Below are 112,251 nucleotides of genomic sequence, written 5' to 3' on the forward strand. Positions count from 1 at the left end.
AAATTTCCATAAACAGATTGCTAGAGAGAAGGGCAATGATGTGGCCTATGATCTGAAACAATGGTTCTCAGACTGGGAGGGGCTACTGGTGGGCTTGCAGCTTGACTATTCTGACACCTTTTTTTCTAGAAAAAAAATATGCTTGTGGGCAGGATTTTAGTCAGTGACTGTAATTATAAAGATGATCAAGAAACTACAGGTAGACAACACAGAGAACTCAACAGGAACAGGAGCACTTAATATCTGTTGTGTTTTTAATGCAATTTGTTCTTCTGAGGTCAGCACTGGGCATTACATTGTTATAAATATTTATACACATTTCCCCCATTTATATCTGTTTTACACTTTAGACTTGACTCACTATTACTCTTAACTTCTCAAAACTATCATACCATTACATATACAGTAAGCAGAGAACCAATACAAAGAATTCCCAACAAAAAGTCCAGGTTCACATGGGTGAATCCTAGTTTTAATGGGAACACTCTCTCTATTAAACAGCTGCATAACTGACACAGACAATCTGCTAGACTGAAAATGGTATTTGAAAATGTTTTCAACTTTTTTCAGTCTGAAAAAAGAAGAAATAAATGATGGTTTTGTTCTCTTTTACTACTTTTCACCCAGATCTATGCATTCAGGCATATTGAAGATATCCACATCTGATATAGCCACCCTGTTGTGCAATTGCTTAAACAGTTTGATAAATTCAGCATGTTCAATAACAGTATTTAGCATATAAAAACCAAGATCTGGAAATCTTTGAAAGTGTTTCAAGTCAGTTCAAATAAATAAGCTGTTTAATTGTCCATGTCTCACTAAGCATTTATCTTCCTATCTTTTGTACCTGGTTTTCTTTCATCTCCTTTTGCAGTTCAATCCCCTATATTGCCAAGCAGAGGACCAAATCTTGACCATTTTAGCTCAAGGCAAGGCGAACTGGATTTTCCAAATTGCTTTTAAGTCTCTCCAGAAATTGTGAAGCTAGTTCATCGTCTACTACTCGGCCATCACTTGATAGCGTTACTGTCATCAACTGATGCTGCTGAAGCTTCTCATTCCCTTCGTCATCCACCGCAACTGCGAGTTCTGTCCGAGTTCGTCCCACAGCTAAGATACAGGCTTGTGGAGGGTTTATGACAGCAATGAAGCTACTGATGCCAAACATGCCTAGATTTGAAATGCTATTGGTGGAAGGGAAAAAGAAGACAGACAGACAAATATTGGGGGGAAGGATAAGTATGAAGAAGGCACTTTGAAAACATATTTAGGAAATTACTAAGGATTCATTTAGACACAGAAGAAAGTATATGTATCTCCATAAACATATGGAGTTAGAAATTTAACTTAATGAATTAAAACCAAAGGTTTAGAATAAAGAATAAGGATGAATAAAAACCACACACAAAGAAATACACCATTTCCCTATATTAATATAACTTTAGTATTAGTATCAGTTTGATTTTGTTAGTATGTGATGAACTAAAAGGAGACTAGTTGGGGTTGTTTTTGTCAGTCTGCATTTCTTAGTGCGGAAAGTATTGATCTGAAGTGTAGAGATCTTTCCTATTCTACTTAATTCAAGAGGGTTCTGGAAGCTTCTCTGTGTGAAAGAAGGTTCATGATGTTTGGGTTATACCTTCAGAGAAGCTGAGTAGAGATGGCTTAAACTGGTTGTCTTATCTCTTCAATCAAGGTCATGCTGACTATAAAAGTAAGGCCAGAAGGAGCCTGAGTTTCACTTTCTCTTTCTATCTCTTTTCCTTCTGGTGTAGTGTTCTGTACATAGTATGCTTAGTGTTAAACTTTTAGACTAATTATAAGTTATTGTAAGTTTAAATCTGCTGCAACTGGGTTTCTTATGGACATTACCAATCCTGAATGTATTGGATTTGTGACCATTCTGCTTATTAGCCTTTAGTAGCAGCAAAGCTCTGCTGGATGAAATACAATTGCCTTTGGTCTATTTTTTAGGAATCCTGCAACATGTGGATCAACACTGAGTTGAATTTAAATGACAGTTTTTCGTGTTTTTTGTTGTTAACTTCAGTCTGAAAACTATATACAGAGAGTCATACCCCCTCAAGTTTTTCCCCATCTCATCATTTGCCACCAGGCACCTTTCTCTCTCTCGCTCTCATTTGTCATCACTGGCTGAGACAGTAGCAGTGTGCTGGGGCTGGTTTAAATTCAGCTAACTCAGTGGGGCGTACTTTGGAGCAGAAATGTGTAGGGTTGCACTGTTAGCTGAAAATAGGCCATGGAGTCGTGATAGTGGACTTTTGGAGGAAAGCTTTGTCCTACGGCATGGAGTCTCTTAAATAGATTCTGTAATAGGCATGGATGCAGAAATACAACCAACCAATTTCCAAACAAACTTTGAACCCGTTCATCACTATTAACTACTGCAAATTCATAATATTTAAGACTCTAGGATGTAACTACCTTCTTTGGCTTACTAGCATTATGAGAAACATAGCAATAGATTCTTAAAAACACATTGGCTACAGTGTGATTTATCCTGTCTCTTCAGCTGAAGGTAATGTCAGAATGAATCCAAGAGTAGAGAAAGCAACCTTGGCTGCTACACAGCAGTGGAAGTAATGCTGGGAACATCTGGTAAAGTGAGAAAAAGGTTTCCTGGCTGCCTATGCAGGTATTCAGTAACTTTGATTTAACAACAACTTCTCCCTGCTAAATAAGAAGACTCTTCCCTGCCATAAATTGAACATGACAATTCTAGTGGGGGGCAGGGGTGGGAAACACTGTCACTGCCATTTCCTTTCACAATTTTGTAGAACATGGGATGGTCCTGGAAATTATAATAAAGTGTATCCTTTGTACCAAGCAGCTGTAATGGGGTTTCCATGCACCCAATATTCCTACCGTCTAGGATGTCTCACAAAGATCTTCAGAACAGAAAACAAGAAAGGGGAATGGAAGCCAACAGGAAATCAGCATTTACCCCTGAAGGCCCATCTAAACAGAAGGCTCTTTTTTGGTTATCATCTTTGCTCAGCATCATATACACAACTTCATTCTGGCCAATCTTAGCCTCTGGAAGTACAGAAGTCTGCTGTTGCTAGGCAAGAATGTTACAGAATAGGTCTCAGCCTTGCAGAATTCAAAGTGCAGATGGGCCAAGAGATTGGAAGCTGGGGTAACGTCAAGCATCCAAGGTGAAATTAATCAAAGCATAGGATACCATGGCATATTAATATTGCCTCAATAATGCATCAGTTAAGGCTGTGGCCTCAACAGCTGTAATTTCCTGGCGTTCTGAAACCCTTTACGCAGCATGCTACACCAACCCCCACCCCACAGTTTTTTTAAAATTAAATATTAAACTCACTCTATTGCACTATTCAACATGGGAATAAGCTAACAATGGACATTCCTCCTGGCCAACTCTAGGACACTCATTTAGATATGATGAAATTCTTAAATTTATGTGAAACATCTCTCAACATTGAAGCTTTTCCTGCTAACTAGGGTCTATATTCTTGCTCTGCTATGTCCCCATTAGCCTTTAAACAGTTTTAATGAAATACCTGTTTATGTTCAAGGAGTAATTTTCTAATCTGAAAACCCCTCATAAGAAAGGAAAAGGCGCTGTGTTTTACAGAACCATATCCCAATTAAACAAGGTATATTAGGGACGCGGGTGGCGCTGTGGGTAAAACCTCAGTGCCTAAGACTTGCCGATCGCATGGTCGGCGGCTCGAATCCCCGCGGCGGGGTGAGCTCCTGTCGTTCAGTCCCAGCTCCTGCCCACCTAGCAGTTCGAAAGCACTCTTAAGTGCAAGTAGATAAACAGGTACCGCTTTATAGCGGGAAGGTAAACGGCGTTTCCGTGTGCTGCGCTGGTGCTGGCTCGCCAGAGCAGCTTCGTCACGCTGGCCACGTGACCCGGAAGTGTCTTCGGACGGTGCCAGCTCATGGCCTCTAGAGCGAGATGAGCACGCAACCCTAGAGTCGGACACGACTGGCCCGTACGGGCAGGGGTACCTTTACCTATTAGCTGGTACCTTCATTACTAGTGCATCCTAAACATTATTGGGAGTCACCAGTTGTTCATAATAAAGCTAGAGGTTTGCATTCAAGAAACAATTCTATAGAGATTACTCCTCTGATATGTTATGTATGAATTTTGAAGACATCGATGGGAACCATTATCCAGAGTCTAGGAAAAACAACAGATTTGTAGTGCAATATTGTCCATGACCAGCCACATGACCAGAGAGTGGATTGTACTTAATATTTTTGAGTCAGTGGAATTGCACTGCTCTCTCTGTATACTCTATGCTGCTAAGGGGAAGGGATGCAGCTCAGTGGCAGAATATCTGCTTTGAATTCAGGAAATCCCAGTTTCAAATCTCAGCATCTCCGGGTAGGCCTGGGAGTGTCCCCCGTGTGAAACTTGGAAGAGCTGCTGACAGTCATGCTTCCCGCAGCATGGAGTGAGGGTGAAATGAAAATCAGCAATGCATTCTGAACAAATATGAATGTTATGAGAGGAGTTAAGCTAAGCTCATGCAGTACGCCAGATGTGCTATTTGTAGGTACATCTGAACACAGTCTAAGATTACAAAAAGCTAGATAAACCAAGTTTAGTGCTTCACTTACAGACTAACAATATTCTGGAGCACAAGTATTCAAGAGTACAACTTCATTCCACGCTACTAAAGTTTTAGCAATTAAAATACATTTGAAATACCTAAAAGATCCTCCTTGGTATTCTTCTGGTAGCAATTTTCCATCTCTTGCTTTCTTTGCTAGAGCCTATGGAAATCAAATCCAAACATATGTTAGTAATTTAAGAATATCTTTTAGCAAAGTTAATTGCATTTGTGAAATAAATATGCTCTTAAACGTATTTTGCTTGTATAAATAGTTCAGTTTAATTAATATCAATAAATTCAAGCAGATGCTGTAATTTGTGTTAGCAAAACTCTTAAATTTGTATCTTCTGGGAATAGGCCTCCAAAGTAGGAATATACATTTGGAGGTAGCAGAGAAATTTCTGTGGTGATCCCTCAATTAGCTTTAGAATAGTCTCAGACAACATTTTCTGTTATGTGTAGCTTGTGTTAGTTATTCAACTGTCAGCACTGCCTTGCCTACAACCTATAGATGAAATAGTCTGATCTCATTGTAAGTAGCCATTAATTCTAACGCTGACAGGAAATTTCACCCAACTATTTTCCAACCAAAAATGAGAGGAAAATGTATATGATTCACAGCTGATGGGTGGAGCTAACAAAGTGTCAAATCATTCCTTCTAGGAGGCAACAAAACTCATGAAATATTACCATTTCCTATGATTTCATATGGCATATTTGGATGCATGAGATATCTACACATGACATCAGTGTCTGAAAGTGCATTTTTCAGAAACAAGATACGGACAATATACAATTGGAAGAGGAATTTCAATTTTTCAGATTTATAGCAGTTAAAAAGTAATGGTGCAACAAATGCATTTGAGAGACATGTGTCACTGGAAATTTCCCACAATTATGGGAAATATTTGTTTTTACTGTCTTGCCACCATGGCCATGGCAATTTCAATATAAAACATCAATGAATGCAGAGATTCAAAGATCACTTAGACCACTTACATAATCTATCTCGGTTTACTAAAGCAGAATGAAATAAAAGGTATCCAAGAGGTTGCCAGAGAGACAGGAAGAAATTATAGAAAATTAAAATTGAAGAATATTCAGCTCAGCTGTGATAAAGATAACACTGTAAAGTCAATTCACAGTGATATATGTAAGTCCTTACAGACCAATACTGTGCTCAGCTATGCCAAAGCAATGTTACATCTGTTATAAGAATCCCAGTGCATTAGGGGACAGTTCTATTGACCAGACCTAGCCCTTCAATATATTCAGGTCATGACAATACTGAGAGGGATAATACATGCTTATGTTCAAAGCAAAAATATTAATCTTGACAAGCGTTTATAACTACAGTGCTGGTAATGCACCTTTTATTTGAAAATATCTGGCAGTAAAGAATGCCCCAGTAGTCTTAAGATGGGATTGGAATTCTGCTAAAGATATTAATAGCAAAGCTTATTGTTATAGATGGAAGTCTCAGATTTCTGAAATCCATCCATTATCTTTATGGAAATATATTGGCCTAGAAGATACTTGTAGATTAATACCTCTTACTATGGATGCCTACTTCCTGCTGCACATTAGAGTTGTGAGAGACAAGTTGTTAGGTTTTACATAAACACAGGAGAAGAAATCTGCAATAGTTTCATTTAAGATTATGCTCCAGTGGCTCTTTGTAGAACTAGAATATTCTTTGTGAATTAAGATGACATGCATAAAGTTTTACAGATGAGTACAACACTATCAAACATTTATCAAAGAAATAACAAAGTAAAATCGCACAATCCTGTGGCAGGAAGCTAAGGAGTAAAGTTCAACAAAATGAAATGGTCTACATTCCTTTCAGCAAAAACACAAAAACAAAAGGAACACTACAGATATGCATAGGTTTCTCTGAGTCTGTTCTTCCACTTCTTAAATTGTATTGGACTTCCAGATAAGTAGGGTTAGGGTTGCAGTATTGGTTACTGAACTGAGATATGGATGACTATACTTGGCCTATATTGCATTGCCTAGTTGCTTATTGCTGGAGATAAAATATATATGTTTCCATTGAAATTTAAATGCATTTCTGATGAAATTGCCTTCATTGATCATCCCTTCAGAATTACTGTAACAGTTACTACAACTGGCAAGCAGGAAGATAAAGAAAAGCACACTCTTCTTTCTAATTGATTTTTGAATTATTACTTACAACCCATTGTGATTACTGGCAAAATAAAATCTTCCAAATCATTTCATTGTTGTGGTTTATAATACTTCAATAAGCAAAGAGTTGAGGACAGGCCTAAATGTGGGCAAGGAACAAGGGTATTTTGCCTATTGGTTTTTTTTCTAAAATACACAAACATCTAAACCTCTCTCTCAAAGGGTAATGAAAACTTATTTGCGGAATGGTGTTGGAGGAGCCCAGAACAATAGTTCTGGGTGATTTCAACATCCATACTGAGGTGAACTCTAGTGCACTAGCTAGGGTTTTAATGGCCTCCATGGCAATTCTAACTAATCTTAAGAAATCCTCCATTTTCCATACTGCCAGCTTTTGTGAAGCTGGTGCAGCACAGTGGCTAAAAGACTGAAAGGCAAATCATAAAGAGTCCGATACAAATTTCACTATTCTGATGAACTCACTAGGATGGCCTAGGCGAGACTAGATCTCAGAGCATCAGGCTCCTGTATGCAGAATGGGATTAATAATGATGACCTACCGCAAGAAGAAAGGAACAGCATGTGCAGTCCCCAATTTCCACAAAAGAACTCAAAATTAGCCTCCCTCTGGGGAACTTTAAATAAATGTAGGCCAGAAACAAAATGTATTTGTTGATTTTAATTTCACTTAAAATCCCTGAATGCCTGCCAAAAGCAAAACACAGTAATTCCTGTGGAATGGGACATCATCACAGATGTCTCATATCCAACAGAGAAGCGGCTTTAAAGCAGTGTGTTTTTTCCGATGGTTGCACATCTAAATGCCATTATGCTCCGAAAGATTACCACCATGTATGTGGAATACCTACCTTGGCAGAAGCTGCAATTTCCTGAACTCCCTTGGCTGCAGCATCTTTTATGATTGGTGTAATGAGACCTCGGTCTGTTGCCACAGCGATAGAGATGTCTATAGATTGCTGCTGCCGGGGGCCCTCTCCATCCCAGGTCACATTCACATCTGGCATTTGCTGGAAGAAGGAAACAGAGGGAGGCGCAGCTGTTAAAAGAATAATAGCATAACCAATTACCAAGGAAAAGGAAAATCCTTTAGAATGTGTGGTGATGGAGGAATTCACATATGTGGAAAGGTTTGCCTTAAGCAAGACAAGGTTAATAATAACAAAAGATCTGCCACGTGAGTCTAAAAATAGACCTATCTTATTAGCTAGCATCCATGTATACCTACTTTGTCACAAGGCATGAATGTACAGTATACTGGAAATTGCACAGCTGCAGGCAGCCAAGAAATACATGGTTTCTGAACTGCTAGTGAATTATTAACAGACTCCAATCCCATCGGATATCAACCCTCAACTCGCAGATGCCCTGGAAACAAGAATTGTGACTGCTGCCCCAATCATAAGGAAGTACATAGGGATTTTCTGTTGCCACTTGATTCATAGGAGAAAATACAAGTTCAATGTTAAAAAAAAGAAAAACTGACATCAACATATCCTTGTTAGCAGTATCTGCTCTAAATGTAAAACAAAATTTGCCTAATTTGAAACTTGTTAATGTCAGAATTAAATTTCACATTTTAAAATTAGATTGGGGTTGTTGTTTTTTGCTTTGCATACAAATGGATATTTTGTATGAGAATGTTCTCATTTTTTCCCCACTCATGTTCCCATATTCATGGCTTCCATCAAGCTAATGTAACTAATTTATTTAAAACCTGTACAAGACGAATTCTACTTGTAAAATTTTCCCAATGCTGATCACACAAATGGACTGAGCAAGACATATGTGTGCCTAAAGCAGTAGATTGGAAAGGATTTCTACTTCCTAATTGTTTAACAATAGCAAATCAAAAATATTTTTCCCACCAGCAGTGGATTTTATGTATGTGGAAGGACTATGAGCTCCGTTCAATTCTGATATTCAAATGCCTGTACTCAGAATACTTCAATTCTAGACTCTGGTTGAAGGATCTGGGGCTTCTAGTAAAACACAAGGTAGATTCCCCAAGCCTAAAGCCTGTTCATTCCTGGCTCACGTATTGTTTTTATGTATCCCCAGTAGCTGCCATTTGCAAGTTTCCCTTTTCAGACACAAGTCACCACACATATAGAAACTCGCTTGAAAGAAGTGGAACACGACCCTTTGAAAAGTCTTCTAGGATTGAAGTTGGAACATTAATAATAATAATAATAATAATAATAATAATAATAATAATAATAATATATTATTATTATTTCTACCCCGCCATCTGGCTGGGTTTCCCTAGCCACTCTGGGCGGCTTCCAACTGAAGGTTAAAAAAACATTAAAACATCGGTCATTAAAAACTTCCCTGAACAGGGCTGCCTACAGAAGTCTTCTAAATGTCATATAGTTGTTTATTTCCTTGACATCTGATGGCAGGGCGTTCCACAGGGCGGGCGCCACTACTGAGAAGGCCCTCTGCCTGGTTCCCTGTAACCTCACTTCTTGCAGGGAGGGAACTGCCAGAAGGCCCTTGGTGCTGGAACTCAGTGTCTGAGCTGAATGATGGGAGTGGAGGCGCTCCTTCAGGTATACAGGACCGAGGCCGTTTAGGGTTTTAAAGGTCAGCCCCATCATCAACACCAATTAGCTTATTTTCTACTTCCATGGATGAAAGGAAGACTCAGTTAATGACAAAAAGATCTCTCAATGTCATGGGCTAAGAAACTGAAACTAAATTTGGATAAAAGCAGGCTATTGGTAGATGTCTTGCCTGGCGCCAAGTCTGAGGGGGATCCAGGCAAGGATGCTGATAATTGGTTCAACTGGAAGACAAGTGTTTGGCTGTTCTAGACAGCGCCGACAGATAAAGTTTCCAGTTGAGGAATATTTTGAGCTAGTTTAGCACCTGGATAAAAAAGGAAGCCAGTAATGCTTTCTACCATGAGCTGCTCTGTCTCAGAGGATCTGGACTTGGCTAGCACACGACAGCCCTCAGCAAAGTCTCATTTGGATTACTGCAGGGCATCCTCTGTAGGGCTGCTGTTGGAGATTTTAAAAGGCTGCAACTAGTACAGCATGGGAGACCTGCTTTTTGACAGATGCTAATTGGTCCTAGCTAATACCTATGTGATCTTTTAAGAATAGAAAAGTTTAGTGAAGTATAAAATACCATAAGCCTGCATATTAACCTCTTTACCTATGCAGTACTCAAGCTAGAAAAAAATAATACCAAATAAACAAACCAACAAGCTGGTATTAGTGCTGGGCCAAAAAGGAGTATCAGGCAAGGGTTTATTTTCAGTTAAAAGACAAAAAAGTAAAAGAAGATCAAGCTCAATGTTCAGTTTTCTTTCCATATTAAACCTAGGAAGAAAGTGTTGGCATATGTGAAACTGAAACTAGTAGTCATTCCTTATCTGCACAGTGTAATGTAAACAATCTAGAAGAAGGTGGCTTCAAGGTCAGAAGCATGAGCAATGTGCCTTTGGGCCTAGATAAGAGACAGGGAGAAAGAGCTCTGTTCTTCTACCTGCAGGGAGGGAGAAAACCATCTCCAGTTGCGAACCGTACTAGCATCATGCTAGTGACTGATTTATGGGCTAATGATGTAAAAAAGGTAAAAGACTTTTGGACGGTTAAGTCCAGTCAAAGGCGACTATGGGGTTGTGGTGCTCATCTCGCTTCAGGCCGAGGGAGCTGGCGTTTGTCCACAGACAGCTTTCCGGGTCATGTGACCAGCATGACTAAACCGCTTCTGGCGCAATGGAACACTGTGACGGAAGCCAGAGAACACGGAAACATTGTTTACCTTCCTGCCACAGCGGTACCTATTTATCTACTTGCACTGGTGTGCTTTCGAACTGCTAGGTTGGCAGAAGCTGAGACAGAGCAATGGGAGCTCACCCCGTCATGGGGATTCGAACCGCCAATCTTCCAATCAGCAAGCCCAAGAGGCTCAGTGGTTTAGACCACAGCACCACCTGCTCCCCTACTGATGTACTGAACCATTAAGCTGTAAACCAGCACTAAAACTTACTGCCTGAATCGTGGGTGTGAAGTGAGTTTATTGCATCAGTGATTGTCTCCTCAAAAGGCTTAACAATGCTGCGCAGAGTGGAGCACGCAGAGGAGTGTGCTGGACAGCTTGTGAGTTGGAAAAGATACTCACAAATATTCAACAGAAAGGGGCCTTCACTGATAATGCTTTCTGCATGAAGGCCAAATAAAACTAACACATCTTTCTTAGTAATTCAGTGAGCGGATACAGATCAAGTGAACTGGAAATCCCAGAATAATGGGGAAATATTTTAGCTTCCTCTTAAGGAAGAAGATGCCCACATATGAGGAACATAATTTTAATTGAAGATGACACTCTCAAATCCTATCCAAGATAGCAGTCCACACAGGCTTTGCTTTGCATTGTGCTAGAACTGGAAAACAGGGCAGTCAGAAAATTTTGCATTTTATGCTACGTAAACATAAACCCATGTTCAAACATATGGTACTTTTTTTGGCAGCTGCAGGTGGTGGGGGTGCATTTATTCATTCACAATGAATAAATACAATGATGAATTGGACGTGGGCTAAAATAATGAGGGTTAATCCAGATCAGACAGAGGTGCTGTTGGTCTGAATGGGGAGTGGGAATCTGTCCCATTTTGTTATTAATGGTAGTGCAGGCACCTGTACTAGTTGGCATACCAAACCATATTCAAGGCAAGATGTGCTTAAATTCCACCAGTTTGCTCCCAGTAGTGCTGTCTAATTGGTAACAAAGGCTTAAAGATGATTTTAATCCGAAGACTAGATAATCTTGAAACAACAGTAGTCCATGTGTGTAGAAGAATTTAGATCAGCCTTCCCCCATCTGGAAGCAAGGCCGCTAGCCAAATTGGCTGGGAGGGATAGGAGCTGTAGTCTAAAACATATGAAAGGTACCAGTTTGAGGGATGCTCTAGATGGTCTCTGGTATGGCAACAACACAGAAGCTGTAATCTCACCATTAAGAGAATGTCTATCTGAATGGTGACTAAGAAACTACTTCTGAGGCTAGCAGATATTCCAGAAGAACAGAGAAAGGGGGAACTGATTTTGAGCTGACTTCCAAGGCACCAAACCTTCAGTTAAGCCTAACTCAACACAGCACTTACCATTATTGAACACAGAAAATCTACAAGTATCACTAAAGAATGGTTACTTACTTTCAGGGTAACTGCTGTTGCTTTGATAATAAAGTCATTCACTGACACTTTAATATCATCTGTATAAAAGAGAGCAAGAAATTAAGATACGTAGTGTCAAGATAAACAGTCCACCTGCCCCAATTTGTACAATTAATATACTAGTCATTAGCAGAAGAACAGAATGACCTCTTAGAAAATCGTGTAGTCAAAAACAGTTCTAATTACTTATCTTCATAGTAGGGGTGTTTTTATAGTACCATAAACTCAAAATATATTTCTGCTGTTGCTATAGGAAAACAGCGATTTAGAAATGATATGCTATTAAATGAGAGCATATAAAGCAGAATACTTGCATCCTCTAGAGTCTACCAGAATGGAAAGTCTTTTTTTTTTAATGCATTCCATAATAATAATGTTTTATTTTCCCCAATTCTTTTGCAGATAACAGCAAAGAACAAACAAGACCAACCCATAAACCTGGATGCCTTTTTAAAAGCAGATGTAAATACAAGGGGGAAATGGAGAACAAGACAGGAAATGGAAAACCACTAGTCACCAAAACACCTCTACTCTGGTCCAGCTATGAAGGAGAAAGGGGGGAAGGCTTATTCAAGACAAAATATGTAGAGATTTGCAATGATGGCCAAGATGCCTTTGCAGAAGTACAGCTGGAACTTCCTCATCTCCGCTCTACTATCATCTCTTCATCCTCAACCCTGTGCTATGCAGCATCTTTACTTGGGAGCATATCTATTCAGAGTATTAGCATTTAAATCTCAAACTGCTCACAATGCCAAAGTCGGTGTTGAGATAGGTGATGTTATTATCTTTTCACACAAGAAGTACAGCTCTTCTTTTCACACAGGGAAGCTTGCAAGAATACTGCAGCCACATAAGTTGGGTCAATTGAAGGAGCATTTTGCACTCAATCAGTATTATGCCGGGGCAGCATTAGGTGCAAAAGACCCAGAGGTTCGGTCCTGCCCATGTTGTTTTGGTATTCACATAGTGAATTCACACAGTCTCCAGTGGCAGCAAGCAATATCATGGGAAAAGGTGTTTCCATGTAGCTGGGTATATGTGAAGGAACCCTTATTCAGTGCACTGGGTTATACAATCAAAAAGATGGTAACTAGAGCTGTACATCCAAGTCGAGCAGGCAAGGTTTCCAACTGACTCATTGAAATGAAATGTTCATTGACCATGTAACTTGGTAGTGCTGAACTCGAAAATGGGGGAAAGATGCCAGTCATTCAGAATAAATACTGCTGTATCAAGCTTTCAGGATCATTTACTGTAATCAAGTTAAAAATAAACATGATATTAAACCAGTATGCTCAAGGCTTAAAGGTTACTTCATCAATGCAGGTAGTTTTGGAAAGCATTTTTAAATATTAAGGGTTGTACCCAACACTGTGAATGTGGAGCTCTACTTACACGATGGGACTACCCTTCATTTCCTCATGTGCCCCCCAAATATGTCTCTAGAGCAGATGTTGAGGGAGGGTGAAGGGCTACAAGGGAGAAGAAAGGAGTAGGAGGAAGTTCAGTTGCCCAAGGGGAAGTCTGTTGTGCAAATCAGATGGCACAGCATTGGACAGAACCCAAATATTCATTATATGTTTTAGTCAAAAAATATAGCTCTTAATGTATAACAACATTCTGGATGAAAGTGGTAAGGGTTCTATACAACATAGAGGGTTGTATATGATGTAGAGCTAAGGCTAAGGTTCCATTAAGGGCAAGGATTTTTCTTGTGTGATGGAACCTTCTCCTGCTCTCTCTCCCCCCACCCACCATGCGTCCCTTAAATCTGTTCTGGGGTTTGAGCATGGAGAAGATTTGAGCATGGTGTAGAATGCATATGGGGTGAGGAGACTGAGGCAAGTCCTGTTGTACTAGCAGGAATCCTTTTGCTGGCATTTGCTAGTGCAACAATTTAGCTGAATACAGCTCATAGCACATAAATGATTTCATATACCTACCTACCAACCAAAACACAGTTGACGCGCAACTATTTTTTGGAAAGGCATAAAAGAACGAAACAGGTTAATAATTATATTTAATTGAAGGAATAATGTCATGCAGAGGAATAATGTCATGCGCAGATTTGCTAACCTGAAGTCAAACATTTGTGGTAACAATACCAGCACAAAGTATTATCCATAATTTTATCACACATACACACAGACCAGTGAATGACAGCAATGTGTAAGTACAGTGGTACCTCGGGTTAAGTACTTAATTCGTTCCGGAGGTCCGTTCTTAACCTGAAGCTGTTCTTAACCTGAAGCACCACTTTAGCTAATGGGGCCTCCTGCTGCTGCCGCACCACTGGAACATGATTTCTGTTCTCATCCTGAAGCAAAGTTCTTAACCAGAGGTAATATTTCTGGGTTAGCGGAGTCTGTAACCTGAAGCATATGTAACTCGATGTACCACTGTATTACACACTGGTTTACTGTGATGCAAAGTTCTACTGTATGTCTAAAAATACAACCAAATGAGAAAAACACAGAAAATAGAAATCTCATTGTTCAGTCTGATATTCTATGATGCATGAAATGGAATAATCAAAAGAATTATCTTGCATATCTGTTCAACTGGAAAAGCAAAACATGTCATTGTGTGATGTCCCTTGGGGACTTGTCCTGTTCAGATTACTGAGATGAAGGCACTGGCAAATCATGAAATTGCTTTAACAATAGAAGTAAATTTGGAGGCCAATGGCGTCCGGGGGGTCCGGCACACTTCCTGCTCGGCTCTGGTCTTCCCCCCTGGGACCTTTGACTCAGCAGAGCGTAAACACAGCGGAAGCAGAAGCAGGAACGTTCTGTCGTGTGGTAATAACTCAGGCTGAAACGCAGCAGTCTCCTTATCTTTAAGTTTTTATTCCTTAGCAAAACACAACAGCAATAAATCTCCTGCCTGGCGACAGAGCGCACATCTTGCTTGCTCTCTTCTCGGAGCAAAACACGCACACACTGAGAGAACACAGTAAAACCCTCCCTTCAGTGTTCTAAACCCGCCCTCAGAATGTGAGGCGTCATCACTCAGAACTCTTAACCCTGTAAGTTCTGAGCCTCTCCTAACAGTAAAACAGGTAGGAACTCTGTTGCATAGCTGAAAATTCTAACGTATTTGATAAAGGTAAAAACAAACAAATCGTCCCCGATAACCTGCCCTTGTCCTTTCTGGTTTGGATACCACAGGGCAGTTCCTTCATTGGTTCAGGTTCTATTTAGGTCTGCTTAGAAAGTTTAATAAAAATGGGTATCTGAATTCTATTAGATCTGCACAAACTCAGGATTAATATTCAAAATTCCAAAGATATATACATATATATAAAAGAACGCAGACTGCAGTTAGCACCACAACACTGTTATATCAGCAGCCAACTGAACTGTGGTAGAAAATCCTTCATTAGGTTACTGTGAACTTTATTATGTCTTAGGTTGCAATCCTATATACACACTAACCTTGCTTGGAGTTAAGTCCTACTGAACTCAAAACAAGCTGACATGCACAGGGTTAGATTGTTAAAACATGTTTCAAAATGTATCTGGCCTTCTTTGTTTTGAGAGGAGCAGTTTGTTTAAATCAATAATGTGGAGCAAAAAATATATTTTTCTGAGAGCAGTGTAGAAAATAAATAGGAAGATAGCCTTTAAACAAACAAAAGAAAAGGGACACACAGTTGTTCTACAAAAATATAGCTGAGGAAGGTTCAAACCAGACAAAATTACTATGAACTTAACCCCCCATATATTTGGGGATGGGAGGAGAGAATTTGCAGAACCATAGAAGAATGTTACCACCAATTCATATTGACCTTATTTTTCCACTGACCCCATGCCTGTCTCAAGCTGCATAATCATTTTCCTATTTGTCCTAACAAAGTACCCTAGCAGTAAGAAAAAAATAATATAAATACCATGCAATGTTCTTATTTAAGCCACAGAAATCTCTTGCTAGAGACCTGAAAGCTGGAAATCTCTTTTTCCCTTCCCCCAATTGTAATGCTGTCAAGCGCCTAATTATGGGAGCTCAAAAACAAAACACAAACTTCAATAGAGTTAGTTTTATATTGGAAAACCAGAATCACCATATGAATAAACCGTACCTGTTTAGAATTCTAATGGAAGACTTTTGGCCTTCACATCGTCCAAGGCTGCTAATTAAAAAGGTAACCTTGAAATGCTTCAGCCAAAAGGCAAAGCCATTCATGTGAGGAAGCTTACAGTGGAACTTGTGGATTCTTGTTGCAGTTGGGAATATGGCTGTATCAAAGCAGTTTAACTCTTTGCAGAAGCAAAGCTTCCATTAAATCATGCCTGTGGCATGACATCCAGGTGATCCTGTTGGTCATCAAAACCAATTTACAAATGATCAGTGCTAAATGCTAGATTGCAACACACACACACACACACACACACACACACACACACATGAAAGAGAAGCAGATTACCAAACTACAGCTAAGGTTCAGAAGACTCTAAAGTGGTACAAATACAAATTTTGTTCCATTAAAATGCACCAGGTTTTGGAGCACAAATGAACCGTCATCAGAGGGACTGCATATCTTGAACACGTAATTTTGAATTAGGAGAGTCAAGGAATCCCGCCCCCCCCCCCAAGTATAGTCACTGCTGAAGAGACATTCATTATATGAAAGACATCAGACTGCTTCTGAATACCTTTTATCTCCTTTATGCTAGGCTCACTTTGGAAGTTTCCTTTTGCTACAACTTTCTACTAGGCTGTCTTCTCTCCCACCACCCAAGCTGTCTACATTTATGAAACTGAGCTAATTATTAGACACAAATATAGCCTTTGCTATCATGTGCTATCATGTGTACTATTTAGCATTTCTGGTTTAAAGTCTTTTGTACAATAGTGTCAGCAGCGCTGATCTAAATTATCTGTTTCCTTTTTTAAGGGAGACGGAATGCCTAGCAAAAATCCGCTGCCTTTCTGCAGCCTAATGCAATATCTGTAGACTCTGGAGAATAAAATCTTTTTTGGATTTTCCTCGTCTCAACCCTCCTCCTCAGCCACCAGGGTTCCTCTTGTCTGCTTTCCCTCCCCAACTAATCTGTTCCCTGCCTGAAGGGGGCATGTCCCCCCAGGGAAGGACCAACAGAGGGCAGTTGCCTCTCTCTCCACCTACACAAAATTCATTGTTTCTGTGCTAGACATCTCCTTGGAGATGGCAGGCAGAGAAACTCACTTTTTAGGATGTTCCCCCTCCCAGGCTCAGAGGTTCTTGCTGGGTCTCTGAGCACAACCAGTTGAGCCTGGGGAGATCTAAGAGAAGCTTTAAGGAAGTCATCAGTCAATCCCAAGAGTCAGTTCAATGAAAACCATCCACAGAGGGACTCTGCTGGCAGAGGGATGAAGGAATAGGGGAGAGCCTCTTTCCTCTCAAGTTTCATGCTAGGTCAAGGGAAAATGTCTTGCTGTGTTATTTACATCAATATCATCATTTAATATATTAATCACTGAACATGTAAAATAGGATTAAAAATATGCAAAATTGTTAAAAAGAACGCCCCCGCCAAAAAAAATCACTCTAATTTTTGCAGCTGGGAAGGAGTGGGAGGAGCAACAAACCGCAACTCACAACTATTCAGCTGAAGGGACAGGAAGAGGCTGGCTCTGTTTCTAAACCTGCCAGCTGCTCCAAGCTGAGGGAACCCCCATGTCTTGCCTTCTGTTCTGAACTGAGAGGCAGAACCTTGCTATGCTTGTGCAGGCTCCTGCCAAGCTTTGTGTATGGAGCAAGAGTGGGTTTCTCCAGGGCTTTTTCCCCCAGCTGGAACTCAATTCTTGCACCTCTCAGGTGGGCGCCATTGCCATTATGAAAGAACAACGGAGGTGTTCATGGTGAGTTCCAGCTCCTCTTTTTCTAGAAAAATAGCACCATCTGCACTGTAGCTCCAGATCTGGAGGAAATCTCAGGTGCATCTCACTCACCAGAGCCTGGCTCCTCCACTTGATAAGGAGGACTGGTGAAATTGATCAAGCCATGCCCTTAAGACACAGCATCTTCATGGGAACTAACCTTGTGAAAGATTCGCAGATCTTCCTCAAGAAACTAATCCTTTATCTCCCTCAGATTTTACCTATTTTACATATTCTTCCCAATCTGGACTCCTATTAAGTGGGCACAAAGATTGCTTAGTTCAACGATATTTTTCTGTCTTGACTTCTCTCTCTCTTTCTCTCTCTCTCTCTCTCTCTCTCTCACACACACACACACACTCCATCTTCAGCAGTTGTACTCATCGTCTGTTACACTTTATCGAATGAGACCAATTCAGCTTCAGACAGTTGTTCACGTGCGCATATTTGTCTAACAAAAGGTGTTTTAGTCTATCTGAATCCTTAGAGAAAAATTTAAAATACACCCCCCCCAAAAAAAAACCCTACTGCTGTCGCCCAGATAATTCTGGCTTTTCACCTTTTATAAGAAACACATTCTCTCATGGCCAGTGGTGGGCAGGGCAAAATCAAAAGTAGGCCTGGTCAAAGTGGGCATGGCTAGAGCTGAGAGTGGATGGGCTGCTCCAAACACTGACAGCTCATGCTCTCAGTCTCTCATTCTAGTCTCTCCCCTCCAGCACAGCAATTAGGCTTCAAAAAAGCCTTGCATTGGAGAGGTGCATGGGTTTATGGGTGAGCGAGCCTGTGGGCCAGAGCACTGTGAACCCCATCCAGTCCACAGAGCAGCAATTTCCCCATCCCTGTTTCACAGCATGTACTCATTTTGTAAATGTTTTAATTTATGTATAAAAAGTGAACCAGCAATTTTGAAGCGCCAATACCTTTTTAAACAGGGCATTTTTAATTATACCCCCAATCAGGGAAGCAATTTCATTCTCTGTGTTTAAAGCATTAAGTAATAGAGAGGTAGCACTCTCAATTTCAACAGAAAATCGTTACAGCCGAAACAGAATTAAGAAATCAAGGCAGCTTAAATGGAAATATGGGGAAAGCAAAATTGCTTAAATCAATTTGGTGATTTGCAGTGTGATGGCACGGGCTAAAGCCTGGACTGTGAGAAGAAGGGGAAGCAAGCAAACCTGCCAAGCGAACCATTCTTTTTTGTTAGCTTCATCACTGCCCCCAAGTGGATATATCTTTTTTCTTCTGGCTGCCTCCACTCAACAGCCCTTTAATCTCTTGGACTTTTAACCCGCCCAACCTACTCCCTGGACTGAGGAGAATGGTGTGGCATTTAGGTGTGGGGTGAATAAACAAGGCCTCAGAACATTTCTTCCCCAAAACATGTCATGCTTTTACTTAAGGTTTTAGTGAGACAACAAGTTAACAGTTTTTATTTTAGGGGGGGAACCCTAGGTTTACAGTGTGAGTAATTACTCATAAGAGCAAATCAATAGAGAAATATGTACCTAGTTAGACCATTTCCCGAACCAAGTCAATAAGTCAACATTTCCACCTCTCAGTTCAGCTTCTAGGTCCCTTTCTGGCCTCTCTGATGCCCAACTGTGCTTTTTCCACAGCCCTTTCTTCTCCCTCTCTTCAATTGTCATGGCTCTGACGCAACAAGTCAACTACCTTATTTTCTCGCTTGACTCCAAAGCTAATTAGAAAGAGTGTGTTTCCCCTTCATTGCTAGGCTTGTTTGTTAACTTAAAACACTTCTTACCCACTTTTAATTACTGTATAATCCCAAAGAATGGTAAAATGGAAAGCAACAACACATGACACATCACAGTAACAACCCTAATTAAATTTCCTGTGCAGGAGAACCTCAGCAAAAAGTAACAATTTTATAAGAGGCAAACAAAACACGAAGGAGTGAACAGTTTCATTCCTTCACGTGCAGGATAGTTTAATTTATTACCAGCAATGCTTAGCTGGATTGCTGAATATATAAATACTAACCATCCATGACAAAGTATGCAGAATTGCTGACCAAATAGTAGATCAGGATAGATCAGCAAACGGAGCATATTATATGAAACAAAAATTTATAAATAGTAATAGTTCACCTTTTGCCAGCTCTTGCCTTAGTTTCATAACAGCACCAAGGTCACAATCAGCAGTTGCATATGCATGAGGTATGGTGGTTTTAGATTCTGTTAGCCTCTGAGCAATAACTCTTCTAATATTGCTAGCAGGGACTTCAGTGAATGTGCCCTGTAATAAAAAAACACACATTGCACATACTACATTAAAGGAAGACAAGTTCAATGAAATATGCTAATAGCAATAAATAACAAAGTTTGAATTTCAAAACAATATTGAAAGCTGGAATGATGCGATCCACCCAGAACCATCTCTGCCATAAGGAAACTTTTCAAATGACCTCTCATCTTTTTGAATTCATTACACACTTTTTTATTTTTATACTGTTGACACAAGTGATAGATGCATTTTACTTGAAGTGTGCTCCTGGCCAGTTCATTTGTCCCCTACAAAAATGAGGAAAAAGCCTCAACAAGTTTGTATATCTCCCACAAGTCTTTTTTTTTGTGTGCAATTAAAAAAGAGCACCTGTGTCTTCTTCGATAGCCCTGTATATTTTCTGGAGTTTCCATGATAGGGAAGCGATAGAGAGCCAGGGATGCCTTTTTTAACTGCAGAAAAAGAAAAGGACTAGGTGCGGCTGAGGGCCGTGAGGCTCTTTTTAAATTCCCACCAACCCAAGAAAAGGAGGGGAAGGAAGGAGAAAAATGCAGCAGGACCACAGAATTGTAGAGTTGGAAGGGACCCCGAGGGTCACCTAGTCCAACCCAACGCAATGCAGAAAACCCAATCTAAGTAGATCCTAAGAAATGCAACTCTTTTTAAAATGGAGGTGGGGTGGGGTGGGGTGGACCCTGCCCACCTTATAAGCTTAACTAATATAATTTCAACAGTGCTATGTGACCCCTGTTCACCTGGGGACACTTGTGCATGCTTATCCATGTCCCTGTGGTGGACATATGCAATATGTTCTGTCTTCTTTCAACTGGGATGTGACAGATTCTAGAATTCGCTCCCTTCTTCTTCCTTGGCATCTCTCAAGTCCAATCTGCATGCGACTATGACAGAGATAGCCCTGTATCTATCTATTCCCCTGACCAGCTATTTGAACGAGATACTGTGATCTGAATATGAAGATCCCTCTTTGTTACTACAAAGCTTCCTCTTATTTTAACCCACATTACCGTGTTTTGTTTTGACCTGTCTGAAAATTCATGGGGGAAAGGCAATTCTGCCATAGTTATTACCACGGAAGCAGGTCGACCTGGCACAGAAACAGGTGGAGCCAGAGGACGAGAAGGAGGAAGAGGTGCTGTTGCTGAAGGCACTCCAGGTTGTTGTGCAGGGAGTGAAGAAACCACTGGCTTTGCTGCTACAGGTTTCCCTTTCTGCTTCTGCTCTAAAAGCTTGAGGGCATCCCTGTTGTTTAAACGACAAATGCAAACACACTTTAGAATACCGTAAAAGCAGAAACGCAAAACAACCCACACCCCCAAATTAAAAACTAAATCTCTAATGCTAATGAGGATTGCTGTGAACCCCAACAACTGTTTGAAATATATGTAAAATTCTTTTCGTCTTCTTCTTCTTACCAGAGCCACTTCCTGCTCCAAGTAATCCTCAACAATTATGGGAACAGTGGTTCACTAATATGCCAAGTTGTGGTATGGGGAGTGGGGGGAAAGAGCTTTTATCATCTTTCTTCCACTAAGGCTACCTTTCAATTTTCTTTTTGCCCTCGAGATATATATTTCGGACAAACCACATCCCATAGTGGAATGGGAATTTAATCCATGACAATTTCATCACCTTTGAAATCAAATGTGTAACTTGGGTTGGGAGTGAGGGGTTGGCAACACAAAAGCTAAAAACGTGACAAGGCTGTGAGTTAGTACTGCAACAACACCTTAAAAATGTAGCTGGCAGCTGACCTGCTTTTTATATCACAAGACTAAAACTAAAATTAAAAACCCTGGGTGAGAAGACTGTGTGGAAAGTGCTTAATCCAAGATTAGAATTTATGAAATAGAAAACGAACACATTTTTCATTTTGATTTCCTGTGCACGCAAAGTCTCCCTGCCCTGCCAACACCTTTTCTAGACACTGCTATTATTCTGTCCAGGGATTATGATGCAATATATACAGAACGTAATCTTCCCACAAGTTTGGTACATGAAATGCTCAGTACAAGGTACAGGTGAAGTTCCATCAGCAAATAACAACTTCTCCAGGGATGTGTATGCTGCCAGCCAATGTACTAATGTCAATTTCATGGTTAGAGAAGCAGAATCACTTTTTGATTTTTAAAAATCTTACTCCAGTAATTTAAAAAGTCTTCAGATATGAAGAATTTAAACAAGTATCCCAAGAAGTTAAAATATTCAAATATGAGTAATTTGATTTATAACAGATTTTATTAATCCAGTGTACCAAACAGATCTTTCTAAAAATATGGATTGGATCCAGAATAAGTTGAACGTTGGTCTGCTTCTGGACGAGTCATGTGACCCATGCTGCACTCTCAACGTGGAAGAAGCATTTTTTCTGGGGCGAGAGCATGGAGCAAGAGCGCAGCATTCAAAATGGCCACCACGATCTCACCCGAAGAAACAGGATGCCCCATTTTTTTCCAGGGCACTTGGGCGGTATGTGCTGGTTTCCTCACCAAAAAAATAGGGAGCCATCTTGAGGGATATGCAGTCCCTTTCCCCACATCCTTAGAGTGAATTCTCACTTATAGCTAAGGAAATATCTACATTAATGGTGGCTGACAAAGCTTCCCATTTAAATCGAGTCCAAGACCATGTTATATGTTGACATTTCCTTTAAATGTGGTTACAGCAGAAGGAAAAGAACTTGCTTCAGAGAGAGGGAGAGTGAACTCACATTCCCAAGGCTGGTTCCTGAATTCTTAACCATGATTTAGAACAGGCACCGCCAAATTCGGCCCTCCAGATGTTTTGGCACTACAACTCCCACCATCCCTAGCTAACAGGACCAGTGGTCAGGGATGATGGGAATTGTAGTCCCAAAACATTTGGAGGGCTGAGTTTGGGGATGCCTGATTTAGAGGAAGTTAACTTTACATCCATACTGGCAAGATTATAACAAAAGTATCATTATTTACCTTTTTGTTTTATTCTCCTTTTTCCTTTAATTGGTGATTTAAAAAGAATACCTAGAGAGAATTCACTGCCTCAGGCTGTGATGATGACTACTAGCTTAGATGACTCTTAAAGATCGGGTTTTTTGCAGGTCACAGTAAACCACCATAAATTGTTTGCCATGATTGCAACTGCTGTGCTAGCATATGGAAGAACAAACCATGATTCCAGGCTTAGTATTACCGTATTATATACAGGCACCAAATGGTTACATGCAGTAAGCCTAAAATAAGTCTAGGCTACATATCATGGTTTGTTGGGAGTAAAACAAAAGCCATGATCCCTGGTTAACATTAAAGCTAGAATTGAAGTTTGTTTCCTCCACACACCAGCCCCCAAAGGCACATTCATGGCAAACTATTAACTATGGTTTCCTGTGACATGTGAAGTGGGTCAATGTATCTAACAGATGCTATCAGCAACGGGATTAAATGGAACCTCAATGTTCAGAGGTAATATCAGATACCAGAAGCAAACAACAGAATTGAGGTGCTACTGACTGCAAATAGTAATAGTCTAGTTAGGATTTTCGGTCATTCATTCTTGTTCTTAAGGCAACTGTACTATTTTCTTATTTTGCACTACAAGACATCATTGGAAATCAAAGCCAGCATACAACTGGATGTGTGAAACCTGTCAGTGGAAAAAAAATAACCTTGTTCCAAGTTACATAGATGCATTTTGGTAGGTAAAGAACAAAAAGAAGCCTGGGGAATTATATTACAGTGTTCATATAATGGAACATTGACTATTTTTAAAGACTGATATAATAAAGCCATAAAATTTTACAGTCTTCAATTTCTTAATTCAAAAAGCCATAACTAGCTTGTGCAGAAAGAGTGGACAGCTTAAAATAGCTATTAGGAAATTTATACTGCTAGCTGCATTATTAATAGATTTTTCCTAATTCACAGAGATTTGAAAGTTGTGGTTGAAAGAAGTTTTCACCCTCATTCTCATACGATAAAATACCATTACCAACTCTTTCATACCATTACCAGCTTCAGTGACTTTGGAATAATTAACATATTCAAAGCACTATAGAAAATCTTAGTAACAGTAATAAATAATTACAGGGTTCAACAGGACAGGCCATTTGTCAGCCAGAAAGATGCTTAAATGTACTGAAAATTACATATATATCATACATATATCTTCTTTTAGATGCCACAGTACCCCCATAAAATTTAATTGCTTCCCCTGCGACTTGCATAGATAATATATTGCTGCTAGTTATGAATTAATTTATTTGTGACATACAGTGCTTTAGTTAATAATTATGGGAGCCAATCTGGCTCATTAAAATCAATAGGGGTTTTGCCACTGATTTCTTTTTATTTTATTTTATTTCAATGACGTATGAACTTCAGCCATAAACATCTGATCTGGTGTGTGAGCTTCCTTTTCACTATTGTTTAATTTACACAAACAAGTGTCACTTTGCCTTTTATTAGATGTTCTCAAAGTATGCTGTATATAGTTATTTGATCTTTTTAAAAAATATATATATGCTATAATAGGTTGTGGATAGATCGTTATCACTGGAGGAAAAGTGGTTATAGCCCAACACTTGGGGTATAAAAAAATACAATTCATATTCCAATTTTGCATCTAAACTGGTTTCCAGGATTTCTTGGTTTGTGATACAAAAAGAGCAAAGGTATGTTTTAACAGGACAGAAACTGCTTCCGCTAAACTGTATAGACGTTGGAACAAACAGACAATGTATATATTTCCAAATAAAGGTAAAAGCCAGTATTAAAACCAAATACAGGTTCATGCTAGTAAAGATTTTGTGGTAATTGACCAATGAATCCTTTATATGGAATCCAGATCCATTTCCACAATTAATTTGCAAGATAGAATGCAAGGGATTTAGCTACTTTAACTGGTTAAGATGTCACGGCCTATAAAAATTGTGTCTTACTGCCACCTGCAGTTCTGAAAAGAACCAGACTGGGAATTATCGAGCCAAATACTGTCAGTAAGATTAGCAGAATAGTGTGAACAGAACAACTAAGAGGGTTCTTTGTAGCTAGTGCTTTTTTCTAGGGGTACTCAAGGAGCAAGCAGTTCTGGCACTTTATTTTCTAGAAGAAAAGCACTGTTTGTAGGCCCACGGCTTCAACTGGACTCTGAATTTCTTCTCAAAGCTACATAAGCAGGTTTCAGTTTGGATGCCAGGCTAGCACTGGTCCTGAAATTTCTGCACTGGTTGCCAGTGAACCACCGAGACCAATTCAAAATGTTAGCTAGTGTACCAAGTGTTAACGGTTTGGGGACTCAAGCACCTAAGAAAGCATCTCCCCCATGTCAACCATCTTGGGCCCCACATTCGGTAGGGGACACCCTATTGGTGGTGCTCTAGCAGTTGGCAATGACCTACAGCAGTGCCTTCTTGGTGGTAGTTCCCCGTTCGTGGAGTGCCCTGCCTGGTGAGGTGTGTCTCTCTCCCTCATTATTGACTTTCAGGAGAAAATTTAAAGATATCTGTTTACCCAGGTATTTGATGGCTGATAAGATACTGGCCACGGCAATTCTGAAATTAGTAACTGTGAGGGGATGTGATGGCTTTGAAATATTCTAAATTGTTTTAAAATATGTTTTTTTAAAATAAAATTTATTTAACATTGTATTTTTTTAATGTTTTGATGTCTGCCGCCTTTGGGAGGAAGGACATTATACAAATTCAATAATAAATAAAAGATAGATTTCCCAAGCCGTAGTTAAGTCACCTTCAAGACAGAAAACTGCTGAGGTGATATCTCCCACATGGCAGGTCCATCTTTACACAATTCACTAGTTTCCCCTCTGGCTTCCACACAAGTAGTCATTTTACTAACTACAGCTGCCATGGAACATTCAGTCTCCTTGGCAGCTACGCCAATAACATTCAGCAATCCAACTACCGGCATAAAGACCATGAACTGCAATCTGTAAATAACATCCAGGCAGCAGGCAGTTGTCATGTGCACAATGAATGTTACTTCTATGCACAGAACTGCTGATTCATGCATGTTTAGGGACTCACTTCCAAGTAGGCAACTTTGCCCATAGTCCACTTGTTTTAGGATTTATTTATTTTTCCTACTGAAAAGGGTTTACCGAAAGCAAAAGGGTTGCCTAACCCATCCAAGTAAGTTTTTTTTTATCGCTCTCTCCCATACAAGAGATCCATGTTTACCTGTTCCTTGCAATACAACTCAAAGCAGATGTGAGAGCAAAGTTGGAAGAATGAACAGCCCTTCTGAATTTGGCAGGTTTCCAAACAGCATGGTACATACATATTATGTAGAAACACACCCGCCCCTATTTTTAATATTCAAATATCCACAAATATCACCTGCATTCATATTAAGACTATGGCCAGACTCCAAAGAACTGTGCAACTAATTCCACACACACAAGGGTCTTTTGGCTTGTGTCTTTCAAGCCACAGATCCCTTTGCCATAACTCCAAACCTAGGAAACTTTGAATTTGTGATACAAATGGCAGGGAGAGGCTATTAAAAGTGTAAAAATCAAACTAACTAGCCAAGCTCAAAACCTTGGCTACACCTATAGTAGCTTTCTAAGATCCTAGTGCACATTTTTTCCTTTAAAATAGGAATTGGGTTTTTAAAAATTATGTAAACACTGGATAGCTAATCAAATAGAATGAAAAGTGCCAAAATTACTAAATAAAGTAATGCTGCCTAATCAAACAGAGGAAACTATTGACATACCGTATTTTTCCATCTCCAATTTAAGAAAATGGGGAGGAGATGGCCCCCGTGTATAGGACGCCCCCAAATTTTGGACATTTATTTTTTAGGGGGGAAACCACTACTCTTTACACAGAAAAATACAGTAATAATCCACCAAAAACACTTCAAGGTATTCCAAGTCACAAATGAATGCATATATGGGAAAAGTTCAAGTCTTTGATTGCTCAGGGATTTTGAACAGGGTATCAATAGAAGAATTGTATGCTTAATTCCCACACACTCCCAAGGAAATGGCTCAAATACACAGGATATATGTACTGCCATTCCTTTGAGTTTTGAAAAGAGCAGCCAAGGTAAAAAATAATTGCTGAACGTATCATCTACAGAATTTGAGTCTTTTGCTTGTCAGTAATGCCCACATGCTATACTGATAGTAGCCACCATTATGAAAATAATTGCAGACAGCTTATGCAATTACACAGCTTTGTATACTACATAAAACACTTGACTGTCCAGTAAACATAAAAGTTAATTGGGTAACAACATGCTAATAGGGAAACCTGAAAGAGGAGCAAGAACAAGATTTGATGGCAGCAATGATTAATCAAGGTTTATGGTAAGTGCCAATGTGAATATATATTTGTAAGCATTGCAGTACTTTCCAGGACATTGATACAACCCACCACATTATGTGTGATGAATTGCACTTAATACTGAAACTGGATGGCACTGGATATATATTTCAATCTTTTAAATTTATTGCCTTCAAGAGATCAACAGAATAATAAACAAGTTATACTGCAAACAGACAATTGCCTTGCTGCCTTCAACTAGTAAGCCTGACCAGCCAGACAAAGCAGTAATAATTTCATTCAAAAAATGTCTGAGAACCCCTGTTCTGTGATAGTTTCACAACAGAAGTATCAGGGCTGGCCCAATACATTTTGTAGCCTGAGGTGAAGTAGCCAATGACATTTCCCACCTGTCTGCAAGTCAAGAACCGAGGGTCAGCCAGGTTATTTTGGCATCTGAGCTAGCAAACGTCATGAACACCTTTTCTCCCATCCTGGCATTAAAAATACAATAATAAAAAAATTAATAACTTGTTGCCCTTTCATGACACCTGAAATGTGTTGCCCGAGATAGCTGCCTCACTATACCTATTAGTAGCGCCAGCCTTGAGAAACATCTACTCTGAATCAGCAAAGAACCATGTATTTAGATACTGTACAGAAATAGCACCAGTTGCATTTCACTGTACAGTAGCTCCTTGGGTAACGTAAAGTTCAGGTTGCAAAAGCAGCAACCCTGGAAGTGTTTCGGTAATTCAGTTCTAAGGGCAATATCCAATGCCCTTGTTCCATTAGCATAGGCATAGGCAAACTCGGCCCTCCAGATGTTTTGGGACTACAACTCCCATCATCCCTAGCTAACAGGACCAGTGGTCAGAGATGATGGGAGTTGTAGTCCCAAAACATCTGGAGGGCTGAGTTTGCCTATGCCTGGATTAGCACAACGATTGATGCTTGCACAATATAACATTCCCCTCTCCCCTCCCTTCATGTGCTCCCTACATCTGCTGGGATTTGGGAAAAGTGCAGGGCACATGCCCAGCGAAGTTTCGTTGCCCAAGCATATATCCTGGAACTTATGGGACATAAGACTTTGCAATAGTTTAATGCAAGCCTTAGCTGCACGGCATATATTTTCCCAACCAACATTCATTCAAATCTGTTTATCCACACATTAAAAAAAAATCCATACACGGTTCGTTTTTTTTAAAAAAAACAATAACTATGAGTGAATGTGTCCCTCTTTTTTACCACAATTTAGTAATTTTACAGTGATGATTTAAGCAGCAAACTCCTCTTTTAAATGGGCTATTCCAAGACAATTTATTCTGTTAAAATAAATAATAAAGGTAGGTGTTGGCATGTGTGTGTTTTAAAGGCATTTCTCTAGCTGCAAACATTCCCTCTACTCCTCTAGCAAAATCTGTGGTACATCTCCATGGCTACCAGGAAAAGTTAATTAGATATCTTTGTGACCTAGAGGGTTCCCACCTGCCACGAACTACTTACATACCATAATTTACAGTTACACTTACATAATGACTAAGCTTCCTGATAATGAGCTGCTATTACAAGTGATATAACATCCACACAGCTCACTGTTCTGTCTAAATCAGGTCACAATGTGAACGAAGCACAAGCTGTGCTGCTTCTCATTGTTGTTTGTTTTAATATATAATTTCCTAAACCATTTAAATCTAGGTCTTGACTTGGTATAGGTCTATAACAGTATAGGCAGACAATTTTTTCTAAGGAAGTGGGAAAGCAGCCTTCAAAGCAGAGGTTGGATGGCTGCCCATCAGGGATTCTATAGCAAAAGATATCTCCAGTGGTACCTCTGGTTACAAACTTAATTTGTTCGGGAGGTCCATTCTTGACCTGAAACCGTTCTTAACCTGAGGTACCACTTTAGCTAATGGGGCCTCCTGCTGCTGCCGCGCCACACGATTTCTGTTCTCATCCTGAGGTAAAGTTCTGAACCCGAGGTACTACTTCCGGGTTAGCGGAGTCTGTAACCTGAAGTGTTTGTAACCCGAGGTACCACTGTATATCAGCAGTGGGTTGGACAAGAAGGCCTTCAAGAAACTGTTCCAACGCCATGGTTCAACCAAGTTATGTAATTGCTGTCTACTTGAAAAATCTCAATAAATTCAAAACCAAAACCAAAGCCCTATACAGTGGTACCTTGGGTTACAGATGCTTCAGGTTACAGACGCTTCAGGTTACAGACTCCACTAACCCAGAAATAGTAGCTCGGGTTAAGAACTTTGCTTCAGGATGAGAACAGAAATCGCGTGGCGGCAGCAGGAGGCCCCATTAGTTAAAGTGGTACCTGAGGTTAAGAGCAGTTTCAGGTTAAGAAAGGACCTCCGGAACGAATTAAGTTCTTAACCTGACGTACCACTGTAATTCATCTGCTACTAATCTATTGATCACACAGGTTTCACTATCAGAAACAGCTTAATCGGGACATCAGAATCTTTTGTGGCTGTGGAATGTGTGATGCATAAACTAGTGGCCAAAATTGTGTGAAACCTTTTGGGAAAAGTGTATTACAGAGGTTTGATGGCTCATAACACCACTATTTTTTTTTAGTAATGTCATAAATTATATATCAATGGGAAGATAATTTAATGAAGAATGTAATGCAATAAAGTTTGTTCAATTATCTGTATTCTATCAAAAGTTATAGCCAAATAACCAGAAAAAGGAAGCACAACTTGCTTAGGTTGATATGCAGTAGCTTTCCTTCACTTGAATGTAGCCAATGTGCACGAGTGTTTAGAGAGCCAATCTGGTGTTAAAAAGGTAAAGGGACCACTGACCATTAAGTCCAGTCGTGGACGACTCTGGGGTTGCGGCGCTCATCTTGCTTTACTGGCCAAGGGAGCCGGCATTTGTCCGCAGACAGTTTTTCCAGGTCATGTGGCCAGCATGACTAAGCCGCTTCTGGCGCAACCGAAAACCAAAACCAAAGCAGCACATGGAAACGTTTATCTACTTGCACTTTGACATGCTTTCAAACTGTTAGGTTGGCAGGAGCAGGGACCGAACAACGGGAGCTCACCCCGTCATGGGGATTCAAACAGCTGACCTTCTGATCAGCAAGCCCTAGGCTCTGTAGTTTAGACCACAAATCTCAGATATACACTTTCCCCAAAAGGTTTCCACAATTTTGGCCAGTAGTGTAGATTGAGCTCTACTACCCACTAGCCTTTCCCATTCATGCCAGCTGAGTTAGATGTTAGTCTTTTCCTGTCAAGACTCTAGACCTAGCAACTTCAGCCCTTGCCTGCTCGCTTCCTCCTATATGAGGTTTTGCTGCAGTCTTGCTTTTCTCTTTCACCCTTCCTTTCTTCTACTACACATACATACCAATATATTTCAGAGTTCAAATATGCCACAATCTAATAACAATTAGAAAATCTTCCTAAGATAGCTTCCAATACCTGTTTCACTGGACATCAAATCAGTCTCAACATCTACCTAGCATTGATCCTTCTTACAAAAAAAAAAAAAAAATTGAGGAAGAAATATAGAAATAAAGGAAGAAAGGGGTGAACAGATGCCGTACTCTTTAGTGAAGATGCTTCGAGGACCTGAAGGTGTGCAACCGCTTGCATCAAGTCCATGTGTCTCCAGAATGTTGCGAGCAGCAGGACTTAACCGAAACCTACAGACAAAGCAAAAACTGCATTAAAAAGGCACATATTTAAAAACCTGTCAATTTTGGTAAAGGAGTTTATACACCATCATCCTATATTTTAATTCTGAACCAAGCCTTTGTATGCTCTCACTTTTGTAGTCAAAATGACAACAGGCAACACACAGTATCAGCAGACTTGTGGTAACCCTGAAGTTAGTAGAAGTAAAAAAAAAAAAAATACAGGACAGCCAGAATATTAAACAACATATTTAAGAACGTAGCATCTAAAAAGAAGCACATTTGATCATCCTGTTGCATACATATAAATGAACTTTAGAAATCCACCAATACCTGGATGAGCTATGTATCTGTGGACCCTATTTCCAGACTAATGGCTCTTTCTCTTATTGCCAGGAAACTATCAAGTTGTACAGCTCTAGCTATGCATAATTTTGAATGCTTAGAAGTTGATTGTTTTCACATACACAATTGAAGATTATACCAACAAAAAAAATTGACCAAAACACTCTACACATTAAAAATAAGTTGGTAGGTATATCTCCCATCACAACCATATAACTGAGATTCTGAAATGTGTTTAATGGAAGAAAAAATAATCACGGGGAACACTCTTTCCTAGAGCGTCACTGACAATCAGACCAGACAATACTTGGCTAAATGGACCAACTGTCTGACTCAATATACAGCCCTAGAAAAAAGTTAAATCCTTTCATCTCCAAGCAAATCCAAAAAGACATGGGGCATTTACCTCAAGGACCTCCTTGACATTAAAGGGTTCCCCATCATGCAGAACGTCACAAGCTCAACCACAGTATAATTGGTCACTTATTTCAATGCTTTATTTCAGCATTGCTCATTACATTCTGAAGTGAAGGATGTCTGTTAAGTCTTCCAATGTTATGACACAAGTATTGGAAGGTCTACAACCACAGCACAGTTTTCCTCATTTCTTCTGCTTTGTGTAATATCTTGCCTGATGAAGAGTTCTGAAAGCATGTCACTATTTTGTGACATTTTGTTTGGTCCTAATAAAGATATTACCTAACTCTGGCTTTCGGAGAGTTTTTTTTATTCTTATGGACCGACATGGTTACCCTTGCTTTTTATATTACTTTACTACAGCCAGTACTGCTAATACCACTGCTATCACTGAAAGTTCACAGGGGTATTAAAACTGGTCTCTTACCTCCATGCTTTAACCAAGGTTTGTTGGTTAAAGATTCCTGCATCTTCATCCAAAAGCACTACAGTAGTACCTCCGGTTACGTAACCCTCCGGTTACGTAAACTTCGGGATGCAAAAGCGGCAAACCCAGAAGTATTTTACCGGATCCCGTCCACAACCAGAGGTACCACTGTACAATTTTTCTCTTTTGTATAGCATGCAAATCTACAGGCGTAATCACTGTTTTTGCCATAGCTTTGCAGCAGTATTATGGGCACTGAATTTGGTTATCAAACACTAACTTTCTGTGGGGCATGATCAAAAAGTGCAAGCCTTGGCTCAAAAAGTGTGCAGAAACTCACTGTAGCTTTCCAGGATGGTGTTCCACTTTATGGGCCAACGTTACTGAAGGTGTGGGAGGTGGGGCTGCTGCTGCTGCTGGCGCAGCAATGCTCGTTTCAGCTGGTATTTCAACTTGCTTCCAGTCTTGTCCTTCGTCCACTAGCAAGGCGATTAGTTGACCCAAACGCACATTTCTGCTTCCTTCTTCCTTCTGAAAATGGATGGGGGTGGTGGCAGAGAAATCAGGTTGATGTCTACATACACACACCTGTACCTAATGCAAATGTTTTATAGTTGGGAAAGAGAAATATGCTCGCCTGCACCCACTCAGCAGCTTCACCAGCCCTACCACTTCTTCTAAGGGGCTAGGACTGCCTGGTCCTGCAGGATATATAGCAGAAGGTTTAAGGCTAAAAGTTAAATACAAGCCCATGAAAGAACCAGAGTATTTTTTAGCAGCCAACCCGGACCCTGCAACAGAGTCTCATATTGTAGTTAGTATAACTATGCCATGCTCCTGAAGTTAGTTGCAGAAGCTGTAGCATAGACACAAAGCAAACTATTTCACACTGCAATTCTAAGCATATGTATCCAATCAAACTTATCTCAAGTCTCCTACTGATTACAGTGAGACTTGTTCCCAATAGGATTGCATGGTCAGAAACATGCTGTACTGAGGTAAATATGCTAAGTAAATAGTAAATATGCTTACTGACATGGTCCCCAGAAACAGATAAGGTGACAAACCTGTGTCTGGGCTATACCATTTCAAAATGATGATGGAGATTCACATGAGTGAATGCTCAGAATTCTTAGTGTTCAGAATGACTGTAATTATAAGCTGTATTAAGTAAACCACAAAAAGAAGAGGAGGAAATGGAAAAGGGGAGGGAACAGATGCCAGGATGTGCCATACTTTCCCATTTAATAGGATTTGTTTTCTAACCAGGTGATAGGGGGTGCGCAGGGGATATTTTCGTGAACAGAATTCCACATATTTGGTTATCACAAACAAACACTGTACTGTTTGCATAAGAAGCAACTAAAAAGAGCACATCTTACGTCATGCTTCAAGGAGGCATTTTGTTGCTTGGTTTCTTCCTTAACTAGCCTGGCTGCTATTTCATATCCTTTTCACACATTGGGCTATCTTTGAAACTCATTTGCAAAACACGCTTAAGCAAACTATTTCAGCTCACTACAAGTTCAGTATCAGGACCAGTGATGTGATATGAATTTACACAAGGGACTGCACATCATAACACTGCCTTAATGGGATTTTAATGTGCAACATTAGTAGACTTTATAATAGTGTTTTAAATGCAGCCTCAGTGTAAGATATGCTGACAGAAGGGCTTCTGCATATGACTTTGCTTGGTTAAGACGGTTCTCCACTCTGCTACACCCCTTTTTCTCCCCCAATGTATTTACCAATAGTGGGAAAGAAGAATGGAAAAACAAGAAATACCCTTCATTTCAATGAACACATTTCTCAACTTGTTCAATCTGTACCGTATTATAACAACCCATCATACTGGCAATACAAAAGGTCTCCTCCTCATTACCAGCTGCAATGATGTGGTGTGAAAAAAGTATTACTACCAGACACAGAGCAGCTTCTGTTAAAATAAAATTCTTCTGTCAAAAAGCATTACAAAAGCATTTAAAAAACAGGTGCTTGGTGGACTAGCAAATCAATCACATTCTGATGCCAACAGGCCTAACAAGCACATTTGGATACAAATAGGTTATCCTCATAAGCGTATTTCATGTACATGCCTATGAGTACAGTGGTACCTCGGGTTACAAACGCTTTGGGTTATAAACCCTTCAGGTTACAAACTCTGCTAACCCGGAAGTAGGTGCTCCGGGTTGTGAACTTTGCCCCAGGATGAGAACAGAAATCACGTGCCAGTGGCACGGTGGCAGAGGGAGGCCCCATTAGCGAAAGTGCGCTTCAGGCTAAGAAAATTTTTGGGTTAAAAACGGACCCCCGGAACAAATTAAGTTTGTAACCCAAGATACCACTGTACACATATTGTGGGCTCAATTGATTTGTAAACCCATTTCAACAATAAGAGCATAAAAAGAGCCTCATGGATCAGGCAAACAGCCCATTAACTCAGCATACTGTTCTTGCAATGGTCACACAGATGCTTTGGGGAAACCAATAAGTAGGATCAAAGCACAAGAGCACTCTTCCCCTCCTGTGGTTCCCAGCAGCTGGTATTCAGAAGCATACTGCCTCCAACAGTGGAGGCAGACAACAGCCATTATGGCTAGAAGTCCCTGATAGCCTTATCCCCCATTAATTTGTCTAATCCTTTCCAAGATGGTGGCCACCAATGCCACCTGTGGAAGTGAGTTCCACAGTTCAACTATGAGCTGCATAAAAGTGTACGGCTAAAACTTTTCACCATAGAGGAGTCCCCTTAATCATTTCAGTGACCCTTTTCTGAAGCTTTTCCAATATCCTTTTAGAGGGAAAGCGAACAGAATTGTGCGCAATATTCCAAATGCAGTTGCACCACAGATTTGTATAATGGCATTGCGATATTGACAGTTTTATTTTCAATTCCTTTCCTAATGATCGCTAGTGTGGAAATCATCAATTTCCCAGCTGCTGCACTCTGGGTCAACATATTCATTAAGCTATCCACTGCAATCCAAGGTATTGTTTCCGGTTAATCACTGCCAGTTTCGACCCCATAAAGGTATATGTGAATTTGAGATTTTTCAGTGCCAACATGCATCATTTGATGCTTGCTTACACTGATGTCTCTCAGAGCCAATCAGCTGATGGACCCTAAGAAACATTGCCTTTACAAACCACTTGCAAATGAACTAAACCTCCTGCAAACAGACTTAAAGGTGAGCCCCTTTCACGTTGTTGCTTGACAATGTAACAATATCAAGTGATTGACAAGTGAGTGGCTCCACCCATGTATCAAAGTTGGCCTGTGGAGTGGTGGGGAGAAGGGAGGATCTTGTCTGCCAGTAAGATCCAATTCCACATCCCTGAAATAAAGGAAAGTCTGAGCAAAGAGTCTACTGACTGCTGAGCTCATATACCAAACACCGTAATATAGGATAAAAAAGTTCTCCCTACCATTATTTTAGCCAATATGCCATCATCACTTGACTCCATGGTAACCACTGCTTTATCTGTTTCAATTTCACATAACGCATCTCCAACAGTCACTGCTTCTCCTGTAAAAATCAAAAGATAATTCAACATTTTAAATCAATTCATTTCAGAGCACTGAGAAAAAACAGTATTTTAAAACCATATAGTGTAACATGTTTAGAAACAAAGTCAAGACACAATAGTGATAACTGATAGTGGAAAAGAGAGGGACTACACTTAGCGACTTACAATAGCATTACGAAATGATTCTATAGTTCAAGGAATCTCAGTAATATAAAGTGAGGAATAAAGGCATTTGCAGAACCTTATTACCACTTTTTAATCAAAACCACCCTAAATCCCATCATCATATAATTTGGCATATTGGGATGGGGTGGAGGTTATAGCCTGTCATGTAGGTGCACTAAATATCAAGAAGCCAAGTACAGTCATACCTTGGTTCTTGAATGCCTTGGTACTCATACATTTTTGCTCCCAAACACCGAAAACCTGGAAGTAAGTGTTCCGGGTTTCGAACATTTTTCAGAAGCCGAATGTCCGACACAGCTTCCGCTTGAGTGCAGAAAGCTCCTACAGCCAATCGGAAGCCACGCCTTGGTTTTTGAATGTTTCAGAAGTCGAACGGACTTGAGAATCAAGGTGCAACTGTACTCTCTTTGCCACTGCTAACTGCAGCTTTAGTCTTTACCAGCTCTATCATTTTGCTACCTCCAAGGGAAAAGGGTGTCAAGCTGGGGGGAAGCAAACCTATAAGGGAAATGGATGGCAGCAAGCTGGACAGTAACAACTGTTAGAGCAAGAACAGTGTGAACTGGGGCAACTGGGGGAGAGATTAGGGTGGCAATGAGGGAAAGGAAGCACTGGAAAATCTAAATAAAAACATTAAAAAGCTGTAAGGGATATGAACCAATGGCTGATTCAGAATCAGTCACAAGGGTTGCTCCCAAGCTAGGACAATCCAGAGAGGGGGTTTTTTATTTTAAAAAAAAATCAGTGGCACCATCTGAATCAGCAACAAAAATTGTAGATAAAGAAGAATCTAGTCAAGTCTTGATAAGCAATATATTCTTTAAATAACAAATTGTTTTGAGCTTCTAAGCAGAGATTTCAAACAAATGATATTTTAATTCATACTATCATTTGCAGATAAGCAATGCTCCTCTGCCTTCTCCACCCTACCAAAAAGAAAAGAAAATTGGGAAGCAACTCTGCAAACTCAGTTTCTTTCAACATGAAACAATCCTTTTAGAAATGCATTTTCATTTTTAAAATGAAATGGAATCGTTTCAAGCCAATATTTTCTTCTCAATTCAAGAAGATCGCCATCTGCTGCCTTGTGATAGCAGACCTGTGAACTCAGACGCCTTTGTCTACTGAAAGACCTGCTGGATGGCTGCCATTAAAGCTGGATTACAGTGGGAAGCGGGAGAGGCTTCTGAATGGTTCTGGGGTCAAAGCCATCCAACACACACCTTTTCTTTAGAGCACTGAAGTAACAAAGGCTTGCTTATGTACCAACTTTGCATGCAGTACAGTTTTCATCAAAATATGAAAAAAAAAGGCTTTTAACTGTCTCGCCTAAAGGAAATGGAGTGACTTGCCTAAGCCCTAAATTGGATTTGTCTTTGCTTTCTTTATGAAACACTTAAAACATTGAGCAATTACGGTGGCAATGTGTAATAGCTGTGTCAATGAAATGACACACACGTCTTTGTCTTTTCCTTCCTCCATTACTACATTCATGGAAAACAAAAGAGAGAATATTGAAAGTGTGTGATGTTTATAACTCAGGTGCCTTTGGTAACAGTAAGCAGCTGCCAAATGCAAACTTCTTTCAAAACTGTATTTGGTCTCTTCAAACATTTCACTTCAAGAAAAGGAATAATGGTCTAATTATCTGTTCAATAAAACACCTGTAAAGAAATTATTGGATCTTTCCTCCCATTATTTGCTTTCCATGGGTTTACCTGTTAAATCCTGAAGAATTAGTAAGAATTCTCAAGATACCTCATGTCAGAGATTTTGCCAGTATTTTAATACATTAGCCTCGTGAATGAACATTATTGATTTGGAATGTCCTTTTGACATATGGAATAGTTGTGGAACTATTTAGATGGATAGCAAGCATCTGCATGAGAGAGTGCTTAATTTTATAGAGAAGAATAAGAAAATCCCATGTCCAGAACAGAAACTGGGGCCAAAAATGAGTCATTTTTAATGCTATGGGAGATTCAAACTCCTGTGCTGCTTTATTTAAGATAGCAACAAAGGTAGCTAGCTACCTTTATTTTTAAACAAACATACAGTGGTATCTCGGGTTAAGTACTTAATTCGTTCCGGAGGTCCGTACTTAGGCTGCTTTATTAATAGCACATGCCTGAAATATTTTATAGACTAGTAGGAGTCCAAATAATTCATGCTACAGAACTCTCAAAAGCCAAGTCAGATTTTATTGTTTCCTTCATTTAAGAGGTGCCTCTTCCTACCAACGGAGACCTGATCTACATATGGAGCACACCATGAAGAACTAAAGTTGTAAAGTCCTGGAGTGGAATGGACTAAACCAACTCAGAATACACTTGGGGGGGGGGGAGACACATTTTTAAATGATTCTCTATCTAGAAAATGCCCTGCATGTTTTTTTTTTAAAAAACCAACCTAGCAAAGCTGGCTGGACTACAACCTCTCCCCCTATTGTGTTAAGTGTTCGATTTGCAGGGAGGATGGTCTCTCAAGCTTCTGTCATCTGCCCTGCATGTGGGCTGGAGACCAAGGTTCAGTCAGTCCACCTTCCAAATTGCAAATACCTTTGAACAAGTGAAACAAATACGCACTGCCTTTGGCCAGAAAATGCCCGAAGGGAAAGAAGTGCAAAATGTGCAGCAAATTTGGTGGCTTCCGGCTTTCTGCGGCTTATGGCTTGAAGGCGAAATAAGCTCTGTTTAGCTACAAATCAACATGTTTTAAAGTTATATCAACCAAGTTATATCAACCAATGTATACATTTTTGCCTTAGTAAACATCAGAAGCCCAAAACTGAATTAAATCAGTCTCTCTTTGGCACAATTTTTATCATCTTAATTTGTATCGCAACTGCAGCAGTCACTGGAAACATTCCAGAGAGTTGATAAATCTTGCAATTTTTTATTAAAAAATTGTATTTTTATGTAGTGAACTGCCCTGAGATCTATCGATGAAAGGCAGTACACAAATTAAATAAATAATACAAACTACTCTGATCTTTTGTGATTCAGCGGTATACAAATGCAAACGGTTTAGAAGTAGTGCAGAGTCACTGTAGTGTAGTGGTTAGTGTGAACTAGGACTGAGAAGACTTAGGCTCAAATCTCCACTTGGCCATGAAGCTCACACCAGGATACAGTTGTGGGGCAGATGGAGGAGATAACCACATATGCCACCATAAGCTTCTGAGAGGAGATGCAGGATATCAATGTGTAAATATAATGTACTGCAGTGATTACACTGTGGTAATTCTTTTTGATGAAATTAAGATGTGGCAAGTGACTAGGCTGAAGTGGAAAAAAGACACAGTTCTCAGTGCTCCAAAACGGCATCTCACTCAAATTCACCTTCCTTTTTCAGCCATTTCACTATGTTTCCTTCTTCCATTGTAGGTGACAGCGCAGGCATGAGGATTTTAACTGCAGGGGTACCTTGGAAAGAAAGAAAAAAAGGAATATCAAGTCTCTTGATAAGGATATGGTTTCATTTTGTCAGCGTAAGAGGTGTAATAAATCCTATGTAACCCTATGCACACTTACTCCTTTGTAAATCCCACTGAACTCCATCAGAATTGCTACAAAGCAGCCATACAGGAGGGGTCTGGCAGCTGCACCGTAATTTGTGTAGCCAGAATGTGAGCTGAATTATGCCCATGGTGAAGTCGTTGCGTAAAGAGTTTGCCATAAGCACAACTTGTAATTTGTACTACAACACTGCCACAGAGAGCTGAGTAGTGGCAATTTAAGTAAAAGTGGATCAAGGTGGAAGATGTCCTCATGGTTGTGTCATAAGCTCAGCTCAGTCTACATACAAATTTACCCACACCAGTTTTAGTCTAAATAATTGGATCTCAGTATATCCTTAACTTAACAACTCCTACAGGGGCAACCAAAGAGATAAACTTGATGCAGTGTAAAAAATACATGCCTAAGCATTGTATTTTTTAAATAAATATGTTTTATTAAGTTTTACAAATAAAATTTCCATCAAAACACATGATTCACCATTGCACATCGGATGCCCAAGCATAGTATTAAATTATGCTTGCTTGCACAGTATCAACTTTCCCAAGCTTCTCTACTGCAGATCTGTCATGGGAATGAAAGGCATATACAGTGGTACCTCGAGTTAAATACTTAATTCATTCCGGAGGTCCGTTCTTAACCTGAAACTGTTCTTAACCTGAAGCACCACTTTAGCTAATGAGGCCTCCTGCTGCCGCTGGAGCACAATTTCTGTTCTCATCCTGAAGCAAAGTTCTTAACCCAAGGTACTATTTCTGGGTTAGCGGAGTCTGTAACCTGAAGCGTATGTAACCTGAAGCGTATGTAACCCGAGGTACCACTGTATACAAAGCATAATGCCAACCAATATTACCAAGAAACTGAATTTTATAATTACATATTTTTTTGGATTATTATAAGAACTATTTCATGTATTGCTCAAATCCTGACTAGAAGCAACCTTAACTTCATTTCAACAGGTTTTAGATATGACTTTCTCATTTAACCTAGCCTGTCAAAGTCATCAGTATGTAATCACAAAGAACTATGCATTCCATAAGGTGTTTTGAGGCACTGGTATAATATTGGGTAAGGTTCATATTGATCTCAGACTGGACTTGAGCAATGCGTGGAAAAACTCAAATTATACCCATTTGTGAAAGGAAAGAAACCACAATGACCTGCCTTTGAGTAATTTGTCAGAGTTACAACATCATTATTGGAGAAATTCTAAAACTGGATCATTATTCATTAAGCAAGAAAGGTGACTAAATAAGCTGTTGCAAAATCAGACTACAGTGTGAAATGTGGTCTCATTTTTTAATAATAATAATAATAATAATAATAATAATAATAATAATAAAGACATCAGGTTTCAAATGTGTGATCACAAACTTCCATTATCAAGACAGCTGCTGACAGTTTTACCTACCAGATAAAGTACATATTTTCCCATTATTGTAACAGATAGGATTTTGTACATGCATGCTATTGAATTTCCTGATAACACCAAAGAATTCCACAAATATGATAATATTGTGAATGCTCACTTTTTTATTTCTGTTAGGCATTGTTCTCGCTCTTTAGTTTTAAACTGTTAAATTAGGTTTGGTTATGTGTATTGTTTTCTACATTGTTGCATGGATTGTTTTGCATTTATTTATTGATATTATGATTATTTCTAACTATCCCCCTATGCATTTTGAAACTGTTAATACTTATTGCTCTGTTGATATGATATGAGCCACTTTAGACTCAATTTTGTGGAAAAGTGGTACACAAATAAAAAAAAATACATGAGCCATGAAACACAACAGTTTAGCGATCAGCTATAATATTGAAGCAAAATGCATACAACTGAAAAGAATTTGAATATGGCTAACCAAGCAACTCATCAAATCTCTCCTTCTTTGTTGTTAACATTACTATTTATTTATTTATTTATTTATTTATTCATTCATTCATTCATTCATTCATTCAGGGCAAGCCCTACCATGGGATGGTAAAGCAGCTGGAGAAGAGGACAGAGAGTGGAGAAAGAGCTGTGAGTGACAGTGGGCTCTTCCCAACTAGTGGGCTGTACTATGTCTGTGGGCTGGAGGTTCCTACTCCTGTGGTAAAGCTAAGTTTAACGACTTAGCTAGAACCCAGGATATAGTGCTCCAGTATCTCTGAACATGTTAATACTGTACAGTTCATGAATGCAAACTAAAAGTAATGTACAACATACAATATGTTTATTAATCATATTTCTATGGTCCTCATTTCTCTAGAGAGCTCAGGAACATGCATTATCTCACTTTATCTATTTCTACAATATTCATCAGCATATCAATGGCAGGACAAGATGTCAAATCAATTTTCATTGTAGGGATCCATCCCTTATCCTTCTTCCTGCTTCAGTTATGCATCTATCAGCTAGAAAGCAGCCTTTCTATGCAAATATTCATCTAAGATAACTGTACGGTTATGCTCCAGAATATGTACTTCTGCCACCTGCAGGTTAAAATTATTGTGGCTGGTGAGAAATATTTCACAGGCAACAATACAGAAAGTTTAGAGGCAAGATGAGTTAATATTAACGTTTAGATTATCACTTGTGGAGTGGTGTGCTTTGCTCCCAAATTGTAAAAGTGACTGCCTTTTTGAAGGAGTGTAGCAATTTGGCTAACAGTGGATTTCAAAGAGTCTTCCAACTCAACTATGTGGCTTCTTGCACCATCAAAGCAATATTCAGAACAGGAAGCAATAACTACTACTCCGACTAGTGATGCACATGTCCTACTCTTCTTCCAAGAAACTCCACAACAACATACATATGGCTCTCCAACCTAGGCACAGCTCAAGGGCAGACTCCATTACCATCACCACCACCGTGCCTTCAGACATTCTCTGGGCCAGTGTCATAAGAGAGTATTGACACTGCAAGCCCACCTATAAGGGCAGACTGGGTCAATGCTACTAAGCTGCAAATATTCCCCATCAGTAGATAAGGCAGAGCTTTTAGGCAGTGCAGAAAAGTCAGAGAAGTAATGTAGGGTCAGGTATGATGCTGCCTAACAACCTCCTCCAGCTTCAGAGCTTGTGTGACATATTGGCTTAAAGTGTAAAGCCCTCAGTTCAGTTTTTACATAAGCTGTGAGTTCTTTAAAGCCCTCTTTAAGCATTACTTGCACAAAGGGATAGCACACATCAAAGGCACTGCAGCGTTACACACTTAGCCCTGGCCCGATGGTGGTGTTACTTCTTCTATTACTGTAGGTTTCCCCTGTGATTGAGAATCCTGACCTTCCAGTACTCTAAATTGTGCAGGGAGTCTACAAAGATATTTATTTTGTAATTTGAGGTGTTGTGTTTTAAAATTGCTATGTATCTCGTTCTGGAATTGTTTGTAACTATGAAGGACTGGTAACAAATAGTTAGATAAACAAAAAGAAAGAAACTCACTGCTTTAGAAGTAATCCCATAATGCACAAGCTTTAGGCGGGGCTAAAATGTGTGGTCACATGACGAGGGCTGAAGACTATAGTCCTATGCAGACCTACCTGGGAGTAAGCACCAGCTACCATAGTTGGACTTACTTCTAAGAAACCATCTACCCCTTGTCTTCTGTCTAAGGGAGTCCTTCTGAAACGAAGAACAGGAATATCCTAGATAATAATCTACAATACAGGGATTTTAAGGGTCCTCTTTGACAGAAGTTTATTCAGACAGAGTTCATGAATGCTGCCTTATTTATAATCAGAACCAATATCTGAACCTTTTTTGTTTTCAACATATTGCGTGGAATTGACAGACTTTTCTAAGATTCTGTAACTGTTCATTTCAGTGTGTTAAAAGTTGCCATTTTTTCTGTCTTTAAAAAAATAATTCATGAACATTTCATTTTACAAGAACACCCGAGTGAATGCCAAGTAAGAGCAGCCCAACAGTGGAACGGATGCCCTTGGGAGATTGTGGAGGTTTTAAAGCAGTTGTTGGATGGCCATCTGCCATGGATGCTTTAGTTGAGATTCCTGCATTGCAAGGGGTTAGACTAGATGACCGTCAGCATCCCTTCTAATTACTGCTGATTTTTATCACTAAAAGCTAAGGTACTAAGAGGAACAGCTTCAGAGACATTGCTGAAGAGACTGTTACACATTCTTCTCCAAAACCTAACCCTTTAAAGTATTTTAGACTACAAATCCCATCATCTCTGGCTACAGACCATGCTGATTAGGACTGGTGGGTAGTTTATAGTGAACAATATATTGGCTACATGCACCGTATTGGAGTTACTCCTACCCCCTTTTCACATTTTTGGAGGGCAGGGTATTTTTGCTTTTAGGCACAAAAAAAGATGTCTGTTTGGGTTTTTGGTTTTTTACTTTTAAATCTCTTTTTAAGCGAGTGTCACTCAATCATACCGTTTGAATTTAGGATTTGAAAACCGTATCGGGGACCCTTTTCGGCCCAAAGGCAGCATAGAAACGAACTGTGACATAACAGAAGCAGCTGCAGGTACATCGAAAAGACAGACCTACGTGAAAGGCCGCTAGGCATGCCGGGGATGCATCCTAAACTCCATCCCAGAGCAAGGGCACCTGCGACCCTCCGACCACCCAAACAAGCAAGCCTCTTTCTCCCACCAGCGCCCCCAAAATCAATGTCCCTGATCCCACAGGCAGCCAAATAACCCCGACCCTTTAGAGGCAGGTGACCAATGCGGGGCTTCTGTGTGTAATTAAACCCAACACTCACCCAGCCGCTCCCGGGTGAGGTGCAGGAACCTCCAGGCAGCCGCGGGAGGCCGGGAAGCGGGAGCCCCCAGCGCGACATTCCTGCCGAGCAGCAGCTTCGCGGCTCCCCGGCCGCTGCAGCTCAGCCGCAAGGAGGCGGCCATCTTGCCCTCTTCTCACCACCCCCTCCCTTCGCCCACCGGGCTGTCCTCGCCGCTGCCTGAAAAGAAATACTCCCACGACGGCGCGGTGCCCTTTAAGCGCCTGAACAAAAATGCGCGCTAGAGGAATTCCTCCTCCTCCTCCGGAGTCGAGGCTCCCCGGGCAGCGCAAGCGAGTGGATGCACCAGGTTTCTCTCTCTCTCTCTGAAGAAAGTTTACCGCCCCTTAGGAGAGGTTCCCATTTAGCAGCCGGAAAGCAGGCGGGCGAATAAAAAAGCGACGCTTTCTGTTGATCGCGTTTCTGCGCTGGGTCGATTTTTCTTTTCATTCTTCCAGGCATTGAAATAAATGTGGCAATCAGTCGTAGTCTAAATGCAAAAGCACTTTTCGAAGTCGGCTGATTGGAAATAAGCAAATGGTCTCTCTGGTTCACCCCCATCTGACACCCGGGGCTGTGCCCATCAGATATTTATTACTTATATAGTGCCATCTTACAAAGAACAGGTGACTTAATCAGTCCCTATGCCCAGGCAATAAAATAGACCCGGGGAGACAAAGGAAACGGAGACACGAGTTGTCCGTTCAGTCACTCTGACCCAACAATCTTAACATATATTAGAGATGGGAACTAAGGCAGGAGAAAGGATGCAGCAAACGCATAGGAGATGGTGGGCGCCGTACAGCATTGTGCATCTTGTTTAAATAAATAAATTGAACCCAAAGCAGATTCAGAATTATTTCTTATCCGGACGGGTGGCTATTAGAGGGTAGTGATGGATTGGTACTTGTGCCTGCAAAAGGAGGGATAGCCAAAGCGGGAGCCTTCGGGCGCTGATGGACTCCCATCGTGCAAGACCATTGGCAGCGCTGGCTGGGGATGCTGGGAGTTGGAGTCTAACAACTCCTGCTCCCCGGTTCCCCGTCCCTTCTGTGGACTTAAAAGATTCACCAGCTGCTCCCCAGTCATATCTAGCCTCGTGGGCGAATTCATAACAAAAAAAAAAAAAGGCATTATCACTCCCTACTAAGCGGAAAATTAGGCGCATCCCCGCCTGCTAAATAGCCACATTTGGAGCCTAATGGCTGCGACCCTTTTCTTGGGAGTAAGCTCCGTTGAACTTGGTCGGTTTCACGTTTGAGTAAATGCACGCATTCCACTGAATGCATCGCGTTTTTGTCGTGGATCGTGGGGGTTGAGGTGATAGGGTTGCAGGACATAACGACTCACTGCCGCCGGTCTGGAGGGCAGCCGCCCCCTTTTGCCGGCGGCTCAGCCAAGCTCCTCCCTGCGCGGGGCCTTTTCTCTTCCTCGCGTGCAGCGAGATGGCTGAAAAGCAGCTGCAGCGAGGCGACTGTGGCTGTCCTTGCAGGAAGGGCCTGGAGAAAGCCGAGGTAAAGAGCAGAGCCGAGCAGCTCCAGCCTCTCTCTCTTTCCCTCTCCCCTCACGCAGAAGAGAGGAGGCTCGTGGTGGGAGGGGAGGGACCAGGTTCAGTCGCCGAGGGTCCCAGGTGGAGCAGGGAAGATCGCCCGCCGGAGCAAGACTAAGCTGCCACGGTCTCCACGCTCACTTACCTAGGGGAACTTCTGTTTGTAAAACGAGAGGACACTGTTTTGGGGAAAACCTAAAATTCAGCAGATGAAAAGTTGCATGATGCAACGATTGCTGTTATTATTAATAATACTGTGCATAGTCCCAAAACATCTGGAGGGTCAAGTTTGCCTATGCCTGACCCAGAGGAATAGAGCATGAAAACGAGAATTCCCTAGTTCTGCATCCTGGATTCTGTGCAAAATGAGAATGCTGGCACAGTCTTGAGTCCCTATGGGGTAAATAAAAGCGACTTTGTCACCTTCTGGAGTCAACTCTTATCCAGGATCTAATTTCTTCTTGGCTATGAAGCTTACTATGTTGCCTGTAGCAAGTCACTAATCTTGCTCTGTTGGGGAGTACTTCTTAAAACACTGCTTAATTACTGAAGTTATTTTAAGATCTTGTTTTCCATATGCGCCTGTATAACGCATTTTAAAATTGGGTGGAGTTTACTTGGCAAATGTGCCCACATCAAAGATTAACACAATACCTATGTTAATATCTATTTTTGAAGTGCCTACTAATCAGCATACAGTTGCTGTTTACATTGCTTCTTATTCTGGGGCGGAGTGGCTTTTGGATTACAACATTTGGGTAGCCACTGGAAACTAGGCTTAAATTCAGTTAACTTAATAAGTATATTTACACACACATATCTAGCTGTATTACAAATTGTAAGTGTACAGCTTTATGAGCTTTAATGCTTTTATTTGTCAATACTTACTAATTTTCTTGTTCATTTTTAATTTGAATAGCGTTCTGAGTACTATTTGAGAGAGTTGAGCTGAGAGTTGAGACCCTACCTGCCCGCAGACTGTCTCGCCAGAGTGCTGCATGCTCTAGTTATCTCTCGCTTGGATTACTGCAATGCGCTCTATGTGGGGCTACCTTTGAAGGTGACCCGGAAACTACAACTAATCCAGAATGCGGCAGCTAGACTGGTGACTGGGAGTGGCCGCTGAGACCACACCGGTCTTGAAAGACCTACACTGGCTCCCAGTACGTTTCCGAGCACAATTCAAAGTGTTGGTGCTGACCTTTAAAGCCCTAAATGGCCTCGGTCCAGTATACCTGAAGGGGCGTCTCCACCTCCATCGTTCTGCCCGGACACTGAGGTCCAGCGCCGAGGGCCTTCTGGCGGTTCCCTCGCTACGAGAAGCCAAGTTACAGGGAGCCAGGCAGAGGGTCTTCTCAGTAGTGGCACCCACCCTGTGGAACGCCCTCCCATCAGATGTCAAATAGAAAAATAACTACCAAACTTTTAGAAGACATCTGAAGGCAGCCCTGTTTAGGGAAGCTTTTAATGTTTAATAGGTTATTGTAGTGTTTTGCTGGAAGCCGCCCAGAGTGGCTGGGGAAACCCAGCCAGATGGGCGGGGTATAAATAATAAATTATTATTATTATTATTATTATTATTATTATTATTATAAGGCAGCATAGAACTGAGCTGCAGTAATCTTCTAGCTTTATATTTAAGATCCAAGGTGGTCAGAACTTTGACAGAATGAGTAATTTCAATGTGTAAAGAAATAAAAGTTGTACCACTTTCATAATCAGTGAAAGGACCCATTGGTTTGGTGAAATCAACAAGAGAGAGTGTGAGATCTGTCATTTCAGTTCAGTTCTGCCTGGGAGCCCAACCACCAAAGAACTCCCCAATGTACCCACCCAAATGGCTGCAGATGGAGCTTTTCGAGCTCTTCACAATCTCTTTTAATGGTCCTGAACAGTTTAGTCTCATCAGCAAACCTGGCAATCTCACTGCTCACTCCTAATTCTAAAATGTTTATGAACAAGTTAAGAAGCACAGGTCCCAATATCAATCCTTGGGAGACTCCACTATATCTCAACATTTATTCCTATTCTCTGATTCCTGCTACCTTATGGGTAGCCCCCAAGCTGATAGCATTAGTGCCCACCCCAACTTTTATACTTAGACCTCAAAGGCCAGAAAGTCTCATTCGTTCTTCTTCTGCCTGCTGCCCATTTTGCAAATATTGACAGGAAGTGGGAAGCCTACTTACTGCTCCACTTCCTTTGGTCTCCAGTTCCAAATCAGCAGTGGGCTATCCAGGCTGTTACTGTCTATATCCTATCTTAAGAAGAGACTAGATGGCTAAAGAGGAAGCCAGCGAGTATCCAGGCAAGCAGGGGAGCAGTGGCAGTGGGGGGACACTGGTTTCAGCAGAGGGGAAGCATAACTGCAGGGTGCCAGGAATCACCAGGGCCCTTCAAACATGATAATGCCACTGTCAATTCCCCTGGAAAACTAGCTGTTTAATTAATCTAGTTTTAAAGGATTATTGCAAATCATGTTGTGGGGGAGAGTTGTCTGACACTACTTCTTACATATGTATCATTTTGTGCACTTAAATTACTAAGGTTATCAGCACAGCTGCCTCATCTATTGTTGCTTCCTCAGTTTATTAATGCTTCTAATTCTTGTAATAAAGGAACTGAAATGAGAAGAGCTCAAATTCTATTTTGGAATTTTGAAAATTGCAGAAGCTCTGACTATATTAGTTTAGTTCTTCTCTATAATTAAGATGCAATTCATCTCCTTCCAAAAATAAAACAACAAAATTATATATCATGTGAATTATTTTGATACATTTTGTACAAAACTGACTAATTAAAGGTTTTATGGTTGCTGTTTTTAGAAAAGGAATATGACCGTTCTTCACACCATTTTATTAAATGGAAATTTGCTCGTTTGGGAATCATGGTAGAATTGAAATGGGGTGGGTGTCTGATGGACAAAGAAAATTACTTGCCAACTTTTAAGCTAACACATTCCATAATATTTGTTGGTTCAAGGACTGCTTCAGATCATGCAGTGTTCACTTCCATAGGTGATGTTTCTCATGTATAAAGCACTAAGCTACACTCCTTCCATATAAGAGCATATTTTCAGAAACATGGCATTCAGCTGGTTTATGCCAGTCAGTATTGAACTCACTTCTCTATTATTAAGTTGGAAATCAAAGACCCATTCTAGTCCAGCATCCTGTTCTTGCAGTGGCCAAATACCTATGGAAAGTCTGTAAACAGAACCTAAGTGCAATAGGGCTCTTTCCAATGGTTTTCCCCAGCAACTGGTATGCAGAGGCATACTGCCTCCAAGTTAAGACAGAAGATTGCCATCATTGCTAGTAGCCTTTAATAGCCATACAGTGGTACCTCGGGTTACAGACGCTTCAGGTTACGTGATTTCGGGTTGTGCACTGTGCCGAACCCAGAAGTACCGGAACGGGTTACTTCTGGGTTTCGACGCATGCGCAGAAGCACTAAGTTGGGCTTTGCGCAGAAGCGCCGAATCGTGACCCGCACATGCGCAGACACGATGCTGTGGGTTGCAAACGTGCCTCCTGCACGGATCACATTCGCAACCCGAGGTTCCATTGTACTGTTGATGTTATTCTTTTTTTAAAACCACCCAAGTTAGTAGCCATCAATACCTCTTGTAGTAGCAAATGTGTAATAAGGAATTCCTTTTGTCTGTCCTGAATCTTCCACCATTCAACTTAACTGGATGGCTCTGGGTTCTAGTGTTATGAGAAATGGAGGATTTCCAGGGGATGAACATGGCAGACTGTCTTCTGTTGGCAAGTTGCCAGCCGAGATAATTACATGGTGACTGATGATAGGCAAGACATAAATCTTGGCTATCAAAATTCACTCTGGGGATAAGAGTGAAATGGTTAATAACTTCTGATGCTCTGAAAAAGCCTTTTTCTACACCAGGAGACCAAGAAGCTGTCAGTACCTGGGCATCTGGGTGGGGGTGAGCAACTTAGAATGGAGGAATCAACATGTTGCCCAAAAGCCACTCAAGAGCCCTGAAGGCCATAGGGGCTGCAAGTCTGCCTTTTTTCTAAATATCTCTGAGACTGTTAAAATTTACAATTGAGAAAGATGTTTCTGTCTGCTGGTTGAAATTTACATTTGGTGTTTGAGCTACTTTATGGCTTTAAGAAGACTTGGTCATTAAAGGGCTGAAAGCAAGCGGGGGGGGGGGGGATGTTCTAACTGTTTGAACCCAGAAAGTTTTATGATAAAGTGAGTTCTGAGTGCTAAGAATTTTTAATTCTCCATTTTCCCCGTGAAAGTGTTGCTTTGAAATCAAAAGTAATTTTGTTACTTCATATTTGCTTTGTGGGAAAGGAATGTGTTCTGATAAGAGATAACACTGTGAAGATCTTAAAGTGGAGACGGGAGATTGAAGATCTTAAGATGGAGACTGAATTGTTAACAGGAACATTCAGTATGGAAAATACTCTGTTGGACATTCTATTGACTGTTGGCATCCTTTAGCAATTGTTTGATGAGCAGTTAAAAAGAGATCAGAGCTAGGATTGATGAAAGTGGACCAGAGAAGGATGAAATGGGAAGTGGAATTAAAGCGGACACAGAGATTTTGGAGAACAATATGAATATAGGATTGCCAGAACAGGAGGCTGAAATGGTTGAGTTGGAGGCAACAGATGTTGAAATGGAGAATACCTTCACACAGGTGTGTGAATGAAGGCAGTTGTGGGTGCACAGTGGGGAGGGGGCCTAAAACTGCTATTCACACAGTCAGCCTGGCTCATGATAAACATGACTGCGTGGACCTGCCTTCACTAACAACCTAGTGCATATTTTGGAATACAGTCATACCTCAGGTTAAATACGCTTCAGGCTGAGCGTTTTCAGGTTGCATTCCGCGGCAACCCGGAAGTAATGGAATGGGTTACTTCCGTGTTTCGCCGCATGCGCAGATGCTCAAAGCGATGTCATGCGCAGAAGTGGCGAGACACACAGACGCGGGTTGCATTCTGCTCAGGATGCAAACGGGGCTCTGGAGCGGATCCCGTTCGCATCCAGAGGTACCACTGTACATACCAGATTTATCTGTATTTTAAAAACAACAATTTCAAGTTCATGTCGGATAAATGATTCACTTCATTTGAAATGTTAGAGAAAAGTGGCAATCTCCCCCACCCTGCCATCAATATATTTCAGTCATGTTGCCTTAACAGTAATTCTGTAAATCCTTGGTGAATCCTTTTGCAAATGTTTGTCATTACGCTGATACATACCATAAGTTGAAGCTCATACTAGAAGGTGTTCGACTGAGATGAAGCTTACACCCAGCTTATGCAAATGTATATCATTTTTCTTTGCAGCAAATAGTGTGCATAATAGTTAGACTAACATATAATAATAATATGAAAGGTTTCAAAGGACTTTGATTTCATAGCAGATTTGGGATTAGTAATGATTTGCAGCATTAACTGGTGTAAACCTGCATGGCTGCATTGCATTCAGGAGAGATACTCCGGTTTACATCAACTGTGAAGGTGCCCTGGAGTGTTTGCTTGGCATCTGCTAAAATGTGGTAAATGAAGAATGACAAATTGCAGTTGTTAATAGTAATTTCATGAAACTCCATTTGAAAGTTATCTTTCAGTGTCTGTTACTGATGACCGTTTATCAAGCTGAACGAGTTGCAGAAATCTAATTTATTTTCCCCTTCAATTTAAATGTAAATATTTTGGGAATCTTGTAGTTGCTCATCCTTTAAGAAAATATATAGTGTCTCAGTTTGAGTGAAATATTAAAAAAAGAAGCACAGTCGACTGTGCAACTTCAGAAACTATATTAGAAGCAGATGTTTTAAAGCTGTACATAAAAGTCAATGGATAGCTACTGTGATAGCCTTGTGCACAATATCTCACAGGTACAGGAAACCTTCATGTTTTTACTTGAAACCACTGCAGAGATGGGTATTGAACCCACGGGTACCCATAATATCTAAAGGTGTCAAGCAATGCTGTGCAAGGGCACCAGAAGGAACACTGTTCTTCACCATATGCACAAGAGCAAATGCTTTTTGTGCAGCCCTTTCCACTGCGGGGCAGATTCTGCATTGGACTGGACCTGAAAAGTCTGTTGGTCAACCATAGCCAAGTGTCTAAAAGCATGTACCCCACCCTCCATAGCTGCAAACGGTGAAAATTGTGCTATTTAGAAAAAGCAACTGGGGTCAGGTCCCTCCTAGAATCATGGGACAGGACTCTCCCAGGTGAAACAGGTCCTCATTCTGCACAGAAATCACAATGGACTCCTGGATGCTTGTGCCACAATGCTTATGGCTTATGTGTGGCCTGATTCATTCATAGTCCTAGTGCACAGTTTATATGGATAGTATGGAAGGGTAGGTGATGCTTCTGCAGAAAGTAAAATGATATACAGTAAGCCAGTAACCTATGTGCACGGCAGTTAAACAAAATGGAAAGGGGGCAAAGTTCTGGAAAAAATGACTTTGGCATTCTCACCACCATTGAACCCAGTATGTTATGACTATACACAATTTTGGCTTTAGGCATGATCCCCCACGTACGTTGCAGGCTTACTTGGTTGCAGAGATGGCTCATCTGTGGTCCTCCAGAAATTGCTAAACTCCCAAGTGCTATCTTCCTTGACTATTGACCATGCTGCCTCGGGCTGATGGGAATTGTAGTTCAACATCTGGAGGTCGCCATGTTGTCTACCACTGACCAAAAGGATAGAACCCATGTGTGGGAACCTTTATCCTCTTGATGCTGCTGAACTACAACTCCCATCATCCGTGGGATGCTCGCTGGAGCTGATGGGAGTTCTAGCTTAGCAAAATCTTAAATGTGAGATAGATAATTTAGTCACCCATGCTATATGGACTTTATATAGCAGCTGCCACCCACTTAAACAAATCTCAGTGAATTTATTGTGCGTGTTTTGATTCATCAAATTTGCATATACACAAACCATAATGCTGAAGAAAAAGCATGCTCTTTGTTTTTAGAGATTCGTGTGTTACAGCAGGAAGAAGCAATCCCCCTTGACAGAGAGAAGAGCAGAAATCTGTTCGAAATAGCAATATTTCTAAGTATTTCTATTTAAAACAACTTCAAAGGGGGCGGTTGCTGATCAGATGGAATCACATTTTAATCAAGGAATCAGATAAATATTGCAGCTTTCATTTAAAAAGCAAATAAACCATTTTAAAATGTGCCTTTTCTTTTTGTTTCCTCTGTAGGAGAATGTGCATCCAAGGAATTTGATCCCAGAGCTTTGCCGCCAGTTTTATCACTTAGGATGGGTTACAGGGACTGGTGGTGGAATCAGCATGAAGCACGGGTGAGTGTTTAGTGGTTGTTGTTTTAAACTAATACCCACTTAGGCACAGATAAGTGGAGTGAAAGTGAAAGATAAAACGTGATAGATGTTGAAAAGAAGTAGCCAATTGGAACTTCATTAGAGTGGCCTTATACCATTGTCAAAGAAGGCTACTTACGTGCAATACAGCAGCTTAAGAATTTTATGGGCCCCGGATAAGAAAGCTGTCATTCTTGTATATCTTAAGCAAGTAAGTCCTCAGACTCTCTGATCAGAATATAAATAATTTCCTCCAGCTGACAGCAGAACATAAAGTGAATGATTTCGTCCAGGTGCAGTACTCTAAATAGATTTTCTAAAGAAACTTGTACATGAAATGTTTGGCTTATTTCCGAGTTGCTCTGGATATTTGCATTTGTGGATACTTAGCTCCGCTTAGTGGTGGGAAAAGGAAAAACTTGCAATCTGTTGGCATAAAGATATACAGTATGTGTGTCTGGATAAAGACATATTAGTTACACTGTGAAGGGTTTTGCCACATGGGCTGCCAATTTCTAGCCTTGGGGTCACATGTGGATTCAAGCAGGTGGATCTTGAGCTGTTCCAAAAAAGCGTTTTCCAATGATAATTGCCATTTCCCTCTTCCTGTATAGCCAGTATTGGACAAGCAGTGCATGCTTGGAGAAGAAGGTGAATCTAGATGATAAACAAAAGTGGAAGTAGCAATGGCAACAGAAGTGGGACTCCACTACACCCAAAGAGCAAGAGAGGTTTTAGAAAACAGGCTAGAATTGGACGGCAGGATGACTGAAGTCAGTGGCTTGGGTTATAGAAAGAATTTTGGAGGAATAAATGGGAGAGCACCACTTGTATTCATCTCGGGGCTGGAGACACAGGAAGCAGAAGGCCTGTTGTAGTGAAAACCATAAAGTAGCAGCTCTCAAAACAAAAACACATGACGCAGAAATAAATCCCATTGATGTTTTTTTTTAACATAATAATAACTTCACCACTTAATAAAGGCTAAATTATTCCTAAGGCCAGGATAGCATTCCCATAAACACAGTGCAATGTCAGTTTCAAATGCTGACATTTTAAAATTATCCTTGCTTAATTTTATTACAAATGTGTAAAAGCCTTGGGGAAGAGGTTGGCATGCAGGGCAATCCTAAGAGGGTCCAGGGAGGTGCAGAGTGGCATATCCTTTGCCTCACCTGAAACCCTGCTGGTTCCTGTCCACCATGGCAAAAGGTAGAGGAAGTGCTGTTTGTGTATATGTGTTTGGGGTTTTTTTTTTTGCTTGCCATATGCACAGCTCTCCTGCTCAACTCCACACCCCATTTTGGAGCCATACTGTGGCCACAACGAAATTCCCCACGTAGAGCCCGGCCGAGGGACACTGCCACCTAATCCTAACTCCCACCAGCACTTCTGATCAGAGGGTAACAATTGCAGCCTTAATCTTTCATCTAAACTGAAAATGGCTCCTGTGTCACAAAAGTTAGTCCGTGACTTGAGGCTGCTGCCTTATATACTCACTGTATATATTTCAAAAAGCACTGTGCTTTCATTGCTGACAATTCTATGCAAGATACCATGTTGATTCTTAGTACAGTGGTACCTCGGGTTACAGACGCTTCAGGTTACAGACTTCACTAACCCAGAAATAGTACCTCGGGTTGAGAACTTTGCTTCGGGGTGAGAAATCGCACAGTGGCGGCGCAGCGGCAGCAGGAGGCCCCACTAGCTATAATAGTACCTCAGGTTAAGAACAGTTTCAGGACCTCCAGAACGAATTAAGTTCTTAACCCGAGGTACCAGTGTACAGTAGCACCCCGAGTTACGTTACCCTTGGAAAATGTAAACTTCAGGTTGCGAAAGAGGCAAACCTGGGAGTGTTTCGCCATGTGCGCATGCACAGAAGTGGTTTACCGCTGTGCGCATGCGTATAACAGTGATCCTCAGGTTGCGAAAACCTCGGGATCTGGCCGGACCTCCGGAACGGATCCCATTTGCAACCGGAGGTACCACTGTATTCCCCACAGATATATATTGTGCTTTTTAGTTTGACTGCAAATCCTTGCTAGTTGAGTGACCAAATGGAATCTTCTTCATAAATGTGCACCCACCCACCTCCCTTTAACATCCAATGAATGTACCTATGTCTTCAAATATCAGCTGTGCATAACCTGACCAATTAACCACTAGGTGTCTCTGTTCTGCAAAATTCCAAGTAAGAGCTCCAGAGCTCTGTGTTACTCCAATATTATTAAAAGCAACGGTTCTTCGTGCAGACGTTGCCTCACTTTCTCTTTTGCCCACAAACAGATTTGTGCAATAGTTTTTAAAAACATATATATTTATCTTAAATCTTTTACATTCCCACTCCTCCTCCCTAAATAGTGGCGTACGCTAAACACAGTAAAATATGAACAACTAGTAAGAAAGAACAAAGCATGCAGCTTATGTTTCACCCTTTAGTCCTAAACCCCTTTATTTGTGTATCAAGTCCCCTTGGCTTCAGAAGGATTTTCTTCGGCTTCCTTAGAATTGCAGCCTCGGTTAACCTACAGCAGTATAGATGTTTATTCCCCTGCAAATCAAAAGGGATTTCTTTGTCTCATAACGTGCACTGCATAATCACAGCTATGAAGAGCTTTAAGGGCAACGGCAAGCAATAACACCTCTAAGCTATAATAAGGTCGGGTGTTTTAGGGCTAGCTAAGCCTGTGGCAGTAGCTTAAGCACTGATGTCAGATGCAGATCATGTTGTGATGGGAGGAATTGCTGTATGTTCTCTTGTTGATAAATGAAGCCATATGCTTCATGCTACTTTGTGCCTACAGCTAAACGTCTCTTGATTTCCCCCTCTAGCAATGAGATATATATTGCTCCCTCTGGTGTCCAAAAAGAAAGAATTCAGGTAGGTACTGCTAGCATTTCTACCTCTGATAATCTTCCTTGAAAACTAATCTGAAGATTTATCCCGTCCATGCTTACTCAGAAGGAAGTCTGGCTGGGTTACACCCTAGTAAATATGTATAGGATTGCAGCCACAGACATATTTAAACGCACACAGGAAGAAAACTCAAAAGCTTCATTTTCTAATTAGCTCTGGCCTAAACAGGCTAATTTTGGAACAACCTTGAATGGTGGCATTAAGTTATCCTTGGCTAAAGAAAAAACTAAAGAGGCAGCCTGGATGAATGGGCCAGATAGATTGCAGTGTTCCTTGTCTGCAGGATAGAGGCGATACTTTGCTTAGATCTTCTCACTCTGGGAAGCCCTTCTGCCTGTATGGAAGGGTTGCAATTCCTATTGGACAGCCAAAATGAGTTTCTCTGTATTGGAGAGAAACTTATTGAAGCCACATAACTAAGACATGCATGCAGGGTGGATAAAAAGCAATGATTTTAAAATAATAATTAAAAAAATCGGGGTTTTTAAAATTTAAATCAGTGTGGGGTTTTTTATTTAAATCGGGGGTTTTTTAATTTAAATTGGATTTTTAAAATAAAATGCTTTTGGAGGAAAAATCTTTCTAGAAACAGTTTTCTATTTAAGTTACATTATGGTCCAAAGGCTATTCATCAACAAATAAGGATTTGTTTTGAGTTTTTCATTTGTGCTAAAACTCAGTCTAAGTTTTTTTTTATTTAAAAAATTGTTTAATCACATCAGTTAGCAAACATGGATACATATGCTATAACGTTATTGTTTTAGTTAAATATATTTTTTAAATTGTTATTAAGGAAATGAATATTTTTCTCCTTCTAATAAAATACAGCAGAAAAGTTGTCCAAATATAAACAGTTAATTTATTAAACCTCACAATAATTTCATAATTATCTGTTTATGTATTTCTACTAGTATAACCAAATCAGTAATTTTTGATATAACTGTAAAAAGTACTCTGAAAATTTACTATTCCAAATATGAAACCTTTCTCTAGATGTAAATATTAAGATTATACAGTGAGAATGAGCCTTTCTGTAAAAAAAGAAGATTTAAATCAAGTCTTACTGACTAGTGATTTAAATTGTGATCCACCCTACATGCATGTATGTCCATTTATTTATCATCTTTTCCTTTCCATTTATTGGTCCTTTGTTCCTGCCACCTCACCCCTCAGACACTCGGGAGTGGTAAAGGGAGATGGTTTATTTTCTTTTGTGCAGCCAAGTTTATTTCACAAATGGCATTGGAGGGTTCTACTTGCCATTAATGCCATTGCTGCTGTGAGCTACTGTTAGGAACAAGAGTGGGCTGCCTGCCTTACCCTTTGGCTTCATATTGGGTTAGAAGAGCCTAACAATAGCAGGACTGATTAGGAGCATTGCTTTTGTCCAGTGGCCAAGCAGGAATAGCCACTAAGAATAAATCAAGAAATTGGCTCTGTACAGCACTGTTTCTCTTGACCTTAGAGGCTGGTTGAAGGGGCTTCTTCCACCACCCCGGAATGCTGGAGCAGTCTGCAAAGCTGGGAAGAAACAGTGCTTAATATGATGAAAATAGGTTTGTGCAATTGGGCCTGTATGTTGTATCGCGATTGACTCAGGGACCACGCAAGGATTTTGGTTGATCGCGGCCACCTCAAGCACCCTGCTGGGCCGCCGTCTTTGCCTGATGCCCAGTCAGCTGGCCGGCCCGGAAAGGCACGGGACACCTGCCTCCACCCTCAACAAGCCTCCGCCCCGGGGAGGGAGGCAAAAATGGGTCACACGGGGCTCTGCACGGGCTGCAGCTGTGGAGGCACCCAGTCAGCTGGCTAGTCAGAAAAGGGAGCCGAGGGAAGGGCAGCGTGCGAGAGAGAGACCATGACATTTCTCCTCCCTTTCCCCCCCTCCCACCGGTTCCCATAGAAAGAAAACCCTCTCCTAGTTCTGCATGGATGTGGAACTTTCCAGCTCCAGTCTAGCTGCGTTTACTCAAAAGTAAGCTGCTCTCCCTCCTAGTTCTGCATGGATGCTGAATTTTCCCTGCCTTTCCAGCTCCAGCCTACATGCATTTATTTGAAAGTAAGCCACTGCCCCCTTCCCTACAGAGCTCTTCCATCCGGTAAAGGGGGAATTGGACATTTCAGGGCGTGTTGGCTTCCCATGCGCACCAATGGCCTTGGGAGGGGGCTAGCATGGGGTAATAATTTGTTATTATTTTTATCATTATCATAATTTATTATTTATACCCCGCCTGTCTGGCTGGGTTTCCCCAGCTAAATATAATATGTTTAAGTTGAAGAATGACAATGGGAGAGTGTGGTAGCTCACTGCCAGTTTTTGATATTGGATGATGGATCACAACCTGTTGGATGTTGGACGTGCCTGTTGTATACCATAATGAAAATTTGGATTATTATTTTTTAAATAATCTTTATTAATTTAAATTACACACATATACAAAGAATTTGCAAAGAATTTACAATCTCATACTACAAAAAGAAAATTAAAGAAAAAACAATTAAGAAAAAAGAAAAGAAGAAAATCCAGAAAATACAGAAAAAAGAAAGAAGAAAAAGCAGCATAAAAAACTTAATCTTCCTAATTAAAACTTAAATAAACACTTAAATAAAAAAGACTTCTGACAAAACGAGTCAGATGTCTGAACTCGAAAATTTTGATTTTAAAGGAAATCTTTGTGTCCTATTGGCACAGAAACTCAATCTGTGAATATTGTGTTGTGATTAACAGAAAGCATGACCAATACAGTTTTGTTTTTTTTAAAGTTACTAGATTGAATTCTCATAGGTGCCCCAAGAATGTATCGGTAAAATAAAACTTAAGTGCAATTCTATACTTATTGACTCAAAGGTTGGCCCCAGTGAGTTCAGGGGAGCTCCCTCCCAGGTAAATGGATGTAGGAGTGCAGATTAAATCATAGGCTGTTTCTGCTGCAACATTAGTGAAATAAATATTAAGGTATACTTTCAAATGAAGGCTGTAATCCTATACTCACCTGGGTGCAAGCCCATTGAATGCAATGGAATTCACTTCTGAACAAATGTGCATATAGGGTTGCTCTGCAAATATTTGACCAGGGCTCTGTGTCTTTTCTGCGATTGTTTGTACATGTGCCAGAATCAAAAGATGGATTCCAGAGGTTCTCGGTCTCAGCTTTCATTTGTTTGTCTCTAATCCTTTGAAAGAGAGAGTTTCGAAAACCAACGAGCATGCTAAGTGGTAATTACTAACAAAGTGCATTTCCTAGGGGAGTTTACTTCTTAAAGTCGAGCAACACAAAATGTTAAAAATAAAATAGAATCAGTGATATATAAGGGTGTGCATTTCTATAGATCTATATAGTACTGGTCATACAGTTTTCTTAATGTTATCGTAAATTAGTTCACCAGAAAGGGATCAAGTAAAAAATGATGTTCTCAGGAAAGGCAGCATCATACGCCTGACGTGGCACCAGCACCACTGCAGTTTGCTAAGAAGGGGAGAGGTGATGTGGCAGAGACAGAGAGGTGCTGTGCGGACACTCTGGTGGAAATGGTGCCTTGGTTCTGCTCATTCAGCTTCACAGAAGCATCTTCTCCACTGCCTGACCCCGCTGCCCCCTAGTAGACGGCAGTGGCACTGGTCAGGCCAGGAGGACAGGTATGTGCTGCCATTCCTGCCCTACTGCCATTCTGTGTATGCACAGATATAACTTCCTTCTGTGGAGCAAAACTGGCTTCACAATGCATTCAAAGAATATACCGTATTGGCCTGAATATAAGCCACACCCGGAAATAAGCTGCACCTTTAAAATTTGGAAGGGGGGGAGAAGAAAAAAAGACAATACCAGAATATAAGCCGCTCCTTAAAATTCTGCAGGTGTTCACACCCGTAAATGGCATATGTAGAAGAAAATCCGAAAGGTACCAGAGAGGACCCGCAAGTGGGTTAAACACCTGTTCGTAGCACCGTAAATGCAAATAAAAAATCAATACTGTCCTGTAAAATATGGGGGAAGCCATGAATGGCACTAGAATTAATTGCACAAGAGTCTCGCTTTTTTTTTTTTTTTGGTTCTGTTTTACCGTATGTCTGTTTCAGCAGCAATATCCTAAAAAGCATTTTTTGTAAGGTCATGAATTTAAGTCGCACTTTGACTTTTCACGGTCGGAATTTGGAAAATAGTGTGGCATATTCAGGGCAATATGGTATTTATCAGCTAGTCAAATGCTGATCTCAGTCATCGGCCTTACCCCCCCAAGTTTGATCCTGGACAGGGAACTGGTCACTTTCACCATGCCTTAACAACTCACTGCACATTCACATTTCTGCACCCTCTCAGAATCTAATTATATTGAATGTATTTTATCAAGAACTAGTTTCTCCAGTGGGTTTTTCCTTTCTTGTTTTATTAAAATGCAAAACCAAGCATCAAACAAAATCATAACAGAAAGCAGTTATTAAATTCCGAAGCAGAGCCAAAAAAAAGTTGCAGTGGTTTTTCAGCTCACAATGCAGATCTTTCTCTGATCTTTGAACCCTTTATAATTTAGTTCGTTGAAATGTAGGTATGCATAAATACTCAAACACTGTGTCTCCAAATGCTTTCATTATAGCCTGAAGATATGTTTGTGTGTGACATTGAAGAACGGGACATCAGTGGTCCCCCACCACACAAGAAGCTAAAGAAGAGTCAATGCACACCTCTCTTCATGAATGCTTACACCATGAGAGGTAGGCAGCAAGCAGCGTTATTGAAAAGTTAGCACTTCATAAACACGAGTGTATTCTGCTTATAAAATGGAGATTTCTTAATTGAAACTGCAGCAGAATTGGAACATGCTTTTATAACAGTACAATGCAATTCTTGCAGTAATTGCTATAACAGCTAAAGCATCTTTCTGTTACCGATTGGTTGATTTCATTTACAGTATATATATGCCTCCTTATAACAAAAAGCTCTCTTGATGGCTTTTTGAAAAGGAATGATTCACAGAAGCTTCATTTGGCAAATACAAATATGTACCCCAATCGAGTCTCTCTTTTTGGGTAACAATTACTACATTTTTAATATGGGCCTTCTGGCGGTTCCCTCCCTGCAAGAAGTGAGGTTACAGGGAACCAGGCAGAGGGCCTTCTCAGTAATGGCGCCCGCCCTGTGGAACACCATCGCATCAGATGTCAAGGAAATAAACAACTATCTGACTTTTAGAAGACATCTGAAGGCAGCCCTGTTTAGGGAAGTTTTTAATGTCTGATGTTTTATTGTGCTTTTAATTCTGTTGGGAGCCACCCAGAGTGGCTGGGGAAGCCCAGCCAGATGGGTGGGGTATAAATTATTAATTATTATTATTATATGATAATAATAATTCAGCCTCTTTGTATGTGCACAGAATATGGCTGACTTACTAGTCTTCTGAGGGGGAAATCATAAGTGGCAGAATCAGAGGTGCCCAGTTGCCTAAGCTAGCAGTGGGACAATGAATGAGTACCTCCTCGCCATTCCCCTTACTTTCAGTGTTTGGCTGCTGCTCATGTGCTGGCAGCTTATCCTCCCCTCCTCTCTGACTCATTCTGAGGAAGATGGAGAGGCATCCTGGGAGAGGTGGCTACAGAGAATGCTTTTCCAGTGTTTTTTGGGGGGGTTAGTAGACATCCTCTCTTAAATAATTCCCAGCCACCCCAGAATTGTGGCAGCTCGGGCATTCTCCCAGGCCACCTGTCCCGCAGTGCCTTGAGAAAATACCCCTTCTCTTCTTCAGAAGGAGGCGTGTTGCTGCCATATTAGCAGTAAGGTAAAGGTACCCCTGCCCGTACGGGCCAGTCGTGTCCAACTCTAGGGTTGTGCGCCCATCTCACTTAAGAGGCCGGGGGCCAGCGCTGTCCGGGGACACTTCCGGGTCACATGGCCAGCGTGACGAAGCTGCTCTGGCGAGCCAGCACCAGCACAGCACACGGAAACGCCGTTTACCTTCCCGCTATAACGCGGTTCCTATTTATCTACTTGCACTTAGGAGTGCTTTCGAACTGCTAGGTGGGCAGGAGCTGGGACCGAAAGACGGGAGCTCACCCCGCTGCGGGGATTCGAACCACCGACCATGCGATCAGCAAGTCCTAGGCACTGAGGTTTTACCCACAGCGCCACCCGCATCCCATATTAGCAGTGGCAAGACAATAAAAGCGATGAGGAGGAGGAGGAGGAGCACTTGGAAAGGAGTAGGAGAATGTTCAAAATCAGTGAACCTGTCTACCACTTAGGCTGGGGAAGAAGGAGACAAGGAAGCAGGCAGGTTTTGGAGAAAAGTTTTATACTGTGTCTGTGGACAGGGGTCTGGGTGCTCTTGGTAGAAATGAATGCAGGGAGATGAAGGCTGAATTTTGTAGCTCAGTTCAAAATAAGACAAATGTTTGACTGTGGAACTACAGTCATACCTTGGAAGTCAAACGGAATCTGTTCCAAAAGTCCGTTCGACTCCCAAAACGTTCAAAAACTAAATCACGGCTTCTGATTGGCTGCAGGAAGCTCCTGCAGCCAATCAGAAGCCGCGGAACACCCGTCAGATGTTCGGCTTCCAAAAATAGTTCGCAAGCTGGAACAGTCACTTCCAGGTTTGCGACTTTCAGGAGCCAAAACATTGGGGATCTAAGCTGTTCGAAAACCAAGGTACGACTGTATAATCCTGAAAATATGTCTAGCATGATTAACAAGAGATCCAGTAAATCAGAATCTGTTCAAATTGTTGCTTGGCATCTTTGGAATGGGTGGAGGACCAGTTCAAAGGTTAAACTCAAAGGACTGGTTCTTTATTAAATCAAATCAAATCTTAGAGAGAGAGAAAAGAAGCAGTTTGGGGTATTTCAGTCTTGACAGGGCATTTGAATTTTCATTCTGAGAATGTATGCCTTCAGGGGATGTGTGTGTTGAATGTAATTAATATACCCTCAGGTGGAGAGTGTGGCTGAAGTCCAAGTAGAGAGAGATAATTTTCTAGATTGTTATTTGCTTCCTTTTAAGTTTGTTCCCCAAGGAATACAAATTACTAGAAATTGTGAATATTGCCTCTGTTTCCCACCTGTGCTACTTAGCTGGTAGCTGCATGCTAGTATTAGTGGAACCAGTGGAAACTGGTTTTTGTCCCTGGAGTGCTGGAGGAGACTCTTGAGAGTCCCATGGACTGCAAGAAGATCAAACCTATCCATTCTTAAGGAAATCAGCCCTGAGTGCTCACTGGAAAGGCAGATCCTGAAGCTGAGGCTCCAATACTTTGGCCACCTCATGAGAAGAGAAGACTCCCTGGAAAAGACCCTGATGTTGGGAAAGATGGAGGGCACAAGGAGAAGGGGGCGACAGAGGACGAGATGGTTGGACAGTGTTCTCGAAGCTACTAACATTTGACCAAACTGTGGGAGGCAGTGGAAGACAGGAGTGCTTGTTGTGCTTTGGACCATGGGAGTCGGACACGACTAAACAACAACAATTGGAAATTGGTATAGATGTAGACACAATTTTATTAAGAAAGGTTGTGGTGGGGTTAACCCACCCTTCCAGCATCACTGCAACTTACCTGGAGGGACAGGGGCAGAACTGGATGATGACAAGCTTGGAGCAGTGTGGTCACATTGGCAGGAGCACCACACTGACTCTGCTGGTGTGGATCCTGTTGAATATTTGCCACTACTCTCATTTTGACACACACTCTTCTGTTTTCTTAATATTCAATGCCAATGTTGGGATATATGGAACATTCTCTTGTGCTCTTGGCTACAAATGGGGGTTAAAATAATAAAAACAAGTTTGGCTGATCTCTGATAAAAAGCTTATAGGAAAATGTACAGATGCCTCCTTCATTGTTTTGTGGTGCGTAAGAAGCTGGCTTCACTGAGCTAGTGAAACTGAAGCAACCCATACATTTTCTCGGAGGATTACTGAGTGCAGTCTGCCATGCTTTCCGTTGATTTAAAGAAGTGAGTTGTTTTGTCTTTTAATTTACCTTGTCCGTGTTAGCAAAAATATTTAGCCTAGGTCGTAAGTTTATATACCAGGAACATATCAAGAAAAAAAGGAGCTGCGATTGAAGAGTGATGTATGAGTCATATTTTTCATTAAGTTTTCGCTTTCGTAGGAGCTGGAGCTGTAATCCATACGCACTCCAAAGCTGCTGTAATGGCCACACTTCTCTATCCTGGAAGAGAGTTTAAAATTACTCATCAGGAGATGATAAAAGGGATCAAGAAATGCACAGCAGGAGGCTATTTCAGGTAATTTCCCCTTGATAAGTTTTCAGGCTCGTGTCATAGTTTACCCTGATTTCAGAACAATCTCTCTTCTTCATATTTCAGATAATCTGTTTTTATGTGCAATGTGCAAATACTTCACTTTAAAAAAAAGAACTTCTGCTGGTAATTTCTCAGAAAATATGTCTGCAGTCCAATAGATGGTTATGCTGGGCACAAATTCTGTTGAACTCAGTGGGACATATGAGCTGAACTGGCATAAATTGGCTTTTGTTGTACAAGACGCACTACCTCTCCTGCCTTTACAAACCTACGTTAGTAGATGTAGATCTGGGGTCGGCAACCTAAGGCCCATGGGCCACAAGCGGCCCATGGGGGTCGTTTAACCAGCCCATGGGCTCCCGCCACCTGCTCTGTCAGCTCCTGTGCGCCGCGCTAAACTGGTGCGGAGCAGAGCGGGGACTGCCTTCCGTGACGCTGGCCAGCTTCCCATTGGCTGCAGGAAGCTCCTGCACACGCCTCCTCCGCGCTGGAAGGAGCCGGAAATAGCACTTGCGCATGTGTGCGCGCACTCCGGCCCACCATGGTGTCTGCGGGACCGTGAACTGGCCCAAGCCACAAAAACTTCGCTGACCCCTGATGTAGAGCTATCTAAAAATTCCACAGAATCTCTGAAATCCCAGGTTACTGTTACAGATATCCTTGGAAGAATTGGGTAAAGTGGGGTGGTAGATATTATTGTTTCAAATCCAAATTCCTATAGTTGTTGCATTTTCAACTACTTAGCACATTTCTTGCACATTAGTGTAAAATTATCTCCTATGTTTTCCTAGTAACTAGGGTTTCTTATGTCACTTTGTGTACCAGATTCTAGCTTTGTAGGTAGTTTATGAAATATCTGAGTTCAGTAGCTTGATCGTTTTGACACTGTAACTATAATTATTTAGTTGTGCCCATTACAACAACATTGTAAGGGAAGTCAGCATTATTACTCCCATATTGCAGATGGGGGGGGGGAGTAGCATGAGAGTGGCTTGCTTTAAGGCCATCTAGCGCATACATGGTAGAGTCAAGTTTCAAACTGGGACTTTCTGATTAATAAGTACGCCTGCAGTCTAATCGTACTTACCTGGGACTAAGCCCCATTGAATTCAATAGGAATTACTACTGAGAGGACGTGGTTACGGTTGAACTGTAAAGCCCCATCGGCACTATACATTTAAAGCAGTCATGGCTTCACCCAAGTGAATTTGGGAACTGCAGTTCCCCTGAAAGTGATACAATTCCCAGAGTTCCCTGGGAAAAAAGGGATTGATTGTTAAACTGCTCTGGAAATTGGAGCTCTGTGAGGGGAATAGAGGCCTCCTAACAAGTCTGAGACCATAACCCCCATATTTCAGACTACAGTTCCCAAGATTCTTTGGGGGGAAGCCCAAACAGTTTAAAGTAGTTTGATACTGCTTTAAATGTATAGTGCAGAGGGGCCTACTATGCTGCTCTGGTTTTCACTTCTAATGCCTCCCCCCCCCCCTTCTATGGAGGACACATACAAATACTCCCTTTGCAGAGGTTTTTTTTATGGTAATCAAGACGGATTGAACTTACATGTACTGTATTTAACCTTTCTAGATCACGTGAAAGTATCCTAAGAATCACGATACTTCTGTGAGTGAGAGGTGCCCAATCATTTTTACATATAAGAGCGAGATATGCTTAGAGTCATATCTTATTTTAGAACAACAAAGTTCAAGCATATAAATTGTGGCATGTTTAATTTATTATTTCTGTCATGGTTCCAACAGTGTATAGCTAGTGCCCTGCCAGTTTTAATTAACTTGGTTTAAACAATGCCAGGTTATCTTAATCCCACTTTAGTATTCATAGAGCAAATTCCAGGGCGGGACAGGCTCCATCTTGCTCACAGTTGAGATTCTCAGAATATGATAGAACAATACAAATGATCTGCTAAGACTTCTAAGCAAACAATTACGCTAGGGAACAAAACATCAATTCTTGGAATTCACGTGATATTTTTCTCTCCTCACTCCCTTCAAAATGAAAGAACTCAGGACCCAACGAAACTGATAAGTGGTCTGATCTTTGACAATTAAATTCTGGAATTGACTTCTCTTGTGTTTTAGGATGACCAGTGGCATAAGCAGACTTTTTTTTACAATTCATGGATATTATGTCCGTTGCAGTAATAACCCGTTCCAACAGTGTAGCATCACCTACCATATGCTGGTGATTAATAACAAGAGATTAATATTGTGCTGTTTGTCACAGCGGAGTGACGTTCCGTTGTTGCTGGTAAATGCTTAAGACAAATAAATGCAAAATACAGAACAATTGATAGAGTCTAGCCAAAGTTAAGAAGAGTTTCAACTTCTTTGAAATTGTTGACACTTGCAATGCAATCCTATGCATTTCTCCTCAGAAATAAGTGTCAGTGGGACTTGTTCCCAGGTAGGCGTGTGGTGCACGGTTGCTGCCTTAAGTCACCTGGTTGGTCGTGCCCATTGATGCTGTGCAGCCAAATGCTACCATTCCTGAGTGCCAATGCCATGATGAACCAATGGAAACATAGATAGGGAGATGTTTTCAAATAAATGTTTGTTTCAAAAGTCCTTAGTACAAACAAGCTGTGATGTTCACTGTCTCTTTGATGATTTAGTTCCTCTTTAATTCACTTCTATGCTTTAGATCAAACTCTTCCTAATACCATGGTAACATGGTGCTGGTGTCGTCATTGTGTTACGTGATTTAGGCTGCAATCCAGCACACACACACACACACACACACACACACACACACACACACACACTGGGGAGTCTTTACAGAGTGACAGGGCCACCAAGCACCCAGAGCTCTGCTGCACACAGCTGGTGGAGCAGAAGGTGGGGGAATCGTAATATGACCCAGCTCAGGCTTAATGCTGTTGCATGACAACAGTGACACTGGCTTGGGATCCAGCAGACCTGGGACCAACTCAGTCAATCCCCATCTCCAAAACATCCTGCATTGGGGCTTTCCACTGGCGAATGCTTCTGCTAGGCATCCCTGCAGTGGTCCTCCTGTCTTCCTGCACCTTGAACTGATGGAAGGGGTAATGTACCACTGATGGCCAGCAGGAGACCAGCTTAACCAGGAGAGCCAGGTAGAAAGGATTGCTCTTCCCTGGGTATACGGGATGCCATTGCTGATTTTAATTCATTAATAATCACCTGGGTGGCTTTGTGGCAGAAAAGGGGGACATACTCTTCTATTGTCTCCTGAGGCAGACGGATGCCAACCAGATTGCTTTGGACCAGCCTTTCCAGGTAGCAGAAGCACAATGCTAACCTGAAAAGGAACATGTGTCCCAATTCCATCATCTTTTCAGGTATGATGATACCTTAGTGGTTCCTATTGTCGAGAACACACCTGAAGAGAAGGACCTGAAGGAAAGAATGGCTCAGGCAATGGATGACTACCCAGACTCCTGTGCTGTGCTGGTCAGACGCCATGGAGTCTATGTTTGGGGAGAAACTTGGGAAAAAGCCAAGACAATGTGAGTTCTTCTTCTTCTTTGGAAATCACTCATAGCCCAGTACAACTATGTGAGTACAACTATGAAGAAGCACAATGGTAGCCCTCTGCTGTTGCAAGCAAATACCCCTGGATTTTACATTCCCGAGTGTACTAGAGAATGCATGTTGCTTTCAGGTGAAGCTATCGCCACTTCTGCTTCACCTGTGTCTTTCCTTTAATATATGTAGATACTGAGAACAGCCCTCAAACACTCAGATTCCCAAAAGTGAAGATCTCTGGGAGTACAATTCCCTTTTGCAAATATTTTCAAAAGCCTTCGCATGTTTTGTAGATCATAGCACAGACTTGAGAGCTAAGCATAATTAAAAAAAACTAATTTGGGTCTTGTTGCTATTTATGATTGCATTTCTAATGTGAGGAAAGACATTACCAAGATAATGTTGTATAAGAAAAAACACAAAATTCATATTGCTACAATTGGTGCTAAATCACATAGCAAGATGCCAACTTCTTTCATTTTGTCTTTTAGGTGTGAATGTTATGACTACCTTTTTGATATTGCGGTACAAATGAAGCAACATGGACTTGATCCTACTGCAGTTCCAAAGGAAGAAAATGGGATCGTTTAATACCTCAACATCTCTCACCAAAATGACACTGATATTTCAGTGAAATATCAATAGGTTTTAGGGTTCACACCCAAGCAACTTTTAACATTTTGCACAATATGTGCTTATTGGTTTTAGGAAATATTGTTTCTAAATACAGAGCATTTTATGCTGTTTGTTAAAATCCTGAAGGATTCCCAAGGCAGTCTGGATTCCCAGTTGTGCATATTAAAGGATCTGGGATTTCCCTTTCCCTTTACTTTCACAGTACAACTGGCATGTTTCTTTAGGATTTTCCTTGTGGCTCATATTCTATAATATAGCATGATCAAAATGCAAAGGTCTTACAACTTTTCAAATTATTGTAAGGTTTTCATAAATAAAAGACATGTTGCATTTTGAAAGCCTAGCATGGCACCAAATGGAAAAGTTCTTTAAAACAGCTTTAAACGAAATCAACAAAGAGTCTATCTCTGGAAAAGCTACATAGTGTTGAAAGAGTGCCACATATAAAAGTACGCCAAAATGAGACATTAGCCTTTTCTCTTTGAAAAGTGCAGTAGTAATTATATTTTAAACTATCCTCTTTCCTCAGTAGCCCCTAGGTTACAATAGATTTTCTCTTGGTTAATTTTAATGGATGCCTTCTTTGTAAGTTAAGCAGAGGAGAAAATGTATACATTAAAAATGATAATATTTGAAGTAGAAATGAGAATCAGATATGTGAAAGTACATGGTGACTTTCTTTTTTATATAATTAAATTTATAATTTCCGTTTATGTACAAATGTACAATTATTCAACAATCGTTCTAACATTTCAAACTTTGACTCTTCTTCCCCCTCCTTCTGCGGTTCTTTGCATTTATTTTCATCATTTCCTGCATACTCCAAATTAACATTATTTTATTCATCTATTCTCATATCTATCTCATAAACATTTTTGAAGCCGCAGGTTCTTACAATAATCCTACCAATGCCTTGATTTGTTTACAATTTGTTTGTAAATACTCTATAAAACATTTCCATTCCTTTCTAAAAAGTTTATTGTCTTTATTTCTTTTTCTTCCAGTAAGGATATTGTTGTGTATAAAACAGTACTTATCATTTCTTCACCATTTCAGTTACATAACTATGTTGGATAATATTGCCAAATGATTTAATCCTCTTTAGAAACAACTCTGTTTTCAAGGAAAATTAAATTCTGTAATATTCGTAAGGTAGATTTTGTGCCAAGTTTCTTTCAGTATGGCTTACACCATGTGTAATTTTACTAAAGAGACTTGATTACAAAAGCTTTGAATTCTACAAGTGGGTGGTTTATACGAGCAGTTTCTTTGTGACTAGAATCTATGCTGCTCCTGTATGATTTCTTAAAAAGGCCAGGGGGTTCCTCGTCTCTACAGAGCTGCCCTTAAATCTGAATCAAACACTGGGTTTGAGGTGGTAAATAAGGCACTACACCAGGCATAGGCAAACTCGGCCTTCCAGATGTTTTGGGAGTACAACTCCCATCATCCCTAGCTAACAGGACCAGTGGTCAGGGATGATGGGAGTTGTAGTCCCAAAACATCTGGAGGGCCGAGTTTGCCTATGTCTGCACTATACCCTTTTTAATTAGGCACATATTGTTATCAAATAGCTTCCATGAAACCGGTAACATCTAAAGATTTCATGCAGGATGGGGATACAAGGAAGAGAATATTTCCACACTCCCATCAGCTAAAGGTCTACCTGTGTCAGGATTCGGGGAATCAGCTTCCTCCCCTGTGGCAGTAAAGAAGATCAAACAAAAGGAACGTCTTACCAGTTAGATTCTTTAGTAATCACAGTGAGAGACAAAAGAAAATGTCTCTCTAAAAATTGCGGTGCTCCCAATTAAGGCTCACACCCCATCCATCCCTATTAATCTACGTCACTCCTACATCTTGAAATCTGAACTTATACCCTCTGCGCTTTCTGTTCTGAGACTTTCTGAGCTCCTCTCGACCTTGGGAAGGGCAGTGGAGGAATGATTTTCAAAGACTGTTCCCCATCCAGTATTTCCCAGTTTCTGCCTTCTGAACTATGCCTCTCTGCAAACCACTGTTCCAAATCTACACTGTCCTCCTTTTCCTGGGAAGATTAAGGATCAGAGGGAGGGGGGTGGTTCCCACCATTCCTCCTCAGCACAGTCCCAGACAACCAGTCAGTAAGATCTTGAAGCGCTTCTAGAAAATTTTCTAGATTTGGTGAAACATCAAGGGAGCAGAAGTTTCACATTATACTTTGGTATCATTGCCTCTTCCGGCTCAGTACTGTCTACAATGACTGGCAGCAGGTTTCTAGGACTTTGTTTCTCCCAGTCCTACATGGAAATGCCTAGGATTGAGCCTAGCCTTTCCCCCAGAGGATGGTTTTGTATGTGGATGATACACTCAAGACATTGTCTTTGCCTGTCGGATATTGCAAGAAGGTTGTCTTAGCTGCGCCCTGTTTGGACAACTGTTTCAACGTCAGTGTTGCTAAACTATTAGGCTAGTTGTTGGCTCTCTGCCTATCAAGGTTTTAGGTGTCACAAAAGGCTCATAGAGACACTTCAGACCTATCCTGTGCACTCCTGTAGCAAAGCACCCAGAATTTAGTAGCAGGTCATCAGTAAGTAATTGGCAAGTTTGCCTACTATTTGATCAGATCCATTCAACACTATAGGCACAAATATATGATGAACCAGACATACCACAGGCCTTATTACTCCTAATAAACAGTGTTCCAAGTTTTGTTTCAGGGTGCTAGATAAGTGAAAGTTATAATCAGCTTACGTTTTCATTCTTGCTTCACTTATGTATTTATGAGTAGATTCACTTTTGAGTTCTCAGAGTATACTTAAAAAGCAATTTTGGACACCACCTTACTGAAGGCCTCAAAATTTATGTGCCTTTCCTGTCTAGTATGATTTGAAAGTGTGTCAGGTTGAAGGTAACTGAAGTTAGCATTAATGACTAGTGCAAAGTCAATGCAAAAGCATCAGTATTTATTGGTTGCTCATATAATTCCAAGTACCTGCTTTCACTCATCTTCTCAAGGATTGCACGTCAATCATAGGCAACTATGTGATCAATTTAATGCAGCTGTAAAGACTATAATAATAATTTATTAATTATACCCTCTCTATCTGGCTGGGTTTCCCAAGCCACTAGGCAGCTCCCAACAGAACACAATAACAATAATAAAAAACCAACAACATCAAACATTAAAAAAAACTTCCCTAAACAGGGCTCCCTTCAGATGTCTTCTAAAAGTCAGTTGTTTATTTCCTTCACATCTGAAGAAAGGGAGTTCCACAGGGCAGGTGCCACTGAGAAGGCCCTCTGCCTGGTTCCCTGTATCTTCACTTCTCTCAGTGAGGGAACTGCCAGAAGGCCCTTGGAGATGGACTGTTCTTAAACTGAGGTACCACTGACAAGAAAAGGGGCAACAGGTAGTAATTTTATTGCCGAGGTAAGGAACCAGTGACCCTCCAGCTCTTGCTGGACTATAACTCCCCTCATTCCTGATAATTGGGCATTCCTGATTGGCCTGAGGCCAATGGGAGTTTGAATCCTATGCAGCTCCACCCCGTTCAACTGTTAAATTTAACTTGTGAAGCGTAGTAAGGGGTGTGTGTATGTGTGAATGCTGATAAAATTCTTAATCTTCAATCCTATATATTGTGTAACCTTTTCCCCCCCCTGTTTGGGGTTTCTTCAAATCAAAACCAAGAAACTGGATAAATGGGGTATTGGAATTTGATGTAAAACAGAAGATGATTTTAAAATATTTTTTAAAAAAGAAACTGGATGAAATCTTTCATGTGCTCTTGTCTCAAATCTTCTGCAGAAAGACTATAATGAGAAAGGACTCCCCCCCCCCACCCTGATTGCCTGTCTGTCATTCACCATCACTTTTTAATGAACAATCTTCAAAAACGGAGAGACTTTGCCAACCACAATTGGATTGTTGTTCTGCAGCTCGGATGCTTCCTTAGAAGCAGATGTCTCGGGCATTAGAGCAACACAATGGTAAAGCTTATAATCTTCAGAAACCTGCTCAACAAGAACGGTAACCGCAAAGGGTAGTGTAACTCTTGAATTAGTGGCCTTTTAAAAATTCAGGGTGATACATTGTTAATTATAAATCTACCATATTCTTTATAAAGTGAAGAGGCAGGCTTATTATTAAAGTAAACATAACTCAAGGATCTTATTCCCAGCTACCCACATTGATTTAGGATGTCGGTCTAAGAGTGCCCTCGAAAACGTATCATCTGAACTGCTGAAAGGTGCTGAGCTAGCGCATTGGAATGCCAGCATATTCTGCCAAAATAAGCACTCCAGGCGTGGCTAATGCCCAATTCATACATTATCACTGTGGCCTGGCTCCCCGTGAGAAACTACTTCCATATGATTGGATCTCCATCTCACAGCAGCAGTTACGCCTTATGTAAATATGCAGAAATTACCATTATTAATTACTAAGCACCTAATTTTCCCCCCCTAAGCCCTGTACAGAAATTTAGAAGAATTTCTAAATTCTAAAATGCTGGAAGACTCAGTCTAATAAACATATAATAAAAGGAAAAAGGAATGGGGAGAGGAAAGGAAAGGAATCAAAGACAGATACGAATTCTTGAAGTGACATAATCTCAATGCCATCATCTGATCTGGACAGATGGAACTAACTGCCTTCAAGTACACATACGCAGTCTTGCCCTCTGGCCAGAAGCAGAAGCCAGAGAGTGCTTCTCTTCAGCTTTGTGGAGTTTTAGACAAGGGGACAACTGTAGCTCAGTGAGAGAACATCTGCTTTGCATGCAGAAGGTCGCTAAATTCAAAACCCAGCATCTCCAGGTAAGAATGGGAATGTCCCCTTGTCTAAAACTCTGGAGATATATCCAATACTCAGCTAGACTGATCAATGGCCTGGCTCACTTGAAAGCAGATTCTTACAATCCCAAGATTCCTGCAGCTATTCCTTTTCTGATAGGGCCATGCTGTTTTTCTTCTAGCTGTGGTTTCCTTCCTGGGAGGTAGGGAGTGTAATCTCTTAGTAGTGCGTGGTCCTTCAGCTGGTAGCAGAAGCATCTGAGTGCGTTTCCCTTTGGCTGAGAACTGCCAGAGCATCACCAAAAGGAGCCTCCCAGCTAGGGATGGGTGAATCTTTTAACTTCAGTTCCTCTTTTTCCCAATCCTAAATTCAGTTTTCACATCAGTTTGCATTTTTTTTTTAAAAAAAGCATCTCATGAAAATCCAGCATATGAGTGCAAATTTCTTCTAACATCCTGTTTGTTTTCAATCGTGACTCATATGCACATTTTTTTGCAAAGCATTTCCTCCTCATATAATGTTATTTTCACAAGATGCAAGACTAATATAATTTCGGTGTAATTGTGAAATCAACAATTCAGTTTGGGAACAATGATTTTTAGAAAAATAAAATTTGACACATTCAAATTACATGAATACGCCCTAAATGGGCTACAATTCATTTTCAAGATTTAATATGATTTTAATTTGATGCTTTTATATAGTGTTAATTTTGCTACATAATTTTGTATGCTGCCTTCTGAGGGCAGTGTGACCTGAAAGGCAGTTAATTTGTCTTTAAACAAACAAATAAAACCTGCATCTTCAGACAGGCCTCCAATAATAGCTTACGAGCTGTCTCAGGTTAACATCCAATTTGAAGAGGAATGTCTGCATAAAGGCCTTAGTTATGCAACCCTTACTTTGAAGAAGAAAAAGTGTAGGAGGTCACATAGAAGAAATAAGATGCTACTCTTTTGCCCAAAGATGCAGTCCTCACTAGCTCACTGTCTCAAGTTGTTATCACAAACCAGCACAAAGATATCATTGATCCGCACTCTCCAAACTATAGTCAAGATTCTGGGCAAATATCCCCACCCCTCAATGTTCATGGGAAATACATGATGTGAATACACAAGTTCCGCCAGTTTTAGAGTTAATTCCCCATGCGCCCAGTGGTATTGGGGGAAGCATCCCCACACAGTCTCAAGTATTTGAAGAACAGCAGAATTAAATTGCAATCCTGTACATCGGGATTGGCAAACCTTTTTGGGGCATTGATCCATGCTCAAGACTCCCTGAGCTGTATGTCAAAGTGGGACTGGCCAAAGTGTAAAAGCAGGTATGGTGTCAAGGGCAATTCTCAAGATCACTTTCCAAAAGGCCTTCTCATCAGCTTTATGTATTTCATATATTTTAAATCATTTTAATATTTTAAATCATTTTTAGCATTCATTATCCATTCTTAAACTCAGGTAGAATCTTTTTCTTTTTTAAAAAATAGCCATTTGACACTTTTGGGGGAGACACAAATATCATTTGGCATCATGTGATCACAGTGACTAATTTAAAATGCTGCACATACTTTGGGGTGATCTACGGAAGAGCTCCTATAAACCTTAGGAGGATGAAGATATGGCCCATAGGTCACACGTTAGTCGCCCTTCTATACACATCTGGGAGTAAATCTCATTGTGCTTAAAGAGACTTAACCTCTGAGCACACTTACACAGAAGTGCACTGTTAGTGTCTTATACAAGTTCTTATGTAACAAACTCTTCCTTTCCTATCTGCTTCAGAATGACACCTTTCAAATTAATGAATTCTCTCTCTCTCTCTCTCTCTAGGAGCCAGCGTGGTGTAGTGGTTAAGAGCGGTGGGCTGGTAATCTGGTGAACTGGGTTCGCATCCCCGCTCCTCCACATGCAGCTGCTGGGTGACCTTGGGCCAGTCACACTTTTCTGAAGTCTCTCAGCCCCACTCACCTCACAGAGTGTTTGTTGTGGGGGAGGAAGGGAAAGGAGAATGTTAGCCGCTTTGAGACTCCTTTGGGTAGTGATAAAGCAGGATATCAAATCCAAACTCTTCTTCTTCTTCTTCTTCTTCTTCTTCTTCTTCTTCTTCTTCTTCTTCTCTCAATCACACACACACACACACGTTTCGCAGTTTCAAAAACATTTACTTGTTTTGTCCTGTATAAGTGGCCACCAGAAACAAGAATGCACACTATGTTCATTGAATGTATTAAGTCATAACGTCAAATCATAAACTAGGGGGTATTTAAGCACTAGTCTATATTATCAACATTTTCAATTAACTTTTTTTATAGGTAGCAGATCAACAAAGAATGTGCCAGTATAGTCCTTGAGATCCTCAGATTTACATGAGTAGTTTTCCAGCACAGGATCCTCTGAGGGTGATACTGTGATAGTAGGGAAGGAGAAGGAAGAAGGCGCCATTATGTTGCAGTTGCAGATGTTAGCAAACCCTTGCATTCCATTGTGCAAGTCATATTGATCCAGCATATCTGTACTCAGGTGTTAGTACCATTGGGCTGCATCCAACATTGCACAAATAGAAGGCAGCTTGTGCAACTAATCTGTCCCTTGGCCTTTTCGTCCCCATATCCCCCCCCAAAAAAAACTTTTCTAGATGGTAATGGGGGACTACCATTCATTGGCTGTGTTGACCAGTACTGCAATAGAAGATTCACCTGAAACTGAGTGGAAGAACCTTGACCTCCCAGATGACGACACTCCGCCAACCCTTTTGAAATATATGAACAGAGAGTGGGAGGGAAAGATACTTTACCCAAATTTGTCTTCTGTGCATGCAACACTGAATGCAACGCACATGTTCAGGGGACTCAATCTCAGGTAACTGTATATAGCAGGGGTGGGGAACCTGAGGCCCAGGGCTGAACATGGCCCTCCAGGCCTCTGGCTCTTGACACTTTCACTGGGCCATGCCCCATTTCCAGGTGCACCCACTTTCTCAAGGGCACACCTCTCACCAGGCCTACTCTGTGTCCAGTTCAAATGCTTCTGTCGGTCTGGATTGTATGGTTGACCTGTGAAATGCTTCTTGTTTGCCTGGATGGGTGATGCAGAGATGGGCTGCAGTGTGTGAGGAGAAACCTTTGACCTTTGTGAGGCTGGCATGGAGCCTACATTCCCTCCAACATTCCTCTGATGAAAGTAGGGATGTCCTATTCAACAACAACAACAGCAGCAATTTTATTATTTATACCCTGCCCATCTGACTGGGTTGCCTCAGGTACTCTGGGCAGCTTCCATCATACACATATAAAAATATAATAAAACATTTAACATAAAAAAACCTTTCCTAGTTACTTACCTCCTTAGCTCAGGGCTACACCAAACTTGTTGCCTCTGTTGTTCTACCCACCTTTGCATGTCTAAAACTACCCCCGAAAACTTCCCCAGTGAGGGATGTGGCCCAAAGGCTGAAAAAGTTCCCAACCGCTGGCAAATAGGATTTCAACCTCGGTTACTTTGGCCGGAAGAGGATGAGAAAAATAAATTGCGCTAAAAAGTATATTGTTGCTCCATACCTTCAGTGCCTTATGCAATGGTGGCACACCATGTACGGTACTTTGTGCACGAACACATTCACGAGGATTGACTATAGATACCTGTAAAAGATTTGCATAATCATGAATTATGGAAATATGGAACACAGATGAAACCTAGGGATCCACATGTAAAGCTCTGAGGGTCAAATTCAGCTAAGGCAAAAGGGAGGCACCAACAGAGTGGTAGCTAAGAACTTACTCTGAGAAAATGGAGGCAGAGGTCTAGTCTGACACAACCAGGAGACCCTCTTCCTCTATCTTGATTAAAATGAGTTCCTGGGCAGAGAAATGAACTTTTAAAGATTTTATAATGAGGGAGAAATCTGGTAGTTTGCATGAACACTGTCATAACTATGACTAGTTTCCTGTAAAAGATTTGCATAATCATGATCTGGGAAGAGCTAGGGAAAATCTGGAGGATCGTTTGGTTGCCAAGCCCCAAATGTAATTTATATGAGTGAAAGCTTTTTATTAGTCAGTACCTCAAAATCCTGAGTAATTTAAGACTGTGCTGCAGCAACTGGGTCACGCTCCTCCTAGATAAGTCACTATCCACAAAGAAATACCAAAGGATTACTATAAATTTGCCTCCACAATGGGTGCATTTTAAGCCATTCAGTAAAATTCCAATCCCTTTGGGGTGTTACTTATCTCAAATGCCATAATTTGTGCTGTAATATTTTCTTGGGTCAAAGCGCTATTATGTGGATCAGCCGTCAGGTTACAATGACTTTGGATATGCCTCTCATGCTACAAAAATAAAAATGCCTGTCTACACCTACAAAAGTTCTAGCCAAAAAATGAAACAATAAAATTTCACAACATGGCTAGGTGTGTTTTACTCAGTTTGTCTGTAAATAGAGGAGTGCCGACGTAGGAGTATAATAAAGAGCGACTCAAAGGGGGGGCAGGTTGGGGAGAAATACATTAGTAATTAATGACTGCACTTAAATGCACATGAACCCTTGCTTTAAAAAAACTGAAGCACTGGCTGTGGCAGTGACCATTTTGAATCAATATAACTTCTCAAACCAGAAACATCACTTTCAAAAATAAGAGTTTATGACTAAGAATTATCCATGAAAGCTGAGACCAGCCTGTAGGAGAAACACTTTTGCTGTGAGAACAGATATGTAGGATGGTTCCTTCCCAGAGCCACCTTGGGCCTGAGCGTTTTGGTTTTGTTGGTGTACATCAGAGGATGAGGACAAAAATATAGCTTCTTGATTGTCTACAACTGGTATGGGGGGAAATTTGGCCTTCCAGTTGTTGCTACACTACATGTCCCATCATCCCTAGTTGTTGCTCATGCTTGGCCTGATGATGCTATAACTCAGCAACAGCTGGCGGTCCAGAGATTCTCCATATGTGGTCTACAAGCTTTGCATGAGGAAGGTGTCACGGTAAAAATCCTTGGCTTCTCCCATGGTATAGGTGCGGGGAGCACAGCTCCAGGACTTTTTTTTAAGAACAAGAACAACGACTGATGGATTCTCCCTGCCCTGACGTGTGAATGAGCGGATAATGAGGCTTTCAAGTTGGTTTGTGACAAATTCGGAGAATGAAGACAATAATCAAGCAGACTCCGATTTCATGCGAGCAATTTAAATGACAATACATCTTTGCAAAATTGTTTACATTTCTAATTAAAGCCTAAGGGGTTGCGCTTCAGCTTTCTAGATCTTTCGTTAACGTTGATTTTGTTTCGCAACTTGAACCTATGGAAGTCAGAAGTAAGGGCCACTGAGTTTATGGATATAATCAGTTAAGACAGCTGCCTGCATGTTTGTACTCTCCTTGGAGGCAAGGCTATGGAGGGCTGTCATGATGACTTCTACTTCATAATCTACCCATTAGAAAAACACTGTTTTTCTTCAATTAAAAGGATGGGGTAGTAGGTGAGTGAAAGACTGAATTCTGGAGAACCACTGCAAACAAAGATGTCAATATTTGGCTAGATGAACCTGCAGTCTGACCTGTTACAAGGCAGCTTGCTACGTTCCTGGTGTCTGAAGACATGGAAGGTCCAAGAAGCAGCTATTCAGCATTGATCATGGCAAATGATGTTTCCACTGGGTCCGGTGTGAGCCCCAGGATGGCAAGCAGACGCGATCTACTGGCACACAGAGGGCTAGTGCTTGCAGAGAGGCATGGGACATTTTCACAGAGGTTAATCTTGAGTCTTTCATATGTTGTCAAGTGAAACACAAAGCAGAAAAGAGAAATTTGCAATGAAATGAGCATTCTCGCTGATCTTACTTCACACATGTGAATTGCGGGGGAACCAAACATGGGGTGTTTATTTGAAACAGTTAAGGGAATTTTGTGTGTATGTTTGTGTGTTGCTGAAAAACGTTCTGTTGGAGCCGAGTAAGACAATTCTTACTGTGGAGGTCAGGATAATCTGCATGACTCCCTCCTTTATCTGCACTGTGAGGTAACTGCACTGTGAAATACAGTGACTGGCCCAAACTCACCCAATGTGTAAATCGAAGGACATAAATTTTAACCCAGATCCCCCAGACTCAGTTCAACACTGATTTCCTCCAAAACCATGATGAGAACTTCCTGGCCCAGAAATCCTGGATCTGATGAAATTATGGAGTAAAGAGCACCTTTTTAACACTGTCCCTAAGGCCAACTCCATTCAAGCCTACCCAATTTATCCTAAAGTAAGAGGTGTACAGCTAATAGAAAAAGCATTGTCCACTCCCTGCACCCCTTCACAGTGGCGTAGCGTGGGGGGTGCAAAAGGGGCCGGCCGCACCGGGCGCAACATCTGGGGTTAGGGCAAATCCATGGGTTAGGGGGCGCAAATCCACGGGTTAGGGGGCGCAAATCCACGGGTTAGGGGGCACAAATTACTTGCCTTGCCCCGGGTGCTGACAACCCACGCTACGCCACTGCCCCTTCATGGCTCCTGTCTCTTCAATAACTGCACAACATGTGAAAATTCAGCTGGTGAAGCTTTTGCCACCATGACAAAAATGGACTCTCTTGCTGCAAAACATATGCTGAATATATGGGAAGCTTTCGTGGCAATCCAGCTACAGCTGAAGCATATGCTGCAGGATTGGGACCTTAAGAGGGCAAAGCTTTACGTGTGATGGGGAAAAAACATGCGAGTACTGTTTTCCATTCCATTCCATAAACTGCCTGTATTCTGCAAGTGTGTGTTTGGTGAAAACAGTGAATGGATCCTTGGAAAGGAGATGGAAAAGTAACTTAAGAAATATTTAGCTTTCCAAATTTACACGTTTTCGCTATACTTAGAAGTGGTCTACATCTGACTCCTTTTCTGAGAACGCTGATAGATGAATTCCTCAGTCGTTTACTTTGGCAGATCCCTCATTTTTTTCATCCCAGTCACACACCCTAAAATTTGCATTTATAATCCCTTTCTGGAATAACAAAAGTTGCTGCAGAAACATGTCTATAAGGATGCTCTTCTACTACATAGTATTGATATAGTAAGTGCCGTGGCAATGACCAGCAAGCCACAGTGCTAAAATACTAATTATGGCAAAGGGTGTATTCATTCCATCACATATTTTATTAATGTTTCTAGTAGGGGCCTCTTCTCTTTCCTCACACCGAAAGCCAGAGCTCATTTTGCTTTTGTCATGAGCTCTATTTTATTCAGCTGGATTTGACTGTAAATTAACTATGCCTTTATGACTATAAGGAGCGTTTTGGGCTGCACCAACCAGGTTGTGTCCATATTAGGCATCTTCTAAGTACTAATTCGAACACACACATGTTTATCACCTAAAAACCTGGATAATGTGTCTTTGAAGACTTGGTATGGAAACATATGGTGTATAGCAATATCAGAAAAAATACTTTCTCCATACATTTGATACAACTAAAAGCACAGCCACAAGCATTTTTGTGCTGTGTGGTGGGACTTTATTCAATATACAATGGGCACTGGAGAATACAAGACACTACCAGAAGTGGTGAAAAAGTTGTGGTTGGGTGATTTATTCAGATATGGACAATATGAACTACAATGTAAGATCTAGATAAGATGTACAGTATATATTATTTGAATCACCCCCATAATGGTTTTGTGGCTATAGACTGATTTTGTATTTCATTTCCAGACTTTTAGATTTTTGTTTCTGTTTACTGTTATTGCTATCCTCATGCTTGAAAACAATAAATAATAAAAAAGCAACACAAGTTCATCACTTGATGAGTGTAACATCAAAGATGTGTTCAGGCATTTACCTGAACACGCCAATGGGTCAGAGCATTGGAACGTGTGTGCATCCAAACCCCAATTTTTTACGGAAAAGGACAGGTAAGAAAGCCAGTGTGGTGTAGTGGTTAAGAGCGGTGGACTCGTACAGTAATCTGGTGAACCGGCTTTGCATCCCCCTCCTCCACATGCAGCTGCTGGGTGACCTTGGGCTAGTCACACTTCGTTGAAGTCCCTCAGCCTCACTCACCTCACAGAGTGTTTGTTGTGGGGGAGGAAGGGAAAGGAGAATGTTAGCTGCTTTGAGACTCCTTAGGGTAGTGATAAAGCGGGATATCAAATCCAAACTCCTCCTCCTCCTCCTCCTCCTCTTCTTTTAAATAAATAAATAAATGTCTTCAAGGTGCATTCTTCTTTTAAAAGCACATGTGTCAATCCAATGTTTCAAATGTTTATGAGACACAACAGAATAATGCTACACAAATTTCTCATGAATGTGTGGAATATGACTGCTGAAAAACAATTTTCATTCAGTCAATTAATCTTTATTATGGTCAAAGACCAGACAGCAACACTTTGTATTATTTCTCAATAAATATGCAATTAAGATTCACCTTGTGGTATTTTAAAAGCGTGGGTGTGCTGTGTGCTGCACTCCTCACTGTGTTACATAATGCTAGTGCTGTATCTGACACTGTATATCTCAGGAGGATTGCAAAGATTCATGCAGACAGAGAGACGCTCAGCTTAGCTGTCTCAGCAAAAGAGAATAATTGGCACAGAAAATAAATTACTGGTACAAAAAAAAGGCAAATGGGGAACGAAGAATCTACACATGACTTTGGAGCATGTCAAGTGTGTAGGAGCTGTCCATTAGCAAATGCATCCTTTCTTCTGGAAAGCACAAGAAAGCTGCTAACTAGCAGAGGAATCGCACAGCAAGGCAGTTCAGTTGCTGCTTTTCTAATGAGCAAATGATCAGTACCGGTAATTCCTCTAAGTTAACACAGAGCCACCATGAGAGCTAAACTAGATATAACTTTAACTGAGTCTGCAGACACACCATCCGTTTAAAGCATACATAAGGCATATCCCTCCACTACAAGAATACTAGGAACTATGATTTATCCCTCAGACAGTTACAGTTCCTAGCACCCTTAACAAACTCTAGTTCCCAGGATTATTTTTTCCCCATTGGGGGGATGGGTGTGCTTTAAATGGCTTGTGTAGACTCAGCCTCAGTGAATGCAATTAACACACTTTTTAATATAAAAAATACATGCATTTTAAAAATGTGGGTCTTTATTGTCTTCTGTATTTCATTTTCAATCTTTATTTGTTTTAAGTTAGGTTGTACACTGCTTAGAGATCTCCCCCTACCCCAAAAGAAAAGTAAAGCAGTACAGGAAATTAATGAAAGAAATACATAAATATAAATAGCCTCTGGGGCCCTAAGCAGCATCAGAACTGAAACTGGTGGGGAAGGAAAGTTTAACCCTTCTCCCATTGTTGTGGTCCTGATACATCTACCCACCCACCAGGGAGGGAAGCTGTTCTGATGCAAATAGCAGCTTCAGAGGATCAGTTTTCATTGGGACTGTAAGGAGTAAGGAGTAAAGAGTTAAACTTCTCCCTCCTTATCTCTTGTGCTCCCAGACAAATACTAACCCACCCACCCCCCGCTTCAGCTGCTGTTTACATTCATGCAATTACCATCACATCTCTCCTGTACCTAAGAGACACTTAATCGTTTCCTGGACCTGGCCTTGATCCTAGATGCCCAGATGGCCATTGTGGCCAGCAGTTTCTTTGCCCAGCTTAGAGTGGTTCTCCAACTACACCCATTCCCAGAGAATGCAGATCTGGATATGGTGATGCATTCCTTAGTTACATCATACCTGGATCATTGCCACGTACTCTGTATAGAACTGCCTTTGAAGAATACTCAGAAGCTACCGTTGATACAAAAGCTGCAGCAGCCAGAATGTTAACATAGTCCACGTATAGGGTGCATGGGGATTCCTTACTATAGCAGCTGCACTAACTTTCCATTTGCTTCTAGGTACAATTCAAATTGGTTGTGATTATCTTCAACCCCCCCAAATCATTCTGGACCCGGTTATCTAAAGGAGTGCCTTCTTCCCCCAAACCTGCCCATATACTGAGATCAGTTCCAGATTTAGGGCAGTGTGGGCGCTTCCCCCACCCAGGGTATAAAGACAAAGGGACACAAAACGGAGAAGATTAATAAATGAAAAGATCCATTGGGGGCGCCAAATTTTGGCCTCGCACAGGGCGCCATATTATGGAAGATTACCAAAGTCAACCCCTGATTGAGATCATCTTCAAAGCTCCTCCTCTCTGTCCTCTGAAATATGCTTGCTTGTCACCAGGAGAAAGGTTTGTTCTGTTGCTATGCTAATGCTCCAAAAATCCCTTCTATTGCTGCCCCATTTATAGGTGCAGTGAAAAATCGAAAGTGTTAGGCGAGGATATATGATGCAAACAAACATGCACTTGTCATCATGCACAAGTAGCAGCAAAGGGAGAACAAGCTAATAAGCAGCATGCCTGAGAAGTTTAGGGCTGGAATTGGATGCATGCTTATCTAGGACTCAGTCTCATTGGATATAGTGGGGCTTGCTTCTAAGGAAAGGAGCATAGCATTGTGCTGCATGGGAATTTTAGACATACATTCTGATAAACACATCAGAGCAATTTAAGCAAATAAACAGAAGTGTCCTATCCAACACTTTGAAAGTTACATTACAGAAGCAACCTATCTAAATAAAAAAGTCAGCACTGATTATGTGCAGTTTCAGACCATGCTTCAATGAGGAAAAAATATAGCATACCCTCCAACATTTCTCTGATGAAAATAGGGACGTTCCATTCCATAATGATAATTTTACTATTTATACCCCACATGTCATACTGGGTTGCCCCAGTCACTATAGGCAGCTTCCAACATATATTAAAAACACAATAAAACATTAAATATTTTTTTAAAAAAACTTCCCTATACAGGATTGCCTTCAGATGGCTCCGGGGTTGGATAACTCCATACCCTCCAACATTTCTCCAGTGAAAATAGAGACATCCTAATGAAATGTGGGACATTCCGGAATCCAATCAGAATGTTGGACTTTCTTCGCCAACCGAGTTTGCACAGCAACTGGGGCGATGGAGTAAAAACTTGCTCACAATATCTTTGCTTATCTTTATTTTTAAATAGTAATCAAACAGCTGCAACTCTACATCAGCCAGTACCATACAAAGCATTTGGTCAACTTAAATACAGTTTTCAAAATAATCAATTACCCTACCACATCGCTGCATTCGGTGCAGCAGGTAAACTCCCCTCCCTGCTAATTAGTTAAATTGTTCAGATACTACAGGTGTGTTGAATTGTCAAGAGCTCACAGATGTGCTGCCATGCAGGTTATAATTACAAACACACACCTCTGGGTAGCACCATTGACCACATCAATATTAAGAAAACCCAACACAGAAACCAGGATGGCTTCTCTAAATTAGGGATGTCCCTGGAAAATAGGGACACTTGGAGGGTCTGATATAGTGAAAGGAACCAGAATGTTCAAAGTCTGCTATGAAGAAGCTGCCTAAAGCAGGTCTGCACTGAATTGGAGTCTATTAGCAGTGTTTGGTGATTCATCAGGGGTTCAGTGACTGTCCTGTTTTCGTTGCTTGCTAAGATTACAAAAGCAACGAGAAACCTGCTAGGCCACAAGACATGTCTAAAGCACTGTGTCTGTCTTAGTGGTCCATGAATTGTGTGGGTTTGGTCAAGTACACAAATACATGAGATACAGAGAAATGGGGTCCTTTAGAATCTTAGACTTGCAAGACAACCACTAGACGAGCTGGTCAGAAGAGGTGAACAGCTTTGATAAGGGAGGGAGAGAAAAGGACTTTCAATGGGACCTAACCTTCTGACTGCATTCATTGTTGTGCTGGGTTCAGTAGTACCTCAGTTTTTGAGCGTCTCGGAAGCCAAATGTTTTTGTTTTCAAAAGTGAAAAACCTGGAAGTGTGTGTTTCGGTTTTCGAACGTACCTCATAAGTCAAACGGCTTCCGCTGCATGTTTTTCAGTTTTCTCAGTTGAACTTGCAGCCAGCCCTTTGCACCTTGGTTTTCGAAGGTTTTGGAAGTCAAACTGTCTTCCGGAACGGATTACGTTCAAGAACCGAGGTACCACTGTACCATTATGAAAATGAAGTAAGGAAATGTATTTCCTGAGAAAACTATGACCATCTTCACATGTATTTCTTCTTTTTTTAAAAAAATGTTTTAAATAAGGTTTTCTTGGGTTGCAGAAGTGCATACATCTACTCCACTTTAAGATTATAAAGCCCTTTTTACAGTATTTCTTCATGACTTTCTGACTACTGCAGCAGTTAGTGGTAATTTGCATGCACAGAAGAGCCAGCGAATAGCTTAGAGGTTTCACATACTTTTTTTTCAGTGTCCTTGACAAATTTAGCAGAAAATATAAAATTCCCTACATTAATGTACAGCATATGGATCAAGCATTTTAGGTCTGGGAGATAACACACAGTGCCTGTCAATGCACACCTTTCTTTCTATTACATTGGTCTGATAAAAGAAATAGAAGTGTGTTTAAATGATTAGGATTATATAAGAAATGGATTCTAAAGGAAGCTATGAGAGATATGGGCAATACCACAAAACATTTCCCTCTATAATAGTTCTTTGGGAAGGATATCTATAATACCTTCTTTTTACCCCTTTCTTCCCGTAGTATTTTCCATTTCAAAGACACCAGTTCAAATGAGTTGGTGTCCATTTATCTACAAGCTGCTAGAACAGATATTAAATAGGCCTCCCTGAGGCATTTAGAATTAATTTTCTGTACAATCAGTAGGATAAAAAATAGTGTATGAGGACCACTATGCAGGGTCAGAGTAAACCTTTGTACCTTCTTGTTGACCACAAGGTACTTACTCAGTTCTTGTTCTTCACCACTGATCCTGACCAACTCAGCAGGCTGCAACTGAATGAGAGAATTATGATGGAGAGCCTGCTCACTGACTCTTCTATGCTGACACTGAGTTTGTTGCTCTTTTCAAAATAAGGGGTGAGTATACTTTGAAGATAAAACATTTTAAAAACAATGAACATTCCAGGAAACCATTCATGGTTTGTACATTAACATGAAAGCAACCAATTAATGAACCCTGTACCTTTGACAGGCTGGCAATCATATATTTAAGCAGTTGTTTTGTTTTTTATTTGTTTAACAAAAGCTATGGACTGCTTAATTAATAAAATCTACAGATAGAAGCAACAAAATTTAAAAACATGCATACGTAATTAAATTACACGTTTGTAATTTTCAGAAGGTGTCTAAAAAACCTGCCTGACATTAATGTTTTTTGGGAGTGGGAGCAAGGAGTACTGACAGAGATTTACAAAATTACTAGTAGCCTACTGCTCAGTGTAGCTTGGGAATTCTAAGAAACCAACAAAACCAGTGAGGTTTTAAAGGGTTCAGTCTGCCATCTTGATTCAAAATCGCGTCCAATTGTATCCAAACACAGATGAAAACCTTCTCCTTGACCTCAGAACCGATCATCCAAATTTGATTGAAATCAATTCAGCTTTCAAAGGTGCAGTCCATCATCTTGAGTCACAGTGGTGTCCAATTTTATCTAAACATAGATGAAAATCTGCTCCTAGATTTCAGGAACCATTTGCAAAATTTGGTTATGATATTTTAAGTGGTAAACAAATGCATAGAGAATAGATACATAAATTTCCAAATATACACATTAGAATAGAAATAGATAGACAGATGGAGATATAGATAGATCCATAGATCCATAGATCAATCGATGATAGATAAATCAGGACCAGCTTCAGTACTTTACATTACTGGGTTGCAGCCAGAGCCCAGCATCCTGGCTGGGACTGCCTTGAAGGCATGCAAAACAAAACAAAATGGGGGGAAAACCAGTCCTATTCTATCTGCCATTTCAATTTCCCACAATGCCCTAAAGCAGGAGCAGCCAGATATTGTTCAACTTCGAAGTTCAACTACAAGTCCTGGCCAGTGGCCATTTTGGGGCTGATGGGGCTTGGAATTTGACAGTATCCGGGGGAAACCATGTTGGCTACCGCTGCTTTTGAATGGTGCTACATTTGAGGCACTGAGGGCAAATTACAATGACAGCTACACCTAACAATCTGGCACCACTTGGAGTTCATCAGGGCCCACAGACAGAGGATGGATACCACTAGAGGACACTTTGCTGGGAAGATTAGATATCAATGAGATCAAAAATTCATCGAGGACTGGAGAAAATTAGCAGAATACTGGGAATGTATAAGTGATAACGGAATAACGTTAGTGGCATTTAAAGAAGCTCTGTAACAGAATAAGAAATATTGTAAAAAAAGCAAAATATAAGAGGGGGGTAGGTATAAAGGCAATACTAAAACTTGGAAATGTGTATTTAAAAAAATTAGAATTTGAATGATTGGCAGAGAAGCTGAAGGAAGTCAAAAAACCGAAAAGTTTAATGCAAATTGTTAATGTGGTATAAATGTATGGAAAACTAATGAAATATAATTTAAAAAAATAAAATAGAGGACACTTTGCTCACAACCCTGCCAGAATTGTACCTTCATAATACTAAAACCAGGAGGGAGGGCTCTCAATTATTTTGATGGGGAAAAGATTTAGGATAGACAAATGAAAATACATTACTCTCTTAGCCTCTTTCATAAGAGGCTTTTACATACAACAAAGTGCAATAAGGAAAAGAAACGGAGAGCAAAAACTGGAACAAATAAGGAAGGAAATAGGAATAAATGAAAAATTATTAGCAAAACAACCAAAAAATGAATTAATAAACCAAAAATTAAAAATATTACAAACCCAGGCTTCAGCAATATTAAATAGTGAAATTGAGGACAATATTAAATGGGTGAAACAAAGGTCGTTCAAATTTGCAAATAAACCCGGAAAGATGCTAGCCTGGCAACTGAAAAAGAGACAAAAGGAAAAACTGATTGATAAAATAGTGGAAGAGGGGAGAACTTTAGATAACTCGGAGGAAATTAAAAAGTGTTTTACAAAATATTACAATAAGCTATATAAAGCAGGAAATGAGACAGAGGTTGAAATAAAAGAGTATTTATGTGGAAAGGATATACCTAAAATTAAGAAAGAAAAGATTCAAGAGCTAAACTCCCCAATAACCACGACAGAGCTTCATCAAGCGATAATTAAGATGAAACTGGGAAAATCCCCAGGCCCAGATGGTCTTTCCGCAATACATTACAAAAAATTAGAGGAACCACTATTATCACCTATGAAGACACTCTTAAATAGAATATTAGAAGACGGGAAGATTCCCAACACCTGGAAACAGGTGCATATAGCAGTAATCCCAAAACAAGGACGAAATAAAGAGTTTATAACCAATTATAGACCAATATCATTACTAAATAATGATTACAAGATCTATGCACAAATATTGGCAACAAGATTAAAGACAGTTCTGCAGGATTGTATAAATAAAGAGCAGGCAGGGTTCTTACCGGGCAGGAAAATGAGTGATAATATAAGAACAGTGACTGATATGATCGAGTATTTAGACATGAAACCAAGTAAGAAGGTAGCCTTTGTTTTTGTGGACACGGAAAAGGTGTTTGACAAAGTATCATGGAAATTTCTAAAAATATTATTAGACCAGATGGACATGGGAGACCAAATCACAAGAGGGTTAAAAGCAATTTATGAACAACAAGAAGCAAATATAATAATAAATAATGACACGACTGATTATTTTAAAATACAGAAGGGCACCAGACAAGGGTGCCCACTTTCACCTTTGTTATTCATTTTGGTTTTGGAAATATTAAATCAAGAAATCAGATTGGATCAATAAATAAATGGAATATCCTTAGGAGAGAAAATATACAAAATAAGGGCATTTGCAGATGATTTAGTTTTAATGGTGGAAAATCCAAAGGAAAGCATAGCAAAGGCTCTAGAAAAAATGGAAAACTTTGGAAGGGTATCAGGTTTTGCTTTGAATAAAGAAAAAACGAAACTAATGGTAAAAAACATGGGAGATCAAGAGAAAAAGGAACTGGTAGAAAAATTTGGATTACAAATTGTAAAAAAAGTGAAATATTTAGGTATACAAATAACAATGAAAAATATAAATTTGTTTGAAGATAATTATAAAAAAAATTGGGAAGAAACAAAAAGAGAAATGGAAACTTGGACAAGATTGAAATTAACACTCTGGGGTGGAATTTCAGCTATCAAAATGAATATCTTACCAAAATTTCTGTTCCTTTTTCAAATGATTCCCATAATAGGTAAAGATGATTGTTTTAAAAAATGGAAAACGGACCTAACAAAGTTTATATGGCAAGGCAAAAAGCCACGGATTAAACATAAATTATTAACCGACATAAAAGAGTGGGGAGGTTTTGGACTCCCAGACCTGAGACTATATTACACTGCAGCATGCTTTACTTGGATCAAGGATTGGATCAAATTGGATAACAGTGACATTTTGGATTTGGAGGGATGGAACAACAGATATGGTTGGCATGCCTATCTAATTTATAACAAAGTGGCAGTCCATAAAGAATTTCTAAGCCACTTAATTAGAAATGCACTATACAAGGTCTAGGTGAGACATAGAAGGTTGTTAGAACCAAAAACCCCATGGTGGGTCTCACCACTAGAAGTAATATCGGTTAAAAAGAAAAATACTATAGGAAGAATGGCAACTTACCAGCAGCTCCTAAAGGAAGAACAGGGCCAATTAAAACTAAGACCATACGATGAGGTGACCCAATACTGTACCACATGGTTACAATATCACCAAATTGCACAAATATTCAACCAGGATAAAGTAATAGGATTTGAAAAAGAAAAATCAAAATTACAAAAAGTATTATTACAAAACTCAAAAAAATATATATCCAAAATGTATAATTTATTATTAGAATGGGCATTAAAGGATGAAGAAGTAAAAGAAGTTATGATTAAATGGGCATGTGATATAGGATATGTAATTCGGCTGGACCAATGGGAGAAATTATGGAAATATGATATTAAATTCATGGCATGTTATACATTAAGAGAAAATTTTATGAAAATGGTGTACCAATGGTACTTAACTCTGGTAAAATTGGCTAAAATTTACAAATTAAAATTGAATACCTGTTGGAGATGTAAAAAAGAAATAGGAACAATGTTTCACATGTGGTGGGAATGCTGACCTATTAAACAATTCTGGAATGAAATCTATGAAGAACTTAAAAAGATGTTTAAAATATCTTTTAGTAAAAAACCGGAGGCATTCCTTTTAGGTTTAATTACAAATGATATCCCTGAAAATCAAAGGAAAGTATTCCTTTATGCAACAACAGCTGCCAGGATGCTTATAGCTAAAAACTGGAAGGCAGAAAAATTCCATCAGTGAAAGATTGGCAAATTAAATTTTGTGAATACATAAATCTGGCAAGACTCACAGCTTACATAAGGGGACAATCGGACCAGAAATTATTAAAAGAATGGGGTTGTGCTAAAGAGTATATGAAAAAAATATACTTTTGTTGGAGGTGCAATTGGATGCTTAAGACTCAAGCTGGAACCTTATGAATGTGGAGAGTATTTCTTAGCACTGACTTAAAGTCTCTGTGCAGTACCGAAAGTTTACTCCAGCAGTTTAGCAGAGATACCAGCGCAAATGTTTTGATCACAGCTTTCTGACCAGAAGGCCCTATCTGGTATCTTAACTGCAATTACTTAAGCACAGGGCAGAACAATCCCTTGAGAACAGAGTTGGCCTAGGGAATCCAGGTATATTAAAAGTTTCTTTGTGCAAACAACCCAATGTAAATAATTAGTCTTATAAATCAAGTGGCTATCTGTGCAACATGTACACTATGCACTGCACCACTCAAGCATGTAAACAAAATTATTCTGTACTTGACCTGGGATCCTGCCACACCCAGACCGCACACAATAATGCCTTTCATGTTGTGCATGAAAGGCTATATTGCAAATGAATTTTGGTACAAAGTTTAAATAAAGAATTACAAAGTAATAATTAACTCAAAGTGTCATTTATTATGACGAGATGGTGGAGCATTGCCTGTCTCTTGTTATGCTCCTAACAGAATGTACTCGGCTCAAAACTGGTACAACCAGTTGACAAGTTGCACACAGCTCGTAAGAGACACACTGTTCTCATCACCCCATACAATGTTTTCTTTTATGGTTTTGTCAAAGGGGTCAGTAAGGCTGAGGAAAGATGATGCTGCAGAAGTTGTGGCTGAATCACACTTTCATATCTGACCATGCTGCAGGTAGACATAATATGTCACAGACTGGCTTTAATAAAAGGATAAATGAAAGAAGACTGATGTTATATCCCACATGGTTTAGGCACGTTGTTTGAATTACCGTTCCATTATAGGACATGATTGACATGGTCAGTGAAAGACATGGATTAACCAGTGCAGACTCAATAGTATTAAGTCAGATGTTATATGACTGAATGCTCCCCCATGTTAAAAAAAAAACCCCTCACAAAAACTCCTATCAGTCATAAATTGGCACTTTTTTCTCTGACTTGAATGTACCAGTCTCCACTGGCTAGAAACCTGCAGCAATCCAGGAAATTATATTTCCATGCTGTTTCTACTGTGAGTCAACAGATTTCCCAGTAGTAGATTTCATTGCCCATTTGTACAGATGAACCTTTTCTCTAGCTGAATGATGTTCAGCTTCAGCTACCCAGGGATTCAGTTGTGCTGCTGAAAGGGATTGGGGAATCAATTCAGTGTAGATCCACTTGCTGTTTTTTTCTAACCTCTGACATAATGAAAAATTGAATTAGAGGGGTGGGGGAAGGAATAGAATTGATTAGGGAAATTCAGCAATGATCATGTAGTTTTATACAGCTGGGGGAGGTCAACACATGTTCCCTATTTTTCCTGTGTGTAAATATTCCATTTATGAACGATGAAATTTCAATACCTGGGAATCAGGATTGAGAACCAGCTTAAATCTCGATACCAAAGGGCTGGTTAATCTGCACATATGACAGGATAACACTTTTAGTCTCCTGTCTGCGGACATATGATGAAATAGTATCTTCTGTATTGAAATTCTTCTTGCCTCACAGAGGTTGTGATCCAGGAAATATAACTGAATGTTGAGAATAAATTTACATAATTACACCCATCAATATGTGCAAAGGGGGAAATCTTTCTGCAATCTGATTTAATTGTCTCAGTTGTTGTTTGAGGTACATTTTAAAATATGAATGGGCCACTGATTTTAGTTTTGTTAAAAATGCATTGCTTGTTTGCAATTTTGATTTGATTTGATTAAGGTCTGTGACAGGCGACATGTGCATTGTCTGCAACTGATCAGCGTTATATCCGCTGCCACAGCTTTTCCAGCTTGGCCTCTAACAGAAAGAAAAGAACTGGTTTCATTTGAAATGGAATGCTAGCCTAATGAAAGGGTTTGGCCATTAGAAAGGAGGAGGAGGAGGAGAGAACATGCTGTGAATCCAGACAGTCCTTCCCAGAATTGCCAGGCGGGACTGAAGAAGTCCTAGAAACTAGGTTATGTGGGAACCTCTGGTATGGGGGCCAGTTTTCATCCGCCAGGTGGCCCCAATTTGCCCTGCAAACCATGCCCACCTGTCAATCAGCATTACAGTGGTACCTCGCAAGACGAATGCCTCGGAAGACGAAAAACTCGCAAGACGAAAGAGTTTTTCATTTTTTGAGTTGCTTTGCAAGACGAATTTCCCTATGGGCTTGCTTCGCAAGATGAAAACATCTTGCGAGTTTGTTTCCTTTTTCTTAAAACCGCTTGAAGAGGTGCAGTTGCGACTGACCGTGCTTCGCAAGACGAAAAACATCACAAGACGAAAAGACTCGCGGAACGAATTAATTTTGTCTTGCGAGGCACCACTGTACTGGGTGACATCAGCTGATGTGTCTTGTGGCAGGGCTCAATCCTGCAGCGTGGTACGCCCCGGGTGTCATTCCTAAGGGGGTGACATTGCCCCCTGCCCCCTGGGACACTTGCCGCGGGAGGCACCCCCCTGTGATGCTCGCCCCCCCAGGCAGCTAGCCCCGCCCCCACGGGCATGTGTGCCGCTCCAGGTGCTGGAGCAGCTAGCTCCGCCTCTGACTTACCCTTGTCTACCTTCAAGTTAATCTACCTGCCAACATGGAACAACCCATTATACAGTCTCTATACAGTGGTACCTCAGGTTAAGTACTTAATTCATTCTGGAGGTCCGTTCTTAACCTGGAACTGTTCTTAACCTGAAGCACCACTTTAGCTAATGGGGCCTCCTCCTGCTGCCGTGCCGCCGGAGCACGATTTCTGTTCTCATCCTGAAGCAAAGTTCTTAACCCGAGGTACTATTTCTGGGTTAGCGGAGTCTGTAACCTGAAGCAGATGTAACCTGAAGTGGATGTAACCTGAAGTACCACTGTACAATGAAGTTATGTTAACTTTTTCTATGAGTTAAACACAATCTGTGCATAAGGTATGTCATTAGGGATGCAATCCTATACCGTAAGTGATTACTTAGGACCAGATCCTATGGGACTAAATGGGGCTTCTGATTAATACACCACTGCACAGTTTCAGGATACATTAATTTTTGTTCACAAGTGAACAAGTGCTCACATATATATTAATGAGACACTGCCAATGCAATACCAAGCCAGCCTTCCTTTTAACTAGCTACTGCGCAGAAGGCTAGTCATACAATGCTACATAAACAGCAGGAAGTCAGTCTGACCTTTGAGTTGTGGCTAAACAGTACCTTTCTAAAGCGTAACTCTTAGTATCAGAGCTCATTAATTTCTAATTGCTTGATTGTTAGGACTCATTAAACCAAGAGGTTCATCATGCATGCATGCACAATCCTGGAAGCGGCTGGCAAACAAGTATTAGGAACTACTTAGAATACTAGTATATAGCAGCTGAGGGCCAAACTGCACCACAGTACATGAAACGATAGCAAGGCAGTCCCTTATAAATTGTAAAATGTATGTAAGAACACCACAAAATTATTTCCCAGAAATCCTTGCACTGGGAGCAGTGGCAGACCTTGGGGTCTCAGATTTCAGCAGCACCCTCTGCAGTACCTAAATTTGGCATCCCTGCTTCTTGCCTTCCATTCTACATAATAGATGCAGTGCCTCCAAGGCTCTGCACCCAGTGCAAGCAAATTGGTGGTAAATCCAGTATTCAGGTGAAAGAATTGCAGGATCTAGGCTAGGGAGCACACATGTAAACACACTGGAATCCTCTGCATCCAGTGCAACTCCCCAGGCAGAGGGCCTTCTCGGCGGTGGTGGTGGTGGCGGCGCCCGCCCTTTGTAACGCCCTCCCATCAGATGTCAAGGAAATAAACATCTATCTGAGTTTAGAAGACATCTGAAGGCAGCCCTGTTTAGGGAAGTTTTTAATGTCTGATATTTTATTGTATTTTTAATATTTTGTTGGAAACCGCCCAGAGTGGCTGGGGAAAACCAGCCAGTGGGTGGGGTATAAATAGCATATGATGATGATGATGTGCCTGCTTGGACGTTCCTGTGGGCAAAGGTTTTTGTGACGAATGTTGTTCTAGTTCCTATCAGTCCCAGCCAGCTCACACAACTATTTAATCTGCAGGGGCTATTATATATTTGGATCTTCAATACATTAAAAAATGATGGGGTGGGGGACGAAGCTCTGGAGAACATTTTACAAGGGTCAGGAACCTGTGAGTCTCCAGATGTTGCTGTACTCCATCTCCTGTCAACCCCAGTCAGCTTGGCCAATGGTCAGGGATGATGGGAGCTGAAAAGCCAATAACATCTGTAGAGCCATCCTTCCTTTAGGACCCAATGAAGGCCAAAGGAACAGCCATTCTGTTTGCATCCCAAGCTGTACATACATATTCAAACAGCTGTGGCATCATGTTCTCCATTTGTGAAATGACAGTATATTTGCAAGCCATGCTATAACAGCTGTAAAAGCAAAGGCAACATATAGGCTCTTTCAATGTGCGCATGTGAGTAAACCCATAGAAAACAGAGATGTCTGAATCTGTTGGGTTTGGTTTCTCTTTGTTTTCCATTTTTGCCAGTCCTAAATTCACACATTTGCCAGTCCTAAGGTTCACACATTACATTGTGTGAACCTTAAGAAAAATCACCAAAAAATCCTGAGAAAGATCCTGAGGATCCATGTGGATCCGTGCTTTCTAACCACATTTTTGCGCCATTGCAGCCCCATGAAACAATGGATACGTGATTTTTTTGGTGCAGGCTGTAGCCATGGACATGCTATGTGATCTGATGGTGAATCTGGGGTGACCCAATGCAAAAATCCTGAGGATCCATGTGCTCCCCCCTCCCAGACAGCCTCCTTTATCTCTAGAGTCCCTTATCTCCCTCCCAATCCCTTGCTGATCAGCTGATCAGCGGCTTTGTTTCAACACCCCCTTCCCTCTTGTTTGCCTTAGTGTCTTTTCCTTAGCTGGAGCAGTTTTTTGCTCCTCCTTTTCTTCTAATTTCTCTCCTCATTGCTTTAATCTTCCTTTCTCCTCTCCTTGCAAGTTTGCTGTTTTTACCTCCCCCCTCCTAGGCAGCGTCCTTTATCGCTAGAGTCCCTTATCTCCCCTCCCGATCGCTTGCTGATCAGCTGCTCAGCGGCTTTGTTTCAACACCCCTTTCCCTCTTTTTTTAAAAAAAGCAAAAACCTGCTTTTTGCCCCTGGGCAATTCGGCTCCAGGGACCACGCATTTGCTCCATAAGATGCACAGACATTTCTCCTTACTTTTTAGGAGGAAAAAAGTGTGTCTTACGGAGCGAAAAATATGGTGTATATATATTTCTGCAATCAGTTGTTTCCGAAAAAACATATTGTATGCTATTTTAATTTTAAAATATTTTTATGCACAATTCCCCCTAATCTAAATGCTTCTGCACAGTTTTTGATTGAAGAACTATATTGTAAAGAAAATTCAGAAAAGTGTGAATTTTGAAGAATAGCAGCATTTTGGTTTGTGTATTGTTTTAGAAAGTGCAAATCAGGGAGGCTCTGAATGGAAATCTCCCCCATCTGTTGATAGAAAGACCAACATTCTGTCTGTTTCCCCAATTTCGCACTGTTACTACACTACCTGTAGGGTAGTACATGTAGGGTTACATTTAATCACATGCCACTTTTAATCACATACTGTAACTGAATCATAATAAATAAATACAATAAAAATGCCACTTTTAATCACATACTGTAACTGAATCATAATAAATAAATACAATTAAAAATTGTCCAGTAGAACCTTAGAGACCAACTAAGTTTGTTCCGGTTATAAGCTTTCATGTGCATGCACACTTCTTCAGAATGCACACGAAAGCTTACAGCAGAACAAACTTAGTTGGTCTCTAAGGTGCTACTGGACAATTTTTTATTCTTTTCGACTATGTCAGACCAACACGGCAACCTACCTGAATCCTGAATCATAATAATTTAAGACTCAGATTGAATTAAAAGCTGCTTTTCTATTTAAATAAAAATCATTGTACAAAAATATCTGATTTTTTAAGCTAAGCACTTCAATCTCACACACTGTAAGTCTAAGTGATTGAGTAACATCTAATTAAATAAGTCAAGATGCATCTGATTGTGCTGAATGGTATATTATTTTGGATTTAGTATTAGGCTAGGGATTAGCAGATATATCTGGTATAATCCAGAAAACACTGTTTTATATCTCATTAAACTTGTATGTGTTATCTTACACTCCTATTGAATGTTGCCAAACTACCTGAGCTCTGTACGGTATTTATTTCTCAAATTATTTAGGACCTAACAACTAAACAGTATGAACATTTATATTTCAATTTAAAGGGAAATATCTTTTTGCCCAATTAACAGAGCCCTTGTTTATTAAAGTTCTGGACATTTGGCCTTCAAGAAGGTGATTTTGGTTAGTAACCCTGCATGGATATAAACATGCTTCCTATATAAGAACAAACATTCAGCATCCTGATTCTTGCAATGTTTAACCAGATGCTTCCAACGTCACAAGAAAGGCATGAAGGCATCACTGGTGCAGCTGATATTCAGAGCATTGCCTCTGAAGCTGAAGTTTCTCCACAGTCATCATGGTTAATACTGTAGCTGTTGATATTATTAGTAATATTAACATTTACTTCGACATTTATTAGTCACTCACTTGATACAATAAAAAGTCTTAAAGCAACTTGACAAGGTAAAATACAACACCTAAAAGCAATTTAAAACCAGAAAAATAGTAAACAAGGAAAAAGGAATTCATATCTGAAAGACAACAGAAGTCTTATTCAGGTATGACACGTTAGGGTTAGCATAACATATATGATGGACTGTGGAGACAAGCGCTGCTTGCTTGAACCCCAGCTCACTGTTTCCATTGCTATCCTTGAATTGGAGGGAGATAGTTTGACACAAGGTGTACACATAAAGATGCCCTGTGCCTTTTAGAACCTGCAAATACTCAGAAGACCATTGGGGTATCAAGGAGTAAGTGTGATGTGATTCACTTCTTCCATCTGTACCCAGTTTACTTGAATCTCTTAGTAGTCAGCCGTACTTATCTGTTGCTTTTCCTATCCTTTTTCCTGAGTCAGCTATGTATGTATCCGTCTAAAACAGTACATGCTGAGAGCCTCTTATTTAACTCTAGCCCTTGATGGAAGTCTCAAGGCCAGCCACCTGTTTAAAGAGTATCTGGGATGGTTCAATCCTGGCAAAAAGAAACAAAATGACGGCCCAGAGCATATGCCTGTTCTCAGAGTGACCAACAAGATACCCACAGGAAGCCAGAAGCAGGAGCTGTGTACAACAGCACTCTACCCACATGTGATTTTCATAATCTAATAGATCTCAGATCTCAATGGTGGACCCAATATCAGCCTCTGAGGCCAAACTCCCATGTGCAGGCTTTTAAACAGGGTTGCCATATTTCAAAAATCCGGACACAAAAGCTATTGAGCTTTCTTTAGCCAAGAATTGATTAGTTTATCAGTACAACTGGTACACTAAAGATGTCATATGGTGCAATCAGTTGGCCCCCACCAGCATCCAAGCTGCTGCATTTGATACCAGCTGAAGGTTAAAAATGTCTACATACCATTCTCCTGTTTGCTTCTTTTGTAATTATAAACCAGCAACTAGAAATATTATGTATCAATACCTAGTTTTTCAGTTCCTTGTATCTCAGCAAATGGGGGAATCCCATTGTGTTGACAGAACAAGTACTCTCAGGCACTCCTGTGACTAACCAGGAACATGCAGCGTGCTTGGCCCTGGCAGCAAAATTTGTGGGTGCTCCGGCACCCAGGAACTCAGGGAGTTGGCACCTATGATTTGGGCTGTGGACTTCTGTGAACGCAGAGCTAGATTATTATATAATTTTTATTACAGTATTCTGTAATCTTAATTTTGTTTTTGATTTGTGAGGAGCCCTGGGAATATTTATTGATGGGCAGCCATATACATTTAATATATTATTGTATGGTTTTATAAGTTGATGGTGTCTGCTGCAGACAGAGGTCTCCTGTAGGTGCTAGAAATTCAGTAGGAAGGGGGCTTATCTGGCCTAAACTGGGAGTTGCATAAAATTGGGCCCACAATACTGAACTCATAGCACCCAGTCGATACGAGCTGTGCATTCGAGCCAGGGGGGACCACCAAAAGTGACTTTCCCAAAGTCTGACTGGGCAGTTGTGATGCACATACAGGTTGTGAATTCATAACCCCTATTCATGTGGCTTTTTTAGGTAGGACATATCTGTGTTGGCGGTAGAGCAGGGTTGTGCTTTAGCCTCACCCCCACTGTTAGGGCTTCTTCCTGCAACAACCTTATGTTGCACATGGTTGTTTGTAGAGAAAATGCAACGTTTGAGCACCTGCTTGTGTGTAGGGGCTCCAGGTGACCAGGAACAGGCCCCACTGCATGGACAGAAGGGATGTGGAGCCAGGGGGCAGAGTTCTGTTATTCCCCTCCATGCAATGTTAATTGTGTGATTTTGCAAAGTCAAATGCTTCAAAAGCAGTCATTATTTCCCACCCATCTCTGACATTATGGAACACAGCTGAAGGTGTTATAACAGTGTAATCACAAACTGCATTTTAAACCTAGGGAGGTTATTTCTTTTGCACACTTTCCCAACAAATCTTCTGAGAATTTGACACTTCTTAATAGTTAAAATCAAACTCCTTCTGATTTTCACCTTCTTCTGATCTGTCTCATTTGGAGCCATTAATTCTGGTTTCTAGAAGGTCTCCTGGACCTGCATTTTTAAAGGACTTCAGTTTATAAGGACTGTTTCTAAACTTCATTTCTGATTCTGTAATAACAACAACCATGGCTGCATGGTCTTTCTGTTGTTGATAACTTTCTGTTGTTGATAACTGAATCTGTGGCTGTATATATATATTTTCATCAGTCTGTCGGTCAAGCTGTTCTCCTATCTTTCTCATTTTGTTGCAATAGCTGCTCCTTGAATTAAATAGGTCAGACATGCTGACAAACAAGCAAAAGATTGGGAAGGCAGATATAATTGCCTGACAGATCTTAATTGACAATTATGTGAAAATCCTCCACCCATTTGGTATGATCCTTTTGTTGGAGACAGAAATGATAACATGCCTGAAAGCCCTAAACTTTAATTTATTTCGCCCATCACCCACAGTGCTTGTTTTGGGCTGTGTCTTTTGGTGGTTGTTACCCTTTGCATCCTCACCACTGTGTTCATCTTGATCGCACAGCATCATAGAGTGCCTGAGTAGACATCTCTTTTGCTTGCTTTCTCACCTAGCTCTTCCCACTTGTCCTATGTGCCTGCTAACCTCATTCCATTCACTTGTGAACCTGTCTTGCATACTCCATTGCCTCGCCAGCATGCTGCTCATCTCGGATACCAATAGTAAACAGCCTTATATAGAGTCAGAACATTGATCTGCCTGGCTCAGTGCTACAGTACATGGACTAGAGGGGCTCCCAAGTATTTTATTATTGCATTTATTGCATTTATTACACATTTATTGCACATTTATTATACATTTATTACACATTTATTACAGGTTAGACTGAGAGACCATGACTTGTCCAAGTTCGCCCAGCAAGCTTCATGGCCAAGTGGAGATTTAGACCCTGGTCACACAGGTCCTAGCCCAACATCCTAACCACTACATTACACTGGCTCTCTTTGCTATTTATTAATGATATCAATGTATATGTCACTGTCAAGCCAAAATGGCTTCTAAGCAGTTTACAATACATAATTAGAATACACAATAACAATTCCACTGGGGCACCAAAACGTCCTTAACTAAACTACATAGACTAAAACAAACAATTAATAAGCATGACAATTAAAACAGTTTTTTTTAAGTTTTAGGAGTTTCCCTGTGTGAGTACAAACAAATAAAAACAACGGAATCCTTTGGGGACTGATATTTAGAAGAGCTGCAATGCCTATCATATAATTGCTGTGGTTGCTTACATTATATGCAATTTTTCCATTCTAAGATAAGTGTGGTGATGGCTTTTCATATGAAAAATGGTATGGGCTGAAGAATCAACCCCTACATCTTATTGATCCAAACTGCAATCACTACCATGTGCTCATTGAATAAATTTATCTGAACTACAATTAATATTTAGGGAAAATGCACAGTGAGGGCTGAGCATGATCACTGGTCATGAAATGCTGACTGAGGACAAAGAATAATAAAAAAGTGATTAGGATTAGGGGGGTGGGAGAATTCTGAACAGGACCTCTCTATTGCAACATTTTGTTGAAGGCACAAACAAACACACACCAACTCATCCCCAATGATATGTGCCCACAAACCACCAAATCTTGCTTGAAAGTCAGTATTTGGGCATGCAAACAGGCATGTTGAGTTATCAGAGGTATGTTGTTGTTTGTTGTTACAGAACAGAGGGGCGTTGCTTCCTAGTGACAGCAGTACTGGTGAGTGACATATTACAGTAAACAGGTTGGAATGACCAGGAAAAAGCAAGAGCACCTTTTGCCCAAGCAGTTGCATCAATATGAGTCACGCTTGGAATCTGAAGTCCTCCAAATCTCATCATCCCTCAGAGCTGGATGAACCATTGTGCTAAATGGGCCACAGAGCAGGGCCCAAGTAAAGTGAAGCTATTGTTGCTCTCCAAGTTTGTAAAAATGGCTCCACTTGGCCTTTTCTTATGCCAATCAATGGTAGCTAAGAAATTTCTAGTTAATTTCACACTTGAAAAAATGAAATGAAAAAAAGGGAAAAAAGGGGGGGGAAATGCAGTTATATTGAGGTTTTGGTAATAAACATGTTAATTGAAGTATTATAAATTGATTAAACAATCCATCTGCTCAGTTCATGAGTATATTATCGAAATTCAATAGTAATACAGAAAGCTGAGATAGTTTACATTTTATTCAGCAATTGTATTTGCTACAAAAGGATTAAAATTACACACCAGAAACTAAACAATCTCAAGTGTGCTCTGGACAATCAAATCCACCACCAATGACAACTTCTCTTTATTAATTAAAATTGGCTTCCACCAAATACCCAGCTAACAGCACAATATTTGTATTTCACTAGGGCTTACTCCCAGAGAAGTGGGCACTGAACTTAATGGAGTCTTCTTCTGAATAATATTGTATAGGAAGGCACTGTAAAGCATTCATTGATTACTCTGTCAATGAAAGCTTGGTGGCTTTATCTTCTTGGTTGGGTAGCATAGAATCATTCACTGACACAGTGACTTCTCGAAGATCAGCTTGAAATACAGATGGAAAGTGAGTTGCACCTTGAAACGTAATCTGATTTTGTGGCTCCTAACCACAAAGGGATTTCCAGACATAGCTGTTCATCAAGGAAAGATGTATTTTGTCAAACAGAAAATTCAAAGTCTGCTTTTTCAATCCCTTTTTTTATTTTTTGTCTATTAGCAGGTAATTATGCTAGCATCTGTAACTCCAACCCATCACCACTAACCACCACTTCCTTCATTATAGTATTTTTAATAAGCACTTTACATTTCCCCCCACTATTTTTACATTGAGATATGTCTGCCTGTATGCACTGATATGTATGGTGCATGGGTTTAACCACAGCAAATATTGTAGCAGGAAAATCACTCACAGCACACATGATACATTACAACCCACATATGTTTTCCTACACGAACATCAATACCTTTAGAGGAAATTGTTATATACAGAGCAGCCCACAGTTCCATAGGAAAGTGTTTTTCCATGTAAAACTAATTTCCGTCCCCTTGGTACCAAGGGTCTTCTATTTCATTTCATTTCATTTCATTATATATATATTATATATATATAAATAAAAATATGGTCATGGCAAAGTAACAGAAGAATAAATTGCTCCTACTTGTACAGGCAGAAAAATGTAAAACTTAGACAATGTTAAGAATGCTGAAGCTGATCCATGGAAGGTAGGCTAAATTATATTGGAGCCAGTCCCACAAATGGTACATGGAGTTTAAGAAGTGCCTGCTGGGTTGAACAAAAGGCCTCTCTGGTCCTGCATCCCACAGTGACCGACCAACCAGATGACTCTGGGAAGCCCACATGCACCTCCCTTTCTTGAGCAGCTGATTGGTGAGATTTCAGCTTTTTGAAAAGGGCTTTGACATTTGGGTTGATCTGGGAAATTGTACACACACAGCACTTTTTTGGGGGGGCTTATGATGCCCCATGATGCTCACTGGAAGGACAGATCGTGAAGCTGAGGCTCCAGTACTTTGGCCACCTCATGAGAAGAGAAGACTCCCTGGAGAAGACACTGATGCTGGGAAAGATGGAGGGCACAAGGAGAAGGGGGCGACAGAGGATGAGATGGTTGGATAGTGTTCTCGAAGCCACAAACATGAGTCTGACCAAACTGCGGGAGGTAGTGGAGGACAGAGGTGCCTGGCGTGCTCTGGTCCATGGGGTCACGAAGAGTCGGACACGACTAAACGACTAAACAACAACAACATGATGCCCCATCCTTTAGGATACATACATGTAAACATGCTTGGTCATGTGTTTAGTATCCACCTAAATTGGGACCGTTGGCTTTTGGCAGGCATAACAATAGTTTTATTTCTGGGGCTAATGTATAGGAATTTAAATGGATGTACAAATAGCTGGAGTATTTTCCACACAGAATGTTTGTGATCAAGTGTGATTGTTGAAGACTCTATATTGGAAGGGATGGATAACTTTTCTGTTTATGGCATACCGATTTTCATTATTTTGTATTTTTAATTAATAAGAAAAGAAAATGAATTGTCCTTATCTGGAGGCTAGGACCCAAACCCGTGGATTCAAGTTACAAGAAGGAGAGTCCAACTAAACATCAGGAAGAACTTTCTGACAGTAAGAGCTGTTCAGCAGTGGAACAGAGTCTCTCTGGAGGTGATGGACTCTCATTCATTGGGGGTCTTTAAGCAGAGGTTGGATGGCCATCTATCATGGATGCTTTAGTTGAGATTCCTGCAATGCAGGAGATTGGACAAATAACCCTCAAGGTCCATCCCAACTCTAAAATTCTATGAATCTACGAATTGACCTTTCACTATTAGTACAATTGAATGACATGCATTTTAACAAATAATCCCACCAAATATTTAAAATACAGGAGCAGGACATCTTCTCTGGGTACAAAAAGAAGACCTGCTCAGATGTTTGCACCTGGTGCTAAAAACCAATTTTAAGAACCTCTTGTGCAGAAGCAGAATAACAACCAAACAAGAATGACAAGCAAATTACGTTTTGCTGGGAAAACTTTGCAAGTATGCAGGATGAGTTAATTCTAGCTCAAAGGATTAAAGGGGAAACAAAGATCTTCTCAAATATGCCAGGAAAAGAAAAGAAGCACTGTTATTTGTTTTGGAGACAACACCCAGTGTTGGTGCACACGAGGTACATGATGAAAAGCATAGCAAAGTAGACCCTGCCAGAACTCACATTACTTTGAAGAGCAAGTGAAGTGAATGGGCTGAGTGATTACAAGTGCAGGCACAGAGCCTCGTAGAACTTGGAGTAGGATGAATTTGCCTGAACTAATGATGCACTGTAGCTTGAATTGCAGCTGCTGGGTTGTTTCAAAGGAATATGAAGTATATGTTTTGTTTTGGGTTTTTAAAAACACATTTTATTGGTTTAAAACATAAACAGAATTACATAACAACAAATCTCCACATTTGCTTCTAAGTAAGATGTGGCTTATTTCCGGTTCTAAGTTTTCACAAGCATCAATAAAGTAATTAATTGAAATCGTCATTCCACTGTGTTCCATGTGTGGGCGAAAGCTGTGCTGAATGGATTGCGCATATTGAATAAAATCAAACCATGTTTCATAGAAGGTGGGACTTCTCTTTCCAGCACAAAGTTCACATCTAAAGGCAGTTAATTTGCCCATGGGTACAACGTCCCAGATCTCCGACAGCCGGGCTTCAAAAAAGATCTGTGTTGAGGGATCTCCAGTGTCTGTCAATTACTAGCTTTGCAGCAATTAGCAGATGCATGGTTAAATCTTTATTCATTAAGCTGTGAAACTCTCGAGATAAGTGAGTAGTACCACCTTTGGGTCGATAGGATATGTTTCAAACTCTGGATCATCAGATTTTTTAATTTATTTTTTAGATATCAGTATAGAAATTGAAAGGGAAACTAATGAAATCTGAAGAAAACAGAACTTAAAGTCCAAATAGAAGTTTTAAAGAGGGACAGCAGTGAAGCACACAAAGTAGCAGCAGGGAACCTTTGGCTCATGGGCCTAATTAGACCCTGATGCCTTCCAGTTTGGCCCATGACCATGTCCACCTGCCCCACACCTGATGTCACATGTGGCATTGTGTGGGAGGCATATAAAATCATGACTGGGCCAAGAAAGGGGGTTGTAGGCACCACTGATCAACACCTGATCATTTTTAGGTTCCAGCAAAAGACTTAAGATGCATTTCTTTGCTCAGGCGTTCAAGAGTCGTTGACCCTGTCATACATATTGGTGTTATTTTTTGTTAGATTAGGGTTGGATGGTTGGATTATTGCTTAAAGTACTGGTGGACATTTTAACTGGTTTTATTCAATTGTTTTTAATCGATATTTTTGGACACAGCCCTGGGATACTCATAGAGGAAGGGCAGTTAGCAAACAGAATACATAATTTTTAAGCTCCTTATTGTGGGCCCAAACAATGTGATATATCACATTAAACTGCCTTCCCTATTCGCTCCATAATACAGGGAATATGTACAGAGTATGGTGCCTGCACAGATGTGGGTACAAATACCTGCTCATCTGTGAACTCAGATAATTAGTACAAGTAAGATCTTGGCAACTCTAAGCTTCAGTGGTGCTACACTCTGTCTGTCGTCTGTCTGTCTGTCTCTGTCTCTCCCTCCCTCTTTGACAGGCCCTAAGCTGTGGAATTTTCTCCCCACAGAGGTGCACTTTCATCATATGCTGAAGATGGACATCTTTGCCCTGACCTTTGACTCCTGAGGATTGTTATGATGGAAGTTAGGTAAGAAATAATCATAATCAATTATGCTTTATTCATTCATTCATTCATTCAATATGTGAAGGTATCTATTGTTTGTTTAGATACCTTCACATACTGAATAAATGAATCATAATTAATTAATTAACTAATTAACTAATTAATTATTAAAGGTGTTTGGGGAAGGGGGCGATCTTCCTGAATTTCTGTCATTTTTACACTTATAATATCTGGATAGAAACATCAAGGAAAGAAATTGACCAGGGAGTTGAATAACAGTAGGCCAAAATAATTCATGTGTATTACCAGTGTGAGCTACAATGAACATCGTAAAAACCGTAGAACAGAGTTCAGAGACAGAAAGCAAATACATATTTGCAAGTTTAACTGTACAGAAAGGGTGTCCCATGCTTTGCCATATGGGGCAGGGAAGACTCAAGCCCTCAGCTCCTGCGAAGGGACTAGTTTGTTACCAAGCGAACAATTTCTCTGTCATTTTTTTCCATGGCAGAGTGATAACTTCTTTTATTTTTGCTATGACAGCCAACCCTATTCATACTGCTAAAATAAACACGTTGTTAGGCATGTCAGATGTTCCCAAACCAGCACTTTGACAATAGCCCCTTTTGTCCCACTGAGTTTTATGATGGGAAAATGGAATAAACCCAATCTGCCCGAGGATACCCTAGGAACAACTGCTAGGATGTCAAATTACCTTTCAGAACTAGAGTTGCTAAAGACTGGTTCACACATACATGCATATCACTCGTCTTATCTGAAGATGTGAACTGCCTCCCCTGAGAAGTACTGTGCTGTGTGAGATGAGATGAGAATTCTGCTTTTGAGCTTGTAATTGGTAGTGACAGTCACCTCTTTATTTTGCACTCACTCCCCACAATAGGGGAAAGAATGAAGGTGTGCTTCAGTTCTGTGTTCACCCCCCCCAAAAAAAAAACACAACACCTTTCATCTCTTACTACCATCAGTTGGTAGTTGCTAATTTTCACGTGGATTTTTTTTTTTTGGAGGGGGGCAACTGTTTTATTTTACAAAGTTTCTGTAACATAAAAATCGGCCACACTTTGTACAAATAATGATCAGTTGAGTCAGGAATTGTATAAACCCAAACACCAAATGCAAACTTTGCAACTTTCAGATTAAGTCAATATGCCTGGGGTTTGGTTTCATTCTGAAGCAAACAAACTTTTGAAGAATAAACAATGGTTCAAAAGTAAAATCTTTTTTATGAATCAAGATTTACAGCCTGTGCCTATGCATATTTACTCAGCAGTTAGTCCTACTGATTGCAATGGACCCAGCTTCCAGGTAGGCATGGGTGAGATAGCAGATTTAATTGATAATTTCAGTGGTAAGGGCAAGAGACAACTTTATACTGGGACCCAGTAGCTACTGCAGTGATCTGAATATTGAAGCCATGCAGTCTTGACCAATATGCTTACATGAGAAAAGAGCAGATCCCTCTCAGTAGGCATGCTAGATCTAACTACCGTATTTTTTGCTCTATAGAACGCACTTTTTCCCCTCCAAAAATTAAGGGGAAATGTGTGTGCGTACTATGGAGCGAATGCAGGCTCCTTGGCTTCAGCGATAGCAATGTGAAGCCCCTGAAGCACAGAGGGAGCGCTCTCCAGGCTTTGGGTTCCTTTTGCTGAAGCCGGGAGAGCAGAGAGGGAGAGCTGCGCAGCGCCCCTTCAGTGAAGTGGGAGAAGAAATGGAAGGGGCTCCTTTTCTCCTGCCGCTTTGCTGAAGGGGTGCTGAGCAGAGAGGGGGAGAATTTTTTTCTTGTTCTCCCCCTCTAAAACAAGGTGCGTCCTATGGTCGGGTGCGTCCTATGGTAGGGTGCGTCCTATAGAGCGAAAAATACGGTAAGTGCATTTATTTGGTTCACAAATGCAATACATTGTTCAGTTGTTGTGGGAATCCTATGCTAAGCCATTGGCTGGTGGACCCATTCATCTCTCAACCATCCACACAGGTTCTAAATGGATTGTTATTATTTTACCTGGCAGGACTTTCACACAGGCTCAACAACCTATTCCAGATTCTGCAATACAGATGGCATGTTGTTTCTAGGACTATGCCTGCCCCAGCAGTTACTAATAGGCTGGATACGACCAAATCAGTTTTGGGATGTGCAGTATGCCAGATTCACACATTCTTGTTGCCAGGGCAAGAAATCTGGTGAAACTGACTCTATACAGGGATGCCAAGAAACTTGATTATTGTTTTTTTTATCAAGAGCTGGAAAATATTCCTATGCTTTCAGTCATTTACTATTTCTAATTGTAGAGGTTTAAGTTCATCTGAACTGCCCAAACCTCACGTTGAAATGATGTTGTTTTAAAGTAGACTGAAAGTAGCTGCATTGGTTAATTATTTTGCTTCTCTTTACTTTTTGCATCCAGTATAGAAGGGAAGGAAAGACTGAAGGAGAAAAGGTTAGACAAAGAAGCAAGAGAAAGAAAAAGTTTTGGGTTTATGGAGGATTTTTTCTTCTATATTATTGTGCTCATGGTGACTCTGAATCCCCAGTGTGAGAGAGAGAAACTCCCTTTACCTCTGCCCTTCTCTTTTTCACAAAGTTCATATTGAAATAATGATCTTAATCCTCAAAAAGCAGCAATATTTTTGCTGGAGAAAGTTGCACAACTTGTGGTATGGACCAATGCCATGTATTAGCTGTGAAGCAAGGTTTGACGTAGCTAAAGAGCACCAACTACAATACTACATTTTATCAAAACCAAGCAGCATAACAATGCACACAGGGCTCTTGCAAATATATCAGACCCTTCAGATTTCAACCTGATAAAGACAATACAGAACAGAAATATAGGGTACAATATGTCTTCCTTTCCCAATAAATACACCTAGCAATTGTACTTTTCCTCTCAGCTAAATTCTTGGTCCACTAGTCAGAAATGCTGATTACCACTATGGGGGAAAGTTAATTTTGCATTATGTTAGGGATCAGGGACCTGCGGTTTAAAGAGTCTGTGCCACAAAAAGGAAAAAAATTAGGGGGAAACATACTCTTGGTTCTGGTACTTTCAATACTCCCATAATGTAAGTACACCTGTAATTTAACACTGTAAAACAAAATGTCAAGGTAAACCATCCCATAATGATCAAAGGAGATGTTTATTCCCCTCCCCAGGTTCTCCTTTGTTTCACATAACTTCTCCCCCCCCCCCCGAGTTTGAAATGCTTTGCAATGGCTGAGGTGATTAACTCCACCCTCGTAGTTCATTGAAAAGCTTACGATAAAACCTAAGAATAATTGAGAGCCTTTCATTGTCAATTTCAGCACAATACTCCTGTGAGATGAAAAAGAGAACTTGAGGCGGGGGCAGGGCAGGAGTGGTTCCAATTTCTTTTTTCCCAGTGAATTTTTGCACCAATTGACAGTTCAGTTGAAATCTCTGGCAGAGCAAAAACTAATCCTATTAGCACATAAACTGCAACTTCAGCTCTGTTTCAAGAAAGGGTTTCCCTGCTCCTCCCCCTTACTCTTTCTCATTCTTTCAACCAGGTTGTTCTAAAGACTCTATTTTTTACAAACAACTGCAAAGTTTATTCTGCATAGGTTATATCCCAAGAAATTTACTGTGTGTCAGTTGGGTGTTCTTTTTTGGAGAGGGGGGAAATTATGAATTAAACACCTTGAGTTTAGCCTGTATAAAAGGGGTGGGGAACCAGTGGCTCTGGAGGAGCTGTTGGACTACAACTCCCATCATCCCTAGCCCTTGACCATGCTGGCTGAGATTGGTGGGAGTTGGTGTATAAAGTGGCTTGTAGATTCACATACAACCATTGCAAATGCAGAATGAAACTCATCAGATAAAAGGCTATAATCCCATCATTATCTGCTCGGTGAACTAGACCTTTGAACTCTATCCCAACAATTTTCTCAAAGTTTCAGCAGCAATTCTAAAAGCACTTGAGAAGACACACATAGGATTGCACTGCTAATTTACTGTCAGAAGGATTATTCAGTTCAGTTTTAAGAAATTAAATATATATCAGCATGGCATACCCAATTCACATTTTAACATGCAGAAACTATAAAGCAAGGAATGATGAACTAAGAAGGGAATAGAACTACATGACATTTGGGAAGTGAAATAAGCTGATTTATTTATCTCTTTAGCTTACAGTGCATTTCTAATCATGTCTACTTAGAAGTAAGTCCGGCTGAATTTTTTTTTTAAATTATTTTCCTTGCTTGTTACATAACCAAGAAAAATAATACACAAAACAACACTGAAAAAGGGTACAACTTAAGACGGGAAGGAAAAAATAAAACTTACGGTATACAATTTGTTATTAAGATAAAAAGTATGACATAAATTTGTGATTGCAATTTCATGTTACAATAAAAATTAAAATCTCATGTTTTATACCCGACCTCCCATTTATCCCTTAATTCTTTTTACATATCTTTACTGCCATACCAAAATACTATTTTTTGTGTTAATATTTTCACAATTTATAAATATTTATGTTTATATAACCAATTGCTAAGAACTTCTGGGATCACTCAAAAGCTGTTACAGATCTTAACATGGTATAATTTTATTTAAAATATGTTCTGAAGGCCTCCCATTTGGATACAAATTCAGTTCTCAGTTTATTGTTTATTTTTCCTGAAAGACTGTCTAATTCTGCATATTCAGACAATTTTTGAATCCACTCTTGTCTAGAAGAAATTATGTCACTCTTCCACCTTGTAGCTATAAGGACTCTCACTGCCACTGTTGCATACAAATAAAGATCTCTACATTTTTAAGGAATATCTGTATCAGTGATGCCCAACAGATATGCCTCTGGTTTCCTAGTACAGTGGTACCTCTGGTTGCGAACAGGATCCATTCCGGAGGCCCGTTTGCAACATGAAAAGCCTGCAACCTGAAGCGCTGTATCTGTGCAGGTGTGCGACGTGATTTGGCACTTGTGCACATGCACGAAGTGTGATTTGGCACTTGTGCACATGCGCGAGCAGCAAAACCCGTAAGTAACAGTAACCCTTTCCGGTACTTTGCCACGGGATGCAACCTGAAAAAACGTAACATGAAGCAAATGTAACATGAGGTATGACTGTAAATGAGATTCTTAACATTTTTTCTAGTTCAAAGTGGATTTCCTCCCAAAATTTCTTTATTTTGCTACATTGCCACCATTTTGCTAAATTGCCACAGTGAGTCTGGCTGAATTCAATGGGGCTTACTCCCAGATAAAGTTCCTGTGAGCATGCAGCCTAAATGTATTAGTGCTTTAGTATTCACTGTAATTAACAAAAAATTAAAACAATAATCAGAAACAGAAACTGAAAAAGGATTCAGTTTAGAAGTTGACCTGTTTGTGAGAGACCTCTAAAAATGTTTACTATTCCTAGCATAATACTATGAACTTGCCTTTTTATTTAATCAGGATCCTTCAAATCAGCAGTAAATCTAGGTAGAACTTTGATAGAACTCAATATGCTCCTTGTTTTCTATGGGTAAGATTGATGCTCCCCCCCCTTCACTGCAATGAACAACTAAGAGTTGAGGCCATATAAGTTGCAACACAAAAAAATTTATTATCAAGCTGTTCCAGACTAAAACAAATGACCTAGAGGTAAATGGCTTCTGAGCTCATTAACCTTGAACCATCTAATCTTTTGTTTATGGTTTCTGCTTTCAGTGAAGTTCAGCATCACCCTTACCTGAGCAGAATCAAATATAAATAATATTATGAGATAAACAAAAGAACCAGTATGTACTTTACCATAAAGCAAGTAAAAAAACCCCCAGAATAAATTATAAATATTACATACACAATGCAGATGTTTGTTTATTGAATCTGTGACATTAATTCAATTTAATTCTGCTCACCACTTCAAATGAGTCTCATGATTTGAGGGACTAACTCATATAATTCTGATTGAGTGGCCTCTAGGTTATTTCAATTGGGAGATTTATAAAACTGTGTGCTTTAGCTGCTTTGTACAGCCTGCTGCTCTCATCAACATGACTTGAGGTGTGTGTGTGTAAAAACTCCTTCTGCAATGACCCTGACAAACACATTGAATTCTGAGACTTCCAAGGGTTGGGAAGTTTATCACAGAAATGCATACACACTCACACCCCAGTACTTTGCTTACTGCCATTGAACAGGGATTGACTTTGAAGGAAGCAAGATTCTATCAAATGAGAGACATTTGGGAAATGATTGTTGAATCAAATATGTCTAGAAACATTTGAGGACAAAAGTAGGTGTTATGGGAGCCACCGATCGCCCTCTATCCTTTCCCCCGGACTATAGTTCAGTGGTAGAGCTCATGCTTTCTAGGCAGAAGGTCCCAAATCCAATCCATCATGTCTCCTGGTAAAAGGGCCAGGAAACAGCAAGTGGGAAAGACTGCTCTGCCTGAGTTGCTGGAGATCCTCTGCCAGTGCAAGTACTGGGCTAAATGAACCATAGTCTGGCATGTTTTGAGGCAGCTTATTCCATGTTCTATGATAGCCTTTGCCAACCTTGTGCCTTCCAGATGTGCCTCCAAACTGGCTGGGGCAGATGAGAGTTGTACTCAAAAACATCTGGAAGGCATCAAGCTGACAAAATAAATTTTATGGTAGAAGA

General features: G+C 40.5%; 2 protein-coding genes across 3 annotated transcripts; one reads left to right on the top strand and one right to left on the bottom strand.

Moving 5' to 3' along the window:
- Positions 1–236: 236 nt before the first annotated feature.
- On the bottom strand, positions 237–44,433 carry PDHX (pyruvate dehydrogenase complex component X). Of its 2 annotated transcripts, none has more exons than XM_053388151.1 (11): positions 44,193–44,433; positions 39,294–39,377; positions 35,665–35,765; positions 32,576–32,766; positions 30,957–31,055; positions 21,186–21,357; positions 19,962–20,109; positions 11,962–12,020; positions 7,643–7,801; positions 4,718–4,782; positions 237–1,184 (listed from the first exon to the last, which is right to left on the bottom strand). In XM_053388151.1, the coding sequence occupies exons 1-11, from the start codon at positions 44,332–44,334 to the stop codon at positions 920–922; spliced, it is 1,485 nt and encodes a 494-aa protein (XP_053244126.1). In that variant the 5' UTR covers positions 44,335–44,433; the 3' UTR covers positions 237–919. The 2 variants fall into 2 exon arrangements, with proteins under 2 accessions (XP_053244126.1, XP_053244137.1); XM_053388162.1 differs by lacking the exon at positions 44,193–44,433 and adding an exon at positions 42,995–43,058.
- Positions 44,434–45,597: 1,164 nt separating this feature from the next.
- Positions 45,598–69,414, top strand: APIP (APAF1 interacting protein). Its single transcript, XM_053388182.1, has 7 exons — positions 45,598–45,724; positions 52,985–53,085; positions 55,939–55,987; positions 60,617–60,734; positions 64,124–64,259; positions 67,618–67,785; positions 68,296–69,414. The coding sequence occupies exons 1-7, from the start codon at positions 45,656–45,658 to the stop codon at positions 68,393–68,395; spliced, it is 741 nt and encodes a 246-aa protein (XP_053244157.1). The 5' UTR covers positions 45,598–45,655; the 3' UTR covers positions 68,396–69,414.
- Positions 69,415–112,251: the final 42,837 nt, after the last annotated feature.

This window comes from Podarcis raffonei, chromosome 1 (genome assembly GCF_027172205.1).
Source record: "Podarcis raffonei isolate rPodRaf1 chromosome 1, rPodRaf1.pri, whole genome shotgun sequence".
Taxonomy (NCBI): Eukaryota; Metazoa; Chordata; class Lepidosauria; order Squamata; family Lacertidae; genus Podarcis; species Podarcis raffonei.

What these genes read in the sequence shown, in the direction of transcription:
- PDHX (XM_053388151.1), bottom strand. Translation starts at nt 44,334, where the DNA reads ATGGCCGCCTCCTTGCGGCTGAGCTGCAGCGGCCGGGGAGCCGCGAAG. An exon ending in CGAAGCATCTTCACTAAAGA is followed by an intron (nt 21,358 to 30,956) that starts GTACGGCATCTG and finishes TTTAAACAACAG; the next exon opens with GGATGCCCTCAAGCTTTTAG. An exon ending in TACCAAGGAGGATCTTTTAG is followed by an intron (nt 1,185 to 4,717) that starts GTATTTCAAATG and finishes TTCCACCAATAG; the next exon opens with CATTTCAAATCTAGGCATGT.
- APIP (XM_053388182.1), top strand. Translation starts at nt 45,656, where the DNA reads ATGGCTGAAAAGCAGCTGCAGCGAGGCGACTGTGGCTGTCCTTGCAGG. An exon ending in GGAATCAGCATGAAGCACGG is followed by an intron (nt 53,086 to 55,938) that starts GTGAGTGTTTAG and finishes TTCCCCCTCTAG; the next exon opens with CAATGAGATATATATTGCTC. An exon ending in TCCAAAAAGAAAGAATTCAG is followed by an intron (nt 55,988 to 60,616) that starts GTAGGTACTGCT and finishes CTTTCATTATAG; the next exon opens with CCTGAAGATATGTTTGTGTG.